Source organism: Balearica regulorum, chromosome 4 (genome assembly GCF_011004875.1).
Source record: "Balearica regulorum gibbericeps isolate bBalReg1 chromosome 4, bBalReg1.pri, whole genome shotgun sequence".
Taxonomy (NCBI): Eukaryota; Metazoa; Chordata; class Aves; order Gruiformes; family Gruidae; genus Balearica; species Balearica regulorum.
Window position 1 is genome coordinate 65,857,182 of NC_046187.1, and position 144,179 is coordinate 66,001,360.

At 41.2% G+C, this 144,179-nt stretch overlaps 2 protein-coding genes and 1 long non-coding RNA gene across 5 annotated transcripts in view; 1 reads left to right on the top strand and 2 right to left on the bottom strand.

Annotated features, from left to right (window-relative positions):
• Nucleotides 1-9,422, bottom strand: part of LOC104640656 (complement C1q tumor necrosis factor-related protein 7) — a 126,033-nt gene extending 116,611 nt beyond the window's left edge. Inside the window, exon 1 of the mRNA XM_010298352.2 lies at nt 9,066-9,422. The gene's annotated coding sequence lies outside the window, so the exon portion shown is untranslated. The remainder of the gene's footprint in view (nt 1-9,065) is intronic.
• A 45,751-nt stretch (nt 9,423-55,173) lies between these two features.
• Nucleotides 55,174-110,460, bottom strand: CPEB2 (cytoplasmic polyadenylation element binding protein 2). Of its 3 annotated transcripts, XM_075752464.1 has the most exons (11): nt 109,036-110,460; nt 105,889-106,167; nt 95,189-95,279; nt 86,127-86,177; nt 79,190-79,213; nt 75,257-75,427; nt 73,531-73,620; nt 65,984-66,102; nt 65,594-65,708; nt 63,847-64,028; nt 55,174-59,142 (listed from the first exon to the last, which is right to left on the bottom strand). In XM_075752464.1, exons 1-11 carry the CDS (start codon nt 110,458-110,460, stop codon nt 58,915-58,917), a joined length of 2,775 nt encoding a protein of 924 aa, XP_075608579.1. In that variant the 3' UTR covers nt 55,174-58,914. The 3 variants fall into 3 exon arrangements, with proteins under 3 accessions (XP_075608579.1, XP_075608580.1, XP_075608581.1); XM_075752465.1 differs by lacking the exon at nt 79,190-79,213; XM_075752466.1 differs by lacking the exons at nt 55,174-59,142; nt 63,847-64,028 and adding an exon at nt 64,088-65,072.
• Nucleotides 109,024-110,724, top strand: LOC142601774 (uncharacterized). The gene is made up of 2 exons (XR_012835395.1): nt 109,024-109,163; nt 110,197-110,724. It is a non-coding gene; the product is annotated as an uncharacterized LOC142601774 (long non-coding RNA).
• Nucleotides 110,725-144,179: the final 33,455 nt, after the last annotated feature.

The window sequence follows — 144,179 nt, forward strand, 5'->3', positions numbered from 1 at the left end:
GCTTAGTGTTGTTCCAGTTGTCTTCAGTTTTCTTCTCAAACTCACTGTTTTCCCAGATCACTTTATGGATATTGTCTGTGGGAGGGACCAGAGTGTAATAGCTGGAGCAGAGCACTGAGGGCTCCGATTCCTGCTCTTAGTGCTGCTGTTGACTGTAATCCTGCTTTCCTTCTGTTTTTCTTCTGTTCTTCTATTCTCCTTCTCACTCTTTCTTTCAGCGTACCTGACATTTGGGCTTGATGAGGAGTTATTTGCAGTCTTGGTACATTGTCTAATCCTACCATTTAAAAGAAATAATGGAGGAGAAGGATTTCTTGACTGCTCCAGCCCTGGGAGATGCTGCTCACAGCAGAAGAGACCACTGAGGTGAAGAGTGCTGCTCATCGCAACAGCATCCCACAGCCTTATCACCATTCCTATGTAAGATTTGATTTCACCTGCCCCTAGCAAAAAGCTGCAATTTTACATTTTCTTACAACCTGCTCAGCTGCTGCAATTGAACCTGAAAGCCCAAACTTCCAAAAGCAGCACGCTATGCCGTGGCTGCAGTGCGTGCATCCACACACCTGGGGCTGCAGGGGCTTATTTTTGTGTGTGAGAGCCCCAGGGGAGCACAGCCTGCATTGTTGGGTCCCTTTCTGCAGCACCAGCATATGAGGAATGGGGAGCATTGCAGCATACACTAGGAGAGGAGACCTGATTGAACCCTATTTCTACAGCTGCAGTTGAAGAAATCAGTACAGCCATCCATTTCCTATGAAAAAGAGCTAGATTTAGCACAGCAATTTGCAGATTGAGCTCAGTATTATTCCTGGTTTACCTCTTAGGCAATAAACCCATAAAGCCCTGGGGTTGAGGTAACACCATGCTAATGAGCCCTGCCTCCCCGAGCACCCTGTTCCTGGCTGCCCAGCGACCTGCAGCAGCAGGACCAGCCCTGCTGAGCCCCGGCGTCCTCACCCCATCACCCCCAGAGGCAGGGGTCCGTGGGCTGCAGAGGCCCCACAAGAGGACCCCTTCATGTTCCCACACCAGATGATACTTTTTGCTTTGTGGATGCTCAGACATATTTCAACTGTCCTATTGCCGGTAGGAGTTGCCTTTTCTGATCACCTTTCACAGGCACACAAGGTCCATAGACATCCATCGGCAGCCCCCAGATTCTGCCCTTCTGCAGAACAGGGCCGGCATTGCTGTTGTGTCTCCAGGAGCTATTAAGATCTTTGTAGGGCTACTGCATCGCTGTTCCTTCAGCGCCGCCTGTGCATGGCAGACGTGCTGTGGCTAGGTGCCAAGCTGCCTGGAGAAGAACCGTTTTTAATGAATAATAACGCAAGCTGTAAGCAGTAGGAACACCTGAAGCAGGTGTCGGCAGAAGTAGGGTCTGTATATTGTTTGTAGGCTGGACGGCTCAATATATGTGCACGTGCTGAAACACAGGTGCTCCGAGGTGAGCTGTGATGTGCAGCTCTCATACAACGTAGGTAAAACCAATAATTTTATCAGTCTCCTCTGGAATGGGTTTGGACTCGGGGCCCTTCCCATCGGTGCCTGCAGCCCTTTCATGGGGTGAAGCAGACGCTGTTTGTGTGAAAGCTCTTGGCGCTCCAGCCTTCACTCGCAGGCAGCCGGGGTGAAATACGTCTTCGAAAGCGAGAAGGGGTGTGCTGGAGCTGCCTTTGGCACCCGTGCAACAGAGGGCTGCAATGTCTGTTACACATAAATAATGTTCTGAAGGCCTAAATAGATAAATATTAGAGTTGTCGATGAAAGAAAACAGTGCCAGCCGCTTTTGGCCAGCAGAACAGGAACGTGCCCCGTTGCCTCAGGTTGAAAAGGCTTTGGATGTTTAGGGCTTGCAAAATTTAGAGGGAGGAAGTGCTGGTAATGATATCTGACACATATTTGCTTCATTCATGGACAAATTAACCTTAATTATCCAATTTATAAATCAGCTTTAAGTAGAAAGGCCCCAGCTCACCCCCCACTGCTGCATATTTGGGGGATTAAGTTGTTTGTTTTTAGTGATAAATTAGAAACATCTGCTTCCGCTGACACGCTGGAAAGGAGGCACGTACAGCAAAGCGGCTGGCCGGGCTGCTCCGACATTGGCGGGGAATTCGGTACCAGGGCATGGTCCTGGCAACCTCTGGCCACAGGATCCGAAAGGATCAGTACCTTTCCCCTCTGCACAGGGGCTCGGTGGGGCAGGGGAGGTGCATGGCTGCTGTGAGGCTTGCTCAGGATGGTCCTGGGCAGGCTGGAGCAGCAGCAAGCATCTCCAGCAGCGTGTGCTCGGCAGAGCCTTCCTTTTAAGGGTGTCGGCAGTTCTTCTGTGCAAGCCAAACTGTTTCTGCTATGGGATCATCAAGTCTTAATGTCAAGGAATCCAAACCTCATGCCAGAGTCGCCACAGAGGTTGCTCAAGCATGAGCAATGATGGCAGTAAGCAGTCCCATTCTGATGAAGAAAATGGTGGTATTTGAGGGAACGGAGATGTTTTACAACCCTGGCGTATATCCCCAGCAGTGATACAACTTCCAGATTGTTGAGGCAGGTTGGAAATGGCCAAGACACATCATATCAAAGCACTTCACATAGGCTTTCACCTCGTGCAGGAAGTATGAAAACAACCCTCCTGGATACAAGCTGTTATCTGCAGGAGTGGAAAGCTGGGGCTAGATCCTGCCAGGTGCAGCAATCCAAATATACCCTGGGCATCCATTGAGCTGCATCTACAACGGACCCGATCCGTGCATTCCCTTATGCCACCCTGCCGAAGGAAACCACAAGGCTTATTTTGACTTTGATGTGGCCTGGATCTCACTGCAGGGTTTTAATATGTGCCGTATTGAGCTGCAGAAACAGATGGTTTACACACACCAGTCAGATTTTTTTTTTCAGCCTTTGGCAATCAAAACTCTCAGACAGCAGCCCTGGTCTGCAAGGACAAAACATGCCTGCAGAAAGGCAGAAACTGAGATGCTGGGTGGTTTCTGGGAGCTCCTGTTCCCACGATGCCCTCTTTTTCTGCCTGGATATTTTCTCCAGGTGGGTTTGAGGATTATGTGCATTTAACCAAGATTTTCCAATAATCTATTGGATCTGTCAGAGCAAGAAACCCCAGGCAGATTCACTGCATGCTTTCAGACTGGCTGTACAGTACAGGTCCTAGTTGGGCACCTCCTGGTAGCGCAGGAGGCACCGTTCAGGTGTGACACAGTGCAAGGTACATGTATTTCTGTCTGAGAAATTCCAGGCACAGAAATTTTGAATTGCAGTTCTGCCCGAAGCAGGCTACGAAATCAGGACTGAGGTGTGTGGCCTGTCAGCGTGCAGGGAGCCATCCCAGGCAGTCCTGCAGAGGAAACTCAATTCTCATTAAAAAGCCGAAGGCAATCTCCAGTGCAGACTCCAAAACCCCATTCTGATGTAAAGCAGTGTAATACAGCTGTCAAACTTAAAATATAGTGAAATGCAGCCTCTCCGCTAGAGAAACCAAAAAATACCCACTGCAGATGTGGGTGTGCAGCAGAGCCACTCTGAGACCCAGGGGCCAGCCCTGGGCAGAGAGGACCTGCTCTCTCTGGGGGTGCAGGAAGGAGGGTACAGATACAGGACAACCTGTTTCACCTGCTCGTCCCACCTAAGCTGCCTCCTTCGGCCTGACTGCCCTTGTTACTTGATCTTTGCATTCCCGTTAGGGACACTCACATACATGATGAAGTTGATGATGATGAAGTTGAATCAGGAAAGGGAAATTTTATTCTTTTTTTTTTTTTTTAATTTTCCCTTTACCCAAGCTGGGGAGAGAAGTGAAAATTTCCTTCTTCCAGGAGAGGAGCGGGAGCTGTGACCTGGATGCCAGTCCTTTATGTACACTGCTTTGCTGGAGCGTAGACCATCCTGTTCCCACCCTCAAAATCTCTACCTCTTCCTGGAATGGTTTCTCACTGCCCCACCTCAAAGCTGGTGTTCAGAGGTCATCTGCAGATGTGTATCGCCCCTTTCTAGCAGGAATGTCTGCACTGAACAACAGAAACAGTAACTCAAGAGAGGCCAAAGCAACTGGCCTTTCTCCCACCATCAGGAAATCAGCTGTTGGGAAGCTTGAGAGTACTGCTGCCTCCCCACACCATCTGAGCAGGGGTTACAGGATGGCCCATTGACCACTGTTGCTTCAGGGAGGGATGGCTGCCATCAGGCACCCCCTCAGAAGCCCCGCATGAGGAGGTGGTAAAGGGGAAGCCCCTGGGTAAACACAGAGACATGCCAGGAAAATGGAAGGGCTATGAGAAGTAGCATATCAGATTGGAAAAGAGTAGAGGAACTGAAGAGAAGTTAGAGACAAGTAGAGATGTGTGGGACTGTGAGAACTGCTAAAGCAGGGCTGTGATCAAAGACTGTTCTTGAGGTTTAGGATCAAAAAAGGACAAGATCTGGGAGATAACCTTCAGAGCACATCGGTGCAGAGCTGGAGCTCTTAATGACTCAAAGCAGCCAATTGCTCTGTTAAAAAAAACAAATGACATGGTGTCTGGAATAAACAATCAATGCAAAAAGTGACCTAGGTGTTTCTATGATAAGTCCCAAAAGAGCCACTTCCACTGTTTCGTGATGGTGAAAAAGGACTTGAAACAGCAGTCTGGGATGTGTCGGGGAGGTGGGATCAATCCCCAGGTGCATTGAAACGCAGCAGGCCGGCACTGTGCAGGAACATCAGTGCGGGGCTAGCAAGGCTGGCGTTACATCAAGTTTTTATAGACTGCTGAAAAGGGAAAAGACTTTTGGTCCTGAGTCGTAACTGCTAGCGAGAATAGCAGACGCATGTTCCAGCACAGGGAGCGTCTCCCTCCAAGAAAAGGGAGAGTTTTCCTGGAGAAATCCAGAAAAAGGTCAGACATTTTTTTTTTTCCAAAGGGTGAAAAAACACAAATGGGAGGTCCCTCTCTCAGCAGCTCACAGATCAGGTCCTCCTGTGCTGCGGTGATGGGACGCCCACGCTGGCCTGGACCCAGCCACGAGGCCCATTGGACCAATGGACAGAGGTGGGGCGAGCAGGCAGGACATGCACCTCTTCAGCTCTGCCCTTTGAGCCCTCCTTATTTTCATAGCATCATCACTCTCTGTTTTTATTGCACATTTTTTAAATTACATTTCAGGTCCCACCTCTATTATTAATACCCTCTCCGCTCTTGTTTCTTCCTGAAAGAAAAATATCTTTATTGAAAGAATGTAGTGAAAACTGAGAGAAATAAAACAGAGCGCATGAATTGCAATACATCCTAAAAAACCATCCCCTTAGTGAACAGTTCCCTTCCTTCCCCATCTTTAATCTCAGATTCTTGCCAGATGTTCCTGTTTGTTGCAGGGTGTTTGATTTTGGGTTTGGGGTCTCTCCAAAGAGGGAGGGCAGAGCGTAAGCTGAAAATAGGATGGGTGGCCTGATGGCGTCCAAACACAGTTAACTATCTCCATTAAATCTTGTTCAAGATTTGGCCTCCACTTCTGTAGGCCCCATTTGGGTCTGAACACTGCGATACTCACACAGATGAGGAAGACAAATCTAGCAGATAGACTGAAGATGAGCCAATACATTTAAGCCAGCACAACATATGGACTCTCACATCTCTCAGCTTAGGAAAGATTGCTCCCCACAGATTTCTTCTAGGTTTGCCCAGACTAAGTGAAACATCCCAGCCAGTGAGACTTTCCCCCTCTTTCCCCCTGGATTATTTTATAACCGTATACCTCTCGCTGCCAGGATCTTTTTCCCACTATGCACAGCCTATTCTTCCCCTTTAAAAATGATCCCCACTATTCTCTGTGATAAGAATTGGTTTGATCAGACGGTGCTATCTTCCCCTACCCCAAGGTTTAGTGAAACCATAAAGCAACTTTGAAGACCTGAGCCAGGTCCTCTGCAGTTCTGCCTTCATTGGTTTGAGCTTTCCCATCTGCACCCAACATCAGGCGAGGCTTGAGGATAGACACCCAGGAACAGATTCACAATGCTTTTCCAAAATGAAAGCTGAATCCTAACCTATGAAGATGCCAAGCAATTTACTTCAGCATTGAAAAATCAGAGTAATCTGGATTTCTTCTTCAACCCAGCAGAGAAACTACCCTATCGATCTGTGCCTCTTATTTTAGAGAGACTGTGAGCAGAAATAAATACCTTTTGCTGACAGTTGCAGCCTGATGCCTGTAACTAAAATGTAAATATGGGTAGTAATTATCTCACTTGCAGCATTTATTTTCCAGGTATGAGCACGAAGATGATCCTGCCAAGCCTCTAGACTTCTCTGCCAAGGCAATCACACAATTGCTTTGCTGTCCTTTTGACTATCAAAGAATCCACTTCAGCAGATAACATGGAGTTTGACCTGTCTTCTATCTGTGACAAGCAACCTCTAGGAAACAGAAACACTATATTTTTCAATGCCTCTTATTTTTATAAAAGTTTGCAGACTTAGGATTTTCACTCCCCTATCACAGAATCATACAATCATAGAATGGTTTGGGTTGGAAGGGACCTCAAAGATCATCTAGTTCCAACCCCCCTGCCATGGACAGGGACACCCTCCACTAGACCAGGTTGCCCAAAGCCCCATCCAACCTGGCCTTGAACACTTCCAGGGATGGGGCATCCACAACCTCTCTGGGCAACCTGTTCCTGTGCCTCACCACCCTCACAGTGAAGAATTTCTTTCTAATACCTAATCTAAATCTACCTTCCTTCAGTTTAAGGTCATTCCCCCTTGTCCTGTCACCCCATGCCCTTGTGAACAGTCCCTTTCCAGCTTTCCTGTAGGCCCCCTTTAGGTACTGGGAGGCTGCTATAAGGTCTCCCTGGAGCCTTCTCTTCTCCAGGCTGAACAACCCCAACTCTCTCAGCCTGTCTTCATGGGACAGGTGCTCCAGCCCCGTGAGTTAAGTTTTTCTGACCGATCTAAATTGTAATTTTATCATCTGCAATGTGTCCCTCTGGGAACACAGGTGTTATTTGATCATGCAATGACAGTACGCGTAATGTTGCTGTAGCATCTGTTTAAGGACCTTGGAAATTAGGTTTACCCATGCATGGGACAGACCTGTGAACGGACACATCACAGAGCATTAAGGATGTACATCAGCTCTATCGCAGTGAACGGGATAGAGGATGTCCTCCTGCAGGCACTCAAACCCAGCCTTGGGACGCTGTTCCTATGTGGATTTCCATCTACCTTCTCACCTTGCCACTGTGGCTAAACCGTAGATAAGTGCATCAGTGAAGTGTAGAGGTGATGGAGGAGATGAAATAATATGAACACTGCATTCCTCATTTGCATTATTGCCCGTTATTACTGCTGAGTCAGAAGCAGTCCCTGTGGCTGAGATACTAAATTTCAGAAGCCATCCTATCTCCTGTGCATACTAAGCAGTATGGAGCGGGACCAGCCTTCACTATCTTCACTCTCACCTACTCATCAGATCGGTGGTGTATTGTGGAGGAAGGACAATAGTCAACCACTTAGGGGAATACGCTTCCCAATCCCCACGCCACTAGTCCTCACCCAGGTGACACCCGATGGAGATGTCCCTAGCTATACCTTTCCAGAGCTCAGCGAGGACGGTGTTGGTGGGCTTCCCACTTGGCACAAAACTTAACCCAGGAGCAGCTTCAAAGGGAACCAGGCTTTCAGGATTTCCTCTGTGCCAATGGGCAGGTATATCAGCTCCTCCACTTCCAGCGTTGCTTTTCTGTACCCTTTCCCCTGCCCTCTCTGCTCCATGTTTCTCTACTCTTAAATGCATTTCTTAGGCGGAGCATGGCCCATGGGGACACAGCATCAGGGGGACTGACAGCCCTGCATTCCCACCAGAGAAAATCTGCTCCAGTAGCATAGCTTCTGGGAAAACAAGCAAGCCAGGGAAAACAGGGAGCAGGCACTATGTGAAGAAGGGATTTTTCTGTCTCTTTTAATGCAGCATGCTATATAACATCGTAGTTGTGTGATTTCTGAAGCAGGTTGCTGTTAACGAATTTCCATAGCTTGCACAGCTCCAAGGGCTGTGGGTAATGCTGTGCTCACACCCATATTTTCCTAAAACTTCAGCCTGAAAAGCTTCATCATTTCCTTGAAAGTGAGTGGATTAGAGAAATTAGCCACCATTGTGAGTATCAGGTTTTGGGCAGCTGGCATGCAGGCAAGCCTTGCCTCAGCCCTGCCTGGATAATGGTAACCAGAGACCCAGGGGAAAAAAGGGAGCAAGAAACCGCTAATCCATTTACACTCTCACCTACCAAGACCAAGGTTGTGTTTAATCACTTAATGCTCAGCATTTCATTTGTATTTAACAACACATGTTCTCTCCCCAGTCTGCACATAGGAACAAAGCATACTGCCGGTAGCAGTGGAAGCACAAAAAGTTAAATGATCTTGAAAAAACCCAAACAAACAGAAGAAACACCTCGACAAAATAACAAATGGATGTATTTGTGAGAGTTTAATAAGTTAAATGCAGGAGCTTAACTTTGCAAGTGCACAACCCTGAAGCAAAATGATTGATTTGGTATTTACGGATTTTTTTTGCAAAACAAGTTTCTATGAAACCATAGCAACAAAGGTTAAAGTGAAGATTTGGAATGATGTTGGAATCATTCACAAGGGAAAAAAACAATAATCTCTCTTTCAGGTTGATGGAATGTAAGATTAAAGCTAGATAGAGAGAAATATTTCAAAAGATTTTAGGCAATTAAATCACCCTAAACCCTGTGACAGGTAGACAGCAAAAAATATTTTTTGCCAGAAAATTTTGTCCTTGATTTTTAAAAAAAATCTGTCTGGTAACTTTCTGATAGTAATGTTCTGTGCATAAATGTCCAAGTTTATTACTCTTCTGTTACAAGACAAGGTACATAAACAGATTTCACTGAAGCTCTACTACAGTCAATTTCTAATGGAGTCACATGTATCCCAGCAAAAATCTGCATTTTTCTCAAAGGTCTCTCTATTGCGTTCCCTTCTTCAGATGCATTTCAGAGAAATCAGAATAGGAAAGTAGAATCAGTTGTAACTTACCTTTACGTTCAAGTAGATGACATCGGATTTTTCAGGGAAAGCAACATGCTCCGTTCGGGTAGTATAAGAGTTGTAAATTCAAGCCAACAGGTAATTGTTGGTGATTCAAAATCCTTTAAAACAATTTTAAATGCTGTGATGACAAATAACGTACTTTGTGAAAACTTATTTGAAGCTTGATGCTCTTGTATTGAGTTTTGTAACTGTCTGTCTCAGCTAAATCAGCTCCCACTCTTTTCCTTGGATACTTGCCAACTTTTCTAATTTAAAGCAACTGTGAGCTTGCTATAAAACTCCTGCTGGAAAGAGCTCTATGTATACCATGGAGCAAGCGTGTGCTCCAGACTGAAGTGGTCTGTCAGTCTTAACAGGACCTGGGGCACAGCCTCCCTGAGGTAATGTTATATCATCTTTGGAAAGCATGATAGGCTAAATTGTCTCCTTCTCAGTAAAGACACAGCGAAGAGGAAAAAATCATGCTCCTTCTGGCATGTAGTCCCCTCAGCGTGGGATTTGGGAGGAGCAGCATCTGCCTCAAAGTGGAGGAAGAAGCAACAGCCTCAAATACATAAAGTGCTCAGATGTCCCAAAGGAGCCTGGCCCCCGAATTGGCCAAAAGACTCCCGGTATTTTTAGGGGACCTAGTCCTTGGTCTGAAGCTTTGGGGACAGGTCCAGGGGTTTTCTCTCGGGCTTTCTCCACTCATGCAATGCGGGGTGCCCCTGTCATGGGGAGGGTGGGACAGGCAAGCTGAGGTTCATGGCTGAGCACAACCCCAAACTGCTCCCTCATGTGATGCTGAAGAGTTTTAAAAGAAACTCAAGGCAATGATCCTATCTTCTGAGACTCTGCCAAGCTTTAAATAACAGAGGCATGGCTTTCAAAGGCATCCACTTACTGGGGATAGCTCTGTTCTGCTTACCTCAAATTAAGGTAGTGGAGTGTGCAAAATGTTGTTCATGCAGGAGAGCTGCCTGTGCCCACGTCGAATTCCTCCTTTTTGCAAGGAATTTATTTCAACCAGTTATGGTTGACACACATGGTGTGCATTTATGAATTGACATAAAAGGTCCCCTTTTGCAAATATGAGTTTTCTCTGCAGAGTAGCTAAAAGCAAGCAAACAAAAAGCCAAATTATAAAACATTATTGTGCTTTGGGAAATTTCAGTCTCTGAGCTTCCACATTAGTACCATAACAAACTTCTGTTTAAAAATGAGGATCCTGAAAAGCCTGTTTCAGACTATGTCCCAAATCACTGAGCACTTATGGAAATGCATCCAACTGACCTGCGGATGCTAAGGTGACATAAAGTTTATTGTAGTTGTTATTAAGTGACTTTTGGCTTTGTCAGCCATATTTTCTTGCAAAGCTAATGTAGGTGAAGATGGAATCATTACACTGAAATTTTCAAAGGTGTTTGGTGAAAGAGGAAATGAATCTTCTGTGACAAAACAAGCCAATGTCAAAATGCCCCCTTTGAAGTCACTATAAAAGCTCTTGTTCGTTTGAGTGTTCTAATTCACATGACACTGAAATATTAAGTATTTCATATTTAAAATTGAGAATTAAAAGCCAGGGTCCTGTGCGTTCAATCAATATAGACAAAATACCACTGCCAATGATGGGCGAAAGGGTTTAAGGAAAATACTTTTTTTTTCCTAGTGGAGTTTCATTCCAGTAGGAAATTATAATAACCAGGATATAGAATACTCTGTTACAAAATCATATGTTAATGTGAAAACTTCAGTATATGATTTGACAAGTCTTTATTTTTCCCCAAATTATAGCTATCAGAGTAGTTTTTATTTTGTTTTGTGGATCTGCTGTTGGACTTGGATGCAGGTGGGCAACAGTGAAAGTACAAATACCATCCTACCATGTCACTTAAATGTACTGTAGAAACAACCTGAATGATTTCTGTATCTTAACTTTCATTTTGTGATCAGGCATTAGGCATATCCTTTTAGGTGCTGGCACCTCTGTGGAAGCTTGTATTTGCATGCTTATGGGGTTTACCCACAATGATCCAGAGTGTTGCCCTCATTCTCTTAGTTCCTCTCTTTCTGCTCCTGTTTAGAGAAGCGTGAGATGCTGCTTTCTCCTCCTGATGAGTCTTTCTTGGGGAAGCAGGGGATGTCACCCTGTCACATGGGAAAAAACATGTTTTCTAACAGTCTGTGGAGAAGACTGGCAGGAAATAACAAACCTGGGCTCTGCCACTGATTCATACCTAGCTCTGGACTGAGTCTGTCTCACTTCCATTCATCTACCTGCCTTATAGGAATGTGACTAAGAACTAAATGCCGTTGGTGAAATAATAAACAATATTATCCCATTAATTTTATAGCAGCAATGATAAAAATAACATATTTCTTTCTGAGCTGTTATGCCCTCCGAGACTACCTGAATAGTTTTCTGTGGTCCACAACACAGAGTTAAAGCACCAGCTGGCAGTTTGGCTCTCAGGTTGTAGAGAAGGACGCTTAAGGAGGAAGATGCAGTTAAGATTTGTCAGAGGGAAAGGGACACAAACTCCAACATAACAAAAGTCTTAAAAGGAAGGAGTTGAACCCATTTCATTTACTTCCCAAGCTTTCCAGATCAGAGGTGGGAGGCAAGAGTAAAAGTGGAGGAGAAACTGCAAAGTGCTCTGCAGGCCTTGGAGGTTGAAGTGTTCAACCGAAAATACAGGTTCAATCTTTTTTCGAAGAAAGATTATATTTTTATAGGGGTGCTCACTGGTGCCTGTGATAGGGTCATTTCTAATCCCTCTAAAGTTACAATTCTAGGCAACTATTTCACATTTTAGCACTTCACCAGAACATTGATTTTCTTGCTTTTGGCTTTGTCTAGACACAGCTGTGGTAGGATGGAGCTGCTAGCTGCAGCAGCTGAACCGGGAACTGCTATTTGGCATTCATGTCCTTACAGGTACAGCACAGCAACTGGCACAGGGGTTGGGAAAAAAGGAATCATTCACCTCAGAGAAATTTCAAAGCAGAAGAAAATGCCTCTTGCCTCACCTGTGAGTGCCAGTCTTCGTATGGTCATGTACGTGTGGACGTTTGTTGCAAAACAGATCACTGCCATCTTGAAGACAAAAAACATTAATCCATGTGATAGATGCATAAGAAAAAATTTGCTTTAAGGAATATAATTGTCACACCCTTGACAAATTATCATCTTTAATCCTCTCATATGGCAAGCAGCTGGGACGTTTTCCTGGTGACATATTTAAGTCCTTTCTCTGACCAGAGTGTTTTAAGATTCAGCAGATTCTAATAAGTATCAAGGATATTTCCAACACAAGCATCTGAACCAAGAATCAAGCAAAATCCTTCATCTGCAGTGAATCACTAAAAGTTGATTTGCTGGCAGGAAGGAATTATGACTTTGTCGCATTAAAAAGAGAAGTATCCTTTGATGTTGGGATTTGGGATTTTCCTGTGTTATGGCTAAATGCATTTACATCCATATAATACTCAGTTAAATTGCCAAGATGTGAATGTAACTGCTCGGGATTCATCTTGCTTCAATACTGAAAGTGAGCAGGTTTGTCTGGCACAGTGTGCTCTAGGAGGTCACAATGCTGCTAAAAGGCAGATGCCTGGTTCTCCCCTTATACAGCGTGGTGTGAATGAAGACTGGCTTCATCCAGGTAAATAGAAATATGTCGTTGTCCAGTGGCCCTAAATGAGAAGAAGTTGTTACACGGAAATATGATGTCAAAACACATGGAAGTTTTTGCTTAGTTTGGTTGTTTGGGTTTTGTTTTGGTTTGTTTTTTAATAGCTAGCTCTTGGCATTTACAGCTTGGTCAGTAGAAGAGTTCATAAGGTGTTCCTAGGATGGTAACAGAAACAGCTAAGAAAGATATCAGTGTGAAAAATTTAGTAAATTCAGGTATATCAGGAGGAAAGCCAACGTCACTCCAGTCTTCAAAAAGGGTAAGAAGGAGGACCCAGGAAACTACAAGCCAGGAAGCCTCACTTCCATCCCTGGAAAGGTGATGCAACACCTCATTCTGGGGGTCATCTCTAAGCATGTGGAGGAAAAGAAGATTATCAGGAACGGTCAACATGGATTCACCAAGGGGAAACTATGCCTGACCAATCTGGTAGCGTTCTATGATGGCATGACTGGATGGGTAAATGAGGGGAGAGCAGTGGATGTTGTCTATCTCAACTTCAGCAAGGCTTTTGACACTGTGTCCCATAGCATCCTCATAGGCAAGCTTAGGAAGTGTGGGTTAGATGACTGGACAGAGAAGTGCATTGAGAACTGGCTGAATGGCAGAGCTCAGGGAGTTGTGATAAGCAGCGCAGTCTAGTTGGAGGCCTGTACCTAACGGTGTGCCCCAGGGGTCAGTACTGGGTCCGGTCTTGTTCAACATATTCATCAATGACCTGAACGAGAGGACAGAGTGTACACTCAGCAAGTTTGCTGATGATACAAAACTGGGAGGAGTGGCCGACACACCAGAAGTCTGCGTTGCCATTCAGTGAGACCTGGACAGACTAGAGAGTTGGGCAGAGAGGAACCGTATGAAATTCAAGGGCAAGTGTAGGGTCCTGCACCCAGAGAGGAATAACCCCAGGCACCAGTACAGGTTAGGGGTTGACCTGCTGGGAAGCAGATCTGTGGGGAAGGACCTGAGAGTCCTGGTGGACAGCAAGCTCTCCATGAGCCAGCAGTGTGCCCTTGTGGGCGAGAAGGCCAATGGTATCCTGGGGTGCATTAAAAAGAGCATGGCCAGCAGGTCGAGGGAGGTTATCCTTCCCATCTACTCTGCCCTGGTGAGGCCACATCTGGAGTTCTGTGTCCAGTTCTGGGCTCCCCAGTTCAACAAAGACAGGGAACTACTGGAGAGAGTCCAGCAGAGGGCTACAAAGATGGTTAAGGGACTGGAGCATCTCTTGTATGAGGAAAGGCTGAGAGAGCTGGGTCTGTTTAGCCTGGAGAAGAGAAGACTGAGAGGGGATCTCATCAATGCTTATAAATATCTAAAGCGTGGATGTCAAGAGGAAGGGGCCAGACTCTTCTCAGTGGTGTGCTGTGACAGGACAAAGGGCAACAGGCACAAACTGGAACAAACACAGAAAGTTCCATCTAAATATGAGAAAAAACTTCTTTAAGGGTGACAGAGCACTGGAACAGGCTGCCCAGAGAGGTTGTGGAGTCTCCTTCTCTGGAGATATTCAAAACCCACCTGGATGCCCCTCTGTGCACCCTGCTCTAGGTGATCCTGCTTTAGCGGGGGGGTTGGACTAGATGATCTCCAGAGGTCCTTTCCAACCCCTACTGTTCTGTGATTGTGATTCTGTGATCACTGTTAAGGAAACAGAAGAGGTATGGATGGGTGGTCTGCTTTTAAGAGGTTCTGCTTTTATGACTCCCAGTTGGTGAATCCATCTGGAGATGCCCCACAAGTGAATGGCTGCAGGATGGGGACAGATTGATGATGAACAGCTCATGTCCAGATGACTGTGCAGGTACTGGGGCCGCACATGTCAGGGAGGCATCTGGGTACCAGTGGATTAACTCCACATGCATTTTTTTTATCTATATGAGATGCAAAGTGCAGTTCCAACAGGGCCTGTAACTTTTCAAATGAGTATAATTTATTCTAAAATTAAATTTGATAGAAAACACAGTCCAAATCTCATTTACCCCATGAGATTACCCAACTAAAGACACCTCTGCTCTGCACCTCCATTCAATCATTAGTCACCAATGTAAACTAACACGCAGGGTTTGTCTTATCTGCTTGGAGCAGCTTGGAACAACTCTACTATAGGTACTAGTTTGAAATTAAATGTTATTTGTTGGAAGCGGTACAGCACATTTCATTTCTCACCCTCCAGTGAGTCAGATCACCCCAGTGTTAGGGCTTGGAGTCTTAATGGGGCAGAGCATTGCAGGTCCATTGCCTCCACTATACATCTGCAATTAAAATTTTAGTTGGAGTTTTATTTCACTTGCCTACACCTCCACGCGATGGGGCGGGGGTGGGGGAGAGCTTTTTTCTCTGCTGTTTTTTTCCCCTCCCTTTTCCTTCAACAACACACTTTTCCAGCGGGCATCTTAAACACCAGAGCCCAGACTTGCAAAGATGTTTTGATGCCTCAGGCCATCACTGGGAACCTAGTGAGATTTGCAGGGCTCCTGAAATGAGTGGGGGCTGTTGCAAACTGACAACATCTGCAAAAACCAATGTTTTGTCTAAATCTTCTATCTTGTTTTCTCTTCTTTAGTCTGTTTTCTGAAAGCAGAAAGAGTGACCGTTGTGCCAAATGCAAACCAAAGTATCTGCTCTCCAAACGCTGGGAGTTACTCAGAAACGCTCAGTAAACGCTGTGTTACTCAGAAAGCATCAGATTAATATCACTGGGCACAGGTCCTTCCTCAAAGTTAAAAAATCAAGGTCTACCTTCACATTGCTGTGAGTGGGAGTTAGGACCTCACATGGGCTGAGGTGGAGCTCCTTCGCAGGTTATAGAGATGTTTCGTTAAATACCCAGGGTTTTATTTCTTTCAAATCCACACAAACGGTCTATGATGGAAATGGAAATAACGTCCACATCTGTCAGTTCACATCCTTTTCAGAGCAAGATTATTGCCTTTGTGTCATGTGGCTGTACAGATGTACCCTCCAGAGGCACCACAGCTTCCTCTCCATGAGGTCTCAGCTTACTACTCTCCTTTATTTTGGAAGAGTAAATAAGCCACCAGTTTAGCTTCTACTCATATTAGCTAGATGGAATGAAAACGTGCTTGGTATTCAAGATAGTGTAATAAGAATAGCTTATATTTATTTCTCTTCTGCCAAGTGCAGTCAAGCAGCAACTAAAGATAAGTCTGAAAGCAATGGAGACCCATTTAAAATTAGCACACATACTGATTTGGGAGGATTGGGAAATCAAATACTTCCTCTGAGCGTTATTAACAGTTTCCCCTTCCTGGTGCATTGAGTTTGTACAGGCGAGAAAGCAAGCTCTGCCGGCCCCTTGTCAGTGCTCTGCTGACACGGGTGAAGTTCCTACAGCCCTGCTGCTACTGCCATGTCGTGTGCAGGAATCCCCCAGCACCGCCACCTAAACATTAAATCCTGGTTATTACAATGAAGGCCCGTTGGCATCGGAGCCCACAGACAGGGACCATGGCAGCAGCAGTACACGAGCACTCCTGCCCTGCTGTGTTCATTGCCCAGGACTAAAGGGTACGTTACGGAGGTCATGCTTCTACAAGCCCCTCATTCAAAACCCTTATGAAGAAGAATGCTACAGCTATTCACAAAGGTTAACAACATTTCACTGCTTGCACACATCAATCTTAATTTACTTTAGATGTTGACACAAATCTATTCAACATCACAGATGCAAACAACTTACTTTTGTTCTCTTCTATTTCAACAGAACAGTGCAGGAAAGGACTTTTATCCTGTTTCATATTCCTCAGGGCTATGCATGTAGCACTTCAAGTCATAAAGAAAACATTATCAGCTTGAACTACTTTCTAGTTTCCTTATTTTGTTTGTTCAAAGGGAAAGTTATCCGATTTATTATGCTTGGTTTATCTGGAAGCAGTCTGCAATGTGCTAGCTGAGTGCTTTGACCTTTTGCATATTCTGTAGTTGATTGGTTTAGCCATCCATCTTCTCCACTTGTTGAAACCCACACTTAGCAAAGAAAGGCCAACAGCCAAGCCTGCGTGAAAAATGTGGCGCAAAAGGAATCAATTAAGAACAGGGTATATTTCATTGTATTTCCCATAGACATTGAAGATTATGCAGAATTTGAAAAGTTGCCTGAGGTGCCTGGACTTCACAACTGCTGACAAATTATGACTGTGTTACAGCATTTTGATAAATCTTTTTGGGAAAAATAATAATCTTATGTGATCCCATCACCCCGGTACAAAGCAGTTAGTATTCCTGTTTCTCACAGTGATCTAACTTCTACTGCTGGTCTCTCCAGTTTCTTTCTGACTGTCTTGCCAACCCCTTTAATTTAACATAGCTAAAACCAAAGTCTATATTTGCCTTGTCTAATTCCCTGTAACCTATTGCTTTTGACTATTGCATCCTCACTTTTGCCCAGGAATGTGAAGAGGGCTAAAAAAAAAAAAAAAAAAAAAAAAAAGAGATGAACAAGTCGATATGGAGTTAGGAGTTTAATCACAGCTTTCAGGCAAGGTTCTCCAGAGTATGCCCGCTCTACTGTGCCCATGTACATGTTCAGATTTGCCTTCCTACTAATTGTGCCAAGCAATCGTCCCTCTGTCTGCCTCTCATGAAAGGCTCGTCCCCATGAGTGTTCAGGGCACGCCGCGTTCCCAGCCCCAAACTCCAGAACAAAGACAGGGGTGAGTGCCAATGTTCATTTTAATGCTAGCATTGCTAGTGCTAGGCATGGGTACCAAAGTGGCCCTAGAAGCACAGGTGAGAAAGAAGTTCTACCCTTTCCAAACAAGGGGCCCTAATCACAGGGCTAAACAGCAAATAAACCTCCCATTTTCTCAGTGACCCTTGGATTCACAGCTTCTCCTCTGCAGCTTGGCACAGCTTCAGCAGAGGGGTGGAGGATGTCCTCTGGGCAGAGAAACCCATAGCCTGGTGGTCAGGGCACCCTCCTGAGCAGCAAGAGGTCTAGGCTTGAACTCCCTCAGGCTCAGGGTAGCTCTCTGCAGATAAAACTCCCCCGGAGAAATGCTATTTTTAAAAGGCTGTCAAGCCCTTGGATGTGGAGGGCTGCACCTATCTATTTTACAAGGAGAGAGTTCTTCAAAATAAAGGAGGTGCAGAGAACATCACGAACCTCTCAAAGGCAGGGCTTATGAAAGTGTTTCAAGTACTATTGGCCTTCAGCATAAGTGAAAAGACTCACTGTAAAAGAAATTCAAACACTGAAAGAGTGATTTTTTTAAGCGTACACGCATGACAATTTGTGCTGAAATGTTGGCAGTCCTGTCCAGACAGAAATACAGCATTTGGATGAGTCTCAGGCCAGTTACCCAGTCTCAAAACTGATGATTAAGTTCTAGCAATTAGTCACTATAGTAAAAGAAAATTGGATAAGAAAAGGCTGTATACCTCCAGTAAGGACAGGAATTATACTGAATTCACGTGGGAAGACAAAAGCATTAAAAAAATACACATTTGCTTTATCTGATGAGAGTGTTTTGTATGAATGGAGAAACTGAAAAAGTCCATTCCCTGAAGAGGGGCAGTTTTTCTACGAAATTCAGAAAGTGTCCTGCCTTCTAACCTACCCAACGTGGCCCTTGATCCGTGCATCTCTCGGGCACAGCACAGCTCGGTGTTCACGCCAGGAGACAGTCAGCCAGACAGTCTTTAGAGTTATATCTTCCTAACCCGGCAAATATCAGCCTCGCACAGGAGGCACCATATGGTTCTCCCTGACTGCACGTACAGCTGGCTTGGGTTTGGAGAAGGCATTATCTGACACCCTCCTGCAAAGGATTCGGGGGTTACTCCAGGATAAAATGGCAGTTGCTCAAGAAAACCAAACACTACATATGGATACGCATGTATATTCATTTCTGCTGTTCCTCCTCTGTCTGGCTGATAGACTGTCCTTCCGGCTGCTAAACTGCAGTCGGAGGGTGCCATTTCTTTTTTTTTCAAATGCTCTTTAATTTAATGGGAAGAGGATTCTTTTAATTATTAATTGACACCAGCCCCCCAAAGCTAAGACAAAACAAATGCGGGGAGGCTGAAGCTCAATTAATTACAGATGACACGGTTGTACAGCAGTGGAGCAGGATGCAGCCTGCCTTACCAGGAGATACCTAACTACAAGCACTCAGCATCAAAAATAATCACTTAAGCTCAGCCTGTTTGGAAAGACTGGAAAGATCCATGCCATTAAATTTATGTTCATAAAACTTTACTGTCTATGGATGCCTTTCCAAGTGAGTAGGCTGTTGGCTATAGGCATTTCCTGACCTATACAAGTTCTCTGACACTAATGGTAACAAAATATAGCTGGTAATTTTCTGAAACAAAGCATCTGATTCAGAAAAACAAATCATTGCTGTCACAATTAGCTTGACTACTTAAACATGCTGAGCTAGCACAACAGCACTGACCAGCATGAGCAATTTATCTTAAAAAGCCAGAACATTTATTTTCTTCTTTCACACATTCAAAGATGTATCAGAAAGGCCAGAAGTTTAAGTTAGGGACTTCAGCAGGCACAGCTGAAGAGGAGGACATAGGGACGACTCAGCTCTTTCACCTGGCCATAAACTTACCCAGCAAGAAGTTGTATCTTTTTCTGCCAAAGGAACAAGCTAGAAGAGTCACCGGAGGACCCAGGGTGCGTCAAAGGCGGTGCAAAGGACCAGAGCAGGGAGCAGGGAGGGAGGAACTCCCTGCAGCAGGAAGGATGTGGCACGCATGGGGCTGTGGCCACTGACCCTGGAGGTGCCCAGCCATGCGATGCTGCAGGTCAGATCCAGGTGGCTAAATGTGTTACCACCCCCGGCATCACCACCCCCTTCTCTGCAGGCTGCCAAGCCCGCAGCAAGTGGCAGTGGCGTGTGCTGAGCTGTACAAGATGCCGCAGTTCAGAGCCTGATCCAGTTTTCAAGAACATGGCTGGAGGCAGTGATATTGCAATCACCTTTTGAGACAGGGTGTGCACAAGCTTGCTTGGGTAGTGGGATTTGATTTAGGTTTGCAGGACATTTTTCATTGAATTAAAGAAACAGAGACCAGCGTCTGTGAGTCTTCATTCTAGATTTTTATTGGAGTGCCTCAAGCTGAAGATGCTACAACCTTACGGTCTCTTCCCATGGTGTCGTGGCTCTCAGCATCCCTCTCTGCGGGAGGGACGGAGGCTGCTCAGCCTGGCTGCTGGGGCATTGCACCGGGAGAAGGGGCTTGGAAACTCAGCTCCTTCCTACCCCGCTGCTCTCAAAGCAAGGCTTGGCGCTGGGGTACACTTGTGGTGTGGATGGAGAGAGGGTGCTGAAGCAGCAGTGGGGGGCAGCTCCGTCGGCCGGGGGCAGCCCAGAACTGGCCGGTGGGATGGTGCAGTTTTAGCCAGGCCATAGAGACAACAGCCTGCGCGCTCGGCCAGATGGCGTGAGTGGAAAAAGGAGCGGGAAGGGGAGGAGAGGAGCGCTAACACTTTCCTTGCCGCTGCTGGGAACAAGCACCTCTGCAGCTCCACCGCTCAGGGATGGGAGGCAGCCCCCTGCCAGAGGCTGGGTCCCCCCTCTCCGTCCTCACCCAGCCCTCCCGCTCAGCCTTCGCTGCTTGGAAATGAAGGTACAAACGTAATACAAAGAGCAGCAAGGAATCTGGAAAATCGTGCGACGCAGCAGAAGTTGGAGTGGTAACAAGCCCAGAAAGCTGCAAAGACCATCACCGCCATGCCCCGTTCCCGGTGCGGGCGGGCGGCTGTTTAAGTAGCTCACCGCAGCAAAGAAGAGAGCATGCAGCCTTAGGTGAAAAAACATGTCTGTATTTTGATATGGAAGTCTAAAAGGAAAAATGCAGTCTTACATACCCTTATTTTTTGATCCTTTTTTACCCTTTTCTGTGTGTGATTCCTAACCAATTGCTAATTCAGTCCATCTATAGCAAATAAACAGATCAGTACTCTGGAATCTGTTTTTAATCAGAGTGTTGTTTCTTTTTAATGATGAAAAATGAGGATATCCTTTCTCTGTCCCATGTGACCTGTTTTCTATAGGGTTTCTATTTAAAAAAAAAATCCAAATCTCTCTATTTTCTGGTTCCAAAATGTCCCTGTTCTCCACCCCTTACATTTCCTGGAAAGCGTTTTAACTCCACAGTAACTAATTGCGCTGTGAATATATTTATTCTTGCAGATATGAGAGGCCTCTAATTTCCATAGTGCTGTTTTCCAAAGTTTTTTGAAGCTTCCCAAGTGACTCCGGCCAAACAACCCAGGAGTAATAGTGTTGCAAGGCAAAAGAATTACATCATTAGGAATTGCTAAGAATTCATGGACTCAATCTCTTTCTTCACTAATGTCTCTTTCTGCCTCTTTGCAGTGTTTAAGAGGGCCCATTAAGGGTTACTCTGCCAGGGCAGAAGTACCTGGGTGGACTCACACGTATGAAATTCATCTTTGAGAGACAGGATTACTTTGGTTCCCAAATGCAGAGAGCATGACCGTGGCTTTAATTATCATTCTGTGGTACCCTCCCTGCTGGTAAAAGCCTGCCCTTAGCATGAGAATGGAGCATCTGGAAACTGGAACCATTTTTATAGGGTATTTTTGTGATTTTTAAGCAAGTATTTATCTCGACTTTCTAAATCTCTCTTAAAGAGCCTTCAAAATCACTTCAGGGTGAAATGCTTTTCTCACCTGCAGGTTAAATCTCTGGAGATGCGAAACTCCGAGATGTCCTTTGGGGTTTTAGGGAAACTCCTCTCCTGGCCACCCAAAGCTATCCCTGTGGAGGCCCTCGGATGGTGGGAAGGACACACATTTGAAGACACATGGTATCACAAAACTCACGGGACTGTAGGAAGGGAGCCGGCCAAAATGGCCGAGGGAAGCAGGGAGGGATCCACGAGCGTAGGAGCTGCTTTTGTGCTCCAGAGTCCCCAGCGTGAAAGCAGGAACCAGAGAAGGAGCAAACCCCGCCTGGACGGGATGTTCCCCAGCCTGCGCCCCGCTGCCAGTGCAGTCAGCGAGGAGATTCCCACCGGCACCAGGGGATGTGAGCTGGGGTGGGGAGAGAAGGGCATCCCGCTGTGCGCAGGTCTGCGCTCCCCTGGACTTGTCATCCCAAGCCAGCACCGTGGCGTGTGGCACCGGGCGCCGCTTTCCCAAAGCCAAAGGCCATCACACTGAGGGACAGGCTACCCCCTACCCCAGGTCCCCTCCTGATGTCAGTGTCGAGTGCAAGGAGAAATGGCAATTTTTAGAGGGGATGAGGTATCAAAGGGGTTTGGACATCACTTGCTAGGAAAGAGGTAATTTTTTTCTCATAACTTCTTGGTTAAAATGAGAATTTTTTTCCTCCAACATGACACAAGGCCATGATTACAGCTTAATGCACAGAGAAACTCTATACATTTTGCTGGTCACACCAGGAAAGGGAGCATGGCTTGACCTTTCCCTTTGTATACCAGCACATACACAAGAAGATAACTCTGACCACTTCCCTCTGTTTTCCACAAGTTAAACTACCCTTTCCCTCTCTAATGTCAGAGTTTGTGTGTGTGTGTGTATGGTTTTTACGCCGTAACAAGGAATCTGCTATTTTCAAACATCCCCATTTGACACCTTTCAGTATTGGGTTAAAAAGTCCAGTCTTTGCAGCTCATGGATTGCTTTGATTCGGCTGCCAATTGGGAGAACAATTGGGCTAGGCTTCTTTGAAATAATGTTGTTTTTCTCTTTTTTTCAAGCAAAAACAAAAGTAGAAATGGAGGAGGGTGGAAGAGCTGCTTTCAGTTGGAAATAAATATTTAATTTTTTGAACACTGGTATTAAAAGACAATGAAACAAACAAACAAACAAAATTTACTGTTGTGAAGTGTAGGAGACAACTCCTTTCTCTGCTTCAGGGGAGATATCCTGGTGTCCAGCTGTGAGAATATTCTTGGGTGGATCCTCGGAGTCTTGCTGACATAAGTTCAGCTTTACACAGGCTGGGTATATGTTTCCTGCACTGAAGAGAAGATTATTTTATCCTTGAGAGGGTGAGGGCACTCCCCAGTGATGGGGGAGGCTCCAGTTCCCAGCTACTCTTCCTGTGATTCAAAGGAAAACCTCAGCACGAGTTCACAAATTCTCATCTGCTGCTTCAAAATTATTTTATTTCAATAATAAGTGATTTGTTCCCCTGCTCCCTCCCCAAATAAAAGGCAAAGGAAAGAGAATACTGTATTCCAGATAATCTGTCTGTTAGCTTAGTGGCTACTTTTAATCCTTTAGGGAAAAAAAAGGTGACGTAAAAGCAACATTTGCTATCATCACAGTTGAATTCCATGGGCAGAAATGATCGAATCAGTTCTCCCAAGTCACTCACTTAGGGGAGTGTCTGCTGCTGAGCAAGTAAGGGAAGTCCCTCCTTGCACAGATGTTTTGCATTGGAGAGGGAGGATCTGCCATGCTCGGGGGCACAGGGGCTATGGGGATGCAGGGATGTGGGGATGTTGGGATATGGGGAAGAAGGGATGTGGGGATGTGGAGAAGTGTGGATGCTAGGATGTGGGGAAGCGTGGATGTGGGGATACAAGGAGGTAGGGATAAGGGGATGTGGGGATGTGAGGAGGTGAGAGCCTCCTTCCTGACATAGAAATTCCTCACAGCTCCATAGATATATCTGCGTGGTGTGCTTGAGAATGAGTCCAGTTCCCTCTGCAGCATCAGTCCCCACAACAGCCATTCAACCAAAATTTCCTTTGAATGAATTAAAGTCAACATCATTAGAAAAAACCCACCAACAGAAAACTGTCTGTGTTATAGCAGTGTGTTTCCTGCCCCAGACAAGAAGGATTTAGGAATATGCCTGGACTCCATCTGTGAGGAAACCGTCAGGGAGTCACCCGAGGCAAGCTGCGGGCACAGCTCTGGCTGCCAGCCCCTGCCTGTCCCGGGGGCCAGGGTGGCCGGACTGCAGCCCCCTGCCTGCCCCAGCCACGGGGCTAGAGGGGTCTCTGGGTGCCCGGGGAAACAATGTGCTGTCTTTGCTGCCCAGATGCAAAGAGCTCTTTACAAAGGCTGGAAATGTAAAGTCCTCTCGCGTTTTCATGCAGGCTGAGCAAGGCAAATCTAGGGGAAGTTTCCCCCCCCAAACCAAGTCCAAGGCCTTTCTGTCACCTGGAGGTGAGATGCAAGAAGCACCCAGTCCCGGAAAGCCCAAGGTTAGCTCGTTTTCTGCCTATTATTGCCCTCTGGTGGCACTTCTGAAAATACCATCGTAATTTTTTTTTTTTACTGGGACTGCCGTTTAGTCCCCCATTGCTTTTATTCTTTATACTCTTCTTTTACAGTTTGCCTCTAATGTATTTGCTTGAGCAAACTCAGACTGGCGATGCTAAAACATTATTGTGTAGTTGCCAAGCTCATCTAGAAGCTCTTCTTTCATTGGTAGGGTTTTGGGTACTGATGTTTCACCCACCTGACCCACTCAGGGTGGAAACTCCTGCAACTACACCAAATTGTACCAACTCAGGACATAGCCTGGTTGGTTTTTCACATCCTTTAGTGCACAATTTGAGCAGCATATCCCAGTGGACAGGCTCCAATGTCCCCGTCACCCTGTGTACAAGCTGAGAACGTCAGCTGGTTTATATTTCAAAGACAATTTTTTCTGAAGCCAGGACAATAACTAACTGGTTGGTCCAGTGCATTGATGAAAATGGATGGACCTGATCTGCCCTACAACAAGCTTAGCATTACTGTTTTTTGGCATAACTTTTGTGCATTTGAAAGGACCAAGACTAGGTGTCAGCTCCACCAAAAAAAGAAGCAGGCATTTTTTTTTCAGTGGTGTAACTTAAAGCATAAAATTCTTTCATATAAAATAAACGAATGAGCCCTCCCTCATCTATACTTCATCTGAATTTGGAAAACATTCACGTTTTTTAGTCAACTTGACTAAACTTGGGAAATATCCCCCCAAAGACCAGACTGCCCACAGCTTTCAGTGGTGTGAGGGTTTGCTGCAGGAAAGCTGGATGCAGGGTGTCGGGGTGAGTCTGCAGACCCACCGTGCGGGACAGTGCTGGCTGGCTGCAAAAGTGGAGGAGAGCTGTAGCCTCCCAGTTTCATAGCCCACTTTCATGTCATGCAGAGGATGAGCTCTTTTGCCTCCTGTTAAAAAAAAGATATCTTGGTTGTCAAATATTCATCTCACCAGTCCTCCCTCAAAGCAGTGAAATCTGGCCAGCTGAAATCTGAGGACGGTGTTGCCTTTGCTCTCTCTGCACATAGTGCTGCTCCTGCTGGAGAAGGGTGCAAAGCCTTCTTGAGATCTTGTCTCTACAGCATAGGAAACTTTAGTGCTAACTGCACTAAAGGTCCTGAAAAGCAATAACCCAAGTAAACCAGCTGGCATGGGGTCCTCTCTTTCAGCAACCAGACAGCAGCTAGCAGCCAAGCTACTTTGATGCACCAACACTGTCTTCTGCTTTTGTGGCAGAGTAGCAGATCAGCTCTGTAAATAACACAAGATGGAAGAGCATAAAAAGGACAATTTACACCTGAGGTTCCAGTCTGAACCATTCAACCCAGCTATTTCCGAACGCAGTGAAGCTCTTCAATAGAGGCTTAAAAATAATTGTTGCATTCCCTGAATGAGGGTTCAGACCTAAAAAAAACAACCCCTCAACAAAACAACCCAACAGAAAAGCAGAGCTCAGATCTGAGCCCTGCTTTATACCAGGACAGAAGCGAAACAAGAGCAAAGCCAACCTGGCGTTTCAGTTTCCTGCTGCTGGTAGTATCTTTGACACTTCATAGGCCTTTGGGACTCCCTCAGGCCAGAGCGAGAAGAGCACATCATGGTGGGAAGCCTTCAACCCCTGGGGCTGCGCAGAGGAGAGGGAAAGGACTGGGGAGCTCACAAATGCCTGCAAGGATCAAGAGCATCTGCTGGGTTGGGAGAAGGAAGCCAGGCAGAGTTGCAGAGGAAGGACAAGAGAGACCTTAAAAGGGATTTAATGTGCAGGGAAAGCAGCAGAGATGATCCCAGGTGCTGAATCCTCAGCTGCAGGAAGAAACCAGAAAGTACATCCATCTGCAGTCCTTAATGTTACAAATTCGTATGGGAAATTAATTCCTCATTATGGAGATGAATATGCCACTAGAATGAGCTTTGACTAATAGGGATAAAGAATTGGTCTTAGCAAGAGTGGTGCAGCTGAGGGATGGTGCTGAGCGTGCCCCAGGATGCTCAGGCACCGGCCGGCCAAGTTGTGGTTCCTTGCACGTGGGTAAGAGGACGAGGTCTTTATCTTTTGGGTTTCCACCTGGGGCTTTGATGGCAGTTTTATCTGATGAACCACAGGGCCAGGTTCAAAGTTTGGAACTGGGAAATTTTATACAGTGTCATCTAGAAAATGCCTTTTTTTTAGAAAAACAAGGTAGGAAGAAAGCCAGGGTCTCCCATCTGTTTTCAAAGCCCTCACGCTCAAAGGAGTACATTCTTCTCTCATTTTGTTAACATCTCCAATTTAGTTTTTGGAGATCTGAGATGTTAATCCCCCCCTGGTATTTTCAATAGCAGCTGTGTGGCACACCTCTCTCCTGCTGATGAAGGCTAAGATGTAATTTGGCTTGTCATTTCACTCCAAGAATGGTCTTAGTGTATCACAGAGTTTTGTCTTTATTTTTGGATATGCGGTTATGTGAATTCAGTACCTGTTCAAGGTCCCTGCCAACACCTGAAAGTCTCCTGAGTGGGATCAAATACACATTTTATTTCAGCAATATCAAGCTCCCAGTACTCTGTTGTAGTTTCTTCTTACAAAAATTTGAATTAGTAACATAATACAGAAAATTCAATAATAAACTTATTTGTGGAAGTGGATTTTCAAGTTACTATTATAGCTAATCACTGAAAACCCCCCAACAATTTGACCTCAAGATACATAATTTTAAAAAAATCTCTCTAAATGCAGAACAAGAATGTTATCTGCTTTTTGAGATGAAAGCAGTAAGATGGAAGAAACAACGTGGATATCAGTTTACTGCCCATCTGCAATAACTGAAAAGCCATTTTTAAGCTACAAAATGCCACCCCTGTGAAGCTAGGTAGCAATTTCCTCGCACTATGAATGAGGTGAATTCTGTGCCGGTGAGGTTATTTCCATGTAGAAATAGCTCACAGGCAGGCAGGGGCAGGGGGAGGGGGGCTGGGGTCGGGCTGCAGCGGAAGGGGACAGGCAGCAGATGCACAAGAGACTGGGTTTTACTGGTGTGCAGGCTTAAAGCGGCCATATGCAGGCTGGGGAAATCGGTGCTGACGTGGCCATCACAGCACCCAAGCGCTTAACAGCCATTAATCTATTTTTCCTCAGGACATCTCCTGTGGAAGCACGGTGCTGTTATCCTTATCTCAGGAATGAGCAGCGGAGGCCAGAGGTTTCACCTGCATGGTCTGGCTGCTCCCCATCCCTCCCCGCATGGCCACTTCGGCGCAGGTCTGCTGGGGGATGGCTGTGTGGTGTCCTGCCACCCGCGGAAAGAGGCCGGGGAGGTGAGGGGGGCTGAGAAGACCTAATGGGCATGGCAGCCCTCTAACAGCCTGAAGCATCCAGCCCACATTTTGGGATTTAGTAGGACTACAGTTCTTCTTAGGTGTGGAGCCACCCTGCGCTGCTGGGAGATATCCAGGACCACCAAGTGGGTGGTGTGAATCTCGTGGCACTTGGCCTGATCTGTGATTATGTCCAGATTTACACTCGTTTCTTCCTTTCTTTGCTTTGGCCCGGTGGTGGGGGTGTCCAAAGTGCTCCTTGTTGACCGAGCTCCTCTGTTCATTAGACCCTCAGTCATGGCTCATCACTTGGAAGCCAGCTGAGGAGCTGGAGGTCACAAGTCCTTGAGGATGCACCAGAGAAAGCAGGGGAGCTAGTTTTCTGGTGGATTTGGCAGGTTCGTGCTAACACAATGGGTGAAAAATACAACAGTTGTGGAACCATTGTATGGTCTTTATCTGAGACAATGGTGAAAAAAATGTAGAATTTGTGAAAATACAGTTATTTTAGCATTTAGCTTAAAATAGTGGTGGAATTAATTAGTACATTTAAATGTCATTCAGTTAAAAGGTTAAAAAATACACCCCAAACACATCCTCTGTACATCCCTGAAGGATTTTTTAATTACAGTGAAAGCAGTGTTCCAATATATTTAATTTCTGCAGCTAACAGGCTATTTTATGTTCAAAATAAGTAAATCAAAACTAGAACAGCGTTGCGCAGAGGCGAGAGCCGAGATTTTACAGCAGCAGCCTGAGCTGAGTGGCATGATTGCAGACACCCTGCATCTGCAGAGCTAAACACAGCTCCGAGCCTCGGAAAATTTAAGGATGTTGTTTTTATTGTGAATCATTCTTGTGTTTAGCCTTTGAAGTGAACATTACTCCAGCAAAAAGGCAGGCATTTGTCAGGAGGGGTGTCTGATTTTCAGCAGTAGATGTGCAGACCTGTGCTGCGCGTTTCATTTTCGTATCGAGGGTTTATAGTAACTGCTTTGGTTGTACATGCCTGGAATATATGATCAAACTGTTTGCAGTCCCAATTTAAATGTATTTGGCGTCATTCTTTTGTCTCTCTCGCTCATCTGGTCATTTGGAAAGCTTTCATTTGCACATTTACAAGTAATTTAAGTTTTCTTTTCCTTGTCTATGAGCTCCCAAAACCAGCTCTGATTATTGCTACTTGCATTTGATTTAGGCTGTGATTATAACAAGAGCAGTTCCAAACATTCAAAATTCATGAATGCAGCTATTCCCAACCCCAAATGATAAAATGTTAAATACAATAAATGTGAGAGTCTTCATTTTCCTTCTAGCTTTTGAATCTTTTGGATTAAATCAGCCCATATTTTCAAGCTTTTCTGTATAGGCAGGAGAATTAGAGGCTTTCTATCCCCCAGCCCCATTTGTCCTCAGCTTTTCAAGCACAAATGCACACGGTAAAAAATAAGCCAGTCAAAAAGTTGCTAAAAATCTTTGTGAAGCATCTGCAATCTCCAAGTAGTGCAGGAAAATAACCCTGTAAAAACTGTTACTAAATAACAGCAGATTAGAAGCTGTGCAAAAATATTCACATCCCAAAGCCAGACACACTAAACTCACTGTTTGGGCAGAGAAATTTTTGGCATCTTTACTGAAAAGCAGCTTTGCGACACCAAAAAAAGAAAGAGAAAAAAAGGAAACTCATTTCCCTATTGGATTCTTTCCTGCTTGTTGGAAAATTATATGAGGATGTGCCTTGCAGGTGTTACAGCTACAGCTTCGGTAAATTAAACAAACTATCGAGTTAACGCAAATTCAGTCTGCAAAAACAGGAACTGCGGTGGTTTCTGTTTCTGTCTCAAAAACCCAAAATGGGAGCACAAAAAATATTGTCTCAGAAACCTGAAATGGGAGCACAACATATTCTCACATGAAAGCTTGGGAATGCTGCATCCCACTGAAAGATGTGAGGGCAGTGTCAGGCTGGAGGACGGCACGAGGACGGGGAGGGACATGAAATACCCCAATTTATTCTTGCTGCTCCAAGCTGGCTTTTAATATGAACATAATTTACGGGGACTAAGGATGAGCTTTAAAACAGACAGGCTGTTGAATCCTGAGACATTTCCACCCACTCTGTTTTCACTGCATAAATCAAAGCCTGCCTTTGTTCGGCAGAGGTATTGTAGCAACGTCTAGGAGTTCAGATCGGTGATTGAGTTGTCTTTGAGCTAGCTGCCCTGCAAAAAATAAAGCGCAAAATCCTCCAGAGTGGAAAGTTCATGTGCCGTGTGCCTGGTTCAGTGGGCATCATCCAGAGCTGCAGACGGGGCTGGAGCCCCCGTAAGACCAAAACAAAACTGGTCTGTCTGCAGCTTGAGTGAGGGAGGGACTGAGCAATAAACAGCACACTCATCAGCAAGTGATAGTGGCTATACATAATCTGTAGATAAAAAATTCTACGGGAAAAAGTGTGTGTCTATGTAAGGCACAGAATAACACTAAAATGAGGGGTCTTTGCAAAATCTGAAGCAAGATCGTTGGCTTGTAACTGGCCGGTTGGACAGCTGGCACTTCTCAGTGACCATCGCAGCAGCCTCAAGGTTTCGAGGAGGAGGCAAAGGATCAGCCAGGCAGTTATGAAGGGCGGCTGTTCCCCCCTTCCTTCCCCAACAGGAGGAGCTGCCTGGGGAAAAGACGAAGGTGTTTGAGAGATAAAAGTGAACAGTGAGGAAAGTCAGCAGTCCTGCAGGAGCAATGGCTGGGCTCAGCGCTGCGGGGAGGGCTGTTGAATCCCATGAAACAGCAGTCATCAAGGAAAAAAAGGCAATGGAAGAGCATGAGGATGGTACACAAAATAATGAACCATATAAAGTAGCTCTTTTACTCAGTCATCATAAACAGAGAAGGGGAGCTCTAATAACACTTTCTTACAGAGTTTATGACCACAAGATATCACAGAGGATAAAAGTTTGGGAGATCAGAGCTTACTGATCCCACATCAACATGGGCAGAAATTATATGCACAGTTACCTACCTATAGGAATAAGGATGGAGACTAGTGTCATAGTTAGTTGAGCACATACATCCTATGAACGAACAGGAGAGCAAAAATATTCTCTCGGTATGCAGCAAATACCATTCTGCCCACTATGAAATAGCCAGTGTTGCCTTCTGGAGCACCTCATCTTGGCTCTTCATCAAAGCAAGATGCCCAAGCACCCCTCACGCTGTGCTGGCAGGATACTTTCTGGTGCTGACCCCGTCTTCGTCTTCAGAGGAAAACTTGGTCGACAAGTCCGTATTTCTTCAAACAGATTAATTGCGCTGGCATATCTCTAACATAACCCAGAGACATCTTTCTCTCAATAGCCTACAAGATGAATATCTCTGGCTGAACCCAAGATGAAAGCCTTCTGTAAAACAGAAGGAGCAACAAACTATAGCACAGCCAACAGAAATGAGCTCAGACTTCTGAAATATTTATGAATAGCTAAACAAATGAGTGCAAGAAAGTATTTTCTTTGCAAGGGCAAGTAACCCAGGAACTGAAGATGAATTACATGATAAACTATGACAGTTAGTATATTCGTAGTATCCATTCTTGTGTTATAGCTAAATTAATTGAGGTAGCTATATGATATGAGCAGGGGTCTCAGGAATTAACCTAATCATTCAGATGTGACCTCTCTCTCTAATGCTCAGAAATTAGCAATACATCATTTGTTCTTTTAAGATCTGTGGTATCTTCATCTCTGCCCAGTGCTTACAAAAGCAATTGTAATTGTGCAAAATAAGCAAAAGGGATGGAAAACACTAATCAGATCAGAACTGCAGTGGCATCACTTGACTCTAAAGAGACTTTGGTGTAGCTGCAGAGCTGAAAGTCTCTTCTCAGCGCCTTTTCTTTCCTCCTTCTTAAATTCTTCAGCTTCTCAACCTGCCAGCACAACCGCATGTCCTAGCTAGCTCTTGAAATGGCACGCATTAGGAAAGCTCTAGTGCTAAAAGTCACCCACCCAGATCCTTTTGCTGGGAGCAGATCAGTGTGCTGGAAGATCTGAGGATGAACAGCCACTCCGCAGCTGGGCTCGGCTCCAGACTGGGCACCGTGCCTCAGCTTTCAGAGGCACAGACACTCCTCTGCTGCTCTGCGTGGTGCAGGGCCCGGCGCAGGAACCCCACCGGCAGCAGCGCTGGGACCAACCCGTCCCTCTGGGAGCGCGTATGCCTCGTGCGGGCGCAGCCGTGCACCAGGGAGGTGGCTGGGTACAGTTTGGTACCAAACCCGTGCTGGCCTGGGGACATCAGCTAGTGACAGCCGGCGGGGAGCACAGGGAAGATCAGGTGTTTTAGTGCCACGATGACACACCAAATTGCATTTCCTCTCTAGGGAAGCTGGTGTGGTCTAAAAAAGAGATTCCCCAAATGGCCTGCTCATTAGCAGGGCTCTTGGAGTAGTGCTCTGAGAAACCCAGACTGATGCATGAGAGGCATTCGCCTGTCTCAAGACAGTATGTGGAGGGAAGAGTCACATCAGGTGTGAGCTGAGAGATAGTGTGTGTGTCTGTGTGTGTGTGCACGCGCATGGCTGGAGGTGGGCACCACTCACACTCCGCGGGTGCCACGTGTCAATCCCAGCTCTGTGCGAGGGCTCGGAGCCAGCCCTTGCTTGTACAAACCTCTTCATGGTGGTGCTGGACTGACGGTGCCCCAGCCCTGGGGCAGGCTCTCCTGCTGCAAAAAGGGGTTGGGGTTCATACTGGGGTTCCTGATGAACAATACTGTCCCATCCAGGTACGGACATGCAACCCAACCTACGGCAGCAAACCACAGGAAATCTGCTTTTCTCTGCACTGGAATTTTCCTGAGCTAGAGATCTCAGTTTGTTTTTATAACCAGACAGATATCAGTAACCTACATCTCACTAAAGGAAGGATTTATCTTCTCTTTTAAAAGGTTCTCTCTATATTTTTATCCAGGGGCTAAAGTAGGCAGAAGGGAAACATTGAAAACAGCAAGAGAGAGAAAAGGCAATTCTGGAAAAGTACTACAAGAGCTTTCCCTCAGCTCAAATCCACTTTTTTTCCCCCTGCCCTTTTGATTCTGCACCTGGTCGCTTGACTCCATCTCTCTTTGGTGTATTTCACCAGAAATAAAAGCTGTCACAATATTTCCTCTCCAAGTGCCACTGTGCATTAGGTTTCAGCTCCTGACAGGTGTGCGAAATACCAGCTCCATCAGATGCACACGAACATGGAAGCTTTAAAATGGCTCCGTGTGCCACAGGCCCGCTTCGCCGCGCTGCGTCACTGAAGAGGTGTCTCCAAAGGTTCATTTTTAAAAGGAGAGACTGATCCTGGGAGTGACGTACTTCAAACTGCTGAGTGATGCTTTCAGGAGCCAGGCAGGGATCGCTGCCTGCAGCCTGCCTCCACAAGGCAGGGGAAGGGGCCGAAGCTCCTCCTTCAAAACTGTGTCAAATCAACAGTATCTTGGCTGAACTCTCTTTTCAAATACTTTTCTTTTACTTACTTTATTCCTTTTCTTGGGGGCAAAGTCAAATCTTGCCTCCCTGGCTTTGATCTCAGCTCCTGACGCTGCATTTCCGGAGCATTAGCTGGGAAGCAGGAAGGGGGAGACGCCAACCCCGCGGCAGGGAGCTGGGGCAACCCGGGTTTGCAACTGGGTTTGTGCCCTGCAGCTCTGTACTGCTTTCCTGCCTACGTTGCTTTCTGCATCTATAAAATCTTTTTACTCTTGCATGAAATGTCATGAGAAAGCAAGTGATTCATTTTGATTAGTATGAACCCACAGAAGCTGCTATTCTGCTGAAAATGGTGATATGTCGATCTACAGCTAACACAATTTATCCATCTTGGCCCATTTCATTTGCTGTTTTGTTTCTTCAAGCTTTGATTGCACTCAAGGATTTTTCTAAACAACAGATTATATGTAAAGGCTGAAAAACTTACTGACAGGTCTGTAATTCCGGCCGATACATCATTCCTGCCACAGCGGAGCTGCAGCAGAGGTGCACTGTTGATGGCCAACACCGGGAGGGACCCTGCTCCCACCACCGGATTTTGCCCTTGGTTTCAGTGACGAACCCCCGCTGCCGTGATGCTCTTCTGCCTTTAGCATCCAGTGCATTTCCAAAATACACATAGCGCCTTTTCCTAACGTTGCCACTTGAGTCTGTGGTTCTACGCTGACTGCAGAACTAAGAATGCTACATTGAGTGCGTGTGTCTGTGACAATGCACGGGCAGCCGGCGGGGCAGGGAGGGATAGGGCTATTTCTCTGTGCACCAGGAGATGGCAGTGAGGATGCTGAGTATGGGTTTTTTCCCCTTTATTTCACTTGCACATACTCCCTGAAAGATAACGGGTCCTTTGAGGACAACTGAGCTGTAACACTTCCATTGCTGCTTAATTTTCTTTTTCCATTGCTGGTATTTACATCCATCGCATACCTCCTTCTTCAGCACAATGACCCCTGCACCCAACATCTATTATTTACCTTTTCAACACGAGTGGCTTACCCCTACAGATACGTGCAAAGCAGTGTCACGGAAGCTGAACAACAATATATGTGGATGAAAAGAAGAGGGGGTGACACGTTTCGGAGCTGGCAGGCAGCATGCGTGCAGGCTGCCGCACTGAGTGCGCAGCCTTGATCTGGGTGGTTTTCTGCCCGTGCTTGCATGGAAGAAAAATACGCCCTTGTAGCAAAATTGAATTGACATTTAGCTTCTAGATTTCGTCCCTGATGTTCTCAGCTGGCCAGAGGACAGCAGGAGACACGTTTCCTTGTCTGTGTGAAGCTCGTGTGCCTTTGGGCTGTATAACTCATAGTGCTGCAAGCCTCCTGCTAAGGACTCTGACATTTTCTGCTGCAATGTCTTCCATCAGAGGGCTTCCCAAAAGGGTACATTAACATATGAAGTCCCATAGATTTTGGGAGGATAGAAGGAGACAATAGCTCTGAAAGGGACAGTTTTCCAGACCTACCCCACTGGCGACGCTCGTGGAGCAGAGTCCTTGTGTTCTCCCGTCACCATTTTGGAGTGGGCCCTCTGGAGTTTCGCACCTTCTGCACTTGGAGATGACAGGCAGCTGGGGCTGTTCAATGAATTGCAAATAGATTCAAATGCCACAGCTGAAAAGGTGGACTTTTTTTTTTTTTAATGGGTAGTGCCATAAATAAAGAGACTCTATGTCCCCGTTTCATGTAGTGCTCCGAGAACTTTCTCAGGGACACCTGAAATGCCCCAGTTTTTCATTGCTCCTATCAAAACATTTTTCTAAATAATTACAGAGTGTTAAAAATGGATTGCTGTACCCAGGGGAATTTGCTCTTTGTTTGCCAGGAACAAATAGGCCAAGAGAATGAGTGCTCAGCATCACGAGTGGTGTTTGAAGGAAAGAGCAAAGTCAAAAGCCTGTAGACATCACCGGAGATGCTCTTTTTTTAAAGTGAATTTTTACTACACATTGTCAGGGTTGCAGGAGAAACTCCCGCACGTTGTGCTCCTCGGGGCTGGGTGGTAAGGAGGAATCTCCTCATCTAAGAGTAATGTGCATGATGCTGTTGACCCAGAGGAATTTTTATTATTCTTTTTGGAAGTGACCTCTTCAAAACTATTCCTTTGCTTCTTAAGATGTTGCTTCCAAGCAAGCACTGGGTTTTGATTACAACAGTCACCTTCATAGCGGTTTGCACTTCAATGGCATTGCTGTGCGTCCTCTGAGAATCCCCAAGCCCTGAGCAAACACAAACCTGGAAACATTCAAAGCGTCCTGCTGCCATTAGTACCTCTGCAAATTGTTTTTCACTTTTAAAGTCTTCTTCTTGAGTTACATGTGCCTGAACAATCTGTTTCCTATTGTAACTGTGATGCCAGGTGGCAGGAAGAAGGGAGATGGGCTCAGTACACCTAGTTTCCCTTTGGAAAAGGGAAAAAAGTGGCCTAAACCCAGCCCCCAAAACCTCCTTACACCCCCAGGAGAGGTCTGCTGATTCCCCTGTGGGTTTGCCGAGCTGAACCTCCTCACCCACACGCACGGGTAAGGCTTGCTGGAGCCGGCAACCTGACAGGGGCTCTACAAGAAATAAGGCAAAGCAGTAGTTGTTCAGCAAGACTTAAGAGAAACATTACATTTTAAAACAGTATACAAACAAACAGATCCATGTTTACCCCTTTGGGGTAGATTTTGCTGTCATCCCATTTGCTTCCCAGCTTGGTTGCAGCCATGCCCCAGGCAGCAAAGAGCATGTGGCTGCGAAACAGCCCCCTCACGCTTTGCTCCAGCTGGAAGTCCACATAACTCCTTAATGGTTTCCCTCTCCTCCCAAGGGCACTCCTTGACAGACTCTGCCAAGGGGGATTTACCGAGAGCCTGAGGACCCCCTGTGTGGCTGGCAGGACGATGCACAATTCTCTCAGCAGCATCACCGTCGGCTCCCTATCCAGCTTTCACATGCTGCTCCCCAAAGCCACCTTCAAGGCCACCTTGCAGAGTCCTCCTGCTCCCCAGACCAAGGCCATGAGGTCAAATGTATATGCTATGTATACTGAGAAACAAGAGAGTTTTCAGTCAGGTACATGACTTGGTAAGAGAACTGCCTATGGACCCCCAAAAAAGCTGAGTCAAGCCCACCTGTGTATGTTGCTTCCTCAGCAGAGAGCAAGGCAGGTCTCTGCCATCCTCCAGCCCGCCATCTCATGCATGCATTTCTTTCATCAGTTACTTCTGGATGTCTTATATTCAGGTTAAGGGGCTTCTGAAATCTCCATGCACACATTAATCTGTATGTAGTATGTACATGTGTACACACACAGGGACTCCCGGGACACCGGCTTTCCACCATTTCCATCACCCTCTCCCTTCTACTCTCTCTAGTTGTTTGTTACTTCCACTTTCTGTGCTTTGTCTTACATTAAACCGTAAGCCCATCCTCGCAGGAGATGTCTTTTATTGTGGGTTGTTGGGAGGGGTTTTGCAGAGAAACTGGAGCAGCAGATAGAGCTCTCCAGGCACTACTGAAATAATAATGAAGTAGTTTCACCAAGGTGGGACTGGAGAGTGTTGTCGGCTGGGTCTGAATTCTGCTTGTCCCTGAAAATTGCTTAGGTAATAAGATAGCTGCTTTAAAATTGCTGGGGGTATCCCACAGGATTCTGCTTTGACTCTGATTTCCATTTGCAGCACATGTTCTGCCATTTGGCCAGCACCATCCACCCGTGTGAGCTAATTTAAGGTTGCTAAACAGATGACACAGAACATACATCTTTTATATTTGATCTCTGCACTGGTGAGTTATCTGACTGATGGTTAATCTCAACTTGTAATAGGATTTGCCTACACTCCTCCAAGAGTGAGATATTGGTCTTCCATAAAACGGCAGCGCGGGGGGAAGCGTGCCCGGGGGAAAGGTGGGAGAGTTAATTCGTATTTTTTTTTTGGCTTCTTGTTTTCGTAGATTGGATCTGGTGCTGCGTGCCTCTGTGGGGAACAACGGGGTCATCATCCTGAAGAGCTCGGCTGTCGGAGGGGACGGCAGCTGCCAGCTCTGCTGTCGTCCCTGCATGCCGGCAGGGTGAGGGGCTGCCAGCCCGCAACCGGCACGGGGCCACTGGGGCTCAGCACCCGGCTGGGTCGCTGGGTGCTTTGCACCCGTCCTGAGCACAGGCCTGAGCTCAGTGGCCGGCCAGACCCGTGTTTCACTTTCTGCCTTTGTTTGTGCACATCAGAGTGTTGACTTGGAGACTGTGTCTAGTTTGGGGGTGGGTTTTTTGAGCCTGTACTTCATCAAGGACAGTGCTCAGCAAGGCAACTACGAGGCATCGCAGACGTCCTGCCCTCAGGGCAGGCCCTGGGTTTCCAAAATGATATGCCCACTCTGTGCCCTGGTCTGCTGGCTGTCAATTCACCGGCCATCCTGCTGCATTATTTCTGCTTAAGTCCCCCCGTGCCAGCTTTGCCTCTCTCAGAGCTACAGCAGCAGCCCGGGCACAACGCTCTGCCAGGAGCTCACTCAGAGCATCCCGCGTTTACCTGCCCTAAGGTGGGAAAGGGCGGCTGCTGGCCCCCAGGAGGAAGACAAGGCTGCTGGTGCTGGCAGGCAGCACGGCTTGGTGCAGGCAGAGCGGGCGGAGGAGAGAGCCCACGGGCACTGGCTGCACCCCTGAGCTCCTCCCAGCGTGCCCAGAGGGAGGCAAAACCATGGAGACCATAAAAACTCAATGCTTCTGATCATATGATGGTTTGTATTGGCACTTGAATTGCTACAGTCACATAGTGCTCGACCCAGAGGTGCAAGAGATACAAAAAGAAGCCATGAATATGGATGTCTCCAATAAAAATCCTGCTTGTGCAGGCAAAACCATCTCCTCGTCCTGCAACAACAGCAAACAAGGGCAGAAAAGCTCACGGGTGGCACAGGAGATTGCCCTGGAATGATGCTGTGTTTTCTAGTTGATGTGGGTTTGAGGTGGGTGTTAATTGCACGGTTTAGAAGGTATGTCCAAGTTTTTAACAGCATAATACCATGCCAGCATGAAATTTGAGATTTGTTGCTCTTTTCTTGTGCAGGTCAGCAAGTAGCTTCTGATGTGTTAGACAAGAGCCAGATGGTACCAGTAACAGGGCAGCGAGGTCTCTGTCCCATCCCACCTCTCCCGAAGTGCTCCCCGCTTTGGTCAAAGGGTAAGGTGCCAGGCGTGGTTGGGCTTGGGAACTGACTCGGTGTCGTGGCACTTCCCTGGGGCTGGATGCCTGTTGTACATTAACTAACCTGTACTATGGAAGAAAGGTCATGTATGCAACCTGGAAAAAAAAACCCAACAAAAAAAACACTGAGTCATCTGTGCTATGTGTTTCAGACCTGGGCTGACCCAGTTTTCCGCGGAATTGTGTTTTTGCACCGGGCATGGTCACCCCACAGGGTGAAATGTTGGTACGAACGATGCTGTTGTGCTACATGGGGGAGATTTATTAGCAAGATCCACATTACAAGGCCTGGATCTGGCCGTCATCTGATCTTTTGTGAATATACTGTCAAGGCAGTTGATCTCAAATTTAGTGCCATGCCTTTTGGGTTTGCTTTGGTGTAGTATGACATTCAGGATTCCTTTACAGGCAACTGTGCAAAGCAGGAAAATCTACGTGAAATGCTTCCTACTGGAGTCACCATCTGGCCAATATTCATCTTGTTTAGTGAAATACCAAGATATCCATAGAACGCAGGTGTTAATGCAGATCATAAGGCACAAGTGACCGCAGTAATAAACCAACATGCAATGAAATGTAATTAACGCACCTGGTGCTTGGGTTTGAAAAGAATTTCAGAGCTTTTTTATTTTCCCTGCACACTGATGTGCATTTTAATAGTTGGAACTTCAATCATCACTTCCCAACCAACCCTTTAATCATATTAATTCCCTTAAAAAGTGAACTATAATGTTTGCTAGTAAATACTATTTCATAATTGAAGCAAGAGGGGAGGGGAAGTGGAAGCACACATGAAACTACATGCTGCTTAGTGGCATTTTTGTGGCATGAAAAAGACTATTGTCCTGTTTCTGTCAGTCTGGTTCTACTGCTGGCAAAGGTTTGGTTTTAGTCGTGTAATCCTTGTTGATACGTTCCAAGTGCTTTAGAACCAGCTGGAACAAGTGAAAAGATCCCAGGCAAGCAAATAAATGATTAAGCTTTCTATCACTGGATTTCACAGAGTGTTTTTCATCTTACCTCTGACCTGCATCAGCAATAAATGCATTTTTGTAAGGTTAAAACCCTCCAGGATGACATTTGTTCCAAGCAGACAAAAAAAAGCCAACCCAACACGGGAAATGTAGATTTTATGTGTGTGTTTGTGGGTTCCAGAAAATTGCATTATTTTCAAATGTCCTTTCAGAGCAGAGATCTCACCCGATCTGGTTAGTCAGATGGCAAATCCCGAGCAGACAGGGCATGTGTGGGGGAAAGGGAGAGGTCGAAAAGTCAAAGCCAAGGGTCACGGGTAATTTTTATTTTTGCATGGGTCTTTCTCAAGGGTGGTCTGAAGGGTGTGACGCGCGTAAATCTATGCAGGGATACTCACAGGCTGACCAAGAGGGACAGTCCCATCAAATGACTTCCCAATCCGGTGCTATTTAATAGGGATTCAGAGGGCGGTTAGCTCCCCAGAGAGATGTATGCTGCAGACATTTCCGTTGCTCAATCCTTTTCCCCAGCCTCGACACAGGTGCAGATCACTCTGTGCCTTGCCACCAGCGGTCAGTGCTAAGCCACTGTAAATGAGCAGCCAACAAGCCGGGGCCATGGGCAAAGGGCAACCACCATCGGCCAGGCATGGAGGGGCTGCTCCACCACCTTTATGGATGCCAGCTACATTTTCACCTTCAGCAACGGACCATCCCTGTAAAGCGAGGGACAGGCTGCCAAGGGTCATTGCTGAATGACAAAACACCCTGCGTCATACAGCTGAGGGTGCACCAAGGACCTCTGCAGTGTCCACATCTTCCACAGGAAACCAGGACAGGGACGGTCCACATTGCTGCATGCTGCAGCATTTTGTTGTGTGCAGACACAGACAAAGAAATTAAGGGATGGTTGCTGACCTCGGCTTCTCTCAAGGTTACTTCCTTGGCAAGCCCTGGGAGGTAGGTGCGGGTCAGTGGTGGGGTGGGAGCACGGGGAGTGACAATGAGTGACACCATCCACCTGGCTGAGCAGGGCTGCAGAAAGGCTGACGGGGATGTCCCCTCCTGTCCTCATCTGTCCCAGTGTCCGTGCAACCCCTTCAATGAACTGGCTCGATTTTAGGAGAGAAACTACCTCTTGGGCACTATACCCAGTGTTCCCATAAGGCTGTCCCTGATGCTTCCTGACCTCTCTTACAACCACCATATCCTACCAACAGGTCTCCTCAGGCACCTGACTTTATTCTTAAATTAGTAACTCTTAAATAGAGTACCAGCAGCAGACAAGACACATGCAACTCTCAAAGCAAACCCTCACTGAGAGAACTGGATGCTGCGAGCGGTACTAACCAGAGCCCCAGCACTCGTAACGACTAAGACGAAATCACCAATCTAATTTTTTACTTCTTGACCTAAGTCAGTTTTTGAACTCAGGACCACAGAGGTGAAAGGTTAATGTATTAAGCTGTCTGCTCTTCAATTAATCCCTAAATCCTGGGCAGATTTACAAACTATTGGAAGATTTTAAATTGTACCTGATTTATGAGACACCCTTTTTAAGTTCAGATTGCCTTTACAGATGGTCACCATACAGGTCAATAAGGATAATTACTATACAGATTTATTGTCAGGATAGAAATTTTAATTTCCAAAATAATGTGCACTTGTCTAGATTGACACTGTGGCCAGGCGGAGCATCTGAAATGTTAAACCCTGAGATCCCTTTAATTTCTTACATGCCTCAGAGAAGAAATCAGTTGTATTGAGGACAGGCTATGATCCTGACAAACTAAAGCAAAGAAATCCTTCCACTGAGGCAGCAATGCAAACAACTTGTTGAAAATAAAGCAATACACCATTGCAGCATCAAGCATTTCTTTCAGCTAATACTGTATAAATATACCCATGAGAGGAAGACCATGGTCTTCAAAGGAAGACCTTGACATGGGAGAGCCATGAGGATGTGTGGAGGGGTGTCAGAAGCTATGGGAGCAGGCAGGCTAGTCTATTTGCAAGTGGACCTGCTGTGTCAACTAGAAAGAAAACCTAAATTGCCTTTTAATACATTAAAGAGCCCTCTGGTACCCTGAGAAGCCCCCTGACACCCCCACTTCTGTCAGGCAGGGCATAACTAGCAGTCAGGTCCAATAGTCCAGGAAGAGCGACAGTGCCATGGCCATAAACACTGAAGAAAAGGCCAGGGAAGCTCTTATCTTCCACAGTAAGCAATCAATCTGCTCAGCTAACAGAAAGGGCTGGGTTGTAGTCTGGCACTGATGCTGCAGTCAATAAAGTGAACCCATGCACTCCATGCTATCCCGTGAAGCAGAGGACCACTTGCCAATAAAAGACTCAATGTCCAAGAGTTTTGACTGGTGCAAAGCCATTTCCCTGCCTGTTAGACAATGCACATGAATCGCGCCCAGCACTCATGATTCATTATTGCTCACTAGGCTGAGCCTACCCAGGAATTTCAAGCTTGATATCAAACAGAGATAGCAATTTTCAGTGGCTTCCCACCCGAGTGGGTTCAAACCAGCAATGCAGAAGGGAAGAGTCTGTGTGCAGCACCGGCCCCGGCTCCTCAGAGCAGCTGCGCACCATTGTGGAGAAGACCGGTCCCAAAAGATGCAGGATAAACTTTGCTCACATTGCCTTTGTAGACATCTATCGGCTCAGTCATTAACATTGAATATGGTCTGTGTTTAAAGAAAGGACTTTCATCTGTCACAGTTTGAAGAACAAAGAATAGGTTGTTCCTATTTTTTTTTCTCAGCATATCCAATCCTTTATGTAGAAATATTGTATTTTAGGTATTTGGAAGAGAGAGAGTGAGGAGCGGGAAGGAGAAATTGCCAGTATCCCGGCACCATCAATTGCTGTCAGCTCTGCTCTGGGAATAGCGTGTAGCTGTTAATTGCTGCTGCAGATTCAGCAGATGGTGCGTAAGACATTGTATTTAATGGAGCCCCTCAAAAAGAGTGGCATCTGTTTGTTTAATTTCTTGGCAAGGGAACAGCAGATTTAAAAAACAAACAAACCAAATTGGACATTTAGCTATGGACGTCCCCCCAACAGATTATAAATGTTTTAAGATAAATAGGTCAAATGAAGGAAAATATCAATTGACACATTTGAGAAGTAAGCCAAACTTTTAGACATTGGCTCTTTTAAAGCTTAGATTTTCAACATACGGCAATGAAACTCCTTAAAGAGGCTTTTAAATGAAACATTGACACTATCCTTTTGACTATGAATTTGTCTAAGTGTTTGTAGAACTGTTACAAACACTAATTCAGAAACTAATCCATTTTGCCTGTCTCTCTTTCTCTTTCTCACACACCCTGAGGTTAAAATATGATCTGTAGATCTACACACTTTGCTTTAATCATGTGCATCTCCTACATTTAAAAACAGCAACAGAAAAGAAGGCAGAAAGCATCTGCAGTCCTTCTCTTTAAGAGCTGGGACAAGCAACTCGGAGGAGCTATTGCTATGGCTATTGCTGCCATAGCTCCAATATTAACACAACTCCCCATATTCCTGGAAATTCATCGTAGCAGAAATTGCCATAGCAGAGCATGCCATGGATCCATCCAAGTCAGGGTATTATATTGTCTCTAACAATGGTCAAACCTGGATGATTTGCACAAGAACGTAAATGCTCTCTTGATCTTTACTGTACATGCAAACCTGCACCATGAAAAACCCTTCCTAGCCCCACTTGGTGAGAACGCAGCCTCCCAAAGCACGAGGGTGGACGACTCTATGAATATCTCCTCCCTGCGTAGCTTTTTTGGGAAATCTTTTGCACCATTTGTCAGATTTTAGGCATGCTTCGTATTTTCCCTGTTTTAAAGCAGAGTTTGGATAGGATGCTCAAGTTGAGAAACAGCCCACGTGGCCTCTGTTTCCAGCTGCTGATCCAAAAAAATGCTGCTGCTCACTTTTTCCTACCAGCTAACTCCCATGTTCATTGCTGCCGGCTACACAGAGTCTGCCCGTCCGTGCCAGAAAGTTTTTCCCTTGGACTTTTTGCTGGATCGCAGCTGCTGTGGGGCCGCGCCACCCAGGCACGTGTCTATTTGGCCGCGCTGGGACCACGTGTTGGCAGGAGCTGTGGGCAGCAGCCCACAGCCCACAGCTGCCGACATTGCTGCGTTGCTCAAGTGTGTCCACTCTGGCATGTTTTGCTGGTGGCTATACGTCGGCTGAAGTTATGTCGTGTCTTTTTTTTCAGGGGCTGATTTTGTTTCAGGCAGTAGACATGCACGTGGTGTTCACCTGACATCAGGTCTGGGCATAGATGTGCTCAAATTTGTGCAGCCCTCAGAAGAGCTTTCTCAGGAAAGTGCCAGTTGACTTCCACTGCAATTTCACCAGCTGAAAAAGGCTGGTGAAAACATTTAGTTTCATCTGTGTGGCTCTGTACCGCCGGTGCAGACTGACCTTGGGCCACAGGGGATAAGTAACTTCTCCCAAAGTTTCCTTGAGCAGGGAGAGTGTGTTACCCTCCCTCCCCCCACCCCCCCTACTGAGCCCCAACCCTGGTACCTACCTGGACATCTAGTCCCCCCCTCAGCCTGTCCCCAACCCTCCTTGCCCAGATGCTTGTTTGCTCTATTCCATGTGCACATGAATGAGGAAGTAAAGGGAAATAGCAGTGCTATAAACCAACAGTTAATATTTTACCCTGGTGATTGCATTCTTCAGGGAGACATATATCTAAATATAGTCATATGCTGTAGTCTAACCAACATTTTAACAGCTTTTTATTGAGGATACCTCAGATATATCTTTCACTTTTTTTTTTTACCATTCAAGGCATAGCTTTGCAAACATTACAGCTGTTAAAAGAAAGAAGGGCTGAGCTATTTGCACGGTGTATACACCTTGATAATGTTTAGTCAATTATGATGGAGCAAAACTTCTCCCTCTGTTTCCCTATCTGTGAACAGGGAATAGTAACACGTGAATAATAGTAACATCCATTTTTTCTCACTCACAGAGATAAAACGGAGAGCTATCCAGTCTTACTATTACAATATCAGCACCTTCAGATGAGATTTTTTTCTGATTTAAATTTTAATCAAGTGAATGAAAGATTAAATGTCTATGTGATCGGACATTACATAAGGTTTGGGGTTTTTTTCCCCTGGCTTACTCTTAATAGAACCTGTATAAAACTGTTCTTTTTAAAGGTTTTTTTTTGTTAGAAGCTATGCTGGGCAGACACTTCCCCATATACTGAGTTGATACTTGATTTCACAAATGAGGTCAGTACCATCTTGATCAAACAGAGCCACTCCTCCAACACGAAAAGCATCCTGTAGCGAATCAGGACATATGGAACAGACCCAATTCTATTGAAACTAAAATAAGCATAAAAAGGCCTCAAAAGAGATAATTTAAATGCCTCTCATGGCTCTCACCACATATCACATGCCTGGCCTATAAAAGGTTAGACTTAAAAAATCTACTACTCTACATACCTTGCAAAAAGAAAAAAACACCCACCTCTGTAACATTCTTAATTAAAAGATAAGGAAATATTCCTCCTAAATACTCACACCTTGCACTTATTTATGACATTTCTGCTAAGGAGCTGAAAAAAGCAGATGCGGACTGTTATCTCCACTGGTCCAGAGAGCCTGCGCCAGGATGAGGGACGTAACCCAGTTCTCTGCGGTAAAGCTTTTCACCACCCCTAGGCAACCGGTGCGGCGTACTGGGACGAGCTGCTTCTGCTCACCCGGCTCCTGCGGCAGCTTCACCCCTGCCTACGAGTGCCATCTTCCCTCCTGGTTATTTTCATGTTTGCACAAAAATGTTAAATACTGAAATTTCTCCCATCGCCCTTTATTTTCCATAGCTCTTCTGTATAAAGAGTACAGCTAGTGGAATCTGGATTTTAAGGTTAGCTTAGCTTAGAAAATATCAACGGTGAGTATTTAAAGAAAGACTCAAATATGTCAGTCACTTCATCTCCATTCTGTAGCAACGCTTCCCAGCGTGACTGATTAACCTTGCGATTTAAATACAGGTTCTCACAAGCAAATACTTAGTGGAGTGCGAATGACAAAATTTCAAGTACCAAATATAACCCATGCATCACCAGGGAGATGGGAACAGGTAGACAATTTTGCCTGACAAACTGTCTAAGATCTGCACATTCCCAGGCAGCCTTCCCTCTATTTTCTACCTCAGCTTCAGTAGACTTGTCATCTAATTTTTCCCTGAAGATGTCCTCCACAGCATTTGTGCCTTTCCCGTGCTGGCAGCCCTCCCTTTATATAGCTCTTTGCTCTCATTCACAGAAGTCAACTGGGTAGAGAGGCCCCATTTCCTATTTTAGGGCACATTCCTTTTTTAATGTTTTTGGTAAGACATGTGCTTTCATCCAGAATGAGACACCATCGCTGTATGCTTTTTTATTTTAGTTATTCTTCATTGTCTTATTAAAAGGGAAAACCAAGCCCCTCGTTCTTGAGGATGTTTTTAATATCTGGTCATTTATTGCCACCTGTCAGGCAATTCTTTTACAAACTGGGTATTTTTGATATGTCAACCTTCTTAAGGGAAGAAGGTTAGTTAAATAATATTACTGCATTTGTTAGACTGCCTTTTTTTTTAAAGACTGTTGATTTTCTCCAAACTGACTTGAATTTTTTCAGTGCAGGTTGAAATTAATAGCGAATGCTAGCTTCTTTTCTTTGTATCCCTCTGAGATTATTTTCTCCCATGGCTTCTCACTGACTTTTCTGCTTTTGAAGTGCTCCACACATGAAAACCACAACGTGGTGGAGTGGCAGCACATGCGTAAAGAACAGCATCGGACTTTTCCCCGAGGAGGACAAGGCTGTGCCTCAGTGGAGCGGGCTGCTGGGCTCCAGGGTTGGGCTCCGGTACTAGCGGCAGCATCACTTGGAGATGTTCTCAGACGAAAGCAATCTGGCCTCCTCAGACATTCAGCCTGTTCTGCACCTCAGCAGCTGTCACTCTGGGGTCCGTGGCTGCACTGGGAAGGGTGTAGGAAAGGAATGGCAGCCAGAGGTAAGGCTGCAAGTGCGACACACGACGGCAGAGATGACTGGCATGTCATTAGCGACGGTGTCTGCAACAGCAGAGCGAAAAAAAGTGTTAAAAAAATGTTGTATAAATGTGTCTGTGTTATGGGGAAGCACAATGGGAATTTAGAGAGAGGATCAAAGTGGGTGTTTGGTCATATGCAGGAAAATAAAAATAACTTCCAAGGGGATTAGTGTTTCTGTACACACAAAGTCTCAGATCCATTGAAATCAATATCTTCAAAGCTCGTTGCCATCTCTAAAGTCCAAGTCTTCAAATTGGTTTGACACATTTTGGCAGTACAAAAACCCCAACCAACCAAAGAAACCCCGAGCCCACTGCTTGGAGCCGTTTGTCAGCAGTTCGCACAAGCACTACTGAGATGAGGTTCAGCAGTCTCAAGCTTTGCAATCTTTTTAAAAAATATGTTTTTATTGCACTTGAAATAAAGAGGAGTTGGTATATGAAAATCAAAGTACTGCACGCCTCAAAAGATAACAGAAGTTTATTACACTATAAAGGCTTTCAGCATATGTGAATGCTTATTTTATCTGAACACATTAGCATAGTTATTAGTCATTCTAAATGATTAAATTTCCCTCTCATCCACCTAATTTGCATTATAAATGAATATACCAAAGAGCAATGCACTTTGTTGATAAAGCACTGACTTGGCAGTCAGGAGACAGGGTTTGTTTCTGGGCCTGACTTGGACGTCTCGAGTTGGCCCAGGCTGGTGACTTTGCCTTGAAGTTCCTCAGCATCTCAGACTGACCAGTAATATTGATCTGTCTTAATGAATGCATCAATGTCAATATCAATAACAATATCAATATCCATCAATATGCATCAATATCCTATCAATAATTTAATCTGTTTTACAGTCTTTCAGTAGCATCTTCCAAGTTTTAAAGTGTTTATTTTCACAGGAAACCCTGTTAATGATGCTTAAAGAAAAAGGGAAAATTGTCAGGCTGTGGATATTGATATGCTTTCATATCCATGGAGCAACAGTAAATTGTAGCAGCTTAAAAGCTGCCACTCTCAAACTTGTGGTATTAACATTCCTTTTTCTTTTCTCCTGAGTGAAGAAGGTCAGAAATGCCACTTGCAGCAGCCGTGGCTTCTGTGACTTAGGACACTGTGTCCTCCACTTGGCTGGCCGTCCACTCCTCCTTCAGCAGCAATGGCTAGGAAGGAAATAGCTCATAGTATGCTTAAAAGGAAATGGAATTAAATTTAATTTTGAACTGTTTAGTTGATTTGGTTATGGTCTTGAACAAAGACCATGTTCCGCTCCTCAGTCCCCTCTTTCCCACCTTTTAAGCATCATGTCCTGCTGCTGTGGCAATCCGTGGGAGCCTGGAGGTACCACAAAGGTAACGTAATCGTCCTTTTCCCAGCAATGATGGGATGGTCTCTAGATATGCCTGTACTACTCAAGAAGTCCATAAGCCTTTGTCAAAAACCACCCATGAAGGATGAAGAGTAGTCAAGTGCTCCCAGGGCAACTCAGGCAGAGGGGCTGGTGCTGGGAGTTCTGCATGCCCTTCCCAAGAGAGCAGGTAGAACTGCCTGCTAATAAAATTCTCCTGTTGGGGAATAAGCATTCATTTTACTACTTGTTTTTTACTGACTCTCTGAAAGCTGATTCGTGGTCTCTTTTGCATGTTACTTATTGCTTGGGACCATACATGTGATTCATTTTTGATACAGCCAAGCCAAAGCTGTGCCACTATGTACACTAGAAAATGAAGCCCTTCTTGACCTTGATATGAAGGGCTGAAAAAGGACTGTGGCAGTTTGCTGAAGTAGGGTGGGGCTGGTACCAATAAATAGTTGAATTCCCCTGGGGGTCAATAGCATAGAGAATGAAAAAAATCTCGCTGGATGATTGTGTAAGGATCACCTCTGATTTAACCATATTTACATGAAGCCTTGCTCCAGTGAAGTAATGCTCCGGGACTTCTTCAGCCATTGAACAGAGATTTGTGTTTTACTGAGATAAAGCAGGATGTCATCTGTGAAAAGAGCAATTTATGTCCTTTGTCATGGACTGTGATGCCTCAAATCTCTGGAGACTTTCTGATAGCTATTGCTAGCGGTTCAGTGGACAGAGCAATCAGAGGAGGTGACAAAGGACACACTTGCCTTCTGCCTCTCTAAGGAAAAAGTCATTCAAATAAAGGAGTCTCCGAGAGTCATTCAAATAAATGAATGCACACCCTCAAGCTTTCTGCGGGCTTAATGAACCTTATTCACCAGGAGCAGAGCCTTGTTGTCAAGACTCTGTCTTCAGAGGGAGAAGGAGAATGCCGAAGCAGGTCGGTCCGTCAGCTTTGTTTTCTCTGAAGGAGCAGAAAGACAATTGTCTGCCCTTGCCTGGGACTGTGGGAGCCGCACGCTCCTGGGAGTGCAGCAACCTGCTTGCTCTGCTGGCTCAGCAGAGGGGGGGACACCCTTTTCTTCCTGGGATTCTGCTCCCATTTCAAACCAACATTTGCTTCCCTGCTGGCAAATGGATTTCAGGCAGTCCTGAGGCAATCATGATTTGAGAACAGCTTCTTTGCTTCTTCCTAGCATGTCTGCTTCTTCCTAGCATCTCTGCTTTGCATTTTATATGAGGGCAGCAATTTTGTGCATGAAATAATTTCCAGAGCTGGCAAGTTCCAGAAGTGTCTAAATCATTATGTGCATATGAAGCCATATCACACACTTGTGGGGTTTTTTGGGGGTTTTTTTGTTGTTTTTTTTTTTTTTAAAGTTTACATTCCTCTCCCTAGGATGAGAGACAGGGAAGCAAAGCAGCTACTCAGCTTCAGGCACTGAGTCACCCACTGTGCCTTTGATATACAGCCCCCTTGCCAGTGCGCGCAGTCATGTGCTCGCATAACTCTCCCTAACTGTGGGAAATGAAAAGGAAAATGTTAAATTTGGTAATATTTATCACAATCGTTTTTCAAGAGCAAGAGAGAAGCTACCGGTCTATTGAGAAATGTGGCCTTTTAATAGTCAACTAGGATTATCCATTTGTGTGAATAATAAAAATCTCTTAGGCAGATAAAGTAGGGTAAAACTTTATAATGGGGTATATATTCTCCGGCAGAGACAATGACTGAAGGTCTTGGAGTTTGAAGAAATGCCAATTCATCAAAGTTTTGTCTTTTTTTTTTTTTTTTTTTTTAGCTTTCCATTTTGGGGATTTCATGGAAATAATTGAGTTTTCTACTATTGGACCATGAGTCTGATATATGCATGACTTAAAAGAAAAAGATTATTAACTATCTCACCATTTAATATCTAGATAATTTTGTCCTATAAAATCCTGTGCAGCAAGTAATTTAAATTGGTACCCTATTTACGGCAGACAAAACTGCTCGCTACCATCTGCTTCGCAGTTTTAATAGATGGAGTGTTAACTGTGTGTTGCATGAAATTCATTGCGACTAGGTTAATTAAATGGCTGTGCTTCACTTCCTGCACTCTGGTAATGAGATGACAACCTCATCTGAATTTATTAACCCTTGCCACTTTCAGTACTGTTATCACCCATTCAACCACCTTTGGTCAACAAAAATGAAATAAATTACAATAACAGGAGACATAACCATATTGGCTAACAAAATAGATATTGATTAGCATCTTCTAAAGCAAATATGTCAATCTAGTCTGATTTTGTTTTTGCAGAGGTCATTGAAATCTGTTGGAGTATCAGTAACAGGAGTAAATGATGATGCAGTATGTTATTGGAGAACACGCCAAATCTAATCTTTGCCACTAAAGAGCCTAAACGATGGCTTCACCATGGGAAGCTGGAGAAGCCTTCGAAGTCCTCAGCTTTCTATTTGAGAAAGCAGACATTAAACATCCTCCTGCACCAAAGACCCTTACAGAGGGTTCAAAGCCAAACCTCTGAGCGTCTCTCCAGCCAGAGGCATTCCTGTTCCCTCCACAGAGGGAGCATGGGCTAAATTGCTCCATCTGTGTCCACGCCCTGGCCAATCCAGCATTGGGTCAAGCCTTAGTGATAGCAGACGCAAACACGCTCAGCTACGACCATGGCAAAGCAAACTATTCACTGGTGGGCCCGGGCTGATGCATGGTGAGGAGGGTCCTGACGGAGCCATCCCCAGGTGCCAGTTCCTGGAGCCAGCCTTTTCTCCACCATGTACGTTCTTCAGATATTTAGAAAAGTTGATTTCAGGCATGTACATATAAAGCACTCTTCTTGGCTCTACTGAGATTTGCCATGAGGGATCAATGCTGCACATCAAAGCCATAGTCATTCATCTCTCTCTTGCCCATCAGATGTTGAAGACTTTCCAGATACCAGCACTAAAGATCCTTCAAACTTCCCTGCCCTCCGGTCATCCCCACTCATCCCATAGTTGTACCATGGCTGTAGGTTTTCCTCTTTGCCTTATCACCTGGCTGCTGCTTCTGGAAACAGTTCCTCTGTCATGTTCAGACCCCCAGGTCTAAGCAGGCTCCAGATACTGGCTTTGAGGATGTTTTTATGTGGTTTAGTGGGGAAAGCCATGTGACTACCTCCTTCAGTGCTTCAAAGTGGTGGGATGTGATCCAGCTCTGGTTCAGAAGTTCAGCTGCATCAAACTGGTCCAACCTGTCTGCATGTTATCGTGCCGGCATTGGGACCTTCCCTTCCAGGGACGTAGATATGACTTGTTTCTTTAACACAACAGGAAAGTTTTCATATATACTGAAGATTGTAGTTAGAAATAAGTTCATGGAATAAATCAGAATCTATAACTGTACACATGAGAAAAATATATCTTTCTCAACTTGTCCCAGTAGTCAAGAGGCTGCCAAACTTCTCCCCTTCTGCACTCTACATCCAGCTCCCAAACCCCAGCCCTGCCCCAACCACAAAGCAAAACAGCAGAACCAAAGCAATTTGCCCTGTACGGTCTCACCCGTGCTGCGGACAAGAAGACCAATGGGTCAACTGATTCATTTCCCAGATGCTCTAAGTCTGAGCCCAATGTCAGCAGACAGTGCAACCAGATTTACCAAAAAGCCCTTGCCCCTGCCTAGGCTGGGGTGCATTCAGCTCCCAAAGCAGACTGGAAGAGGAGCTATGGCAAAGCTCCGGCACGCAGAGGGCAGGACGGATGGTGATGGTATAGCTGGAATTTAATGAAACCTATTGTGGATGCAACTTACCCATGACTAGGAATGGAGCTGACACAGTTAACCACTGGATACTACTTCTGAATTTTCAGACTGCCAACCATTTATTCTGCCTGATTATTCTTATCATTGGATGTGAAATTATTTAAAAAGAGTGAATAGCAGCCTATTTATCAATCTTTGCCTTTTGGTATTCATTTAGACTCCAATTTTTACCAAGATACCTTTATAGACATGAAGTTGCCTGAAAGTATTATTGCAATGTTGTTCAATTTTGAATTCTGCTTAAAGAAACTCTTACCTTGGACAGGAAAGTAACATCTGAGGCAAGTACTATTCGTGTGCTCTAAAGAACTTGGTTTAAAACTGCTGTAGTTCCCAGAATCGCTTTTCTCTCATGGTGCTCCCTATACAGTCACTCTACACAGCATTCACGACGTTGGCAAATGTGCACCGTGTTCTCATGCAAAATGGGTACGTTAGACAGACAGTGTCATGCTAACCCAGATTTAACCTCAAAGGGTGAAATGCAGTTCTCGGTGGAAGGCCCACGCACCAGCTGAAGCGGCTGTAAGCCCTGTTTTGAGAGCGTATGTAGGAAATGGCCTCTATGGGGCTTGTGTGATTCTCCTGCATGAGAGGTGGACAGTGTTCACCGTGATTGTTTCCTCACACAATTGTGAAGCACAGATGAAATGTCACGTTTGACTCATCTACAGGTGCACTTCGTTGATTACGGCAGATAATACACATCTTCCCCAGTTAAATGTTAACATCTCTGCACATTTTCAAAGCAAAGTATTGAAATACTTTCCATCCCAGAGGCAACCAGTCACTTTGATGGGGTACAGCCTCACATCTTCACCAGGGTGTGAATGGCAATTTCTTTTGACAGTTTGGCACTCTGCTTTTGCTAAAACATTGCCACCACAACGGGTAAGTATAATACCTCATTTTTTTCTTTCCTTCTCAGACCAGACAGAATATTCTAGATGATCTGTGTTTTGCATCTCCCAACATTGCTGGCAAGTTCAGTACAGCAGGATGATACTTTTTAGTGGAAAGAAAGTACAAAATGAGATGCTCGATCCAAAGGCAGGAGCATGTGGAAGCTGTGTGTACCCTAGTAATGTCTTGACCCTATAAGTTCATGTCCTGGAGATAACAGGGCATTTACCAAACTCTCCCCTTCATGATTTCATGTCCACAGGAGGATACCCAGGGCAGGGAGATTCTATGTTGGCCAGGCCCTCAGGCTGGGTGAGTGGAGGGCAGCTCCCCTTTCGCTACGCTGCAAACTTGCCAGAGACAACAAATTGACTGAACCAAGCAGTCTTAATTCAGATAGAAAGGAATAACTAAGGAATTACTATCTCTGAAGAGCAAATGGTGGGTGATTAGTGCATTCATCAAAAACTCAATAGACTGGTTCAAGTCCCTGGTCTGAATTAGGCTAGCAGAAAATATACTTAGATAAAATTCCTATTAGCTCTTTATCTGTCCACAAGGTCTGGGTAAATTGCAACACTGGGGTGTCATGAACCAGAAGCTAAAGCAGATGGAAAGGAGATGGAAGTCAGAGACATCTGAACCTGTTAAAATGAGAGATGTGGAGAGACCCTCCAGCCAGTCCTACCTCTTCCCTGCGTCCCCACCCAGCCACCCCCAGCCTTCTGCAGCCGCGCAGCAGCACTCGACTGCATGAAGCCCTTTAGGTATGGAGCTTAAATCTCAGGCAAGGTACACACACAGCTTTGGGTGACAGTCCTGTGAGAGATCCAGTGAGCCATGGCAGAAGCAAGCTGTGGCCAGAACATTGACCTAGACCTCTTCTCTGTGATGACTTCTATTTAAAGAAAATAGAACAGCTTTATGCACCACCTTCCCCTTGCCCAATGTGCTTGTAGGTGGATCTTTCCTGCCCGTTTTTTCAGTTCGGCTGGTAGCTTTCATAGTTACAACCAACGCTGCCTGGTTTTCCTGTGCCACTTCAGAATCTCTTCTCGCCAGCTCTGGGGCCAGCAGGCTCCCTGCTGTCAGCAGCCTCCGCTCCCACCAGGACGCTCAGTTGTTTGAAGGACAACTTCATCTTTTATTTATATTTAACACAAGACGGAGAAGTTTAGTACCTGTGTTCAGCAAAAAATAACACAGCCTTAACTCTGGAACGGCCACAGCTTCTTCAGAAGGCAAATGATGTAACAGCCCTTCGCATCGCAATGAGACAGGTAATTCAGCAGCTGAGGCTCTGTGCCAGCAATTAAATGCTGATGAAAGTGATGGCATATAAAAAAACCCCACCACTGACAACAAAAATAAAACAAGCCAGAGCAATTACTGTCACTGCTGTTTGTTTTAGTCTGTTCTTCCTGCGGAAAATAAATCTTTTAACTCTTCCGACACCACCAAAAATAGAAAGCTAGATAATTGCCATTCACGCCTACCCTGTATGGTACCGCTCTCCCCATCCTCTTACAGCGGAGATGCTGTCATGGATTTAGAGCTACCCGGTGAAAATTTAGGAACACTGCATATAGGCATGGTTAATACGATGTTTAATGCATGGATTAACAGAAGACTTTCTAGATTAGAAAACAGCAAGCGAAAGGCAGTAGACAGTATGTTGGAAGATGAAGCAGAGATCAGGCTACCATTGGCATGGTCCCTGTTGCCTACACGTGCAACCCAATGTCCCTGTCTGGGGGTGGGATACCCACAGGTGGGTGCAGGGTGTGCTCAGTGTCACGATCAAGCTCCTTTTCGTCTTATCTCACGGGGAAGCTTCCGAGTGCAGACCAGCATCCAGAAATACCTGGGTATCATCAGAGGAGTTTTGTCCCTGGCCTGAAATACAGCAGAGGCTTAACCCGTGCCTGCTAAGTCACTTCTAGGCAGAGACGCCATGGAGGGTTGGGAGATCTGCTTCTGCACAGACCTGTCAAAGCTGGGCAAGGTGCGCTGCTGTTGCAGAAGCCATTCATTGTCGAGTGCCTCACGTTGGGCAATGGGGCACCAAAGCTGCACTGACCCATGCAGGCCTTACAGATTTTCAGCTGAGGGCCAGCATTGGGGTCAAGCCCTCATTCTGAGGTGGGTCTCACAGCTGGAAAGCCGTTCGGGCAGCTTTCAAAGGAGGGGAAGATGCATCCAAGGAAACTCCCTAAAAATCTACAGGAGGAAAGAAATAAATGCACAGGAAGGGAAGCAGACGAAAGAGAAATCTGAGCAAGAGCAGTGCTGGCAAAAGCAGCTATTTCCATGGCCCAGCCAAGAAACAACCTACAGTGACAACAATGAAACTTTGACTGTTCCAATCAAAGCCACAAGAGAAAAAAGTCCGTATTTCTCATAACGAATCCATGGAGCTGGAAAAGAGCATTTTCAGTTAAAACTACCAATGGTGAAAGATTACATAAGATTTCAGTTCACCTGCACCGAGCGTGACCTAGCTATGCTGTTCTTGATCCAGATCTTGGCCTGGTTTCCTCAACCAACTCGAGGCTCTTTGCAGTAGGAGGGACGGCAAACAGCCTTAAGGCAGTCCTCCTCTCTGCACTGAAGAATTTCCTGCACGGAAAGGAATTTTATAGCGCTGCAAATTTGGCAGACACAGCCCTGTGTCGCCCCAAATCTGCAGGAACACGGATGGAAAGGATATATAGTAGGGGCATTCAAGGGCAGGAGTTGGGTGGGGTGGGGTGTAAAGCAGAGTAAATATCTGAGTATCTGAAATGAATAAAATTCTGAACGAAAACCAAGAGACAGTTCTACTTAAAAAGCTGTAAGATACATTGAGTGTCTGTAGGGTTTACAAGTTCCTTCGGTCATCTGGGAGAGAGACCATAAATAACAGGACTTTAATTTGCACCGAAGTCGGCCTTCATATTTTTCCTCTTGAGGTTGAGTTATTGCTTTTCCATTTTAATGATTAAAAGCATTTGTTAAAGAGTTGCACAAGACACAAAATTACAAAAGAAATGTGCCAATAACTTAATAGTTTATTAGTCAGTCAACAATATTACAAATATTTAAAAATTACTTAATATAAATAGTTGGCAGCAAACTATTCCATTACAGAGTTAAATTACCAGTACAACAGACAGACTGGAGATTTAGACACCTGGAAGATAACAGTAAAACAAACTAAAATATTTAACAAAAAAATTTTAAGCTGAAGGCGATTACCTAGTGTCCATAAAAGCATGGGTTCTCTTTTTATTTAGAAAAAAATAAAAAACTGCTTTAACACCCCATTAGGAATACAAAATAAAATCAACTGAAAATATTAATTTGCATATCAAAGAACCATTTATAATTACAATCCAAACACTCCATAAACCACTTGTGCGATTCTATACAGAAACTCGGAATTAGAAACTAGTTGCTTTAATATTACAAAGATTTCAGCTCCAAAAATAATTCAACATAAAATAAACTTTAGCAATTAGCGTCATAAAATTATATATTTCCACATAAAAATACAAAATAATATTAATGACAAGAATATGAAAAATTATTCCAAGTATTTTACTACTATTAAAATAAAATAAAAACCAAAAAAACAAAATAGAAATATGCATGAAAAAAGTCTCTCCTTTTGTTAGCAAAACACTATCCAAAATAACTACAATCATTTACATCAGTACAAAGATTTCTGGATTTAAAAAATAGTTGCAATGACAAAAGGGGTATCTTTTCTGACAGTAAAAAATGACACTGTGGATAAAATCTGCAAAATATGCAATGAAAAAAATAAATTTGCATTAAAAAGGTTTACACTGTTATTTTTTTATACAAACATTAGAAACAGTATTGCACATCACAACACAGAATCGAGGTTAGTCAGCCTTCCAAAATGTGTTATATTCAAGTTTTGTAGCATCTTTGAGGAGAGGCTTTGTGCAGCCAGATGCAACAGGGATAAAATATCAAGTGTTTTCCATACACAAATATATAAATGCTAAATGTTTCCTTCTTAACAAAAAGTGTGGATTTTTAAAGGTTTTTTTTTTTTTTTTCCTCCACAGTCATACTCATGGGCAGCAATATGCACATTTGGGGAACAAAAGTGAAGAAGCTTTAAAAATACAAAAATACAATCAAACTAACTAGCAATCTTCTACAAAAATAGTAAAATAAATATGATCTGTAAAAAAAAAAAATCAAATACAGTGTTCAACAGTTAGAAAATAAGAACTTAGTAGATAAAAAAGGAAAAACAAAGAAAAGAAAAAAAAAAAAAGGAGGTGGTGCAGGGTACGACAACCATAAGTTGAATTGCTCCAGAAATGAAGTGACAAGTAAAACCAGACATTTCAGTTATTTTTACCCATGCCAAAAAAGGGCATCCCTGTTTTGTCCCCCTGTGACTTACTTATGCAGTTCCATTTAAACAGGGAAAGCATTTTTCAACATCTCCAATTATTTCAATTTTTTACTATTTTCATATTAGTGTTCATTATTTAATATATTTAAAGGCTCTTCAATTTTAAACATTAAGCAGAAAATATGAAAATAAAGTTTAAAAAAATCTGCAGAATTAAATTATATCTAAATAATTAACATTGCAAAACTACTGATTTCTTTTCTAAATTCCAAAAATTGAGGTATAGCAAAGGAGATGTCATCAGTCAAAAAAAGTGTGCCTTAAAATAGCTGACTGTTGGAAAAATCTCTCACAGAGATATAAAAATAGTGCATAACAAATGTCAAAATGGATCAAGGTTTGGCAGGGTTAAGGTTAGAAAAGAATACTCCAAAAAATCTGGAGGATCATGGTTAGGTAACAAATAGGGAACATTGACAAATAAATTAGTAAAAAGCTCTTCTTAAAACAGCATCAACTTTAAACATTAAAAACTTGAACCACAACCACAATAAAACAGCAGAGTTAGACATGAACCACGTATTGTACAGTACAAAAAAGCACACCGTAGACAACCAATATAAGATCAACACTTTGCTTACGTGAAGGATTGTCCCAAGGGATTGTGAAGAACAACACCCTTGTAATTTCAACTCTAGCATCAGGCTCTTAATTCTGCATGACAACATTTACGTTGAGTGCTTGCTCAGACTGCAGAATAACTTCCGTTAAAAAGTAGGGGCTAGTTGCATTAAAAATGCTCTGAGATAGACAAAAACACTGCTAGGATTTTCTTTTAGTGTTCAGTTAAATATTGCCTCTGTCCTAACTATGTTTGTTTTTCAAAATCTGCAAGCAATGTCATTACTAGAACTCCTTCATTAAAATAAAAACACTATCCTTGACTGTCAAGTAGCTACTTTTCATGCAACAGTGACCCCAGTTTGACAGAAGACCACAACGCACACAGGTCAAACATGTAAGCAAGATTTCTGTAAGCCAAATTTCACTGTTGTCTTAAAGGTCAAATTTAGTTTGTTATGCAACTAGCCGTCTGTATATTACACCTTCTCCATTTTGACTTTACTTAAATTTAATTTCTAAAGCGTTACGCATTCTTATAGAAGTCTATTTTTGTATGCATTTGTCATGGGTTTCACATTTGGTGACTGGTTAGCAGTGTGCTGGCCATCTTTGGTTTGTAGAGGAAATCTTAACCATGAACAATCAAGGGGGCTTAAAAGAATTTCTTGAATGCTAGCTTTTTACTCAAACTCGTATCTATACTACGTCACGCCACATTAAGTAGAAGCACACATCACAAAATTGCACAGGGATTACAATATTACATCCAGTCTGCATAAAATTGAATTCCACTACTGACCAGGTCACAAAATGGCTGCACTTTCTAGTCTAAAACTAATTTGCATATTGTACACATGTAGGACATTTTTTTACTTCAGTCACAATAATGCATGCAAGTTTGTTTTTTTGTAACAAATTTTGTAAATTTGCTCATGCTACCTAGTTTCAAGAGAGCCTTTTTTGAACATTTGCAATAACTCACCTCTTGTTAATTAATAGTTCTAGTGCATGCATATGGTGTATACAGGTAAGTAAACATGCAAGTTTTTCACATTCTAAAACTATGGCAGTTTAGGCCATATTGTGCTGCCTGCATTTAATCTGTAATGCAGTGTGTCTTAAACGTTTCAATCCCGTATTAATAGGTGGCATTACACATAACACCTATATAGCAGCAAAGCTAATACAGCTTGTGATTAAAAATGTTTAAAAATAGCTAATAAATCAGATTATCTTGAGGTATTATTTCTTGCAAGTCAAAATGGAGAGCAAAAAATCAACCCTAATTTTTAGTTTATGTATACACTGAAAATAGCAACAACAATAAAAATAAGCTTTTTGTAGCAGACATATTCCATCTTCACTATTTTGCTACCTTTGGTAAATTACTGGGGCAGATCTTGAAGTTAAAAACCCATGTTTAGAAATAAGTGCACGCTTCACCCACTAAATATAGCAGCAGACTGTGTGCCCCTACGCAAAAACATTCTCATATCTAGTTTTAACTTTACATATAAAAATAACTTGGAGAAAATACAAAAAAACATTTTATTTTAACATGAAAATATCACAAAAATTAGTAAGCCTGAGATGTAGGGTTTTGGTGAAAAACAAGAGGCTTGTAGTGTTTTGGCTGCTGATAAAGATGCATGTATTGATAGCTGGGGTGAAAAGCAGAAGAATGCACTTATTTCTTCTGCATGTCAGTATCTTCAAACACAGTAAGCCACATGCACCCTTCTTTCCTTATGTAGATGCTGGTTCACCATGTTTAATTCCAGCGGAAGTGGATCTGACGTGGGCGGTCAGCCCCCTCCTTTACCAATGGCTTATGGAATTCACGTCCTGCACGAGAGTGGATATTTGCCCAACAAAACTCACAGTAATACTGCAGGCAAGTGACATTGGCACAAAAGAAAGGAGCAAACTTTCCACCGCATCGTGCACCCTGGCATTCGTCACACATCTGGTCATCCAACACATATGGCTTTACCTCCACCTGTTGGAGTACCACAGAAACAATTCTAGTTAATACCTATTCCTGGCATTCAGGTTTTTCTGGTTTAAAAAACCCAACCAAACCAAACAAATAGAAGTCTGAAATCAGACATACTAATGTCTTTATCTAACTCATCAGTTATTACTGGTTATCTTTTATCAACTACAGATCTATCCAAACAGTAAGCAGAACACTTTAAGGCAGATCTTTAGAAGTACACTCTGTATGTAATAAATAGCTACATCAGAACCTCCCCGTAATTTATTCTGGGAGGATGCTCTTGGCAAATGATAATATGGGCGCATGTGTAGAAAACGAATGAACAAGCCCAAAGGTCTCTTGACTAATCTCATCACCTCCCAAATGCACCTCAACATGGCATCCAATTCGATACTGCTTAGCAACAAAGAACTGAACATACAAGAATGTAACCACTGATATATATCAACCTTTTTTAAAAAAAAACCAAGTATAAGTCTCTGCATGTACTACTTTTGTGTGCAAATTAAAAGTACTTTCTGCAGGCTGGAATACAGATCTTTTAGCACTCCTGTTCCCTGTAAATCCAACTCCCTATTTCTAAAATATGGTCAAATTTTGAGCTACAGATTTTGGTCATCTATTACTTTCCCTTTTTGTGTCTTTGAGCTGTACAGAAATTTGTATTCAACATATTTCTGAAAATATTTTTAAAAGATCATTTTGCAAGTCTACAGACTGCTAGAAACACCTGTCTTACACAGCTTCTGTCTCCCAAACTCATCTGACTGCCTGAGTGGAAAAGTGGCAGGAGTCCAATGGTAAATTTGCATTATGTCTTTGCGTAACTGAACTGTTACAGACTGCCATCAGACAGGAAGAACTTCATAATAACACAGAAAATGAGTTGACTCCATCATTAAGGAATGTATCATTGTCTTCCACATTTTCCTCACTTTTAAAGATGGTATTTTCTGCCTTTTGTTGGCAAAAAGTTATTCTAGTTCATACTAAAACTCACTGCTGTAAGAGATTTTTTTGCTGAGATACTATTACCTGAGAAGAATGCTACGTATAGACATCAAATTTACGTACTATACTAAGCCAGAATACATCTGAAAAAATAGGAACTTTAAGATGCTTTTTTCCCCGTTGTGTCTCCAGAGAAAAAAAATTACACATACAGCCCACCCAGAAGTTTTACAGCAAAATAGTCTTCATGTTCTTAGCTTCAGAAGTAGAGGTCATACTTGATACATCAAATGCATCTATGTTTGAAATATAGTACGCTTCTTCCAGTAATCTATATTCAGTACAAGCTCTACTTCTTATTCCATTACAACGACCTGCCTCATCACAAGTTACACTCAAACTTTCCAATAAACAGCTACCTTATGCTGTAACTGTGTTCGTGGTTCAAAATTACTGAAAGCATAAAGCAGCATATATTTCAAGCTTCGGTGCATTAATGCACCAAGATTGGTATGAAGATGATTTCAAATGTATTAGAGAAACACTTTGGGGAATGGAAGTATTACATGAAGAGGTTGCAGACTGCTGGCATATGAAAGTTAACAACATTTTAAGGAATTGTTTGGAGCTGAAACTCCAAAGGAGTTTCAAGGAAATGTTTGGAGCTGAGCTTTCTTATATGATAAAACAGGATGAGGAGCACTATATTGAAGAAAAACATCTGTTAGAGAAACTAAACATACCTACACATCAAAAGAACTGGAGAGAAGCTGCAGAGTACTTAGGTAAGGAAGAAGTTAAGAAGACAGACAATGCTTGTTAAGCGACTGTGACACTAAGATTTCCAATTAAGGTAGGAAAAGGTATTTGAAAAAAAAAAAAGCTATAAATACTTTGAACCAAATTCAGAAGGATAAACAGGTGAACTGCAAAATTTAGCAATGAAAAAAAGACTTTTCACACAGACAAACCGGTTAGGGAAAGAATGTGAAAAGACAGCAGACCTACAGAAACTGGATATAACTGGTATAGAAAGGCTACACTAAGGTAAAGGGTAGGAGAACAGCCTGCCTCCACAATTTCAGGGAAATATGTAACGTATCGCTGTATTGGCCAGCACACACACACAGCTCAGATGAAGGCAGCACCCGAAGTAGGACTGTCATCTTCATTTACAAAAACAGCGATTTATAGATTTATACAAATTGCTTGCTCATCTATAAATCAGCAGTAATACTGGTATCAGAATATTTTCAGAGCCTGAAAAGGCATTCGTGTATAAATTCCATGGAGCAGAAAACTATTTCTAAAAAATAGCTTTTTTCATACTTTCAGAAACAGCTAAGAGTTAAGGTGTTCCCTAAAAAGAGGCTGTTCTCTATTACTCCTCAGTAACGCAAATAACTGGGTGGTATAAATATATATCATTATATAAATAATAAGGACTGACCATATGATTTGAGAAGATGATTTTAAAAAATAAAGATTAAAAAAACCTCTGGAATAAACAAAGAAGCTCATAAACCTTCCCTATCACAAGATTTAAAGATGAATTTATTAAAATACTTAGGTTTGGCATTGCTGTATTTGGCAAGTGAAATACCTCAGGAGTAGCACACATTTTTAAAAATAAGAAAAAAACAAGGACACTAATAAAAATACCCAAAATTCCAGATTTAAGGGAATACTTGAGTCAAAAAATTATTTTTCAAGAATTAGAAAAGCAACACTAAAGTAAGAACACAAATTATAACAAAAAAGAAACTGTGAGAGTTCAGATATTTAAAGAGAAAGCCTAGAACTTCCTTCCCTCTCCCCACAACCTCTTCAGCCCATGAACAGCTATCTACAGATACATTACATGCGTCTTCCGTTTTGTGTTGCGGTGGGGTTTTTTTTGGTTTAGTGGTAGTTTTTTTTGTAACAGTGATTGAAGAAATCACTTGACTACTGTTTTGCTAAATTAAGTCTCATGAATATAACTCACATGCTGTGCTTCTGAAATCTAGTATTTGGTGTAGATTTTTTGGGTTTCTTCCCCTGCCCAAGCTCTGAGAGACCTGCAGCACATGCCCTTTCCCCTTTAAGGATGTCAGTGTTATATCACACATTAACAAGTTATACCCCTTTCTCTACAAACAGCAAGCACTGCCATTTCAGATGCCTTCTCAGCATCCAAAGAGCCCTTAAAATCTCTGGTGACCTAACATTAAAAAAACCAAACCAACATACTTGGAAGTGCAGCCTTCAAAGACAAGTTCATATCTTCCTTTCTGAGATGGCACTGCCAGTCTACCACATACTCCTCTATTGCAAAGGACACTCCCATGGGAAGAGGAGACCAAGATCTAGGTTTCCCTTACCTTCCATTGTTCAAAGTCCATGTCTCCCACCCCTGAGGGAGAATAAGTTTGGATGGGACCCAACTGTCCACTCTAAGTTTAAAGTCAGGTCACTTTACAGCCAAATCCACTATAGACGGTTCCTGAAAGATACTGAGCTATATCTGATTCTGAAGCTAAATGATCCATTTAGCATTTCTTTAGGTGTTTTAGAGTCTGGTCCTTACTCCTATTTTGTCCAAATACTCAAATGAAAGATGATTAATAGTTTTATTTCCCCTCACACAGTCACAGTGTCAAGGATATTTTTCCTGTTACATAATTAGCCCAAAGGCAGAGCTATTAGCCAAAGTCAGCTGCAAGTCAAGGACAGCAATTCCAGCAGCAAAACGTAGCCGTCACATCTTAATGTGAAGCCTCGTTCACTACCGACATTCAGACTCACTCATCCTCTGGAAAGGGCCACGTTTGGGGATTTCAGCTCACCAGGCAACTGGTATCTGAGAGACAGATGTAAAGCTGTATTACTTTGCCCATTTGAAAGGAGAAGCGCATGCTACCTCCCTACAGCAGAATTTTGTTAACTGTACTACTTTCTTTTTTCCCATGTCTTTGATCTGTAAAGGAGACTGGACCTTGAACTACTTTACTTACTCAACCCTTCTTCCTCTAAGATCTTTTTTTTAAAAAAAGAACATCTATTAATACCAGTGACAACCTCTGCAGCTCCTGACGTCAAAACTAGTGACACTTAAAACTGACATAATTTAGATGGCAGTTTTCTTTGCTACTCTGATACTTCTCATTAGGTGTAAATGAAGTTGATTAGTCTTCTTAATAAAAGTTAGTTTTGCTTTAGCTAGCAATAAGCATCTGTAACAACCAGAAACGTACATTGTTAAATACTCAGAAGATGCTCTCAAACAGAAAGGATAAAACACTTTATATTTTAGGTGTGGAGGTTGATTGATTCTCTGAAGTGCTAAGCACTGATAATTATGGTTGAAATTAAGGGCAGCTGCAAATATAGAGCTAATCTGAAACCAATGAATACTAGAGTTTCCTATGGATGACAGAGGAATTATCACATTATTTGGTTTCATTAGACCAAGGGAGAGAAAAAGATTTTCAAGCCCTCTGCCCATACACAACAAAACCAGGAACTCCAGAATGGAAAGAACATATGGTCTAACACATGTCCAAGAAACAAGCTGCTGCTTTGTGGAATGCGTGTTGTTCGTTCAGGAGGCATTCACTGTTTAACTCTTGGAACTAGTGGAGTTACAGGAATACTAAAAGAATGTAGCTGACATGAAAGTCAATCAAATGCAACGTTACCACAGTTGGAGAAGTTCCTTTATAGATCATCACTCTTACTTTTATTTTTTTTTTTAATTTCTCTATAACTTACTCGTTTATCAATATCGCCATGCTGAAGTTGAACAAACCGAGCACTGATGGCAGCAATATAACTCTGCTGATTGGAAAAAGCGACACGTCCAGCACCTTTTGGGTATTTCAGCTCAGGGTCAGTATCAATTCCAGCGTAACAAACTCCACCATAGAGACGGTCCATGATCATAGCCAATTCCACTATTAAGAAACAAAATAATGTTCATTTAAACTGTTCTTACAGTACAAACTTTATATAATATGCTTGTATATAAAAATACTAAAAAAGTTTATTTTAATAATTAATTTTGCAACTGCCAATGTAACAGTAATACCAAGAAATATAAAATCGTATTAAATAAGCTACGAAATACTCAGCAGACAGATCTTTCATACTATGGGTACATACATCCAAGGAACAATGGAATTCTAAGTCCCTGCAGTCCTTGACAACCTGGAACTGAAATTCCAGGGCAGTTTTCTTCAGGGGATTACAGCAAAAGACTTTTTGGGCAGGCATGGAATGTAAGCTGTATAAAATAGATCCACATGCCACAAATTCCTTGCTACATGTTCTCTGGCTGTCCTAATGCTCTATGTCTTACTTGAATTTCAAGATGTAGTTAGCATCTTTTCATCACCCACACAGAGCCTGATTATCTCTACAGTGCTACACTTACCATAGATAGTGACATTCATAGAAACAAAAATCTCAAATTTTACAGATCAAGTATTTTATACTTGATATTTTATACTTTAATATTTTATACTGAATTCAGTTTTGCAATTCATTTAGGTGGAAAATACTAATGTATTAGGGTATAAAGATGTCAGCAGTCATTGCTGTTCAATAACTGTTTGAAAAACAGTTTGGTTTTGTTTACTGCTTTTGTGAAGGCATGATTCTTATTTCACAATGCCATAAAAGTTTCATTTTCATATATACAGGGCATTTGAAAGCTAAGCATAAGAATTCATCCCTTAAATTTATCACAGGCATTCAGCACAGTAATCTGGAGTATGTGTACTGAATTTAACGAAAAATTAATCTGCAGTTGGAACATACTGTGTTTATGCTAGTTTACAGAGCTTGTACTACAGTCAAAAGTAGAGTTTTGAAAGTAAAATAACAGAAAAGCTTGATCATTGCAGGTCCAAAGTAGAAAAATTTAAGATTCTTTATACCCCAAATTTGCACTATCACTTCTTGGTTCTCCTACATCTTCCATCTGAAAGCTCATCTTTCTGTAAGAATAAAATTAATTACAAACTATGGAAGCTAATGAAGTCTAGGAGTCATTCTAACAGAAAACGGGATTTGAACCACTGTATGTTATGCTTCTACTTCCAACATACACTTCAATCTACTTACTAGAAGAGTACCTCATGCGCAATGACAAGCAGGTACTCATGGAGCATGGCAGAGAGGTTTTCATAGCATTATGTTAAAAACAAACTCTTTCATGACATAGTTTACGTTAAAGTTTTGCTAATATGATAAAAATCTTTTCTACAGCCTTAGACATGTAAGTTTCCAGTAAATCTCAACAATGAACGGTGATTTACGGCCAAAGCAGATGAAAACTGTTACTAGAGAAATGTAAGAATACACAAATATTGTACTGTGGTTGTAACTGTCATGACAGTCTTCTACTTTTATATGTTTATATCTATATCTATCCGTACATAACTACACAAAAGTATGCATGATTCAAATTATTTCCAATAATGTCCTACTTTTAAAAATAGCCACAGATTATACTCACCAGCTCTTAATGGTCTAGGGACTCCTCCAACAAAAATTGTTTTTCGAGGATCAAGTGGCTGGGAACCATCCATCACAAAGTCACTATCACTTAGATTCCAGGGACGGATCTGAACCTATTAAATTGGGAAAGAAAATAGTATGCTACTTGAAGTTACATTGCATCAGCCTCTGTAAGCTGTCAGTCATAACTCCATTAGCTTAGCATGTCTAGGTACTCTGTTTTAATCCTACTCATTCAAACCACTACAATTTTAAAACCATCCAACTGTTCCAGATGTTGAGCTCTGCCAATGGTAGTTTGCTTTTGATTATTTTCATCATGATCATTTCAAATGCAGCTTCAGACAGATGGCTGCTATAGCCTGCAGGCCATCTACTGTTTACTTACTGGCTTGTCCTTGATAGTAGGACTGGAAACACACAGATAGAGCTTTCCATCTTCTTCAATGCAGGCGTCAATCAGGGCCTGAACAGAACTCTCTTCTTGGAACAGGAGGAATGCATAACCTGGGAAAAAACCCAAACCAAGAGATATATTTTCTCTCATCTTTATCTTTCTTAATCATCTTTGCCAGTGACTTTTCCATACAAATGTGTTTACTCTAAACCTAAAAGGAAGTCAAACCAATTCTTTGTTATTAGTCATCATCTTTAACTATGTACTGCCTTGCCATGATCAACAGAACTTCAGGCAAATACTTCTATCCTTAAAATAATTCTCAAAAGAGACTAATAACCAAATAAAAGCAAACATGTCTGCTTTATCATGTACTGGAAGTCTAGGCTGAGCATAATTCATTGGCACCAATGGACATTATACAATGAAAATCCGACTTGGCACAAACAGCTAATCTCTATCCTAGAGATTAGATCAAAGCACTTTGTTACATAAGTGACCCGGCAAACCTCCCAAACACTACAAAAATAGGAATTAAAATGCTTATTTAATGCTGCAGTAAAAACAAACAGTCAGACAAGCAAAGAACCTCACGTTAGAATATTTTAACAGTTACAGTACAATGATATATACAAAATTTGTCACTTTACAGGTGCCTGAAAGCACAATTAGGGTTGTATTCGAAAATGAACTTTAAAAGGATCATAAATCTACATTTCTTTCTGAGATTACTACCAAGTGTGGAATTTTCACAAGAAGTTATGTTTTATTACTGGGATGGAAAAGTAAATGCCAAAACAGTTGCTCCAGAGCGGGCTTGGCAAGAGGGAGTGTGGCTGCTTTACCAAGCCTTTTGGAAATAATACTGTTTTTCTGCAAGGTGCTAGTTAACCCCTGGCAATTCTTACAGCAAACAGACAGTGTAGGTCATCAAGGCAAAGATGGTAGGGTACATCCTGAAATGCATTAAAGAATTGACATGCTAAGAAGAACGTAAGATTAGAGAAACAAATGCATGACTTATTCCAGATATATGGGAACAAAAGCAGGATTTAAGAAAAAGCTGTAGGGCCTATACTGGTGTTTCTAATAACTTGCCCCTCATTTCTTATCCCTCATACCATGGTCCTATCACAGCTTCCTACAAGGGACACCTGACAAAGTTTCATGTAGTCTATAATTTTGTGCAAATCTTATTTAGTTTCTTAACAAATATGCCGTAGGGAATCTTTGGGCTTTGGCTGAAGCATTTCCTTGTGAAGTCCATTTTTCATTGCCATACAATATTTTTTAGTGACGTGTTTAACTTAAGCTTAATTAGAAATTATTTAGATTCACAATCTGTTTTAGTGGGGATATCTTCCAGTATTTATCTTAGAATTTAAAATCCAGATATTACCCATGCAAAACTCACTCACTGAACAAGGGTATGTGCAGACTGGCATGGGTTAAGTGAGACTAAATCCGTGTAACAACTGTCCTTACTTGGGAGGAAGACAGGCATACACATCTCTGTTTGAATGGAGAGCTCAGTACAAGAATGATGGGACTGCAAAAACTAGATTAATCAAAGGGAGGGCTAAATGCACATGATACCAGCTAAGGGATCAGACATACAGAGCAAGACTCTCAGCCACAAGTGAGTAAAATATTTTGCCAGATGCTGATTTTTCCATCGATTTCTTATCCTAAAGAAAAGCCAGGGTACTGCCATATAGCTCCTGATACATAAATATGGCCAGTGTCTCCAAATGATCTACCACCTGTACATCTGCAGCTATTAATATGCTTAACTGTGGAAGCTTGTAAAAAGAGAGAAAATTCAAACACAAGAGCTTGATGAAGGAACAGTTAAGAATACTGTATCCTACCACACCTGAAATAAAAAGAAGGCAATACCAAAACTATACATTAATACTGCTTTCTCAGTGTTAATCTGCAAAGCATGTACTCATGTCTGGGTTCATCCCACTTAATTTTAAGCACCAGACAGGCTTGTGTCATGAGCTTCGCTGTACTCCTCCCCTTCTGAAGACACAGAGAAAGTTAGGGTATAGTCTGTACTATCAAATTGGTCTGGCTGCAGTTTTGCTCTACAGCTCTACTCCTTCAGTGATCTACAAGGCATTTTAGTTTACTCTCCAAGTCTAGTCTGGAGGAAAATAACCAGTTCTCTTCGTGAAGAAACCTGGCTAGAGAAGATAATTTGCTCAGGTCTCACGTTTTATAGCCATATACAGAGACAGCCAATCCCTTTGAGAGGATGCTAGACTTGCACAGTCAGCATACAAACCACTCTCCATCACTTGCCCTGGACCAGGGGACATTTCCTGGCACAAATCAATTACACATTAGCCACAGACTTCTCCAAAGAACACCAGTTACATAGGCAACCAGCCTATATTCATCAGCTAAAAAGTGCTTGCAAAGGGAAATTACACTCTTATCTTAGGTATTTCATTTAGACATCATAAATTAGGGCTCTTCTTATTACTACAGCTACTGCATGCACAACAACTGTATGGCACAGACTTCATTCTTACCCCTTTCTGCTTTCTCAATATATGCTTTTATCGGATTATTTTTCACCTCAACATCCGTAACTCATGAACCACTGTGGATGTTTAATGTCTGCAAAGCTAGTATGGTAGCGGTAAGTCATGTGCATAAGTATGATGAAAAAGATCAAGTGCTTAACTAGTCTTTTTTGGAGTTGTACTGAACTACATTTATCACTACATGTGTGATAGAAAGTACACGTCACTGAAACACCGTGGGGAGGTAGGGTGAAGAGTAGGAGGTGTTTTACTATACTACAAAACAGCTTAGCTCCCTATTTGCTTGTTTTTTTGGCATACCACATCAGTCATTTAACAGCTTCACACCCAACAGCAATGCAAGTCTGTTTACAGTGGAAAAGGAAAGCTACTCTAATAGTTTACTTTGAAGGAAGCTGCTTCATACCTTTGGGTCATATGTACACCTACAGTAGCAGATCACGATTAGATATTACTTGCCAAGAGACAAAGCTTGTATGTTTTGTACATATTTCACAAGGTGAAAAGTATTAGATGAAAAGGAGTCTTATAAAAATTTCTTGTTCATGGGTACCCCTACCAGAATTTATGCCTCCTGTGGGAGACAAAGCTTAGGAAACCCCTGTTAGTGTTAATCACTTGACTAAATTCCTCTGCATAACACTGGATCCTATTTTCAAAGGGAACTAATGTGGGTGACTTTGATAATGCCCATCCTTAGAAAATTACCTCAAGTAATAAACAAACCTTTCTGGAGATGATAATGGGCTTTAAAACTACATTCCCTGATACCTGAAGATACTGCACTGGTTATAAGCATCCTTACTCTGAGTTGATATCTCTCTTAACCAAACAAGACCAAGAAATTCAGTATTTTTTCTTCTTAATGTATTGGGTCAGCACTGGAAGCAGAAAGTCCATCAGTTAAGTTTGAAGACTCCTATCTGTATTACCAAATTAAACCTTTGTAAGAATTAAAAAACCCCACAAAATCAGCAACAACCCCCCTTCCTCACTCTATCAGAAAACACAGAACCAGTGTTTTCATTTTTTGTATTTATTACGTAAAGAACAAATCAAAAGCAAGGCATTCACACTGGTAGCTAACAATTTTCTGAGCAAGGTACAATTTTGTTATTTCATAGTAATATGGAAGTTTATCAAAAGGAGAAAGGTCGTTTCTTCTGCTATGCATACTCTGTGTAGAAATCAGAGAGCTTTAAGTTCTATCAAACTCCAGGAAACTCCTCTCACTAGTGGCTTAGAGAATGAGTCAAGGAAATCAGTGCAAGCCAGCACAGCACTGTCCACGCCAGCCAGTACAGCTGTATTTTGTTTTGGGGTTGGTTCCTCTACTATCCTGACAGACCCTCCCCAGAGCAGACTGAACAACCTCAGTGCAGTGCAATTCTTGCCCACAGAATGCTGCGCCTCAGCTTAAATCAGAAAGAATCAGTGTAAACTGCAGGTTAATACAGACAATGGATCTATATTTCATGATGGGAATAATTCACATTTGGGAAGGACACACAACATTTAATCTATTACTCTTTAAAGAGATCTCATCACCATATTAATTAAATTTAATCTTTAAAACATAAATCTTTCACTCATTTAGTTTCGTCATGTTTGATGGAGAATTAACTCCAAAATACATTTGAAGTGAAAAAATGCAGGCTGATATAATTGTAATATAGCTATTAGCTGAGACACTTTTGAGCAGGGGGGGGAGCAGGATTCACTTCAAGATCCAAACATCTATTTTTGTATTTCTGCAGTGACTGTGTTTAAGCTCCTACTCCAGTACAGAGATCCAGTTAATGTGGTCAGTGGTGTCTGGACGGTTACTCAGCCGACTAAGTGGGACACAGAAGTGTCTAGCACCATTTATCCTCCATAGCACTTTGCTTAACCTTCAGCTGGTGCTCCAGAGTGCTGTGGGGCTTCAATAGGTGCCACGCCGCATTTGCCAGACCTGTGTAAATCTTTTCGATATCCTCAATTTGGGTAAATGAATCAAGCTCAATGTGCCTATGTTACGGTGACCTGAATAGCCCTCTATACTCCACTGACTGTATTGGCCAGATTCCCATTGATTAAAGGAAGCTTAGACACTAATCACACATGAAGACACCTGCAATTACTTGCCTGAATCCAGAGTTCAATCCTAGCCAGTGTGATCAAGTAAGCTGGTAACAAGTTAAACAGAACTTGGATGGACCTGGGGTTTTGCTTCTTAAACTAAAACCAGAACACTTTCAACCTAATTTTTTCAGTCGGTTCTAAGTTAGCAGTTAAGAACCTTGAATGAAGGAAGCTATTGCACAACTGCTGTGATAGAAGGCAATAGAAACACCCAGACAACTAGAAAAGGCTGGGGATACTGTCCTGTTTAAATCAGATTATCCTCTGTTTGATACGGATTATAAACAGTACAGAGCACATTAACAACTGGGCATATTTTGAAAGGCCTTCTTTGGATTCACATATCCTCCCGGCACCATTTCTTTCAGAGCTTCATTATCATAAGAAGGAGTCCTCACCTCAGCAAGTTGCTTTGGATGTGTGTGTTGTTTCATAAACAAGTGTATTTGCCAACTACGTAATAAGAGGAGTTATGATAAACAGTGGCAAGTCAGAAAGGAAGGAATTCTCCATTACAGTTGGCAGATCACTTACACACTTTGTACTTTGATCTCAGCAGAAAAAAATGTTCTGCTTCAGAGCAAGTTTCCTTCTAAGATTAGTGTGAAGTTTTTAAAATTCCTGTTTTCTTTGGGTCTAATTTTGTGGTGAGCCAATACAAAATGTAATTAGTTAAGAACAAGCAGTTGGTGTTTCTCAAAAGGCAACCAGCCTTGATGGATCAGGACACTTTTTGCATCTCTCCAAGCAAGGAAATACTTATCATGAACTTGGCCTTCCCTCAGGACTTTCTGTAAGCAGACAGCCTGGAAGGAACCACAGCCTGGAAAACTGAACAAGAGTGGAAAAAAACCTCCCAAACCAGCAGGCTGTATCTCTTCACCAGAGAGAAGACTGCTACATAAATCAGTCCAGAACTGGAGAGTTCTGAGATGTCTTTGGAAAGTAATACAATGTCAAATCTCTAACGAGACTGAACAGTGAAAATATGTACACTGAATAGACTCCATGCAGAGTAACAAGTTAGAAATTGGAGCCTAAAAGTAAAAAAACTCAAACAATGAACTCCCTGGGCTAATAAAGTATATATTTCTAAATTGCTAATTACTGATCAGTCTCAAAGCTTTCTTAGTACTTTGCCTATCTTTAGCAGTTTCAGATGCAAACTGGTCTAGGGGAGGGTGTCCCTGCCCATGGCAATGAGGTTGGAACTAAAAGATCTTCCAACCCAAACCATTCTATGATTCTATGATATGTGTACATGGCGAGTGATACTTAAGACAAATTTTTAAGAAATTCTTCTACCAAGTAATCATGGGCCACATCTATTACACTGAAAAAACCACATATAAACACAGTAATATTCAGCAGTTAAAGCAAGCTGTATTTCCAGAGTATCTACAAAAAGAAACCTACACTGTATTTTAAATGTTAGGCTACAATACAAAACAATATTGAATAATGTAGCAAACCAAAAATTAGAATAAAGTTTTAAGATTGAAGAACAGCAAGTGCTATTAAATTTGAAATAAGGATCAGTTAATCATGGGAAATCAACTTATCACTTAGCTCACAAATGTGTCCTGAATTCATTAGATCAACAGACTGAAGTTCTTCTACCTGTACTGTCTCCTTTAAAAAGCTCTGCTTACAATATAGATTTTTTTAAATTTTTTTTTTTTTACTGTGGTATTTATAAATATTCCACCTATATCAAAAAGCTTTATTAAATGAGGATGTCTGGAAATTTATCCTTAAGATGTTCAGATGCTCAGACAGGACTATCTCTTTGGAAATGACCAGAATCCATTCCTTTCAGGTAAGAATATATTACATCTTCCCTCTTCTATAAATTCATCACAGACTCTGTGAGGTGCATCTTCCTCAAAGAGTTCGTCAAGAATTTCTCTTGGTAATTTATGAAGAGAGATGCACTCCTTCAGATAATTAAATTTAACTTGACAGTAGCTTTGTGTATCAGGCTGACAACCTAAGTTGAAGTCTCCTTGTTTGTCTTAAATTTCCACTCTTTAGAGAACCACCTGGGATAATAATACTGTCTTTTCCCCAACATAGATGGTCACATAAATAAATGAAGAATCAGTTCATAAAGGCAGTATGCCTACTTTTGTCACTTCCAGGGAAGGAATGAATTGCTGCATTCTCTACAAAATGAGTAATCTCTGCATTGCTTTCCTATCTGGATCAGATTTTTGCATTTATTTTATATGTACCAATACATGATTGTACATGTACAGAGATATGCTACATAATTTAATTAATGTACAGAATCGCTTTTCCAACACTTTATAAGTGATATTAAAAAATCTAGTCTAACAGCAACGCTAGAAATAGTTAAAAATCAGTATTTAATAATTTATCAAAAAAGATAATTAGTGCTTCAGTAGGAAGTTCACATCCTAAAATTGAAATAAACATAACTGATGATCTTGAATGCATCCTTCTGAATCCTGCCTGTAACTTCCTACAAAATTTTTTATCTAAGATATAGTCTTAGAAATTTGACCAAATTTCAGTTTTGGAAACCAGACAGAAATGCAAATACAGAATTTAGGATTAACGACACATACAACTATATAATGCTGATCTGATACATCGGAAATCAGAATATGGAAGATCCTTCAGGAGTCCAGCAACTGAACCAGGCACAATACTAAAACAACAGTCTCAGGTTTTAGACTTGGCATGTAAAGGAACCATGTCTGAACTTGCAATGGAACTGTAGAATTAACTCTTCACAGGGATTGTAAATTATACCCTTTGGAAAAAGATGAGACAATTTCCCAGAGCAGGATTTGCACTCAGTGACAGGTCAAAACCTTCCAAGTCTCTTACCTTTTGGTGGAAAGTAGGACTTGCTTTCTGCTTTGTGAGGCCAGTCTACTACCAAAGGCCCAAATCGTCTGAAGCTAGCAGTAATTTCATCTAAAACCAGGTATAACAGTTGCAATTAAAATAAATGACATAACTCAATGAAAAAGTACTATCAAGCAAAGATCTTTGTTTCTAGCAAAAGTTGATATATCATGGGAAAAAGGGAACAAAATTTCCAACTTCTATGAACAAGAAACTTAAATAGAAACATTTTCCAATGCATTAATATTTACGCAATATATTTCTGGTGATTTATGTTTGTTATTTATTCCTCAGTAACAGGAGAATTGCAGAAACATACGGGCAACTAAAGGCAGTGGTGAAAATTGCCTTTACTTCCTTAAATTCAGAATCTGGTTTGAATGCAATGAAAACAACTTACAGTTTAGTGATATACAGTTCAGAGTTTTGTAGATAGATACTCATATAAGAAGTACCACCACAATTAACATGCTAGCAGTTTCCAGCAGAAACCATGCACAGATCAGGCAAAGAAACTTAAAATTGCCTATTTAGAGGTGCTTCTAACATAACCATGAATAGTCCTGTTGAAAGATCTACTACACCCCCTGCACAACCCTGTGATGTCTATCACAGCCACTCCTTCCTGTCACTGACTGTAAGAACCTTGGCCATAAGGAAAAAATTAAACCACTCTAAACTCTACAGGAGCAATAACTCATCAAACACAAATATGCTCCATTTCCTTCCGTCGCACCCTGCCATCAGCATATAAACAGGCAGGAAAGAAAGAAAATATATATTGTCTTTGTTTAGCATTTTTATTAAAAGACAACAGTACACATTTGAATTAGAAGGTGAAGTACATAAAAAAACCCTGAAGTATATTAAAATAAATGCCTTAGTACATTGCAGGAGAGCATCACAAAGAAGATGAAACCAAAATATGGTCTTTCCATGTCTGAAAATTAACCACAGTCAGCTTATTTGGTTTGCAAGTTATTCTAGGATTACTTGCAAATCAACCTTGTAAAGGGACTTCTCTTTACATTACAAAGCTAGCATGTAATTTACATTTATCTGCACAGGAGAAACCTAATATTAAACAGCATGATTTCTTCAAATCAGCACTATTATACAAAGCAATTCCAATTGCATCACATAACAATCTGAGCTTCTGTGGTACATTGTATGTTCAATGCATCACAGAGTGCTCTGCCACTTGACCTTCCTCTGCCTTAGTTTCTGTATTTACGAACAGGAATAATATTAACCTTTCTAAACCACTTCTGAGGTCTTCAGGTAATAGCAAAATAAAATTTGAAATTCAATTACTAATAGAAGTTTTCTATGAATAGAGAATAAAGCAGGCACAGACAGAGGACACTGTGAAGGGCTAAGATGTATTTGAAAAGAATACGCAAGGTAAGCAGGAGTACAAATTCCAGGCATCCCATGCAACTCTATAATCCACAAGTGCAGAATCGGAACTAAACTGATTAAAACTAAACTAAACTAAAACTAAATCAAAACCAAAAGAGATGAATGACATCAAATGATATTAAGCTCAACATATCCATCAGCTCTTATAAAATATAAATACAGTTGTAGCCTTTTACACCACAACATTATTTTTCTGGGTGGATTATTTCTACTACTTCATTTAGGTTTTCCAAAATTTCTCTCTCCCTCCAAACTTAGTTTGCTTAGTTTTCAGGCAGCTCACCTTCATCAATATCTGGTGGAAGACCTCCAACAAACACTTTCCGAGAAAAACGTTCAATTCGTTCTCCATTCTGATGAGCTGAATAGCAGGTAGGTGAATTCAAGACTCCAACTTGATCACTATGACCATCGTCCAGCAACCCATCATCTATTGGGAAGAGGGAAGAACGGCCTTAAAAAGAAAAGATAATAATATAGATTAAAATAATTTTGTGGCAGTACATGGTTATGTAATTTTAGGGAATGAGAGACTAGCAGTCTGGAAAGTAAAAATGAAAATACCAAGATATTAGAAAAGTACACATTAGTTTAAAGAAAAATTAAGAAAATTAAAAATGTATTAAACTTCAAAAAGGAAACTGAAGATTGCAGGCTGACATCACTGTAAGCATAATATTTCATACTACTTTATATTGTAGTTACTCTGCTGTATCCAGTAGGAAAGTAGCAATTTGTTTTTTAAATAAAATGTCTTATGAAGAGATCATATTAAGGGCTGCTTAGTGAGTTTCATTACTCTGCCTTTGGTTTAGCTTCAAGTTAAATTGATAACTTCCATCACCTGAATGACTACTGCATACCTAACAATCTTACACTGTAATTGAACAGAGGGAAACAGAAAAAACATGTACACAGAAGTTTCAAATAGGTATGTTTTCTCTTCTCTTTTAAAGGTATCTGATGCTGATAAGGTAAGAAGAGATTTAATTTCTAAAAAAGCAAAAGAGAATTTTAATAAATATGCAAAATATAACACTTGAAAAATGAGTCACAGTGCTGATTTATCCTTCTCGCTCTCAAATTTACCCCAAGTTTGGAGGGAAGCCTTGTGGTGGTTCCTAATATGTAGCAATCTGCAGTAAGATTATAGTTACCCTGAAAGGCAAGTGTAAAACCTGAGAAGTTCAGAGGATGGCTTTGCAAATGGAAACGGATGAAAACAGATGTACAGATGGCAATGGGGAGTGAAAACATGGTAATTCTGTCCCATTTATTTCCCCCCTATTTCATATGTACAAATTCAGGATATGCACCTTAGCTTATTCAAACTTTCACTGCTTCAGATTAGGAACATAAAGATTAACGACAGTTGTAAATTCAGAAGTCAGTCTTTTAACTGCAAAAAGCCCAAAAATAAACACTTCTGTAAAGCAAAATAAATACCCCACATTGCCATTTCTTCTGAAGTACAATTTCTCCTGTTTCTCTCTCACTCATTTTTTAAATAATTACTAAGTAATTCAACTGCTTTCCAAAAACAAACAAGCAACCAAAACCAAGAAACAACCTAGCGCACTTTTGGAAAACAAGATAATTTTCCATCTTAACTAGTCAACTTCTTCCAGGTTCACCCACTGCAAATCCATACACGCAGGAACAGTAGGTCCCTGAGAGCTGAGTCTGCAGTACCTTAGCTGTGAGCCATACTGCAGCCTGTAACTTTTATCCCCTCTCAGGGGAATACTACCAGGAAAGCCCTGTAGGAATATCTGCAGATATCGTGCTGATCAGCTAGGGGTGAGAGCAGCATGAAAGCCATTCACTTCCAGAAGACCACCTGAGAATCAAGTGCTTAAGGACGAGGCTGGAGAACAGACTGGAAACATCATGACCTATGTTGTGGTAATGCCTAATGACCCTGATTGGGTATCTAAATCCATAATAAAAATATAGTACATCAAAAATATCAAATGAAAACACAAGGTGATAGAAAACAACCAAACATAATAAAATGTCACGAGGATCACAAAATAAAAGCAGGACCACAGGACTGTACTAAGTAACAAAGACTGTAACTACAACATCTTTATTGTGACATTTCGCATTTTTGTCTTAAGTAGCCATCTGATGGAGAGGAGTACAGCAAATGCAGAAAGCTGTAGCAGGCTCCTCCTTTCCACTAAGAATGGTGATATGTCTGAGAATATGACTAGCAGGGAGCAAGTGATGGCATCCTTGCTTGCTATCATACGGATGCATTTCAACAGCTAGAGAACAGATCAGTTGAGTGCCTTTCAAAGTGGAAGCATGTAGCTGGTGCTCAATGGGGCAGAAAAGTGAGGAAGCAAGGGAGAAACAGAAAGTTAACACAGTTGGAAAAAACAGCCAGGCAGATTCTTCTTGAAAATCATCTATTTAGACATAAGAGGAGCCACATCATGCTACGAAGACTGCAGCAGCTGAGTAATGTGGATATGAGTTTCAGTTATGAATAAGAATGATCAGATCTTAAAGATGTATACGAAGAAGTGGTAAGATTTGGTTACACAATCAAGAAAGGGGGATATAACAACAGATTCCTGAATTACTGATGTGAATGATGGAGAAGATGGAGCTGTTATCATCTCCATAGACAGTGAAAGGAAAAAGTGGCTGAAGGAAGAAATAAGACTGAAATTGGAGGAACTCACAGGAAACTGTAAAAGTGGAAATTTTAAGATTTTCACTAACATATGAGAATTATTTTTAACATCTTAAGCCTAAAATTTATCTGGATTATCTTTATAAAAAGCACATAGATTTGCTTTTTGCCTCTGCAAGTCTCTATACTACAGGAAAAAGAAACTTAAGTGACTTAAAAACATACCAGTTTTAATAAACTTGTCGGCATTAGAATATTGCCACAAAGCATTTAAGTGTGTAGGGTTTTTTTCCAGTTTCTGTTCTGTTCTTTAAAAAACAATACACAATTTATACTTAAGGAAGGTGTCTCTTCAGACCATGAAAATGTGGTGTTTCTCTAGGGGTACTTCTTAGACAATTCCAACTTACAATATATACAAGTATATAGAGGGAAAAATAAAGAATAATCCTCAGAATAATTTGGTTTTTACCACAGACCAATGTTAAAATCTGAGAACAATGAGAATCTAAGGCTCTCTTCCCAGTACAAATTAAACCATCAGAACATGTTCTGAAGTGATACTGAAGAGATCAGCTATACTTTAATGTGGGTACAGGTTTGCCAAAAGCACTGTAGCTCCTCAGAGAGCTAAGATGACATAGAGGACAACGGATTAACGCATTTAGAGTAACATGCTCTATGTGACTCGTAATACTTTCTTCTTACTCCTCTTCACTGTTAAATGTCTCTCGGATGAAGAGAGCAAACAGGTAATTTGTTAGGCTTTCACATCTCTCCCAATGACTGAATTAAAAGGATAAACCCTTTCAAACACTCGTTTCTTTTTGGCTTATGACAGTGAAAAGAATTAAGGAGAATCTTCCAGGAATTATCAAAACATGATTGTATTGTTACACGCATTGACCATGATCTAGATCATGATTCCTCTATACATTAGGGCTACCAAGCCAACAGTTATAAACCAATGCAGAGATCAAGAGACACATGAACTTATGTGTATGTTGTGAATACTGGAAGCCATCAAAGATCTTGATGTTTTTCCTGCATGCTTTACAAGGTCTTTGTATCAACTACAGGTCACATCCTCATATAGTTAAATCAGTATAGCTTTTCCAAGGTCAGTGTGAGCATATCTTGGCTTACACTACAAAACTCTGTTTACTATTTCTAAGAGTTGTCTACTAGATTTCTTGCTAAGTTTATGAAAGGCTTTTAGTTTTTACTCTGTACACTATCACTTCTACAGAAGCAAAAGAAGATGAGTTAGAAGAACAACTAGCAAACTGTATACTTTTAAAGGGGGAAACAATTGCAAGCAGTAGCCATTAGCATGAACTAAATTATGATTAGAACTACAGCGTTTTAACTGATTAAAAGAATTTGTAATTCAAACTCCAAAAAGAGATCAATCCAGACTGCACCCCTCCTTCCATCACACCCTCCATCTTCCCCAAACTAAGAAAACATGCAGATAAGCATTTATAATCAACAATCTGGATTAATTAATCGTAATGATCAGTAACAGCTCAATCAGAATTAATTGTACTGTAACAAACAGAAGTGAATTACCTCGTCTTCGCCCATAACTCCTTGCTGCATGCAAACAAAGGACAAATTGTAAAATGTCACATAACTTTATCATGCCCACATATTAAAATATTTAAGATAAAAAGAACTATGTGGGTAAGCGATAAGTAAAAATCTGCATCGGTACTTGCTACTGATAATTGTAGATGAGAATGCATTAAAGTCTCACTTAAATACCATACTATTTTACTACTAAATTGACGTTAGCACCAGCTTTAAAAAACATACTTTAAAATATTTCAACGTGTCTTCATATTTGATCTTAACTTCATGTTAATTACAGATGCATAAATTACGGTAACTTTGTAATTCATCCTCACAAATGTGATTCATATCTTACACAAGTATCTAAATAACACATAGGGTGCTGAAATTGTAAAAAAGTAAAATATTACTTTGAAAAGCATATAGCAAACGTTACATTAATCACAGAAACATCCTGTTCCATGGAACAGTTTGTACAGTCCTTCGCAGTGACAATACAAATGCTATAAGCTGTGACCTTCGTTTTTCATGAAAAGACCTAGCAGAAAATTAACCGCAAGGTTTTGTTTGAAACAAAAGACTCCTTGTGGTAGCAAATCAGGGCACAAGTCACAAGAAATAGCATTGTATCAAAAACACTGCACAAAGGCAAAGCAACGATTTCTGACAGACTGCAAGTAAATCCAAGATTTTCCTGACTTTTGAATTTTGCAAGATTGCTAAAGAGATCATGCTTATAGCTACAGTTCAGAAGACCATACTGATTTTTTCTCTGCCTGAAGGCTAGGAAACTAAAAATAGACAAGATTACTAATACAAAAACTATTAAGCTGCATGTAATTTCTTAGTTACGTTTCCACAAAGTATTTTCAATTCCTGTTTCACAGACTTTGTATCTGAGAAAGATTAATCATTACAGCATTGTAGTTAAATATCCAAATAGAAAACATGACTGTAAACCATAATGTTATAGCAACATTTACGAACAAAGATTACTGTGTCTCAGCATTACTGTCCTGATTTTACTAGGACTTCACACGTACATCTCTCCCAAAAAGCAACCGTGGTTCTGGAACACTGAAGTACAGGCAGCCTCATAAACTCAGTGATTTGTAAATGTCATTCACTGTTCTGTTCTCATATTACTAAACGCACATATCCTGGTATCTCCCATTTGCATGGGGTTTTTAAAAATTTTTAGTAAGTATAATTTTTTTTTCTTTTTTATCTTCATCCCTTCCTACTAGGAATTCAGTGGATCGCTTATGGAATTCTGAAAAACTCTCTCCTTGTTTTTCTCCCTTAACTGTTGATTTGTTACAGAACAGTCATCATATTTCTACCCAACTTGCATTGAACTCTACTTTATTTTCCTTCATCTGAAAGAATTACTACTGATGAGAATGGTCTTTTGCTTAAAGTTTTTTAGATCTTCCAAATTTCTACTAGTAAAGCCAAAACAGAAAAGCCCACTTTCCGAAAGAGACTTGGGTATTTAACCAAGGGGAAACACCTAAACTCAGATTTCCCACACCAAAACAGAATCCACAAAACATAATGTATTCTTCCATGTGATTAGTTCTCTGCTACATGGGCAGACTAATGCCAACCTTCAGACTTGTTTTCCTCTGAAGTCAGGCACTTAGGAGACACGCAGTTCTATGTCAGTGTTGCAGCATGTACGAATCTCTTCTGACTCTTGGCCAAAGTAACTCCCACATAGCATTAGCAGTAGCGTCACTAAGCCCTCGTCTAACCCCCCGCGTGCCTTTTTTTTTTTTTTTTCCCACAAATAAAACTACAGGGGAAGTTCAAGTGCATCACATCGGTGGCAATAACTGCAGTGCCATGCTCCCTCTCAAATAATAATATACAAATGCGTATTAATAAGCATATTTTGGCACGAGCCTTGGTAATTTTTCTTCTCTTCTGCCACTTCCGCTCCTTTCTGTCCACCAAACCAGCTCAGCTATTTTCTTATATTATCACAGTAAGACAAGCTGATATGCATAAAAATATTTTGTTACAGAACACCTGAACTGTTTATCTATGTGCATGTAAAAATAAACAACAGTAATTTTAAGGAGAAACACAAAAGGGTTATTAAAATGCTAAAAAAACCCCAATGCAATTCAACTTAAAAGGGTAGTTGCTGCAAGATTTTATATATATGGAAATTGGAATGATGTACCAAAGTTATCCGTGTATTCTTTGCTTCAGCAAAACAATGAAATCAGAGAAAATGGGAAAATAACCATACTTGATGTGGTCACATTATTTACTTTACTTGTATGGCAAACCCTGTTCCCTGATATTTATGTCTTATCCATTTAGATTGCAAACTAGTTTGGGCAGGGACCTTCTGCTTACTTTGCATCTAGAAAAATGTGATCCCATTCTTAGACAATCTGTAGGCACTGCTGCAATAAATGTGATCATTAACATCAAAATGTACGGTTTTGCAAAACTTGTGATTTCTTCCTATTTTTATCCTGACTTTAAGATTATAGTAGTTATATTATAGATAAGTTGTTTCAGTAACAGTAACTATAAAGTCTTACTGTTACTAAAAATATGTTAAAGCAAACATATCCTATCTTCATGAAACCAGTATTTTAATCTCTCCACATTACATATATATATAAACTTTCTTTCAAAGGCCAGATACTACTTGTGAAAACATTTACACTGAATCAAACTTTTAGTACATTGTAAGCAATGAGATTATTCATTCTGAAGATATTAGATCCAATCAGAAATATTTCTGTATTTATTAAAATAACATGCATGTTTTACACCTTTCAGAGCACATATGCTTACAGAGCATGTGGTCTGTATAAGTATAAACATTATATATATTTAATTATAGATTTAGCTATATAGGTTTTTTTATATATGTATTTAATATATACATCTACATAATTAGTACATATGTTTAGATAAATAATTGCAGAGGAGACAGCCCTTTGGGAAAGGCCAGACACTGTAGGCAAATAATGGATTTACAATAACGCAAAAAGGAGAGATTAAACTCCTTCCTTCCTGAACTTGTTCAAAGAATAAGTCATACAGAAATATTTTTCTATCTTTTAGTCTATAAATCTGGATATCTTAATTAGCCAAAAACTCTGAAAGATTTCAAATGAGTTAGAAAGTACAAGAGATACACTTTTTTTCCTAGAAAATATAAATTAGGCAACACATGCAAGAAGTATAATGATGGCCAATAAAAATGAAGTCCAATAACCTTGGAACCTTCCAACATTAAGAGTGCCATATATACAACAAAAACATTCCCTTACAGTTAAAACCTTCTGTTTCTATATCCCTGAAGTTGCATACTAATAAGGCTTAAACCTGTCAAAAAAAAAAATACCCCCTTTCTGCAACTTAAATCAGCTCAGAGACAGAAGTAAATACACTTTTTGTGCATGTTTATCTACCATCAAGACAATATAAATGTAATTTTGTACATTATGTGAGCAAGGCTATCACACAGATAGTAAATGTATCATTTCTATTTTATTCAGACACGTATTTCAAATATAGAGATCAAATATGTACATACTGAAATAACTCAACTGAACAACTGAGCTGAATTAAAAATATTATGCTGTACAACCGGAAAAACTACTAGGCAAGCTTCCTATATTCAAAGATAACTATGAAATTTATGATAGCAAGTAAGATAAAAACTATTTGTTCTTAACATTCATGACTTAATGATCAAATGGTGACAAATGAAGTAATGAAGTCTTTTTCATTAATACTTGTCATTTAAAGAAATCCATAAACAATTACGTCAACAATTTCCCAAGAGTCTAGACTAAAGGAGGAGGTGTCTAATTCTCATTTTATTTTATTGGATTTGGGTGCCTAAATAAAGATTTCTTTAGAAATCACATCTTTAACGATTTTAAGGCTGAAAGAGATTGTTATGACCATTCAAGTTTGGCATGCCTAACAGACTACAGAACCTCATTTAGCAATTCCAGTAAAGGAAGTTTAATAACTTCTGTTTGAAGTAAACCACCTTTTTTTAGAAGCACATCCAGCTGAAGTATCTTTAAGATGCAAAGTCTAATACTCCCTTGCCAAACTAACCAAATGGTGAATTGTTTCAAGAGCCATTAAAATGCATTAAAACTATAAAAGGGGGAAAAACACCCTACACTTCAACAGATTGGACTCTTGCATTATTACTTGCTACAGAAATGTTCTACGTTGACAATTAAAGATGTACTCAGGTAAACCCATTCTAAAGTATCTTTCTTTGACTTTTGAGAGATAACAGTCATTAAAAATGCATTGCTTTTTTTACATCTTGAGCTGAAACAGACATATAATTATCAGGTATATAATTTATTAAAACACATAAATCAGCTTTCCTTTAGTCCATTTCATTAATTTAAATAATGAAAACTGTAAATATTAATACTAGGTACAGTTCAGTAAGCACACTTTAAATGAGATGGAAAAGATCTATCATTTAAGAAGAGGAAAAACTAGCTAAAAATAAGTTTTATCTGGAAGTGCTTAGTCTTAAAACGGTTGAGGAATTCCAGCCTGGCTCATGTCAGAACCTTACTGGGATTCAGAGACCAGTCCACTAAAATCCTGTGAGGGTTATGATCTAGTGTGAAGTATTAGTGCGCACACAGATGGGCCCAAGATCCTTAAAAATGTTGGTGCTTTTCTTTCATGAAGGTCTGGTATTCCTGCTCCTCCCCGTAGCAACTACAACACTTACTGAGAAAGTAAGGGACAAGTATGAGTCTCTGGATTACCAACTCTCCTCTTCCCTATTCCTCCCTCTGAGGCACCAATTACAGGGATATAGGGAAACATTAGCTTGAATCCACTTAAGCAGAGAAGCAAACTTAAGCCTACAACTTTATCAGCAAGTGTCCAAGCTGTAATTCTCATTAACACACGTTTCGAGGACACCCCTCAATTCTTGCTAAGAAAGAAAGGTTGTGCAGAGCCTGAGCAGCTGGAGATGCCCAGCAGCTGTTCCCAGTGCTTCTGCTCTCGAGCTGTAAGGAGCTGCAGTTTATGCACTCCAACTTGAGGTGGCTCTGAATGGTTTATGTGATTGCACTGGACTGCACACTGATAGGTGCATCGGAGTTGCTAGGTACATGGTAGAGACCTTAGGTGTCTAAACCAAGGCTCTGAATTAAATTCTAAAGGGCACAGCTAAAAATTAGGTGTTGCAGCACCTGTCTTTCAGATACTCAAATTATTATTTTTATCTCACCTACTGAAGGTTGGAAATAATATTGCAGCTTTTAAAGAGGACAGCAGTTGCATTATGGGCTAACTTCCAAACTGCAGTGGAAACCCCACCAGCATTAGTAACAAACCAAGATATTCTTCAGTGCACATTCTAGCTCTGTGGTAAGATTTTCAGGATAGACTGGTACCACAGAGATGCATTTTTCCAGTATCTGTGATAATAGTAAAACCCTATTTTCTTAGATATTCCATAGAGTAACAATGCTTCCCACATGCTCTTTTAGCACGCAAAACTAAAAAGAGAAACTCACCATTCTACATACTGAAACAAACTAATTTAAAAATATTAATTTCTTACACTGATTGCAATGAAATATTTCACAGTTGCTCATAAAATGGCTTAGTTTTAATACCTTCCCATCGAACACTTCATTATAAATCAGCAGATAACAACAATTGCACATATACCACCTCAATAAACCAGCTTGCAGAATAGATCTTACAGTTGGAGTTAAATACAGAAAGTTAACTGTTGTAAAGGTTGTAACATCAAGCACATTGATACTCAACGTAACTTCTGACCAGGAATCAGGATTATGGCCTGTGTGGGCTAAACATTAATTTTATTTCAATAGTTAAGTAGCTATTTTCGCTTTTCAAAACACTCCATTATCTTAAAGAACTAAATACCAAAGGACCTAATTCTTCAAATGTCTGTTATGCAATATTTTCCTTTACTGGATATAAAGCTAAACATGAATTTCCTTAAAATTTTAAACATTTACTCAGTGTTACACAAGGGAATTAGATATTTTTTACATTTTATATCCGTTTGCACAAGTGTAAATGATTGTGCAAAAGAGTAAGGCAATTACTCCACAGTACCACAAACCCGAAATAAACTATTCTGACTGTATTTTTTAATAATTGGGTCTTTACTGGTAACATTTAGACCTATCAAGTCAATGACAAATGTGTACTTGCTTTGTGTACAATAGCTTCCACTTTTTCTGATCTAGAGAAGCTGTGGTATTATAGCTCTAATTTTTCCCAATGTAGAAAACATTTGTGTGCAAAACCCCTGATTTATTATTGACTTAGATGGATTACCAAGCTCTGCTTCCTTCTTTAGCCTTGAACAAAGGCTAAAGTTCATGCCTTCACTGAGTAGCAGATGTTCATGAAGTTTGACCTACTGGGAGAGGAACGTGAACATGAACTCTTAACTTCAGCATATTTCGCAGTTAGAAACATATTTGACAACGCCAGTTCCAAAAACCGCAATAAAAATAAAATGGTATTTTACATAAGTGTAATAGAAAGTATCTAGTTCACCCTTTCTTTACACGAGAGAGAAAACCGCGCCTTTCTGGCCTTCTTATTTTTCTAATTCCTGTTTCTGTAGAACAGATTTCTAGCAGATCTTTGGAGAACATACCACTGGTTTGCTTGAGAACAAAAAATAATAGTGCATCTTTACGAGTATTTCAGATTTCAAATAAGCTAGATATAATGAAAGGCTGTTGCAAGATTAGCTCTTGCAATTCAACTCTGAAAAATGGCAACAGTCCCATCAGTGTTAAAGACTAGAGGCAAGTAATTCAATAACAGAATATAATAGTATAATTTTATACCAACATGTCAGATTTAAGCTAAGCTAGAGATAATTAGAAACTGTTATAAGATTAGCACTTACCATTTAACATCAGAAGATTGTCAGTCCCTGGATGTGGATAACTCAAGCGACCTTAAAAGAAAACAAAAACCAAAGAACAAAACAAAACAAATGCAGAGGTTTTAGCTATTATGCTAGAAAAAATAATGAAGAATCACTGCTTAGCATTTAAATATAAACTTTATTTCCAGTTTGCCTAAGGGAAATAAAGAGCTAATATTTAACTCCAAGCACATTAACCAACAATACCCTTGACCCAAGTTAAAGCTGACAAGAACAGACTTCTTAACCTTAATTCTCTGGTCATAAGATCTGCAATGTGCTTTGGGATCAGCTCCAATAGGATAAAGCCACTTTTTGTTTCATGACACCCAGAAATAGTGCTGACTGCTTTAGTCTTCTCTTTCATAGTGACTGTGAATAACTGTACTATGCAGATTGCTTAACAGAGTGGCATTTCTACAGTTCAGAGCTTCTCTACTGAATCCATTTAAGAAAAATCATGTTAATAGGAATTAAGGCATTACAATTTTATTAACCAATTTATGACTGTATCTTGGTGTATTACATATAACCACTGTATGTAATATTTTTCAGTAAGTCCGGCAAAACTAGAGTACTGGTTTAGCTGCAGAAATAACAAAATTAAAGAGCATGATAGATAATATTTTCAGCATTTTATATTGAGTAAAAATTATATGAAAACCTCATACCCTGACATTAGAATTTTTCAAGTATTGCATTTTACTGCATTGGTGGCATGTTACACTTCAATAGTTAAACGAATGGTTTAAAATGCACAGCTGAAGTTTCTGTTCACTACGAATTCCTTTTTATTAAAGGAGACGTTTTCTGTTTACAGGAAGCAGTAAACATACCAGTAGTGCACACTGACCTAGAGAGACATTTACAATAGCTGCTGTGTTTGGAAGAAGTGTGCTTTAATGTGCAAAAAACTACATTTCCATCTATCTTGCTATTAAAACATGCTTGCTTATAATCTGTAAGCATATGTAAAAAAATACTGTAACTTAAATATTTAAATCTTTTGGAGGAAATGAGAATGTTTGTGGAGGCATAAAGAAGAATCTAGTCTGGAAGCAATGGGTCTTTAGAACTCACACAGGTTTAAAGGGAAATATATATGCAGATGGTTTGCAAGACGTGAGTAAGGCACTATCACACCCTAATAATGCTCATTCTTTCCAAAAAAGAAACACAGGGAAAAAAGGACCAAAAAAGGAAAGAAAACCAAATCAGCAATCTATATGGGGTTTTTCCCCCCCCCTACTGCTGGTAAACCCATGTGACTAAGCCGCAAGTCTGGAAATTTCTTGAAATAGTAGTTCTGTGTCCCAAGGGACACCTTTGGGGTTAAAGAAAAACTTCTTTTTTTTTCTGAAAATCTTTAAGTAATAAGGTTTAATTTTTGCTCTTCCCCTCTAGGAACCCAACATGTTAATTTTCTACGAAAAACTATAGAAAAAATATATGTTATGAACTTTTACACTCAAAACTTCAAAATAGCAAGATTAAGATCATTTAGGATATTTTATTCAGCCTTATTTTTTACAGGCAATGTGGCAAAAAGATTTTTATACAGCCATGTACTATCTCTCTTCCTACAGATTTCATTATTATAAGAATGGATGCTATCAGAACACCTACAGATTAGGTAGGAAGTCTCTGCTTTGCAATTTGAAGGCGTGGAGAAAGTGGTGAAGGGCAAGCCCAGCCTCCTGGAAAAGCGCAGATGAATGCCACCCAAAAGGACTCTGCTGTCTTCTTCAAGTTGTACAGAATTTTTTGAGCAGGCTTAGGCAAGATAAAACAGAAATCTTTTGCAGGAGCCTCTGTCTTCATGTTCCTTATCTTCAACACGTCCAGCTTTAACATACAAGCCAATTTTTATGTCATGCTGAACATTTACAGCTGTATCTAATGTTTATCGGAACTATAAATATTCTGCCCTTCTAGCAATGCACGCTGGTGTAACAGGAAAATAATCAGGAACAGGGCATCCTTATGTTGCCATCTGGGAGCTGCCACTGGTTTGCTCAGCCTGGTGTGTAACAAGTCACTTTGCTTTACTTATTAGTTCTCTGGTCTATAATGGTAATATTAATTTGCCTAACAGCAAGGATTTTACAAGATTATTTACTTTCACCATCATGTTTATATACAGTGCTGTAGAAATACTTGCAATAATATGAGCTGTATCTTGCAAATCAGAATGCTGTATCTATCTAGTATAACAATAGAAATTGTGGGAAATGATTATTTCATCTTGAGCCTCCTTGAGTCTGTGGTGACAGTTTTTCTCCCTGTCCGTATACATTTATCTTCTTTTCCTATTCAGTCAGGGAGACAAAATAGACTTTTCTTTATGCAATTACTACAGAAAAAGAGGTCAGATTTAAGGCCTAGGAGAGAGAAGCCCACCAGTGTCAACACCTGGAGAGGAAAGTTTAGAAGACAGTAAATTCTGGGTTTACAACTCTGGGTTTGCATTCTTTTCCTTTTTTCCCCCTAAAGCTTCACAAATAAGCTGCAGCTGAAACATAGGTGACTAAGTGAAAAAGTTGAAATAATAAAGCACTACTTCTCTTTAAGTAGTGCGGAGACAGTGCACTAAGGAGCTAGACCCACTACTACTGCAGGGTAAAACCTATCCTAACACAAAGCAACCCAATCTTGCTGCGTTACGGAGATGAATTTGCTAGCTCAGATAATGAATTATTTGAGGGTTAGAGTGGAAAATGAGTAACAGAGTATTCAGTATGTGTGCAGGTGTACTGATATTTCTTTTAATTCTTATTTACATGGTTATTTCAATGAAATCATACTTTGTATTACTGCATTCTAGTGAACTGAATACTTGTGTTTACTACCCTGTCTGGCACTTGGACTTACAACCTTAAAAACATTTTTAACATAGGTTTGCTTACTTTTTTGAAATACAATTACTGCTATTTAATTCATTAATTTAGGTTCTTATCCCTCAGATTAACCTGTTGAAGCAAAATGCAGTGTTTCTGGCTGTCCACCTGAATTTAATGCTACACATAAATTCAGAATACTTCATGCATGGAACTGGGTGCAAGATCAGTTTTATTCAGAGCTCAGATTACACTATTTTTTAACAGATTATTCTAACTAAATGGGCATACAATATTAAACCTCATTTAAAATATCAGTATATAAAATACAGAAGATGGGAGTACCATCTTAAAACAATTTACTTTGATTTTATCACGCTTCTTTCTATTCAGCTATTTTCACTGCATGTTGTTTGATGCATTTAAAAAGAAAGTACCATTTTAAGAACTGTCCTCACCACAAATCCTATCTAATCCCATCCTACTTCAATGTCAGTAATCTAGAATCGTATAAACTGTTCAATAGATATTCTAGTGATTCCAGTGGCCTCCGCCTGCTTAAAAAAGAAATTTTACTAAAATATAAAGATGTTTTACTAATTTAAAATCAACTACAAATTGTTTAGAGAATAGCTAATATTTAAATAATAGATACATTCCATTCCTGAGAAATGAAAAGTAATCACTTTGCTGTCTACAGAACTTAGCTCCACAGCATCCAAAATTAGTAATGTGCTGCTATCTGCACAAATACAATACCTAGTATTACAGTACTGTATTATAAAGTATCATGTTATAGAAATTTTCCCTGTGCAAACCTGAACTTGCAACCTCATCATGTTATTGCTAATTAATAATTTTCACGTATTCAAAATAGTATTGCTGAGGAGAAGCAGGTATGTTTGACATTTCTTATGCGACTAGAGTTCCACTAAATTTAGCCCCCTCTTCCATATCTAAATGGGATTAATGTTAACAGAACTGCCTGGTATGTATTTCTCACAATGTACTCTTCTGTAAAGACAGAAAAAAATGAAAAGCTTGCAGATACATTTTGGTGGGCCAGTTTATCCACTAAATCCAGTTAAAAGACTTGTTAATCCAAACAACGAGGAAAGAGTAACAAACTTGGTTTTAGCGACATTTCTGTAATCTCATGTTACTAATATGGGCAACGGAAATTAAAAATTTTTTGTAAGCTGCTTCTGAGTGTACAGATGTTGTTGTGCTTACTCACTTTTCATTTTAAGACAAATTAATATCTACTTTTGGAAATGCATACTTTCTATTCCTGTTTAACGAAACTGTTGGAGGGATCTCCATATATTAAAACATTTGGGATAGATTTAAATATAACAACCACTTTAAACGTTGCTGACTCACAGTTTCACGAGTTTGATACTTCATGTCTACTCCTTCTGCCCCTGCCCCCCCCCCCCCGCAAAGTCGTAAATGGTTGAATAAAAGACTGAGAATCACCAATTCCTTTCCCATCTTCCTTTTTTTCAAGACATCTGGCGAGAAGAGAAAAAGCTTCCAAGTTAAGCTTTTCCCAAACTACTTCAACAGACCAGTGATTGGCTGAGGATTGCAGCAGTTTCACAAAGCTCTGTTTTTGAATCAGCGTAAAGACAACAGCACAAGCTCATGTTTGGACAACACCTAGTTACAGAAAGCCTAGATACTACACTTTGAAACGCTTGTGTAAGAATTATGTAAGTCATAATGAGGCCAAATGTGTTCTCTCTGATAGTTGATGTATTTAGGCAAATGAGTCTACCAGTCTTAAATACATTCTTTTATCATAAAAAGTTTCCATGACAGAAAGAGGAAACAATCTGTATGTACAATTTCAAAGCCTTTTATATGACTAAGAGTGAAGTTTTTTCTTCCACACTTTTTTTTTGTTCAGCCCCAAACACTTTTTTCTAAGCACAATTTTAATTACTCTAGGAAGCAATTGCATAATTTTAAACCTTAGAGCTTCATAACACAAAACATAAACCAAAGGTTTTTGAAAACAAAACTAATCATATGCAAAGAAAAAAATGTTCTTTCTGTACTGTGTTGCTGAGTCACCAGTGCTCTTCCTTTTACTTTACTGAGCATGTGCCAGGAAGTCGCTTTTAAAAAGAAAGATGTGTACAGCTGAAAAGCTCAACTAAATCAATCTAAGGGGAAAATAAAACCAAGAAAAAGCAAGACAGACTTCAAAGTGCATCCAGTTATTTTCCCCCACTGATAAGCCAAATAATAGTGTTTTACTTTCATTACTAGCTATAAAAAAAAAGTGTAAATTTCCTAAAAAAATTTGTTTTGCAAAAAAAAAAAAAAAAAGCAATATAAAGTTAATATTCCTTCTTGTTACTCCCACTAATACAGCTATGGCTAATTCAAGTTCAGTTCTGCCTTACATCTAGCTCGCAGAACTGTAAGAGAGTTGGTGAGGAAACAGAAACAAATTGTAAATTGAGTACAGTATCAAAACTCTTGCCTTACAAAAGACAAGCCCTTAAATTACATGGAAATTACCATAGTCTTTAATAGAAAGATGTTTAAACCAGTAGATAATAAATTCCCTTAAATCACCTGCTTCTCAATTCTAATACATATTCCATGCAAAATATAACCATTTCTCCTAAGTTTTCTTTTCATGAACTGTTTTAGCCCAAATGTATTTGCTTTTTTGTTTCTGAAATGTCTAGAATCCAAGTTTTCTACATCTTGACATCAAGAAACATGGCTATTTGGGGGAGCAGAAGGGGAAAAATGCTCAAGTACACAAGAGGTATGTCTGGAAAAGACTTATACTACCAATACTCATGTATTACAATATACCAATATTGTAATTCTTCTCTCAAAATATTTTTAAGGGCTATTAGAAGAATAAAAAGGATATTTAACAACAATGATGTAAAAATGAATTAATTTAACTCTTACTAATTTTAACTTCAGTCTATATTCTATTGATTGGATGGGGTAATCTTAAACATTACTTAATGTCTTATTATGAAACGCATTTCAAGAAAGCTGCATGGGAAAGATTAGTTTTAATATGATCGGTATTTCTGCTGCAATGACTAGTGAAGTCAAGCATCTACTCCCTATTAACCTACCTTCAAAAAATATCTTACTGAAAGCTAAAAATTACTTCTTTATTTTGATCATGTCTCTAGTAATGACTAAACTTTGTCTAAGTGAAGATGAAACTATTCATCTATAAACAAATTTTTGGCAGGCATAAACTTAGTTTTCAGTTAATCATATTTGAAATAAAGTTTTTTCAAGTTCATGAAAGCAAAAGGGGTGAAATTTAACTTCCTTCTAAAATGGATCTTGAAAGGCAAAACTTAAAGCTGTGAGCTAGTACACACAGTGTCTGTTCTGCGTTGTGCAAAATCTGAGACAAGATGCTTAGTCATACTCCAGATAGTGTAAGCAGCTAAATCTGAAACACGTGCTTAACATTCCAAGGACTTTCATTTTACTGCTATGGTCAGATATAAAAGACGCATTGTTTTAGTGTGCCTAGAATTACTTAAAAACTTGTCATAAAAATATTTTCTAGTTACAGAATATTCTTTAGTTACAACAAAGGATGTTATAAATTACTAAGAACAACAAATAAATAACTAATATTTTTAATCCTGTGCATTCTGCAAGCAAATATGATGGGTTCTTAAGTAAATGTCAGATTTTCTGTGGTGAAAAGGAAAGCCAGAGAGACTGAAATAATAAAATTTGTGTTTCATGGTTTGGAGGAAAAAAAAAAGTTAAAGTTGCTATGAAATTACAGAAATGCCAACTAATGGTGACTAAACAGAAGAGGAGTAGCGATGAACTAAAAGGCTATATTCTAGGATGTGATCTCTTCTTCCCATTTTCAGTCAGTAAGGAACACTTGTCGTGTGTTACTGTTAATAACGTAGCTGTTTCAGCTGAAATAATAACTTTCAAAGAGAAAAAAATCTTAACCAATTTCAATAACAGCACGCAATTCCTCTATTTAAATTCAGTTGGCATGTGCATTGTTCTCTGGCACTCGAACAAAAAAATAGATTTCCTTTGAATTCATCACTATCTATGGCTTCCATCTGTTTTAGTTCAAACATAAAACTTTGCAAAATTTTCACTGCAAGACTATGATGGTGAAACTGTTAAAAAAAATAATCTCTTAGCTGTAGATTGAAACCATATACTCATGGAAAGCACAGAATAACTATGGAAACTTTACTGAGTTTTTCAAAAGTGTCTATATATGAACCCAATTCACTTTAAAATCTTAAGGCTTTGTCTTGGCTTATTCTCGCTGAAAAATTATGACTGGAAATACATAGTTTTCATCTATTGTATCATAATGAAATATGAAGAGATGAATAAAAATAAAAATTGGGTCTTTCCTGTGCTTGCTGTGCCTCTGAAAAAGCTTCTGCATTACAAAGCCGAAATAAAAACAGCGAGATGGCAAGGGGAGCAGAGCAACCACTTCCATTCATCATGTCAGTGTGCACAGAAAAAAGTGAAGAAACTGACTGGTTTTCAGGAATGTAAGAAGTGCCAATGACAGTATATTGCGGTAGATGATCCGCATTCTTTAATTTTATGCCTAATAGTAGCTTTACCTTTTAATATCCTTCCTGATGGTAGATTTGGGTTCAGATAACCAAAGAAATATCAGTCACCACATCAGTGTGGTAAATTGAAGCAACAATGCTTTGAAACAGGGATGATCTAACTAGTTATCTTGTCTTTGATGACCTACATATGCTTTCAGTCCACAGCAGTTACCACTGGCCTAACTGTTCACAGGTTTCAACCCCTTTGTGTTACTTAGTAATGTTTTGTAAACATGCAGAGTAGACAGAAACTGAATGTAATAATGGCCTTAAATGATGAAATTGGTAAAATTGTAATTAATTCTCTGTAGGCAGTAAGAAACAGGAACTCAGATATAAGACCATCTAAGAAAATTTAATCTCAGCTTCCACTCTAAAGAGGAGGAAAATCAACTGCGTAACTAAATGCTACCTACTTACTGATGCTTTGTAGAGACTTTCAGCTTGAATAACCCCCCCAAAATTTTGGCTTTACATTGTAAATCTTACAATACTATTACAAGCTATCAGAATACTACAATCTCCAATTGATTATAGATCTTAAGAGAACCATGAGCAGACTCTAGCAAAGTGTCTTTCAAATTAGGAGAATACATGCCTTTATGTCCTAATGTAATATATATAGAAGTCTAGGAGCCTCTAGAAATGGAGAATGGATGGGAGTAAACAATGATATAAAAAGAAAGATTTTTTTAAAATTTTTAATTTTTTCAATGGCTTCAATACTGAGACTTAATTTCTGCAAAGCAAGTCTGAGTCTTGGGTAATTTTAAAGTTAGATTGTGTTAGTCTAATTATAACACCGCAAATGAAGTAATATTTGATCAGGCCAAATAAAATGGCTTGGGATCCCTGCCCCAAGGTTCAACAGTAAACGCCACCTGAGAATAAGTATGGAAAAACAGAATTCAAAAGAGTGAGTTAATGTACAGCGAATAGAGAAGTTAAAATTGAAGCCCACAAATATTAGCTATATGCTTACTGCTGTGGCCAAATGATTTGAACAGAGCCCGGAAGGTAAGAGGAACCAGCATTCTAAAGCCAAGTGTATTTCTGGATTTCGTCAGGCAAACAGAAACTGGACAATTAGATGCATTATTATTCTCCAGGAGCTTTGAAAAAAATATTTGAAAGGACAAAACCTGAATTTATCAGTGGACTTAATTTTCTTTTCAGCTTCCACTACAAAGAAAGGGAAAATTAACCAGCTAACACTGGTAGCAGTTTGATTTCCCTCCCACCCTTTTTTTGGCTACCTCTAACAGAACAGTGTGTCTTCACAAACTGAGGTAGAATTTCCTACAGCAGACAAGTATATTTCAAATTAACTATGAATTTCTTGGAGGAAAGGAAGGAAGGATGGAGAGAAGAGGGAGAAACACCTATGAAGACACTAAAGCTTAAGTTTTAAACAACTGTAAACCAATGTTTTCCATAAAATACAGCTTGAGATTGACCTTTCATGTGAGTTGAGAAAATAATTAATTTGCTATTTTAGTATGAACCTAGAATCTAAATTAGCAATCAGTAGTAATTCAAATATGCAGAATGGATGACCCTTTTTTCTTTATTTAGCATAACAACATACCTTTAAGTGGATCATGCTCTGCTCTCATAATGTCAATAAGGGAGTTTTCCAAAGAGTGCATATTCAGACTGTCATACATTCTATTTCGATCCTAAAAGAGAACAAAATCCTTAGTATCGGTATACAAATTCTGTACTTTTTAACAGGAAACTTGATAGGAAGACAAAGGTGCCTTCTAAAGGCTGTATGCTCAGACACTCTGGAGATGGACAATGATACAATAGTTTAAGATACCTGAATTTATTAACAGTAAGACCTGATTTTATTAGCAGTAAGTTTAATAGCATCCAAATATAAAATTAGAGATGGGCTGTGAAGAACTCTTTTGTGTATGCACTTTGATAACCTGTGATTGCCTGTTCCCTTCAGAAGAACTGCTTGAATCAGTTCTAGTGATCCACTGCAGAGTTAAGCATTAGACTGTTTAATGAGGGAGACTAACGCCTGTAAGAGCTCAATTTCATTTCACGCAGAAGTTAAATAGTGAGTAAGGCGAGGAACTACAGGACAAGAAGGACAGTCACCTCATATGAAAGAAAGCATTTTCTTGGTGCTTGGCTAAGTACCTCATATGGGCCCTCAGCCCCCTGCCGAAACTGCGCTTCCTGGCTTCTGGCTGATTAATCTGAGACCCTCTGCATACAAATACTTGAGTTACAAATGGTCAGAACTCAGTAGTTAAAGGTTGGAAAATTAAAGCTAAACTATGAAAAGAAAATGTCACAAAGCTTACTAATAGATTATCAGCCTTACGGGGAACAATTTTTTGCACGTGAAGATTAAGAATAATTACCAGAATGTCTTACAAATATTTTCACTGAAGGTAATAAAACTTATTGTAATAAATCATAAATATTTTCACTTATTTTATGCTCAACTAAGACATTTTCTCCCATGTTTTCTAATACCCCTATGTTACAGAAACAGAAAAAAGATGACTTATAATTTCTTTGGGCTTTCTGGGATTCCCTCAGAGACTGAAAATAGTTTGTGTAAAACCTCAGTCTCTTCTACTTGCAAGGCTTCTGGCTGGACCGTACTGCACTTAAAGGAATCCTATAATCATGCCTTAATTGTACTGTTGTTTTCTGTCTGGGTGCTCTGTAGTAATCCAACAGAGTAGGATGAAATACACCACACATCCCATGACCATTAAAATTCACTAAAGATGCAGCCATCCACTTAGTACATATATAACAGGGACAAGAAGGTATCTAATCCGTGCTCACTGTGACTTGCCGTGACAGTTCAGCAGAACATAGCTTAATTTCAAACTACGTCCCTCAGCAAGCAGGTATTGTTCATGTTTGAGGAGTGAAAAAGCAAGCTTTGAAATACAGGTTTTCTATGAGTCAGAAACTGTGACTTATCAACAGCTTTGCAAAACAAGCCATGATGAAACTTAGATTTTGCTTTCATCTTTCTTAGAAAGTTTAGTCAACTTGATACAACATTGGGATGCAGAGAAAGAAGTCTTTTTTTCAGATCTACTCCCCCTCTAAACAACTATAAAGACTAACGGCTTCCTGTTGGGTAAGCAATCTGCCATGCTCATTTGATTGGATCCTTTACTCTCTTTTTGGAAGCCCTTAGATAATTTTAATGATAACTTTAAAAAGTAGGTTTTCTCTTGTCTCCTGCCATGTCCCAGACCTAATGCTACTGACACTTTGCAAGGTGATCTTCAACCCAGTTTGAGTGCCAACAAGTCGCCAGTACTATTTTAGTTCACAGCAGCCTTATTTTGGAACTGGTTGGCTTTCATTCAGTTCTCTAGCTGTCCTGAGAAGCAGCAGAATGAAACTGAAGTGACTAATCTGCTTCCATATCCCTGCGGGTTTGTTTCTCAATAGCACAATGAAAAGAACCTGCTTACCATAGCAAACTTGCTTTGTATAGAAGGTGTGAGCTGTGACAAAGCTGGATCTGTTCACTACTGTCCCCTAGCAGTCAGAAAATATGTCATTGGAATTTTTAATGAAGTCTTAAATTCAGCTGATGTCAGTACTTGGTAGGTAGTCAAGTGCTCTTGCAAAAACCTACGCTGAGTAAACAGTAAACACGCTTTGCTACCTCTGTAGCTGCTAGGGTAAAAGAACTAGTATTGGTAAAAACTGGATTGTACATGTAAGACTATCTTTGTTACAGGTTCACTAAAGATTTTCTTTTTTTTTTTTAATCATTTTTATATATATATGTTGAGGTAACACATGACTACCTGGCAAATGGTTGTTACTATAGACTTAACTTTGCTCTGGAGAGCAGAAGCCTGTGAGAAAGCCTGTAATCATGGTTAATTCTTAAAACTGGCCCACTTGGTCCTGGATCTCATAGAGAAACGGAAAACATACAAACAAGCAGTTGTGATTCATTTGTAAACTGCTCCACTGGCTGACATGATGCAATGACTGTAACTTCACCCTTGCATCATTCTGTTTTGCAAGTTCTGTGTATCCAAAGTGAAAGGTCTTGCACTGCTGGAAGCACAAGAAATAAACTTTTCCCATCTTCTTTACGCCTTAGAAAGTTCAAGTCTATAAAGCTAAAAAAAGAGGTTTGTTTCTTTGAATTGTATTACTTCAGTTCTGGCAGTGGAAACATGCAATAAGCACGCAACATACAATATAAAAATGTTGTGAATACAGTAAAGCAGGATTTAAAGTGAATTGCATTCTGCTATCTCACTACCCACTTGTGAGTGTGGGAATATCTAGGTAATCAGAGCTTCTTTTAACATCTATTCCAATTCACACTAATGAACTACACACTATAAAGCAACATTATCTGAAATTTAACTATCTCAAAAGGAGTAAGTAATTCTTTGGGTACAAGGTTAATTTTAAATATTTGTGCAACTAGGCTTTATAATGCTAAAACACTGCTTTGTGCTTCCCAAATATGTACATCATATCTTTAAAGAGATCAGTTATCATCTACACAAATATGCAGCTTTCATTTCAAAGCAAAATTTAGAAGTATTGTAACGTAGGTTACATCAGCAAAGACTTTCTAGAAAGTTCTGCAGTAGAAAAAACCTCCACAACAGTTTGAAAGGGGACAGTTCTACTACAGCATGCTCTATTCAGTCAGAAAACTTCCACTGTTGATTTTCCTCAGTCTTTAGGACAAGCTGGAAAAGTACTACCTCTGAACATGATTGTTTTAGATAGTTTTCCATGTGCGTGGAAATAGTTCTAATTCTTGGGACTGTTTCCATGTTGGTTTAAAAGTAGTTCCAGGTTGTTTTAGAAGATAACTGCTTATCAACCGTGTTGAAATAATGAAACTGAAGGTAATCAGTAGTACAAAGGCATTGATACCTAAGCGTATGTGTTAATACAAATTTTGTATCATCCTGACTCCAGAAGTCCCTTTTGTGAAGGCTGAATTCCTGTAAAATATTTTACATTTCCCTCATCTCTGTGGCTCATCTGTGCTAAGCAGTAAACGAACTCTTGCTCTGTCAGAAGGTCCATATCTCATTGGAATGTCACAACACAAAAGCTACGGGTTTTTTTCCCCCAGAACCGATAAATAACTTCTCCCAAGCACTACAAATTCTCACAGTAACTTTTTATTTAACTGTATAAACATTTGAATCCTGCTTGACCTACCTTTCCAATACCAGAATCACAACTGCGTTCATACACGGAAGAATTGAAAATGTGGTTTTGGTATAACTGCCTACAGATTCAGAGGTGTGTGGCTAAGTGACAAATTGTCGCATCAACTTAAAAGTTAAGACTATGTAAGAAAGTTTACAGAAAAGTGATAATTATGTCTGAATTTTTAAAAAATTACACAATAAAGAAAAATCATGAGGTATCCTACCCATAGAATACAGTTAGTGCTAGAAGGACTTTTTGACGATGTCATGCAAAATCCTTCTACAGAATGCACATTTCAAAAGTCCTCCCCCCATACGTCTAAAGGTGAAATGAATAGGAGGGCAGCTTTCTCTGAAGAGCAAGTTTCAACACTAAATTGTTGGACAAATCATTTTTCTCAGCACAATCTATTTGGAACTTCTAAATATATCCATGCAATTTATGCAAAGATTCTGATTGAGCACTTGCAGAAACTCAGTGCAGTCACATCTCAAAGCTTATATATTGTCATTTATGCATAAAGGAAATACGAGGACAGAAAGTATTAAACAGTGAATACAACTTTGCTAATCTTTAACCACAAACACTAAAAATAGATGTTCATAGTTAAGAAGTTAAATAACTTTGAATTTTGGACACATGCTTTAAACTACTGACCTGTAGGACTACTTGAAGTAAAACACTAGACTTCTAACATAGGTATTAAATTCAGTAAATGCAGGTATCTTTAAAATATGCTCCTTTACACATCCTTCCATAGTCTGAAGAAGTGTAACACCATCCGATGGGGGCTGGAAACAACTCAAAAGTCATAAAGCTTCCACTCAGTTTCAAGTATGGTCTTAGCTGGCTGCAAAACAGACTGTAGCTTTGACCTTGCTGAATTAACTGAATTTTTTAAAAGCTCAGTTAAAAAAACTTCTTTTAAATCACTTCCCAAATGAAAGTGTTAACGGTTCCATTTTTTCACCTTAAAACTGACCTGAATAAAAATGTGTTCTAAGACCAGAAAGTGACAGCTGATTTAATAATATTCACAGACTTAAAAGTTCTTGAATATAGTATTCAGTGTAATGTTAGCAGTAATAACCTAACAATTAAGTACATTATATATTCTAAAATATCATCTTTGCTAACATCTAAACATCAAGTCATTCTCATTTTAGTGAGGACATACTATAATCATAAGCCTCTTGTTGAAACCGTAACTAGTGTAAATGAGAAATGTAATATGAAAACCTACGACAACTGCAATTTTAGCTCTATAAAAAAAAGCAAGGAGGAAGGCTTAAAGTAGACACATGAAATTGCTTGGTTACTTTCCATGGTGTCATTAGTGGTAAAGATGAACTATAATATCTGGTAGACATTTGTGAATGGTCAACCTGACAACAAAAGTGTTTTGAAGTTGAAATGACACCATCAGCTCTGTAAGCTAGCTAAACTGAGCCTAAAATGCACCAAGAACAGGCAAAGACACGCCTACTTCCCAACAACATAAAACAAAAAATCCCAAGAGCATGTACTGTATCCATACTGGAATACTTCAGCTCAAAAATACACATTCATAAACTGGAAACAAACCAGACACATTATGGAGATCATTAAAGGCTTGGCAAGATTGACTTATGGGGCAAATCTAGAACACTTGTTTATTAATAGCTTCAACAAAATAACTAAAGGAACAATTAAGACATTTGAAGGGGAAGGTGTTATTCAAGTTTTGGTTTCTTTTGGGGTTTTTTTGTTGTTTTGGTTTTGTGATTTTTTTTTTTTACCCCCTACATACACAACCCTCCCACATCTAGAAATATCTATATAGTCTGAACTACTTAAATGAAAATACATCAGACCATATGGTATATGTACTTTTGGATAGATCTTAGGTGAGAATGTATTCATTTTAACTTTGAGAACAAATGTGGTTAAGCAGACAGAATGAGGTGAGATACGCCAAGTAGCGTATATGTCATTGCTATACTATCACGGCTGCTAAATATTTTGTTGAATTTTCCTAACTCTGATTTTGACTTGCATTAATAGAATAAACTGTATAACTGAAGGAAATTTTAACAGTAGGAGAGAATTCTTAGTTCATAAAAAGTAATGCAAATATTTGTATGGTAAGCCCCACAAACTTCACGCTAATTAATTCCTTTGAATCGTTCATCTGTGCAGCTCCCAATATTATTTACTCAGAGGTCTTGATCCTGAAGTTAAAAGTATGGCAGCAGACAGTTTTCTCCAGTTAGAGATAGCCCCAGTACAGTCCTGAGACACAAGTATCTGGTTTCGTATGTTATTTCATCAGCCGCAGGTAATCAAACTACCGCATTAAAGATACTGAAGACACTGTTCTGTTGCAGGTATTGCCTTAGTAAAAATAAACTGGTAAAGCCTGGGTTATAAATCAGTGTTTGGACAATTGAACTAGTCTGAAGACTAAGAGAACTTAGCAGCTAGATACTCCCAATGTCTTCAGTTTAACATGAGCTGCCAAACACTCAGCACTTCTGAAGAAACAGGCCACCTATTTAGGAGGCTAAATATGGCATTAAGAACCCAAATTTAGCAACTTGTTCTTCATCTCATACTGACTGGTATGTGTATCATCTACATTAGCCATTTAAACTGTTAAGATACATCTATTAAACTGTACTAAAACACTCATCCTGAGAATCTGAAACCGTCTGAATGGAAGTGATTCTAAGACAGAAGCAACATGCAGCAGTTCAAATTAAATATCTAAAACTAACACCGGTTGAGACATATAATCTTAAAACTCATTTTGCTTTGTGTATTTTCTTTGAAAGTTTTAGCACATTTCAAAAATAAATAGAAAAAAGAAAAAAAATCTACATTTGTGACAGATAGTACCTTACCATACAAATCTCCAACTGGAGAGCTATATTCAAATGTAGAATAAACAAACCTCAGCTTTTAGGACCACAAGCATTGCACGTACTGTTTGAGCAAACAGGAAGGACAAATCAAGGTGAAAAACACCCAGACATGCAATGTATTTCCTTAACTCAAGAGAGACACAGAAACTAAGTTCATATTAATATAATGCAGTGTTTTTATTAGAATGAAAATAGTTAAACATTGAAATGTATGACCTTAAGTGTATTATTAAACTGTTGTAATAGGTTTTAGTAAGCTTATTTGCAAGATATTCAGAAACATTAAGCTTGCAATTAAAATAGGATTAGACACTGCCATTTTTAATTTTTTTTAAAAAATGGTTATTTTTCTCATGCAAGGAATGTAAATGAAAAAATCAATATACAAAACACTGATTTCTGTACTTGCGTTTTAGCCACAGAAATGCCTGAAGCATGTTTTTTTGGGGGAAAAACCCCAGTGTCTGAGGTTCAAAATGTATTTTTAGCTTTGCACCCTATAGTAATTTTTTGTTGTTGTTGTTACTTGAGATCAGGGAATAAGAGAGAATATTCATATTGTCTGACTTCTTAAAATGCAACGTAAGTGCCTAAACTGGTATCCCAGGGGCTGTATGCGGTCAGTAGTGCCAGGTATGTTCTTCCAGAGAATTAGATTATCTAAATAAGGAGCCTAGATTCTCTCTAAGGAGAGAGAAATAGGCTTCTCAATTAAATGCTTAAGTTAGATGATGTGAATACCTGACAAGATTTCTGATTGTTCCTTAATGATTCCAGTACAAGGCAACAATCCCTTCCCTATATGAAGTACCTATAATGGTGCAAGCAGTGTGGCAGAACTTAAACTTGCAGACAATTTTGTCTATGAAATAACTTTAACTGATGTAGTTTGTATTATCTTAAAAACCTGAGGGGAAAAAAAAAAGCAAGTCACATAAGAAAAACCTGGCTATTGGCTTAATTTGCTTACATTTAAATCGATGTTGCCATAATGTTTAACTACTTTTATTTAAAAACAAAACCTCTTCAACTTTGGAAAATTCCCCTGAGACACGTCCTTCATAACCACTGTAAGCAAAAGCAGCTTTACTGTAACTAATTGAGCCACTGTGAATTCAACTTCATGTGGGATATGTTTCAGTTTTAACGATGAAGTACGGAAAATCTGCTTTCATCCCTTTAAGTAATAGACATAATTACTTATTCAGCTATCAGTAATGACATTCATTGTCACTGGTATATTAGTTTAATGCCAAGAAACATTATTTTCATCAGAATTGATGCCAGTTCTATACTAGGGACCATCCATCAATGCAAATGTAAAAAAAATAAAGAAGTTTCATGGAAGGGAAAAGCTTCGAAATTGTATACGATTCCTCTGTGGCTTATCTTGTTTGTGTCAGGTACATGTTTTACAGAAACTGGATGAGTAGCTGACACTGCTGAATGCCATTCAGACTTAGCAAAAAAATATACAGCATTTTAAAAAATGCTAGCAGAACATTAATGATCTACAGAACGTTAGTCAGTTAGGACACTGGCTTTTCTAAGCTGTTTTCATTTGCTAAGCTTGAGCTAGCTAAAGTTCAGAGGAGAGATGCCTTGTTCCCTGTCATACAAAATTATTACGACAGTTAAAACAAAGATGCGTGATCATGCAGAAAAGTATTCTTCAAAACTGAATGATGCAGTATTTATTCAACATGCACGCTAAGATGCGTTTGCTCTGTGGAAGCTTGCAAGAAATAGGTAACTTCTATGTACACACAAATGCTTTTGTGCAAGACTTTCCAAATGGCACAAAAGTTAATTATTGCTTTTTTTGCATATCTTCTGAAATTGCTACTGTATCTTTAAGAATCCTCAATCTAAATACCTCAGCCTTTTATGGAAGGAGACAAGCATAGTACAAATTAGCAAGATGGGTGTTTGACAGCATCGCAATTGCCAACACAAGTCCTGATGAAAAGAACCACGAGCTACAAGGCTCTATAACTTTTTCAATATGACTTGCAAAATGTAACAGTCATCACAAGGAATTAACCATATAACAATAGTATAATAACTGAAAAATAAGAACATGATTTCAGTAATTTATGGAAACATCTAGTGTTTCCACAATAGCAGTAGATAACAGTGCAACCCTTCAAAGAGGATTATTTTTATTGTGTTCTGCAACTATATACACGTCAGGGAGATTTAAGTACAGGTAGATCTACAGCATATAGTCAGACAGGTCTATTTAATTTGTGGCTCTGGTGCTTACAGGTAAGAACAACAGTTAAGCATACCTTTTCACTTTGACACTCTCCAAAAAAAAAAAAAACCAAAACCCTCCCAAATGAAAACATTAATGTAATTTATTATAAAATTTAATTGGAAGGATTTTTTTTTTCCTACCCTACTAGACAGAAATTATTTAGATTATAGTTTGAATGCACTAAACTTTTGTTTAGACATAAAATGAGTTCATTTGTATTAGGTGACCGCTGTAGAAGCTTCTAAAAGTTCCAAGTAATAGTCATACTGACTTGTAAGGCATATTGAATGAGTAAATATATTCAGAACTTGTGCTTAGCTGCCTATTAATTCCAATGTATACATCACTGCAGTTTCAAAAAATGACAGCATTAATATTTTCAAGCCTGGTCCTTAGGCTAACATCTTCAAGGAGACATTTCAGTATTTACTTTCAACTATTCCTGGAGTCCTCCACCACAAAGCGTTACCTATCTAATCTGTTTTCCTTAACAGATCAGGTTGAATACATAAAGAATGGCACCTTTTTTCCACCCCATCTTCCCACCCCCACAAAAATTATTCAACTATGATATTCCAGCCAGTAAGGCTACTTAATGGAACAAGTCTTCATAGTACAGGCAAATCCTCTTAAGTTTTCAGGTCCAATGCATACACTTGGAGCAGAATTTAGGTATGTCCAAAAGCCACCATTAGCCTCAAGAATACTGCAGGTATCAGAGCTCGCCTGGATAGAGCTGGGATGTGGCCTCTTGTCCCAAATGGAACTCCACCAGCAATATGGTAAGAAAAAGAGGAACTCTAGTGGGAAATCTGGGCCTAGGGAGCACCCGTTTGCCACTATTACAGCTACGTAAGGATTAGCTTGCTAACTGATGCAAATACAGCTGTACAAACTCAAATATGGTCACAATTATGACAAATTAAACTAAGTTACTCTGTGTGAAACCTAACAAAACCCAACTATAGTAGACTTATGTGGAGATAAAGAAGCATTCTAATTATTTTCTCTGCATATTATCTTTTTTGCTTTTGCTAGAATATAGTAGCTTAGTGTGAGACAAAAAACGAAGCTGACACAGGCATAACAAAAATTAAAGAATGTACAGAATTAATGGAATAATCTGCTTTCAGTTTTAGAATGCATGGTTTCTATAATAAATTGTCCAAGCTTTTTTTGTAACTTAAAAAAAAACACATGCAAAAACTAGAAATTGTGAGAATGACAACTGAGATTGGGATTGAAAATAATAAAGGTCTCTGCTAACAAGAAGTGTTAGGACTAAGTGAATACAGTCAGGAATGGGAAAAATAATATTTTACCAACAGATAACTGAGGCTGGAGTTAAGTGGTTTACCTAAAGTCACCTGAGATGTCACTTGCAAAATTCAGGAGGTGAACCCCGATCTTTAGTTCTAAGACACATCTTCCTGTTTAATACTTCTATATCACAGGGCTTCCAGCCAAAATATAAGAGTTGCTAGAATGTGAAGGAAAAAAATCTCACTGACATGGGAATGTCAGCCTAGAGTACCAGTAAAAGAAACATGACAAATACTCAGAGCCATCTACAAAAGTAAGGAAAACCTATTTGCAAGGACAATGAACAAAAAAATCCTGAGTTTTAAAGGGATTTATAAGAATATGAATGGAAAATACTTGCTGGATTAAACATATTTTGCTCTATTGCTGCATCAACAGCTACAGTTTCTATCTTTCTTGACAGTCAATACTCTTAATAAACCATAAGAATCATATATTGCGGAATACATTGGAAACGCTGGGGTTAGTTGCAATTTAGGACTAAAAGTAATACAGAAATACACAATTTTCAAACCAACTATCAGGGCTGTTTACTTTTCCTTTAAAATGAATGATGCCAAAATGCTACATAAGCCTATGAACACATCAGTTACATGCCATCCTTACCTGCAAAGGAAGAAGAGTATTACTGTTGTTGTCGGTTCGGAAAACATTATCTTCAATCCACGATTTTGGTGTCAGTGATGGAGTGGAGCGAGTAAATTTAGGAGGAGCTATGACATTACCAGAAAAGGGCTTCTTCAAAGGAGAGATCTGGTTCATAGTTCCTGGAATTCCCATGTTTCCAGTTCTACGATGGTCTCTGCCATGCATTCCTCCCCAGGATATATTTCCTGTGCTCCAGCCGCTACTCTGATTGCTCCAGGGCGACTGCTTCAGAAGAGGCTAAAAACAAAGATTCATTTATATTATTTTGAAAATACTTGAAATGTTTTTCTACTTTGAAAATTTAAAAAAATCAACAACCAGCAACAAAACACAAAAACCCCAAGCAACCAGCCACCAAGCAATCAATGCGCAGACACTTCTATAAGCAACTCTTTCCTGATAACATATAAATTCATTACTGAGGCAAAGAAGAAAACTTAGCACAGCATCATAAAAAGAATTGTAATTCCCACTCCCTCATTCACCCCCCCAAAAACCTGCAGTACTTGTGCAAGCAATTTAGATTACCATTTTAGTAATTGGTAGCATTCTTTAAAGCTATGCAGAAGACAATTCCAGGGTGTAAAACCGTGTTACAAAAAACCCTGAGACTATTTAATCGTACTTTATTTGGTATTATATAGCGAGATCTCCGGAAAAATAACACAAGAATTTCAAACAGGTCAATTTTAAAAATTGAGATAAAAAAATAATTATTATTCTACTAATAATAATTATTTCTACTCAGTGAGTAGTAGTATTTCACTACAGTGAGTAGAAATTTAAAAATTAAAATTCAGATGGCAGATTGATTTTTCCCTGAGTATTTTGAGTATCACTCAGTATTACCATATAAGAGCAAGAAGAGCACCGATTACTGTACAGAGAATCTGTTTGGAGGAGCTATCTTAACATTTCCACATTAAAATGCAGTATTCTGAAGCCACTGCTCAAGTATTTCTGGAGTAATGAACAGGACTATCTGTGGAATTCTGCAGGCTGGAATCTGGGGGGCTTCTTCAGAATTTTTTTTTTATTATTATTTAGATGTACTATAAAATATTTCTGTATCTAACAAGTGCACTAGATTCCTTAATATGAAAATGTAAGCAGTTTTTAGAGGGAAGATTTTACAGGACGGTAAGTTTTTATTCCTAAGCCACAACTTGTGCTAAAGTGTGACCTATAGTGGTTGTCATACTACCAAGAGGTGGACCCACTGAGCCTGACCGACAGTAAAGAACAGTATTTATCTTTGGTGTTCTCAAAGCTGAGTGTTCTTGGAAAGGCGTTTTCTCAAACAGAAATGGGGGGTGTGTGTGTGTGTGTATATTCTAAATTCAGTTCTTCTGTGAAGTCAAAATGAGGTACTTTTATCTCTAAGCTTGGCTGCAAGCAACCCTCAGCTTGTAATTCTAATAACTTAAAATTTTAAAGCATGTTAATACGTTATGTATTAAATAAAACAGAACTTTCTGAAGACAGAAAAACAAAATTATAACAACACCCCCCCATCCATCCATCCATCCACCCACCTGCCCCCCCCCCCCCCCCGAAAACAAACAAAAATCCCAATAAAGCCATTTTTGGTCAAGTAATCAGGAAAACATCCCATTCTATATAATTAGAGATAATTATGTTGTAAAACTTGAATACTTTGGTTGGAATTTTGGGAGAGGCAGGCACTCTATTGTGAAACAAACCTTAAGAGATAATGCCAAATGTTAACAAGCCTCTAATATTGCTAGCTGTGCTGTCATGGCACTGTTTAAGTTTACCTACAACTTGTAACTGAGAGAAAATTCCTGTACACCTCACTGTTGGAGAATTGCTTTGGAATTTGTTTGAAGCGCATTATTATAGACGTTAAGGACAACTAGCACCTAATCAAGGTGCATCCAAATCGGTTCTTGGGCAGGCACACTTCACGTTAGATTCCAGTTCTGACAGAAATGCTTCACAAATCCAGCGCTACCAATTAAAACTGACAGGATTTAATACTAGAATGAAAGAAAAATTGAGATGAGGCCTATATAACTTTGGCCTTTCATAACCGAGCAGATAATCAGAGCAAGATGTGGCTATAATGCACTATCAGGTAATATTAACGTGGATCTGCTTTTCTCCGATTTCTGACAATGAACATTTCGTTCCAGGAAGACAAACTTCCATTTTAACATGGGATCGCTATGTCGCTTGATTAAAACCAGTAGCAGAACTATAGTAACCCGAAACGCAGCGCTGTCTTTGGATACAAATTCAACTAATTTCGGGCAAAACCCCTGAAAAGGCGACAACGTTGACAGCTTTCCCATTTCAACGTACTTTCGGTGACCTGTGCCCATCCAACCGAGCACGCCCAGGGCTGCGAGGGCAGGTTGGAGCCTGGGGAAGGGGCTTCCCGGGCAGAGGTACCGGCCGGAGCTGTCAGGCTCATTGTTCGGGGACACCGCGCTCGCTACAGACGACTGCGCGGGGGCACGGGCGATATTTTCACGGTGAAACCCCTTCGTGACAGGAAAAGGAACGTTTAACCTCTTTTATAAGAGGAAACCCCCTCCTCTCATCCCGAAAAGAAACGACGTCCCTGTGTAGCCGACGGCGCACCGAAAAGGGCCGGTCACAGCCCAGGGTACGCGGCCGAAGCGGCCGCCCCGCCACCTGCCACCCGGAACGGGCGGGTAGCAGCGGCCGGGCGTGGGGCGGGCCGCTGCCAACTGCCTCCCGGCCCGACCCCGCCGGCCGCCTCCCAGTCTGGGCCCGCAACGGGCGGGGGGCGCAGGTGCCCTCCCGCCGGCCACCGGCGGCCCTTAGCCTGTAGAGCGCGGCGGGGCGACCGCGGCCGGGCCCCGCCCTGCCTCCGCCGTCTCGCTGGGCTGTCACCGCCGCGCAGCCTCGCCCGGCGCCTGCAGCGGGGAGAGAGAAACCTCCCGGCTCCCGCGACCAGCGAAACGAGGGGAGCGGAGCTCCCCCCCACCTCACATCCCTACGTCCTCCTCCCGTCCCGGGGCTCCCCCTCGCCCCCGTCTCCCTTCCGGAGCCGGTTCGCCCGGGCTCCCTGCCGCCCCGCCGCGGCTGCCCGTCCCTCCCGCCGCCGCCCGGTACCTGGTGGTGGTTGTAGGAGTTTCTCTGCTGCAGGAAGGCGGCGGCGGCGGCCGCCGCCTGGTGTTGGTGCTGGAGCTGGGGGCTCACAGGGGATCTCCGGTTCTGCTGTTGCTGCTGCTGCTGCTGAGGTAAATTCATCTGCGGCGGCGGCGGGGGGGCGGCGGCCGAGAAGGGGCTGCTGAAGGGCCCAGCGCAGGGGTTGTGAGGAGACACTGGCGAGAAGCTCTGGAAGAAAGCGGGGTTGATCGATGACGGGATCCCCGGGTAGAAGCTGGTCTCGGATTCCGGGCTCGGGGGCGGTATCGCGCTGATCTGCCCGCCGCCGCCGCCGCTGGAGACCGGAGGCTGCTGCGTCTGCTGCGGAGGTGGCGACGAGGTCTGCACCGACCAGGGGGTGCCGAAGCCGGGCAGCGGCGGAGGAGGAGGGGAAGCCGCCGAGGAGGAGCCGCCCCCGCTCTGGTGATGGGGGCTGGGGATCTCCGGGCTCTGCAGGCTGCTGAAGCCAGAGCCTAGCCCGCCGGGCAGGAGGTTCCCGGGGCTGCCCAGCAAGTGGCTGTTCGGGGGGGACTCCATGGGGGGCAGCTTGGCTCTCGCCTGCAGATGAGGAGGAGACGGAGGCGGATTCACGCTGGAGGCGGCGGCCACCCCCACATTGGGGTCCGTGGACACCGATCCCCCCTGGCAGGAAGGGGCGAGCTGCTCTGAACCCCCCTTGTCCGCGCCGCCCTTGTGCTCGGCGGGGCTGAGGGGCCGGTGGTGCGGGTAGTCCCCCGTCCGCGGTGGCTCTGGGGGGTGAGCGCTGAGGAGCTGGAGCTGCTGCTGTTGCCTGTGCTCCTGCTGCTGGTACTTGTCAGTGGGGTGGCTGAACTGCTGCTGCTGCTGAGGGGGGTGGTGATGATAGTCTGGGGGGTGGTGGTTATTCAGGGGGTGGCTGCTGCCGAGCTGGGCTGGGCTGCTGAGCTGCTGCTGCTTAAACTCTTTCCTCTTCTGGCTCAGCTGAGGAGGCGGCGGCTGTTGCTGCTGCGGTTGCTGCTTGTTTAAATCCTGGTGGGGGCTGAGACTGGGTTTAAAGTCAGAGGAGGGGTGGCCGGGAGGGGGGTGTCCTGATGCGGGGCTGCTGCCCAGCCTCTCGCTGCCTGGCTGCTGCTGTGTCACCCCCAGGAGCAGCTCATCCTGCATGTTTTGATGATGCGCAGCAGCGGCCGCCGAAGGGAACGGAGAGGGCGGCGGCGACCCACCGGACACGCTGCCGGAGGAACCGGTTACAGCGGGTGAGAAGGGGCAGGAGGAGGAGGAGGAACGAGAGGCGGCTGCCGCCGCTGCCAGGGAGGGGAAGGACCCGGCGGAGCCAGCGCCTCCTACACCCAACGGTGGGCTGGTGCCGGAGGTCGCCGTCTGCGGGAGCCCGAGGCTGTGATCCCCCATGCAATGGAGGGGGGTCCCCTGACACCGGCTCAGCGGAGGGGTGAACTCCCCACCCCGGGAGTCTGAAGAGACAAAGATAATTAATAATCTTCGGGGGGGGGGGGGGGAGGGAGTGTGGGGGTTTAAACACCCGCCTATCGCAAACCACTATATAAGCCGAAAAATAGCCACTCTCTAGAATAAAGCCCTCTTCCTTGCCATAATCCCCGCTGTGCTGGTTTTTAAAATATAGGAGCCTTTCGATAATAAATAATCCTATTCCTATCAGGGCTTTTTTTTTTTTTTTTTCTTTCCCCTTCTAATCTATCGGGACCCCCGGTAGGGCGGCCCTTCCCTCCTACAGTCGCACCCACAGTAATCCGCTAGATCATCATAAATACCCCCCGGACAGGTCGCTTCCCCTCCAGCAGCCCCCCTGCTCCCCGGTATCTCCTCCGTCCGACCCCCCAGCCGCTACACCGTAATGCGGGGGGAAAGTGGGGCGCTTCCGGGCTTGGCACTGGCGGGGAGGGCGGGAGGCCGGCCGGCCGCCGGTACCCCCACACCACAGGCAGCCCCGGTTTGGACAGCGGATGCCGGTCCACCCCCCAACCACCTCCCCCGCCCCCACTGCCGGCTGGCAGCCGGCTGCAACGCCCTTAAGAATGCCGGAACATTCGTCATACTTACGTCACAGCCCCCACCCCCCTGCCCGCCCGGCCGACCTTGGTAATGAGCCGGCGGTCCGCCCCCTCATGAATAATACATCGCATCGGGAGCCGCTCCCCCTTTGCCGTCTCTGGCGCTGCTCGGGGGGGTGGGCGCTCGCGCTGACCAACGCCCGCGCGCACGGCGCCGACGAGCCGGGTGAGCGCTACCATTTAAGCGGAGGGGAGGTGACAACCTTAAGTAACGCCCTGAAGACCTGCTGGCCTTTTGGGCGAGGAAGACACTCACTGGGCTTCGACGACGTATCTACTCTCAGGCGGGAAGTAGCCGAAATAAATGATTTTATTTCGTCTTGTGGCAGCGGGCGCGACCAGCTTTTATCTCCGCGGACAGTGCGGGGGGAGGCTGGCATGGTGGTTTCTTCCGCTGCCTGCCATCCCGTCAGGCACTCCTTCAGGGAGGCGGGGTGCTCCGCCTCCTCGCCGCTCATTTGCATTGACGCAAGGCCCCGCGCCACGGGCGGGCGGAGGGGAGTGGAGCGCGAGCGCGGCGGCACGAGACGGGTGGTTGTTGAAGCTCAGCCGGGGAAGTCCCACCCAGGGCCCCGCACCCGCCTCGCGGCGTTCCCTCAGCGGCCGCCTGGCTGGGTGCGTCCTGCCCGCCCCGTCCTTCGCCCCCCCGCGGGGCTTGCCGGCGGGTCTGGGGGCTCGTGGTCCCCTCACAGCTGCTCGGCCCTCGTGGGGCTGGAGGGGCAGGCCGGGCGTGACAGCCGTGGCCTCCTGTTCCCTCTGAGAAGGGATGTCGGGCGGGGTCTCTGCCCGCCTCCCGCACAGTTGTGGGGCAGTAGGGAGTGTCAGAGCGCCCGGGTGAAGCTGGGTCAGTCTGTCAGCCCTTGTCTCCACCCAGACCTGTCGTCGAACCATTGCCACGCGTTCGTTGTGCTCCTGAGACCCACAAGAGCGCAGACCAAGCCTCTACTAAGGTGTGGTGGCACCTGGTGGTGCCTTGTTCTGGCAGCTGTAGATATAATGCTGTTCTAGATGTAGATATCCCTGAAAAGACTAAAATAAGTGTGCTCCCCCTGGACTCTGGGAAAGCTGTAGTTCAGCAGTGAGAGAATTAATACATGGCTATTGTATGCGAGAGTACATTGGGGAAATGTCATTCTGTGCTTGCCCTGTTGTACTCTAGGCTCCCATTAGTGGCCACTGTCAGAGACTGGATGGCTGCTTCCCATTTGGCCAACAGACCCAGTGTAACAATTCTTATTTGTTAAATCTGTATGTGTTTGTTACATACATGTAAAATGTAGGGGGGGAAAAAGTTGCTTTGTCATCTGCAGTGATCTCTGATGTGATCGTGAACCTGTGACGGATGGTGTGTGTCTTTGGGTATCCATGCCATCTTGCAGGGTTAAGATGAAAATACATTTGCAGCATAAAAGAATACTTGATACATATTTATCTTTGCTGTACTATGACTTAGTACTCCAGAATTATTAATTATATTGGCATCTGTTTCTAGTACTCTGCAGCCGTCTATCTTACAAGTGGTAGAAAACAGAGTGCAGACCAAGGCCCTACAGATGATCACATGCTGAGTAAATGTTGCTGGCCAAGTAATGGTTCCTTGCTGAATAGTGAATTGCTTCATGGCGTGGTCCTCGTAAACATTAGTTTTGTGAGCTGCAGAACTGGTAGCATCTGGCTTCCCTTTACGTTCGTGTCATACGCCTGACATGGTTGCGTGCAAGCCTGAACAGAAGCTGTCCTCTACCTGGGGCGTTCTTGGGCGTCTGGCAAGGGTGGAAGCAATGCTGCACTGTGTCTCTCCTGTAAGCAGCTGCCTATTTCTACCAAGTTAGTAGGAACTCGTTTAGTTGGGGTATTTTTGTAAGCAGTCAGCTTCTCTGTCCCTCACCTTTAAATCAAGCCCAAATTCTAGTGATTCTTCCTAAAAATAGTGATCATGAGGTCTGTGAGTAGTCTTTTTAAATTGACTGAGAGACGAGTGCTCACATCCTCCATGACAGTTTATCTCTACCATGGTAGCTACCTACCCCAATCATTCGTGTTTATTAAAACAACTTTCATGGGGTGAATCTCATCTATTTTTAACCATGTAAAAAGTAAGCAGTCGCTCTGCATTAGCTGCCTAATCTACAAACACAAGACAGGTGCTACCAAAGGATGATTCATCCTACCCTAATGCAGGTACCTTTAGAGACAGAAACCTGATCACTTTCTCTGCTGATTATGAGGAAAGCTTCTGGCTATATCTTACTGCAGAATCCAGGAGGTCTTTGGTGCTCCTTGGTCTTGCGGCATATGCTTCTTATTTCTGATACATGCAAGAACGGCTGTACCGAGTCAAACCGAGAATCCTTTGGGCTATATAGCCTCTCTTCTGCTTCTGATATGTGTCCTCTTGGTATATGCTGGGGCCACAAATTCTGGCTTCTCCTCCACCAAGTCAAGTCTCTTAACTGACACCTCAGTGCCATCAAGAAGTGCTGAGTCCTGTCCTTGGCACTGTTTGTTTTCTCTCTCCAGTTCCCAGTTTCCTGATTTTTGACCATTTGGCCTTCGCACCTTCTTGCTTTAATGTTTTTTTTCTCTCTTTTAATTACTTGATTCCTTCCTGCTTTCTTTTATCTTAGCAGCCCCATTCCAGGGAAGGTTTGAGAACTTTTTTGGATTGGGCTAGTAGGAAGATAATAGTGTTTGAAAATAGATGCCTAAACAAATGTGTAAAAACAGGTTAAGGATGTATAATGCTTCCTTGAGTTACCTCAACCATTTGCAACTCAGGAACTCCCTAGATTTGCCTTTTCAGACCTTAGGGAATACTGGAATGCTTGGACTCTGCATTCCCTGATTGTCATCGGAAAGCAACCGTGTGCTTGGGCCTGAAGAAGTGAGCACGCTGGCAGAGCCCCTCATCTGAATGACCTGGACAAGCTGGAGAGGCACAGAGCTGGGATGAGTTGCTTAGGCTATATAGCAAATGTTATGAGAAGTGAATGCCAAGCCATATGCAATATCGCTGTACGTAATAGGTAAATGGAAAAAAACCAGATGTTGCAAAACAAGCTGTCAGTACGGTAAAACCTAAGTTATGGTTCTTGTGGCCGTTAATCAACCTGCTTGTGTGTATTCATTGCAACAAACGTGCCAGACATCAGCTTCACCTAGGAGGCCTGTGGCAGAGCTGCGGCTCTGGGTTTTTCAGTGCCTGGAAAACAATGACCATCCTATTTGTCTTGTGTTCTGCATCATCCACTATGTGTTAACCTCTGTGTGGCAAATTGAACCAGCAATGCTATAGAAGAGAAAACACAAAGACGAATCACAATAAATTATATAAAATGACACTATAAAAGGACAAATCAAATAAACTGTAAGGATTACTAAGCAGCTCTTCTGGCTGCTGTTTGGGTGACATGAAAGGGATCATCAAGGCAGTGGCTTCTGAGTTTTGTCCCTGAGTGGTTATCATCTCTTCTAGAAATTACCATGCTCAGCTTAAGTTCTTTCCTTTTTATAAACCCAGGAGAATAACACCTGCTATTGGCTGGTGATGGTGACAGGATACTATTATATGAGAAAGGATTTTGGCCCACCATTCCGTTTTTCTGCTTGAACAAAAAAAAAACTTTTAGCAGTTACAAGAGCTGAAAGGGAATGTGCTGAGAGGCTGTCTGCATCAGAGTGGTCCGTGAGTTAAGCTTCTTTAAAAAGTGTGTGTTCTTGGGGGTAGGATCCATATCTTTTCCTAATCAGACACCACTGAACAAGTGTTACAATATTTGGGAACATACAATAAATCATGAAACTGATAAAAATTTAGATATAGTATGTAGGGGTTTATGTGCATGCAGAGTTACTTCAGTGCTTCCTCATTTTGTAAATTAACATGAACACCAGAATATCCAGGGCCTAATATATAAAAAACCCCAACCAACAACTCTGCTGCTGGAATCTGCTATTTCCCTCCTATTAGCTAGTCGGAAAATCACAGTGGCTGTGATTCTGAATATCGGCTGCAAATAACACGTACACATGAAAATTGTATTTGCTTTCATTCAATACTAAAAGCAGCTTTTCTGGTGATTTTTTGCATGTTATAGTTAAAGGTAAATGTGGCTACAGATAGTACTGACTACAAGAAACCTTTTTCTTGTGGAGTGGCTCAGCCTAGAGACTCATTGGCTGCTTGTAATGCAACAAATTGTTCTTTCCACAGCCCACAATATTTATAGGCCTTTCACCATTTACAGTGATTTACTGCTCCGTTTGACCCCTCTTCCAAGGCTCTACAGCTACAAGAAAATCAAGGGGTTTGATATCAGTTGCTTATTTTCTCTTTACTGTTGTACCTTTCCTTCTCCCTTTCCACATCTTCTCCTCTTCCTGGGCTCTTTTTCAGCACTCTGTATTTAGGCAGCTCTGTCTGTCCTGCACTGGTCGCAAGGGCTCTGCTAAGAGATCTGCCTCAATCTTCCCTGTGATCGGGCAGTTTAGGGAAGTACAGTCTGCTCTCCTGCGGTCTGTGACATGTGTCTGCTTCGTTCCTCAGTTTAAGCTTTGAAACGGGCTTGTGTATGCATTCCAGGAACTGCACATTGTTCTAGCTGGTAGCAAAAATACATGATTCACGTACTTTTCCTAGAGCTGCTTCCCTTTAACCTTAAAGTTGATTTTTGTTAATGACTTTTTCCTCCCATGGAAACGTGGAAAACAGTCTGGGACTGCAGGTTATTCATGTAGAAAAGCAGATGATGAGGTTTGACATTTAACAGGAAAAAGGTCTGAAGATTTCTATCAATGTGTTTCATGTACTGTTTTTCTGTTCTTGTTTTTTTTAAACTCTGAAAATAAAAATCATCCATTCTTAGGAAGGAGATAGGCAAGTCTTTTTCAGCAGTGAGCAGTCTGTAGAGTCACAGTAGCTTACCTTTTTTCCTGTTTTTTTTTCTCAGAACAAAATATTAATTACTGAGATGATAGAACAAAACTGGGAAAGAAGCCTTTGTTAGATAGATCACTGTGTGTTGGAATGAAATGAAAAGCAGTGGGAAAATGTAATACCAGGGATTGAGAAGTTTGCTTTATTCTGTTCTTCCCATGCCCACATTATATTTTTGTTTGTTTGTTCATGTTTGTTTTTAAAGTAAAAATCTGAAAATCTTAAAAATTCACAGGAGATGGGGCAGCTTTCTTCCTTTATTCAAAGCCTGACTTCTATCACAAGAGCTATGCTGCCTGCTGGACTTGAAGAATATGGATTCTGGTCACAAGAATGCAAAGCAGTGATTTACTCTGTTTTTTTCTCCTTTTTGCCCTGGAGTTTAACCAGCACATTAGACTAATATTTTCTTGCTTGCTAGTGGCAGTTTCTGTTTCTTTTTTGTTTTGGGTTTTTTTTGGTAGTGGAAGTCATTAGAGTTTCTCCCAAGAGAATCACTGCCAAAGTAAACAAACATCTTCATGAAAGGAAAATAATGTCTGTGGAGTATTCAGAATTCCATGTTTTACAGACGAGTATTTATGGCAACCAACTAGTGAATTAAAGTGAATGAAATCCTATTTCTAGTTTGCTGCTTCTGCTGTGCTAATTGAATGTGGCAATTTCTGCTAGTTTCTCAGCTATGCAGTGCAAGTTCTGTATGTTACTTGTAATTTAGGATGAAGGAAAATATGAGATGAAACTCACTTTAGAAAAAGGATTTTTTTTTTTTTATTGTTGGGAATTGAATAGTGCATGTAAACCTCCAGGGAATTGCTATTGTCTCTAAAATGTTCTGCATGTGGTTGGCAAGAACAACAAGGACAGAAGAAAGTTCAGCTAAAAAATTCATAAAGGCTGTCTGGTGGAATGCATTACAGTCAGCTGTATACCTCTGTGCTCTTATCCCTCTGAACTGATAATTTTTAGCTGAAATGAAACATTCTGAGGAACAGGAGGCTGGCAGATTTGCTGCGTAGATTGTTTGAAGGTTTAAATGCTGTGACTATCTCATCTTACTGTAAGTCTGTAGATATAATGTAAGCTGGAGTTGCTGAAAAGTGATAGAACGGCTCTGTGTGTACAGCCTACAAAACTGTGAAGAGCTTATTTTCTGTGTGCCGCAGAATCCTGCACACTTGCCACCTCCTGTCCAGGATAGCAATAATTCACCAGTGGAACAAATACACTTCAAATTTGTTGAGGATGAGACCGTATCTAGTTCTTTGTTTGGGCAGTGGCTTTCACAAAGGGGCTAGTGCTAACTGGGACCTGCTGCCAACACCATCATATGTTTCATGACAAATGCGAAATGTTCAAAAAGTTGGCACTACAAAATAGAGATACTGTCAATCTCTGTTTAATTCTCAAAATGGCTTGTAGGATTTTAAAGCTTGTGTTGTTGCTGATGCACTCGTGTATCAGATCACGTTTTTAACAGTCCTTATAATATGGCTGGTTAATTTGGTTATATTACTAGGACATAACCCCAAATTATTCTGAGGATAGAGAACACTGAGGTTTTACTGCTGATTTTTTCCTGTGTGGTGTGTGCAAAAGAGTTTGTCCAGCAGTGTGTGCCACTATAGTCAGAACATGGTATTTTCTCATCTTCTGTTCTATGTACAGTACAGATGCAGCTGCCACTATTTACCAAATATGAAGGTGTTGTTCACAGCTCTGGAGGTAAGTTTGGGTTCTGCCTTAAAGAATGCATGAGACATCTCTACTAATTGCACAAATGTTCAGTGTATATTTACGTACCTGAATATTGTGGTCTAGGAGGCTCCCAGAAATTTTCAGGAATGATCTCAGTGATCATTGGATGGGTCTCCAGAAACTCGTGTAACCAACTTGTGCTAAGAATAACTACCTGATGCTTCCCATGTTGGAATGATCTTTTCTGATGGGTTGTGTACTGTGGTCTGACCGTATTTAGGAGACAAGGTAGAAGGCCCAAGGAGACACTGGAAATTTTTGAGCAAGAAGGCTTTGAAATAGAGTTCATTGAATCCTGTAGGTAGCCCTTATTGCAGATGCAGCAGGAGGAAGCAAGTGTGTGTCTGTAGCTAGGTCTGCCCCTCTGCGGGAATGTACGGAGCACATAGCAAGTTAAACAGAAGGATTGTATGTTTGCACCTCAGCAGGCTGTTAAAGTAAGTGCTTTAAATTGCTACAAGAAGATTTATTAAAGTTTACCTATTAAACCTCTGAAAGGTGATAGAGGAGCATGTTCCCCTTCTGAGCCATAGCATCTGTGCTGTACTAAAAGCAACGGCAACCTAGCTGATTTATATGTGAAAATATATTCTCTTGTACTTGACCTTATTTCCTCTTTGAGTGTAAGATGAATGTTCACTAATTTTACACCACCACCCACTGTTTCAATAAAATTATTTTCAACAGATCTGTAGGAAATTTGCTGCTTTAATTAATACAGAATTATCTCAGAAATTAGCAGTACAGACCCTTCAGATTCACCATAGAGTGAAAATTAGTAAAACTTTTATGTTCAGGCTAGAATTGAAGAAATACAGATTAAAATTAAGAAAACCATTAACCATATCATTGTGACTAATTATGACTATATATCCAGTAACCAAGCTGGGGTCAACAACTCTAAGGCTGGCTATTGCGATATCTGAGCTCAGCCAGTGAGGAGCAGCTAGGTCACTGGAGGGAAGGATGCTCTCCTCATTCAGTGTGGGAGTGCAGCATCTTTTATGAAATATTCTGGCATCCACAGCAGTAACAATGAGACTAGCCTGGCGATGAGGCTTTGCCTCTGGGAGTTAGAAGAGGCAGTCCTGCATTCCTGGAGGCAATGCAGAGTTGAACTCAGCTCTGCTGTGCAGCAAATGAATGCTCTCTCAATAGTTGGCTGTTTTCCAGTCATGTCCTAGGTACCTTCCCCCCGCCCCCCCCCTTTTTTTTTTAAAACTTACTAAGTTACATTTCTGAACAGTACAGGGTGACTGATACTGAAGCTTTCACTTTTAGTTTCTTACTGGTCTCCCTCCTCCTAAATATGCCTAGCTCTGGTTGGGACTCAGAAACAAGAAGTCTTGAGTCCTTTCATAATAATTTACGTCTCTGATCTAATGATCAATTGTAAATCAGTGCTAAGCTTCATCACTTTCGACCGTTCTGTTATGATGATACGAGGACATAGAAAAGCAATATGCTTGTTTCACCCTGTATATTTTGGTTACTAAAACCATATTACCTGTGTGGTTCTTTCTCAGTGCTCATGTATAACATTCTTAATAATTGTAAAGAAAAGGAATCCAAGAAAAATCCCTGCCAAGAAACTACGTAAAAGCTGAATGTATTAGAATATTCGTATTAAAATATTTTAGAACTGCATTAACTATACAAAAAAATAATTGAAACCTAGGAAATCTAGTGAAAATACTGCACTTCAATAAAATGAAATATATTAAAAAAGAAAACACATGGTTAAAGTCATCCAGACAACCTTAATTTTCTTCTATAATGAGAACCTGAGGGAAATGTGGAGTTAAATTTAGTTTATTTTTGCAGACTCTAAAATTTTTAACCTTTTATGTGCAGTTTTACTTAAAAGAATTGCGGTTGCTTGGATGCCTTAATTGTTAACTCTTCTACCTTTGTATATTTGGGTTTTTGGCAAGTTTAATCTAACCGAGCCCTGGAAGTCATGCTCTCTAGCCACATAGCTACAAGGTAAAGGAATTAGGGTAAGATCAGACCTATTATGTTCATCTTTTATACAGAGAATACAAAACCTACTGTAATTCTGTCATTTCCTCTCTCATTGTGGTATTGAGACCTCAGATCCATTTTTATGCAGTGGCACAAAACAGTTTGCTGCTTAAGTATAGCTTACAGAAGCTACTTTGGAGAATTGATGATCACATATGCCACAAATCAATTGTACCCCTGATATTAAAAGGCAAAATTACCCAGATCTTTAAAAATTCCCAAACCTTGGTAAATATCCTTGAGTAATTGTGATATCATTTTGGGTCAATGTACTTTGCCAGAGGTCAGTCAAAATGAATCATCCGAGGAACCTTTGTTTTCATATTTGTAATTTTTTTTTTTTTTTTTTTTTTTTGTGCATGCTTATATAGTATGTTGTAACTGAAGAGCAGAAAACCTCAAAAAAATTCTGCATTAGGAAATCAAAGGGCTTTTCTTTTTTTTCCCTTTTTTTTCTTCCAAATAACCTCTCTTTTCAATGTTGAAAGGTCTTCTTTATATGAGGAAATTTACTAGGGACTATAGTAGTATAATTATGCCTTGTGGATGCTTTTTAATCTTGCATGAATGCCTGCAGAATTCAAGCGTCCACATGGGGAGTTATACCACCAGAACTATAGGGGTGTAATTATGCTGGTGAATTCTGTATGAAGACAAATGCTTTATGAAAGGGAATTTTATTTTGGCTCTTTGCTTTTCAGCTTATTCATGTTCTGAACTAAAAGGACTTGATCAAATCAATGAAAGTAATGAAAATTCAATGGTTATCAAGTAGACTGTCAAGTGCTGGGGAAATCGGAAAGTAATAAATATATACGTTTCCTGATAACATTCATGTGAGCTTTTGTTCTTATTCTCTCGGCAGTGTTTGAGTTTGTGAGGGGTTTAGTGAAAGGTTAATAAACAGGATCCATTCTTTGCTGAGCCTCATAAACTAATAAACCCAAAAGCTAAACACTGATAGAATATCAGAGATTCTTGGCTCTTATAAAAAGCAGCTGGGGTTTCAGGCAAATACGACACTGGAGAATTACTTAAATACTTTTTAGTCTCTGTAGGACCTCTGCAGCTAGCACTAGGCAGATCAGCCATTGAATTTCTGTATGTGAATTTTCCTATATCCCAGTTAAATTGTAATTCCTTAAATATGCGAGTCGTAGGACAGCAGGTAATATGTTCTCTACAGAAGTAGGCCATTTACATGAAAATAACTTTCAATATGTCAGTAAGATGTAGTAACACTTTAATAATTATTTACAAAATGTGCTTAGAGTGAATTATAAGCATTTCTCAATGTAATTGCTGCATAGACTTTAAGACAAGAAGAGCCTGATCATTTTGGTGATGTAATCCAGTCCAACCTTAGCATTGACCACAGAGCATCGCTCTGTTAAGTCTTGCTTGAAGACCATTATTTCAAGGTGAACTTCATTAGAAAGATGTCTGGTTCATATTTAAAGAGTTCAGAGAACAAAGAGTCCACCACATCTGTACCAACACTCAGTGTTCAGGTGAAGTGTTTTATTTGTGGTCTGAACTTAGCTTTGACTTAACTTGTTGAATCTTTGCTGGATTAAAAAAGCCTTTAGCACTGGACATTATTCAATGAAAATACTTAAAGGCTCGGATCAAGGCATCTCAGCCCTCTTTTGTTGTTAAGCAAATCTCATTGAGGTGCTTTAGTTTCTAACCGTAAGGCCAGATTTCTGTATCACCAGTTTTTCCTGTAGTTTCTTTCAAGTTTTCAAACATCCTTGTTAAGTAAGGGCATCAGGGCTGTCAGCAATGGTATTACTAATGAGAGAATTACAGCATGAACTGGACAAAAGCGTGCTCTCCCCTTCCTGCTTTTGAAGCATGGAGGAAGACATAAGGGCAAATATATTGTTTATATCAAAATTTTCATTTTTCGTATTTGTTGTCACAAGCCTTTTACAAGAGATACCTTATAAGGGCTTCCATTGGATATTATGCTTTTCCAAGGCAGACTTATTAGAGGGATACACCAAGGTGATAACTTGCTGTGATTGTTAACCAGAATATTTCCTGGGTAATGTTGTTTGCAATGGTAGTGCTTCCCTCCAGCTTCGTATTTTTTTTATCTGCTAAGATTTCTTTGAGACTTGAAAATACAGTCTCCAATTTTGTAAATACAATTATAATTTGTTCCAACCTGTATAACTAATATTTTATCATTAATAAAGTATACATTTGTCATGTGCACATGAATTGAAGCGAATTACAAGGTAGCACGGCTGTGCCATTTTCTTTATATCCTACTTTGACAATTTTTCACCTGTAAAATTTCCTGGTACTGATTTTTTGTTTTCATCAAAGCATGGCCCTGTATATTCACCCAATACATTCACCTAAGATAGTGAGTAGAGTTAGTCCAGAAAGTCTTTCCTGTGAGCTCAGTCTTGAAACGTTGCAAGCGGAAGATGAGTCTGGTTTTGGCTACCAGTAGAAGTCTGTAAGTTATCTATTTTGTAATTAATGTAGAATACAGAGTTTTTTTGTGTAGTGCTGACATGGTAATCACTGTCATGCAATGGTTAGGTAAGTTTTACAGGCATATAAGTATGTGGTTTTGCAGTTGTACCCCATCACTCTGAAGCTGTTTCAGGCCTGCTGTGCAAGCAAACTGAAAGAAAATATTTAAATTTTCTTTTACTTAGCAATAGTTTCCTGTCTTCAGCTGTCCTCTCCAGAGCAGGCTGTGTGCTATAGTCATGGTAAAGTCTTAGCTAGACCATCTGAGGAATTTTTTTGATGTCCTGAAAATAATGGGATCAATTTTATTGTGGTTGTGTGGATGTGTCCAAGGGGCAGAAGCATTAGAGAAATACACAGAAAAGGGAGCAAGGAAGCTCATCAGTTTGAGGACTGCTTGCAACATGACTCTGAGAAAGAGGTGCTTCCAATTGTGAGTAAAGAAACTGTCTCCTGCTGTTTACTTCCTACTGTGTTCGGGGAAACGGCATGTAGTATACATGGTTTGTAAATAAATAGGATCACATTGAATAAATGCTTATCAACAATTCAAGGCATAGCATACAAGACATCAAAAATCACCTAATTGTTTCTATGTTTACTGACAGTTTATAGCAGTATCTTAGGAAGTCCTCAGTGAAGGTGAATAGAGAGGCAATGCATTGATGAAGCTGAACTAAAACTACACCACAAGTCTGTGTTTCAGTCTGGAGCCATAACTGAAAATTATGTATTTCTAGTAGCATTGAGTATTTTTGTTTGGTTTGTGTTTTCTAGTCAGAACAAAACCTTGATACTTAGGGAATCATATAGAAAAGTCTAGGTTGGAAGGGAGCTCTGGAGATCATCTGCTCCAAGCTTCTGTTGAAAGCAGGACCTCAGATGAGATGATCAGGGGCCCGTGAAGCCTAGTGATTTCCAGGGAGTTCCCCCACTTTTGTAGGCAACCTGTTCGAAGTTTGGTTGCTCTCACATTGAAGAATTTTTTCTTATACCTGGATGGGTTTCCCCTGATGCAGCTTGTGCCTGTTGCCTCTTGTCACTGGGCATCTTTCTGAAGAGAATGTCCATCATCTCTATGACAACCATTTAAGTGCTGGAAGATCGTGTTCAGCCCCCAGCTGTCTCTTCTCCATGCTGAACAAACCAAATTCTTTCAACCTTTCGTCATTGTCAAGTTCTCCAGTCCTCTAAGCATCTTGATGGCCCTTTGCTAGATGCTCTCCAATTTTTAAATGTCTCTTTTGAGCTAGAATGATCAAGATTGGACATAGTATTCCAGATGTGGCCTAATAAGTGCTGAGTAGAGTGGAATTACCATGTCCTTCGGTCTGGTGGCTGCAGACTTACTGAGGCAGCCCTCAGCACCGTCTGCCTACATTGCTGCAAGAGCACCAGGCTGGCTCCTGTTCAGCTTGTGATCCACCAGTACTCCTGCGTCCTTTTCCCCCAATAATACTATTTCATTTTTTACTACATATAATGAAAGCAAAGCACAGAAGTTCACAAAGCTTCAGGAAGAAAAGGGAGGTGCTCTCCTTATTTAACCCAAAGCCCAGTGACTTTAGCCCTCACCCACAGTACAGGAGACCTGGGTTCAGTTCTTTCCTTCTTTTGAAGAGTTGGCCCTGTGTTGCTCACCACCCTAAGCGATGCCCTCAGGAGGAGGCTGTAACAAGCCACAACATATTCTAGGGTTCCTTCAAACTCCCTTGTTGCCACAGTGATATTTTTGTTTAATATTCTTTTGATATTTCTTAGACTTTGGACTACAGGTCTTGTACCTCCTTGGGGATTATTTGTCCTTTGTGCCCTCTCTTCTCTTCTCGCTTTGGTTCAGAAATGTAAAAGTCCTGAGAAATTCCCCAAAACTTTAGAGAAGAAACTGTGTTTGCCCAGCTCCAGTGTGATCCTTACGACATACTAGGTCTTTGTGTTTGGTTTCTTTCCTTTGATGTGAATGAACTTGCCTGGAGTGAAGTGATTAGTCATGACTTGAATGGCTCCATCTTGGTAGTGCTGGTGAGTAAATAGGGGCTACCTGAATTCAGTTTTTTTAAAAAATGTACTTACTGTAATACTTTTTGCTTTGAACGTGGTGGTACTTGTGCCTTTTTATTCTTTTTGTACCTCATATAGCTTTATCTATACAGTATAGTAACTTTTAGTGGGATAAGAAATCCATCTGTTTTGTTTTAGAGGAACCAGGAAATAGCTAAAAATATTTTCCAGTACTACAGTTTTTTAACAAAAGCAACTTAGATATAATGTTTGATGCACTAGGTAATAAAAAGTTGATCAATATTCATTGCTACTCTTGTTTTATTTTGGAGTCCAAGTGCCAGAATGAAAAAAAAACCCAAAACCCAAAACAAAACCACCACCATTAACACTGGCAGTTTACTTGCACAATAAAAATTACGCAGTTGGCTTCTCTGCATTATATTGCACTTTCAGATATCATAGTATGAAAAACAAGGATAATTTTAATTTAATTGGTATGTTAAAGGGAAATAATATTTCCATAGTACAACTTAAACATAATTTAAAAAAAATAAATAATTTCAAAATTTTAAATGAGGATAATCAATTTGGAATTTCTAGTGTAGCATGAAAATGGCACAAATTTCTATCCATTTTAGTAACAGCAAAGTAGGCATGTGTTACAGGCATGCAGGGGACAAATTCTGTCGCAGTGGAGAGCACCGCTTTCTAGGGCTTGTCCACAACGTCTGAGGAAAAGGTGCATTGCCATCAGTAAATCCAGAATGAGGACTTCTTCTGAACATCGTTAGGAAAAAGAACGCCTTACATTTTCTAAAGATCTAATCTCAGGAAAATATCAAGGATATCGTAAGATGGAGATGTCTGCATGGAGCAGGAGATAAACCAGTGTTGGACTTTCTGATGCATTGAGCAGTGTCAGGCGCTGATCACCAAAAACTCGTGGGTACCTCAGTACCCTCTACTTTGTGGAAACAGACTTTGGCGCCAGGTGGTATTATGTGAAACATAAAATTGACTGGTTCCCCAGAACAACTCGTTTCCCTAACAGTGCTGAAAGGGGAAGTTTTAATGGAAAATGGGACTTCTCAAGGAAATCCTGCTGGGTATTCTAAAGGCTATGCTTTAATGAGCACATAAGTAAGTTACCTTGGAGAGGAAAGCTAGCCTAGTAAAGAAGGCACAAAGGTGATAATTAAACAAGAAATCAGTATGTTAAGTATGGAAAAGGGGGGCATAACTGGGAATGAAAATTGAATCTACAAAATGTAAATGACTTTTAGAAAGGTAAGCGTAATAAGGAATTATTACTGGCCAGTAGAGCTTAAGACAATAAGAAGGCATTACCAATATATTAGGAACAGAAGAATGACTAAATCAAGTATAGATTTCAGTCTTGCAGAAGAAGACAGAACAGATCAAATGGCTGGAAGTCAAAGCTTGAAAAATTCAATCATTATAAAGATGCAGTGAGGGTGATTACACATAGGAATAATTTCCCAGTGTAGGTAGGTGGTAAGTTTGCCGTTGCTAGAAATTTAATCCAATTGGATACACTTTAATCTGACTCTGGGAACTTGTGAGTATCTCTGTGGATAGCTGTGGAGGTAATTTCTTCTGTGCAATCCGTACATGTGCAAATTTGTATTTGTTCTTTGTTACTCCCTTCTTTCATAAGCTGTGGAGGAGAACAGAAAGCTCTCATTGCCCTCAACATGTTCCACGTGCTCAGCTCTACATTAAGACAATGACTTAAAAAAAAGGTCTCATGCTTCAGGGCTACACCTGGCTGCCTGCAGAAGGTGAGAGGTTGATTTTCTAGGTTAATTCTGGATTTTTTAATTTCATTTTTCTCTGAAGCCTTAGGGACAGGCAAAGCTGGTCATAAAACCTCATAAATTCTCTGCAAGGGAGTCCTCTCTGTCAGCTAGCTGCTGTCTTCCAGCTGGCTGGGAGATCAGATGGTTTCTTCCCTGAGTCAGGGTAGCAAGGACTTTGAGGTCTTTTTGCTTGCCTCTTCGTTATGACATCTATGCATATCTGAGATCATAATTATGATCATTTGGGCATATCTCATATAATCAACTCACTATCATTACTGGAGCCTGGGCCAGAGGCATCACAGCCTTTTTTTGGCGTTCATATTAGCTTAATTTCTTCAGGATTGAATTTTTTTTTTTTTTTGAATAACCCAACTCACTGGGGAAAGCAGCAGTAAATGGGTGAAGCATTACATCACATACAAGACAGCAAGTTGCCTGTTCTGGTTTAAATTCTACTGATTTCTAAAGATCTTGCCAGCTTAATTGTGCTGCAGTAAGAGTTACAGGTGACGAATACTGTTTCTTTTTTCACAATGGCTAATGCCAGTTGTGATGCTTGACAGAGTTGCAGAGCTGCCACGCAGGCTGCTTGAGTGCCACTTTGCCGGCTGTGTGCAGCAGCTAACAAAGGGTTTGCTGTGCTTGTAGCAGAGTTGCCTCCGAGTCTGGCTTTCCTTCTGCAGCCCTCCCCGCCTTTTCTTTAAAAAACCTGCCCCTCCAAAGCCAAAATAAGAAACCTTACAAATATTACAGTACTGGAGAGGGAGGATGCAATAGCTTTTCTTACTGTTTAGGTTCTGCTCAATTGCAAATGGCCGTGAGCGGAAAAAGAGATGTCAGGAGTTACTGGCAGCCAGGTTACATATTGTCATCTCCTAAGAGGCAAACTGGTCCGCCAGTGTTCTGCCTGGTGGCCGTGCTAGCAGGTGGCTCTGGTCTTACACTACTCTCTGTTGCACACGTGTGAAAGTACTCACTTGCTTCACGATGATCCTCCTTTCTGTATGGGAAGCCGAGGCTGTCAACAGATGCCTATTATCATGCCATGAAATTGTGAAAAGAGACCTGCTGTTGCATCAACATCAGCGTGTTTTCTTCTTAAGTGGGTGAAGGGAAGGCAACCTCCATCTTACATGAGCCATTACATATTCTTTTTGTGGGTCCAATGGAGGGACACGTTTTCAATTGCTACATGTTGTGTGCAAGTGGAACTGGCATTTGCTTATGTAAATAGACATACTGGTTTATCGCGTAAGTCACCTTACGTATCATCTATGGTATGGCTTATTATATCTCATTGGTTTGCATCACATATAACACTAGCTTATGATATATATATATGGTTAATCATATATCATGGGCTTATCCTGTACCCATCATTTAACATTTAATGTCTATCTGTAGCTCTTTGTGCTTGTGCAGTGGTTTGTACACAGCAGCTGCAAGCAAAGTTAAGTCCAGCTGGAAAGTTGGAGATGGATGGATTGAGGGAAAGACCCAACAGTTCCAGGTCATTCCTTGAATGGCAGAACTAATGCGGACTGGTTTGCTCTTGGTTTATATCTCTTGAGGTGCGATACGTCGTGTTCATCCCACTGAAGTGCCCTCTACCATGGTACCTTCCAATCTTTCTGTGTCCTCGTAGTGAGACGCCTCACTTCCCCTTAGCTCCTCTGCCATGGTGTTGCACTGAGGGGGTTTTTTCCATGGCCTTTAGCTACTGTTGCTTGGCCTAATGTCTGGGAATGACCCAGCAGACACTGTTCTGGAGATGCATGCGTGCATGCAAGGTGGCCAACCTGTACGTGTCCAGCATGGTCAGCAGCTGCTACCAGCTGAACCTAATCGACTGCCCTTCTCCTCTGCTGGCAGCAAAATTCATGACTTGGGGAGCTGCTTTCCATGATGTGCTGAATGTTGTGCAGGTCTGTTGTAAGATCTTACTATTTTAAAAATGACTACGCTGTTCAGTTTGGTTGAAGCTGAACAGACATGACAGAGAGACAGTGTGATGCACGCAAGCTTCATTTCCTCAGGAAGCCAAGCTAAAAAAAAATCTGCCTAGGAAAATTTTCAGCCAACATTTGAGATGCTTGCTGTTAATTATCAAAATGAAGAAGCAGAGTGTGCTAACACAGTGTTGATTCAAACCATCAGAATCAATCTCTCAATAAATAGACCTGCTGAAAAAATACGTAAAACACATCAGACTTGTGAGCTGCATGACATTCCTTTTTAGCTTCTGTATCTGGCTTTGTGGTAAGAGCCTCCAACCCTAAAAATCACCCTCCCTTACCCAAACCCTACAGGATACACAGAATTTAAAAGGAGCATTTTATTCCTGCGGTGTCAGAGAACCTCTCTCTTTAAGGTTGTTTATTCAGAGCGAGTAAATCGAACTAGGTCAGCCTGAATTAGGGTGACATTCTTCAGAGTGCCCGTGTTCCTGGCGCTCGTGGGGCTCGGCGTCTCTGGAGGACTGCTACTCTGCAAGGTCTCCCACCAGCCCTTCCTCTTGGTCTTTGCTGCTCGCAGAGCTGCTGCCCTGTGACAGACGTATCTGCACACGCTTTGCAGAGCAGCTTTGGGTTCATTGATGCAAAAAGATGAAGAAGTAAAACACGCGTTTCTTCTATCACTGTTTCTATTGCTGTAAAGTCAGTATTTTAAAGGCACTAAAGTTTCTGGAAATGGATTTTTGATTTATTCTGAGAACCAGCCTTCTGGTGTTCATTCACTTGCCATCTACCTTTTCAAGGTCAGTCGGGAACTACAGCTTTTACAAATCATCCCTTGTATTTTGGGTTAATCGAGGCCTTCCTGCACTTTACTCGGTTGTTGTAAATGCAGTTTATAATTTATACAGAATGTGCTTCATCTGCCCTGTGACTAGGAAATGTTAAAAGAAAGCATTCAGTCATAGTTTATGCATCTGGTGATGCAGACTGGGGTTTTTAAAAGAACCCAGAAGAATTAGCCATTCAAATGTCATTAAAATGCTGTGGAAGTGAAGCATATAAACTCTATTAAAAAGCTCAGTCATTATCTATAACTCTTGCTTTTTCTCCGGTTTAATTTGCACATAAGCTTGTTTAGGGGAGAGAAGTGGACGAGGCTGGATTTGCACACCTTGGTTTCTCGTTAGTGCTCGGGAACAGCCCTGCCTTACAGCTTGAGCGTGCTCTGGCTTTCTCACCTCTTCCATTTCTAAATGCAGCTTCATCTACGCATCTAACTACTGGTTTTATAATTCAAACATTATTTTCATAACCATAGAAATTAATGTAAATAGCTGATGAATAAATAGTTTGTTGAATATGATTTTGAAAATATATTATCTATATATATACACGACATCCTGGGAATGATTTCTACCTTTTCACATTCTGAAATGTTTGTGGAGGCAAAGCTGGAAAAAAGTCACTTTGGAAAATAAAATTGTACTGCAGAATGTAAAAGAATTGCATATATTGCTGTTAAATACAATGCAATGTGACTAAAGATTACACGTAAGACACTGTCAGATGTCTAACAGAATGCAAAAGCTTCCTCTGTATGCAAGAATCAGTGAAGTACAGTATGATAAATGTAATGAAGAAAAAGATGAGAGACCAGTTGGATCCACAGTCAGGCGAAGAAGAGTAAGTAGGGAGTGGAGTTTGTCCGAAGGGATTGCTGCAGCAGTGCAGGATACGCTTGCTGGAGGAAGGAGTTAATAATTGTGCCAGCCAAAAATGTTCAGCCCCTATTTATTGCAAGAGAGAATTAATGGCTTTCCTGTCTGGTGCTGAAAATAGAAGCCAAATTTAAGTTGTTTCTTGAAGGCAGATATAATTAGATCATGAAACTTCTGGCTTTTGGGTCTAAATAATAGGATAAGAATGGCCACACTAAATCAGAGCAGGGTAGGGTCTCTTAACTGTTTCTTAGGGTTGAGAATAGGACAAGCACGGACTGATGCTTTCCCCAATTTCCAGCTGTGCACAATGCACATACTACTTGAACTGTAGATTTAAGTGCATTATATATTTATTAGCGCTTGCTGAATCCTTTCTCTACAGATTTCTCTAATTATTTATTAAACCCACTTAGATTTTTGTTAGTCACAACATTCTTGTAGCAATGAACTCTACAGTGTAGCTATGAATTCTGTTTTATTTAAACGGTAATATTTGGTGCCTGTTAAATCTTATGATATGAGACATAGCGAACAGTTGTTCTGTACTTACTATCTATGCTATTTTCACTTTTATGTACCGTTATTTCCTCTTAGTCTTCTCTTTTCCACATTGAAAAGTACTTTCATCCATCCTCATACAGTTATAGTAGTATACTGCTGTTCATCAGCGTTGTCCACCATATGCCATTCCTACTTCTAACAAACCTTTGGACATGGGTCAGTCAGAACCCAGGTGAATTATTTTGGATGTGGATGCGGTCTGGGTTTATACAATGGTGTAATATTTTGTCTTTTGACTTTTCATCCTTACATAATGATTTGTAACATTTAGTTTGTGTTTTCAGTCTGCCAGTGAGGACCGGACAGATGTTTTCAGAGGGGTCTCAACAAGGAGACCCAGATTCTTCCTGAGGTGACAATAAATAATTTATTTATTGTTTATCACTGTGTACGTGCAGTTAGTTTCTTCCCCCCCATGCGTATTACTTTGCATCTATTGATATTAAATAATGTCTACATTTTTGTTGCTGAATCACTCAGTGTTCAGTATAACGACACCTTTTGAAGTATTGACTGTTTTGAGTAATTTGTATCTTCAGCAAAATTTGCCATCTCATTATTAATTCCCTTTTCCAGATCATTTATGAATATACTGAAGAGAACAAGTTCAAGTGCAGATCCCTGATTGCTTCTCTCCCATGGCGAAAACAATTTATTACTACGCTCCAACACATCATTAATCTACTAAAGGATTTGCATGCTTCTGATAACTTAGTTTCTTTAAGAGCCTTTAGAGAGAGATCTTGTCAAAACACTTTGACTTCTGGAAATCCAAGAACATTATACCAATCCGCATTCCCAAGCTGGCTGACTTCTTTAAAGAACTATTAATACCATCAATTTCATCAACCAACAGTAAATTGAAAAGCCCAAATTTAGCCAGGTTTCTCCTGCAAATACTACATTATTTGTATACTAAGAATACCTACAAGTACTTTCATTAATAGTACCAAGGCTTCTAGCAGTTAGTGACAATTTCTGCAGAAAAGTTATTACTATGCTGCCAGAAACTCCAGAGTGAGGTGCAGATTTTCATTGACCCTGAATGGAGCATGGTTTCTTTGCGATAGAAGTCTTCTATTTATTTTCTGTAAGTGACACATCCCTGAAGCAACAGCCAGGGAATGAAAGTTACATTTTATCACAGTAGCATTTGCAGAAAAGTGAACTGCTAAAGTCCCTATTCATAACGAAACTTGGGCAGCCATGAGTTCCTAAAAAGCTTACCTGCAGGTGCTAAATTTTTTTATTTAAAAATTTATATCTGAGCTTTATGAACTTCTGATTAAACTTTTAAAATAAATTAAGGGTGAGAGGATTAGACAGGGAATTGGAAATGAACCATGGTATCTTTTGCCTCTAGCTCAGCATTTTGAAGGCAACCCAAATGAGATGTGACAAAGTGCAGCACGCTCTTTTCTTTTTGCTGACCTATGTGTAAGTGGAGTTTGGTCTCTGCCAAGTTCTTTGTGTGTGAATGGCTACGTCACTATCCTTGCTACTGTAATTAGCACTAATTAGCCCTTTATTGGAATTTAAAATAAATAGGCCATGATTTAGATAACACAGAGATTTAATTATCCGCTTAGATGATCCACTTGGATGAGATGAACAGCCTGCTCCCCCCAGCCCTCCCCTTTTTCCACCATTTGACAGAAGTTATGAAGATATGTTTTAAGTGGCTGATATGTCCAGCTCCCATGTTGTGCCCTATTTTGAAATTTAAACTATAAAATCCTGTTGAAGGACAGTTCCTGAGTGTGAGTCGAATGAAGCTGTGGTTTAGTTTTTTACAGGTCTTAGTCGCTATTGGACATTTCCTTCCTGGCCTCTTTGGAGATGTGAAGAACTTCAGAGGAATTCCTCATCAGTAGATGTTCAGAGAGATGCTCCAACTTCTTCAACCCCGGTCTAAACTTCGCACCGCTCCTTCTCAAGAGAATATAGCTAATCTAGGTTGGCCCTAGCTTATCATGACTCTGACACTGGTTTTGCAGCCTGTTGCACCGTCTTGCTTCAGGCCTGTAGGTACTACTGAGTCATTTCTCCTGGTTTTCCCTCACTAAAGAAGACATCATGCACTAGTAGATGTCCTGGGAGGGGAAAGGAAAGTGCACTTTTTCAGAAAGACATTGGATGCACCTTAGTATCGGCGTGTGTGCTGTCTATGGACTCTTTGGTGACCACCCTACCCCTTCCTCTTTGCTTGACTCTGAAACTGCAGCTGATTCTTCTCTTTTCCTCAAAGCACCTACTGGATTTTCTGTAGTTGCCTCCATCTGAGCTTTTCCTCTGCTCCTTGTAGAGCCCAGCAGCTGGAAAAGGGCCAGTCCTTCAACCACAGTGCTTTCCAGTAGCTGCCAGGTCAGCAGAGACTGCGGTGGGCTGGTAAGCCTGGTCCTGCTGCAGTTCAGAGCACAAAACAATGCACAGTGCACACGAGGCTTCTGGTCACAGTGCGATGGCACAGGAAGCTGTCACTGCTCTTCTGGGGTGGTGGTCATTATCCAAATGGCCTCTATGTTGTGGTAATGGGAAAGATATTGATGACCTTGATGTCTGTTTCATTGGATTACAGCGAAAGCGATTGGCATTAGTGCTAGAGTCAATGACATGGGACGGACTACTGTTCCACTTTAAAAATCCTACATGTTATGCCAGCAGCATGCAGGGCTTCAGTCTTCAAACACAGGCACATGCCTTCAAACAACGGAAACGCTAGACTTTATTCTAGAAATAAAGGAAAACAGTGTGAATCTGCTTTTCCCATATTTTCTACAAGTTATTGGCTATTTTAGGTCTTTAATCAAAATAACTATTTGGATTTAGTTTCAGAACAGCAGAAAGCTGCTGGCTCTTTAAATGCAGGCAAAAACTTAAGCTGTCAATATGCAATTCATGAAACAACTGGAATTTCAGCAATCAAGTATGAGACATTTCTTGTTTCCCACGCTAGGTCAGCACTTTCTTGTAGAGATGGTTTGTGTCATCAAGATGCGCTCTATGGAGGTGACTCATTTGTGCGTTTTGGAGTTCAGACAAAGTCTGTTAGCTGTTTTTTCTGTTACCTTCCACATGTTTTCCCTGCATTCGTAACAGCATGATTCTGCCTGCTGTCTGCAAGTGAAACAGCTTCTCATCTGCACCTTCCTTGCACATAAAGAGGCTTATAAATGTAGCAGGCTGTGGGTGAGAAACCTAGATTACATGCCACCTGAAAACTACCACTGATAATTCTGAAATGACCTTGCTTAATAGGGCTTGGTTTTTCATGCTAGTCCAACTATTTTGACAACTGCTACAGCTTGTAAATGTGGATATAATTACACAGGGCTGAAGATCTCTAATGATGAAAGTAGACCTTCTTCTGTATAGAAGTAACTATGCCAGTACAGCTATGCTAATATCAGCATAACTGCAATACACAAAACTAGATGTACTATTTTAACTATCTCAGTGTCGTCAAAATGGGCAAAGTAACATTTATGTGTATATAAAGCCTTAGAGCAGAGAAATGCTCAATACGTTCTCCCTGTTGGAAAAGTAGCTATTACCTTAGGAAGACTATAGCTGCCTTGACAATGTGAAACTTTGCTCAAACTCAAATTCAGTTCAATTCTGTCTATGTAGTCAGACATGAAATTGAGTTACAGTGGCTTAATGGGTTACGCCATGTCAGTGGAGACAAATCTATGTGCAGTCCAGTAGCCCATCACCAACACAAGGCAGAAATCATTAGATCAAACAATTCAATTTCGCAGAGGTTTAAGTGATTATTTTTTCCCCCTCATGTTTGCTTGTAGTCTAAGAATGTGCACACAGTCTGTTACTATGCTCAGCTGAAGCCTAGTAAGTTATTAAATAGTAGTAAGTTGATCGTGTGACTGATCTCCAAATTAGAATTTTGAAATAATTTAACTAGATCAGTTTTAAATAGGTGACTGGGGACTCCAAATGTATATTTAAGAAATGAGTCTGTCCTATGTGTTGATAAAATAAGACCTTTAGTGACCGCATTTGGCTCGCTTGTATACTGATGACTGGATATTTTCAGAGGTAGCTTAGAATCCACAATTTCCATTTGAAATGTTTTCAGGTGTGCTTAGGCAGCTTTTTCCCATTTATCCCTAGAACTTCATGTGTGTGCTTGTTTCAAGAAAATTACATGATTGTTTGGGCTTCAGACAATTTTACCTTCATAATGAATCTTCTTTTTTATTTTTCTCAAACTGTCACAGATTTACTGATGTGTAAAGAAGCCCCTTTGGAGATCCAAACCACACTACTATGGGACTGACAGCTATGCTTGGGGTTGATTCTGAACAAAACCTCGCTCTTTGTTTCCTAAGTTTTGTTAAAAGAGATAAAAGAATTATTATACAAATGTTAAGTGGATATATTATCTCTTGATGACAATTAGGCTTATGGCAAGAATATTACCGTCAATTGTAATGCCTGAAAACATTGTGAGAACTTCAAGAATCCAGCTGCACATTGCCAGGTAATGCCTCTGGGGTAACACGTGGAAGAAAAAGAGGGTTCTGCTCTTTCAGAATTAGGAAAGACTGTGGTCATATTAAAGTTTATGTTAGCTTTATCTTAGCTGATACTGAAGACCAGTATAATTTACAAGAGAAATTTGAATGTAAATATTGTCAGCATTTTTTCCCCCTTTTTCATTGTGAAACAGAAACCATTGAATGTAATGAGAAGGAAGTTAAGAAACTCCCTCTCAGGGTACCGTGAGTTTCTTGCATATTGCCACACCCTGTCAGCAATAAGCAGATCTCTTAATTGCAGCTAATCTGGATTTCCTTAAATATTGTACTGCAAGCACCTGGCCAAATTCTGTTTAGCAGCAATGTTCACAGTTGCTGCTTGGATCCAAAAACTCCTGAGGTCAGAATTTTATCATCGCTTCTTTAGCTTACTAGCAGGTTCTCCCTCTCACTTCTGAGGGCTGTTGGGTTTTTTCCTTGCTTTAATAAAAGGGAGAGGAGAGAGAAATAAATAACAACTCTCAACATTGAGGTACTAGCTATGATAGCAGTGGAAATTTCCCTATACTTCAGTCCTTGTGGGGGAGCAGCATTTAGGGGGTAAGAATACTTCTATTATTATGCTCATCACTATTTCGTCTCTTCTTTGAGCCATGAGCAAAAGCACCAATACTCTTTTCGAATAAGGCGGACCTTGAGACTAATTTCTTATTGACCTCTAAATAACCTGTCAGTAGTAACTTATTTCTGGTTTACCTCAGTTGGATTAGGACTGACAAGGTGGAGGTAGGATGCTTTGCTGGAAATCTGGCTCCCATGAAGTCAGTTTGCCAGTACGTTGTCAAAAAGTTTTATCGAATTGTTTTTTTATCTTAATCTTTAGGCGACATTTATTTGCATAATTCATTCCTTACTGTAAATTTTATTCTACAGCAACTGCATTGCTTTCTGTAACTCTGCTGGGAATGAAGCAAGCCTAAGAATTATTCTTTGCTATTTTGCTTTTTTCTTTTTTCTGTGCATATTCTTACTTATAGAAAGGGATGGGCCAAACTACCCACTTTTTGATAAGTAAAGAATACAACAGTTAAATTCTATCAGACCTGTCAGAGTCAATCTAAGAGAACATGTTATTTTTAGTCCTACTTACTTTTTGGATAAAAGCTGCTTCAAGGGAAAAAGATCAACATATAACTGAAATGAAGCCCTTCACAATCCCTACTCTGCTGTGTAATTCATAAATTAATGGATCATGAAAAGACCTTAAAAGAGTGTTATCCATCAGAAATAATAACTTTGTATGTGCAGTGCCTGCATCCCAGAAAACCTTGTGTTGAATTTGCCTATCTAGGAGCCTGGAAGCCTTTTGAGAAAGGATGAAAGAACCATAAAATAAGTTTATGTTGCTCAGTGCCCAAATGTTATAAATGACTAACACAATATGAGCAAAACAGTAAATCTAATCTTTTGCAACATGTATATTTAACAGTCATAAAATCTACTTCGGAGTTTGTTGACATTAGACTTTTGTTTTAGATGCTGCATGCCATATATCCGAATTACTTAGACCTCTGAGTAAAGCTAATTTTTCTTCCTAGAACCAAGTGTATAATTTCCAAGGTGACAAGAAATCTCGCATAGAAATTGTAGAATAATAGAATAAAGCAAATGCTTGCTATTCAAAATAGGTTTACTATCACAGTATCTGAAAACCTTATCATAAGGGTAATAAGCAAAGCATGACTACTCATTTGTCTTATTTTTTTTTCATCCACTCTGCAGAGGAAGAAGTGTATGTATTAGAATAACGTGGGTTTGTTTTGATGAGTTTTTTCTAATAACATATATTTTGATATGCAAATGTATATGTAAATGAAGAAATATGCTTTGCATTTGGGATAAAAGGCGGTCAAGCACTTTCTGATTTTTATCAGATCTTCAGGACTGGGCCTCAGGAAAGCCCTAAAACTCTTCTACCCACAGTGAGTTTTAATTTTACAATGTAGCTTTCATTACTTTTGACCATGGTCTTTTCTCTGGAAATGTATCGATCTCAGTCCCAGGCCCTGACATGCCTTACAGAGCGAGACTTGGCGCATTCGTCATTCTGCGGGGAGCTGGGACAGAAATGCGAAGCCCGGTGGGTTGTGCTTGCGATAGCTTCTCTTTGGGAGGACACGATCTGCTGTGTTCCTGGCTTGCCAGACTCTCTGAGACCCTGCAGGGTCTCTTGCCCAGGGTATGTCCTGTAGCTGGGGTCAAGGTGAGCGCTGACATGAGAAACCGCAGTCAGGTCATCATCTGACAGCCTGGCGAAGAGCCTGGGGAGCTGCTGGAGTTGGGATGGACGTTGCCATGCAAGAGCTTCCTAGCTCTGAGGAATGCAGGAGTGCTCCTGCAGTGGGAACTGAGCTGGCAAATTGCTCCACCATAGATTTTGTATTTGTTCATGCTTCATCTCATGGAGAAATTGCATTGACTGGAAAAAAATGTGTGTTCTGTTTCAATAGGACCGAAATAGCGAAATCTAAAAGAAGGTTTCGAAAATGTTAACTTGTGCCATTAATCCACTTCTACATGGCCTTTGTGTTTTTGCTGAATTCTTTTCAGAATTAATTTTGACAATTGTTTTCTTCCTTTTGGACAATGCATATGGTGTGCTATGAGATTGCAACGTGGCTGTCTTATCCGTGTGCACGGGGGATCAAAATCAGGGAAGTAAACACACACTACAGTGATTTCATCGCACAGATGTAGCCCTCCTTCCCTCCCCACCCCAGCTGAACAACGGGGGCAAGCTCCAGTACATGTGGCAGCATCGCTTTTGACCTCATTGCTCCTCAAGATGCTACCTCCTACTCCGCCGCTCTTCAGTAGAAGCTGGCTCTGCATTTTGGCATTGACTACCAGTTGGTTTGACCTCAACAGCCCTAGCTTGCTGGCAGCTGACTGCAGAAGCTGTTTTCCCCTGCCTATATAAAGTATGTCCAACCACAAGCCTTTTAATTTGATAAGTAGAAGCGCCACAGTTTTGAAGCTTTCCTTCACCAGGCCTGAAGTAATTAGTTGATTGCCAGGACAAAGTTTGATTGTTGTCTGTTATAATGAGTTTTAGGACATGAGCTGTGATGTGTAGTCCATGTGAAAATGGAGTGGTTTTGTCTCATTTGCCATGTGATATGGCAACAATGAATTGTGGGCATCTTCTTCCAAGAACTGTGTTTTTATGGCACAGGTGCCGAGAGCACCAGATTGTTGCACTTGTGTCTAAATCCAAATAGATAAAACCTAAGTGCTCTATTTATTATGTGTAGATTTAAAGATCTTGTGTGTTGGTATTAGTTAGATGTAACTTGCACCAAGATGAGTTTTAAAACAGAAAGTCATGTCTGGATGCATATTCTACAACATCATTTTAGTTTGTAATTATTGCCTAACAAACACATTTAATACTTCTGTGCCTTTCAACTCTGTAACACTGTCTCGTGGGAAGTAAATGATTAATTATCTTACTGCATCCCAAAAGGCAAAGGTAGTTTTTGTCATTCCTTAATTGTACAGTTGCTTGTATAATAGAAAGAAATACTGTACTTTTCTGCCTATTCTGTATAGTGTTGTGCAGAACATAATACACACTCAGAAATCTGGAATCTCAAAGTACTTTACAAGCTGTTTCCTATCTTGTGTTAAACCTTCCCACAGCCACATGAGGAATTCACTCGTGAAAAACTCCAACAGCCATGTGGTAATTCACTCCAAGCTACCATCATCTGCCCAACACAGGAAATCTCAAAACAACCTCAATCGATCTCAAAACAACCTTTCAACCTGAGAGGAAATGGCAGAGAACTTTGTATGAGTTTAAATATACTCTAGTGATGGTATTGTAATTTGGAGGATGGGCAAAGTGATACAGGAGAACAGGAGTCAGTGACTGATCAGAGAAGAGTTGCATCAATAATGTATATGTGCCTGAGTGGTGATAGCGCTTTATGAGCCCACGGCAGGAGCAGTGGTTAGCTGGGTGGACCAGGAGCCACCTAAGAACAAATAAGATAGCTGGGGCAAATGAAAGTCAAGAAGTTTCTCACATTTACACACTAAACCAATCTAAATAAACTCCCAGCAACAAAACAGTTAATGAAAATATTACAACAGCGAGTTTCGGGTTGACTTGCTAAAGACGTTTCTGGCAAACAAGGTAGTTACAGAAATCATTTAACGTATCTCCACATGTTGGTGTTTGAAGAGAAGAGGACAGGACTCTTGGGGTGGTGCAGTTACGATAGATTGTTCTCCTGCAAAGAGTCTCACCAAAATAAGATCTTAGCCTGACAATATGGACAGGAGCATCGTCCTTTATTCCTTACCCCAATGCAGTGAGCCATGCTTCTCCTCTTCAAGGTGACAGACAGGTGTCTAGCAGGCAGATCCCACTGCATGAAAAAGATGAGAGGGGTTTGCCTTGGCTAATTATCTGGTTATCAAGCTCAGTTATTACCCACCTCTGGGTCCCAGAGCAAGGAGTTAATGCTTTGCCGAGGTTTACTGGTCTTCATGCCAACCTCTCTCCTGTGATGCACTATTAAAGTGCGAATCATAAAGCGATCAGAGCAGGGGCTATAACATGACTAGAAATGTGACAATTCACACTTCATAATTAAATTGACAGATTAAAGAAGGGTTGCCTTTATAAAATGAAAATGAGCAGTACAGCATGGTAAGAGGTAGTCTGCCGTTTACTAGAAATAAAAGACCTGAAACACGAATTCTTGTGTTTGTACTGGGTAAGATCCTATCCAATGCTTGTGATGTAATATTTGAATGTTGGATGGAAATAAGATGATTTATATTTATTGTATGCCACATAATGTCATGATCATCTAAAAAAAATCTTTCCTTTGTTGTGATTTAAAACTAGATCATATCATGCCTCAGAAAATATGGAATTAACAGATTTTGTGAACACTGGGTGTGTGCATATATATTATCTTACAATGTTTACAGCTTATGAAGATGTAGAAGAGGAGCTATTTATTCTCATGATGACTTTAAAGTATTAATTTTTTTGAATGCTCTTCAATAAAATTGGTACTTCCAAAGAATTTAAATTTCAAAATTGAGTTTTCTAAAACAACCACCAATTCTTTTTGGACTTCTTTTTTAGCTAGTTATGCATACTTAGATGAGAGTAGAAGTTGCCCTCAAAATTGTTAAAACTATGTGTGTTTTGGATGGTAAATAATTTCCTACAGCATCTATAAACCATAGTATTTAAATTTCTGATCTATATATATTTGCTCACATGTCTGACTATATTAAAAACAAAAACCACAAAAGAAAACAAAGGAGTCACAGAGGCAAGTTATTATCTGTATCTGTAGATATAATCCATAAACTTTTTATATGAAGTGTGTGCGGGGGTTTCCCCCCAATTCTTGTGTTTTTCATGCTTTGTTTTTCTAACTCATAGGGCTCCAGGTCAGGATCTTGGTATCTAATAGTGAAACAGCTCCATGAAGAGAGATTGTAAGCGGTGTTTCCTAGACTCGTCAAGAGCCTGTGGGGCAGAACGCTTATTTGGGTAATGAGATAATATCACTGTCAGGTCTTAAATAGGAGTCTCCAACATCAGAGTCTTCACCACCACGCTACTTGCTATTAAATCTTTGTGGTCTGTTTGGTGTTTTCCTGAATGTGTTAAATCTTTTCTCACCAAGATGTTCTCAAGAACTAGTATGGTCTTGATGTTATGATTCATTTGACAGTATTTCCAGATTTGAAAAAAAAAACAAACCAAAAACCAAACCCAATTAACTCCAGGCTATTTCAGTAATATATCACACATTGCTATTCTAAATACATTTGATAGACTGTAAGTATGTTTGTGTCCCATGTTCACCATCATAATTCTGTTATCCAGTTAAAAACTATGCTTCAAAAAGCATGAAATAAGCTTCAAATTGATGTAAAAATGAAAAAAAGTTAAGTCTGAATCATAGAATCATAGAATGGTTTGGGTTGGAAGGGACCTTAAAGATCATCTAGTTCCAACCCCCCTGCCATGGGCAGGGACACCCTCCACTAGACCACGTTGCCCAAAGCCTCATCCAACCTGGTCTTAAACCCTTCCAGGGATGGGGCTTCCACAACCTCTCTGGGTAACCTGTTCCAGTGCCTCACCACTCTGAAGAATTTCTTTCTAACATGTAATCTAAATCGACCCTCCTTCAGCTTGAACCCATTACCCCTTGTCCTGTCACTACACTCCCTGATAAACAGTCCCTCAACATCTTTCCTGTAGGCCCCTTCAGGTACTGGAAGGCTGCAATTAGATCTCCCCGGAGCCTTCTCTTCTCCAGGCTGAACAACCCCAACTCTCTCAGCCTGTCCTCATAGGAGAGGTGCTCCAGCCCTCTGATCAGCTTCGTGGCCCTCCTCTGGACTCGTTCCAACAGCTCCATGTCTGTCTTATGTTGGGGCCCCCAGAGCTGGACGCAGTACTCCAGGTGGGGTCTCACAAGAGCGGGGTAGAGGGGCAGGATCACCTCCCTCGACCTGCTGGTCACACTTCTTTTGATGCAGCCCAGGACACGGCTGGCTTTCTGCGCTGGAGGCGCACACTGCCAGCTCATGTTGAGCTTCTCATCAATCAGTACCCCCAAGTCCTTCTCCTCAGGGCTGCTTTCAATCCATTCCTCGCCCAGCCTATAGTCGTGCTTGGGTTTGCGCCGACCCATGTGCAGGACCTTGCACTTGGCCTTGTTGAACTTCATGCGGTTCGCATGGGCCCACCTCTCCAGCCTGTCAAGGTCCCTCTGGATGGCATCTCTTCCCTCCAGCGTGTCAATCACACCACACAGCTTGGTGTCATCGGCAAACTTGCTGAGGGTGCACTCGATCCCACTGTCCATGTCGCCGACAAAGATGTTGAACAGTGCCGGTCCCAGTACTGGCCCCTGAGGAACACCACTCGTCACCGTTCTCCACTTGGACATTGAGCCATTGACCACAACTCTTTGAGTGTGACCATCCAGCCAATTCCTTATCCACCGAGTGGTCCATCCATTGAATCCATGTCTCTCCAATTTAAAGACAAGGATGTCATGTGGGACAGCGTCAGATGCCTTGCACAAGTCCAGGTAGATGATGTCAGTTGCCCTTCCCTTATCCACAGACGCTGCAACCCCATCGTAGAAGGTCACCAAGTTTGTCAGGCATGATTTGCCCTTAGTGAAGCCATGTTGGCTGTCACCAATCACCTCCTTGTTGTCCATGTGCCTGAGCATAGTCTCCAGGAGGGTCTGCTCCATGATCTTGCAGGGCACGGAGGTGAGGCTGACTGGCCTCTAGTTCCCTGGGTCTTCTTTTTTACCCTTCTTAAAAATGGGGGTTATGTTCCCCTTTTTCCAGTCGGCAGGAACTTCACCAGACTGCCAGGACTTCTCAAATATGATGGCGAGTGGCCTGGCCACTTCATCCACCAGTTCCCTCAAGACCCGCGGATGCAACTCATCAGGTCCCATGGACTTGTGCACCTACAGGTTCCTTAGATATTCTTGAACCTGATCTTCTCCTACAGTGGATTGTTCTGCATTCTCCCAGTCCCTGCCTTTGCCTTCTGTGACTTGGGCAGTGTGGCTCAAGGATTTGCCAGTGAAGACTGAGGCAAAGAAGTCATTGAGCACCTCAGCCTCCTCCATATCCCAGGTAACCAGGTCACCCGTTTCATTCCGGAGGGGACCCACATTTTCCCTTGTCCTCCTCTTACCACTAACATACCTACAGAAGCTTTTCTTGTTGTCCTTAACAGCCCTGGCCAGATTTATTTCTATCAATCAGGGCTTTGGCTTTCCTAACCTGATCCCTGGCTGCTCAGACAGCTTCTCTGTATTCCTCCCACGCTACCTGCCCTTGCTTCCACCCTCTGTAGGCTTCCTTTTTTTGTTTGACTTTTCCCAGGAGCTCCTTGTTCATCCATGGGGGCCTCTTGGTGTTTTTGCCTTACTGTTCTTCTTGACCGTGCAATTGTATCACATTTTTAAGTTTTAACTTTTACACCCATGATAGCTTGAAATGTGCTTGATTTTTGTTAATGAAAGGTGGGACTTTCTTCTATTCCCTTGTCTGTAGGAACTGTGGCTCTAAGATAGCCTGATGACTCATTAGAATATTAAGAGAGATAGTGATATTGCTCGAAAGAAAGTGGCACCAAATGATGCATAGAGGTCTCTTGATGCTACATTGTCATGGTGTCATTGGTGGGAAATTCTTCAGTGAAATAGATTCAAATGAGTATTTCTTAATAAAACACAATTTTGATTTTTTTTTAATATGTATTTCATTGCAGGACTTGAGGTTTTGACTGTGTTGCAAATTTTGATAACACCAGTTCAATGTAGATAAATAGAAGTGATACCCTGGAAAAAAGCAATCTTAACTCTCTATGTAGAGTGATGGGCTCTGAATTGAGCGTTACCACTTAGGAATGAGATCTTGGAATTATAATGAATAGTTCTTATGAAAGCATCAGTTTAATGCTCAGTAGCAATAAAAATGTAAATTGAATGTTAGGAACTATTAGAAAAGAAATAGAGAACAAAAGAGACCGCATAAATCCCTACAGAGTTCGTGTCCCCTCTTCTTAAAAAGGGTAGTGGAGAACTGGATAAAGTTCAGAGAAAGGAAATAAGAGAAGTATGGAAGTGCCTTCACACAAAGAGTGACTTGTAAGACACTTCAGTTTTGAGAAAAAAGAATAGAGAGACTGATTGTTCCTTGCCTTTTTCCAACAAGATCTAGGTGTCTATGAGCCCAGCACATAAGCAGTTCAAAACTACCTTATGTTTTTCCTTATGTAGTGTGTATTTAGGCGTGTCATAAATGCTGAGAGTTAGCACAGGCTAGAAAACAACACCAAAAAGTCCATGGAAGAAGATCCCACTGTGGAAAACTAAATACAAAGACATTACTGCTGGCACAGGAGATCCCAAACACATCTTTTGGGAAAACCATCACTCTGTGTTTTCATACTCTTTCCTAGGCATCTGCTGTTGATGACGGTTGGAGACAGGCTCCTGGGCCAGGCAGACCTTTGGTCTGAGCATGACAGTTCCTACGATATGTAGCAGCACTGGAAGAATTTGTCAGTGGAGAAGCTAGGCTGTTTAGATAATTTTACTGAGAGCAGATGATGCTTCTTGAGTTTGAAGAGTTTGTGACTAGGATAGGCTTACAGGTTCAGGTGTTAATGCTTGATAT

What these genes read in the sequence shown, in the direction of transcription:
- CPEB2 (XM_075752464.1), bottom strand. Translation starts at nt 110,460, where the DNA reads ATGGGGGATCACAGCCTCGGGCTCCCGCAGACGGCGACCTCCGGCACC. An exon ending in ACTCCTACAACCACCACCAG is followed by an intron (nt 106,168 to 109,035) that starts GTACCGGGCGGC and finishes CTTTGTTTTTAG; the next exon opens with CCTCTTCTGAAGCAGTCGCC. An exon ending in TCCACCAGATATTGATGAAG is followed by an intron (nt 73,621 to 75,256) that starts GTGAGCTGCCTG and finishes ACCTGGTTTTAG; the next exon opens with ATGAAATTACTGCTAGCTTC.